The following is a 144179-nucleotide window of genomic DNA, read 5'->3' on the forward strand; positions in this document are numbered from 1 at the left end:
GACCTATTAACCGCCAAGAGCAAGCAACACTACTCTGTCCTCCTCCTGGACCTGTTCTCTACCTTTGACACAGTGAACCATTCCCTATTACTATAGATCATCTCATCCCTTGGCAACACAGACTTGGCCCTATCCTGGATCTCGTCATACCTAACAGACCGGACATTCAGTGTCTCCCACCCACACACCACCTCCTCACCTCGCCCCCTATCTGTCGGAGTCCCGCAAGGTTCAGTCCTAGGGCCCCTGCTCTTCTCTATTTACACCTTCGGCTTGGGACTGCTTATAGAATCTCACTGATTTCAGCATCACCTCTATGCTGATGACACACAGACCTACATCACCACCCTACTAACCAGAATCCCTCAATGTCTGTCCGCTATTTCATCCTTTTCTGCTAGATTTCTTAAACTTAACATGGACAAAACAGAATTCATCATCTTTCCCCCATCTCACGCAACCCCCCAATGAACCTATCCATTACAGTAAACGGCTGCCCACTCTCCCCAGTCCCACAAGCTGGTTGCCTTGGGGTAATCCTTGCCACTGATCTCTCCTTCAAACCACATATCCAAGCCCTTTCCACTTCCTGCCACCTTCAACTCAAAAATATTTAACGGATCAGTACATTCTTAAACCAAGAATTTGCAAAAACCTTAGTCCATGCCCGCATCATCTCCTGCCTTGACTACTGCAACCTCCTACTCTGTGGCCTCCCCCAAACACTCTCACATCCCTCCAATCTATTTTAAACTGCTGCCCGACTAATCCACCTGTCCTCCCGCTATTCCCCGGCCTTTCCCCTCTGTCAATCCCTTCACTGGCTCCCCATTACCCAGAGACTCAAGTACAAAACCCTAACCATGACATATAAAGCCATCCACAACCTGTCTTCTCCATACATCTGTGACCTCATCTCCCGGTACTTACCTGCACGCAACCTCCGATCCTCACAAGATTTCCTTCTCAACTCCCCTCTTATCTCCTCTTCCCACAATCGCATACAAGATTTCTCTCGCGCATCACCCCTACTCTGGAACTCTCTACCACAACATATCAGACTCTCGCCTACCATCGAAACCTTCAAAAAGAACCCGAAGACCGACCTCTTCCGACAAGCCTACAACCTGCAGTAACCACCGATCGTCCAAACCGCTGCACGACCAGCTCTACCCTCACCTATTGCATCCTCACCCATCCCTTGTAGATGTGAGCCCTCACGGGCAGGGTCCTTTCTCCTACTGTTACAGTCGTGACTTATATTGTTTAAGATTATTATACTTTTTTATTATGTATACCCCTCCTCACATGTAAAGCGCCATGGAATAAATGGCGCTATCTATAATATAACGCTGGGAGCGTCACTCTGTCCGAAGCCTCTATAGACTGCGCAGGCGCAAGCGCCGGCGCAGTCTGGGCCTCACAGAGTGACGCTCCCGGGAGATCGCGGTGTGCGTTCACACTGAACGCACACCGCGATCTCCAACAGAGAAGCAGGGACCGCCAGGAGGGTGAGTATCGGCCATATTCACCTGTCCCCGTTCCATCGCTGAGCGCCGCCATCTTCCCGGTCTTCGGCCTGTAACCTTCAGTTAAGAGGGCGCGATGACGCGCTTATTGCGCGCCGGCGCCGCCCTCTGACTGAACAGTCACGGCCAGGAGACCAGGAAGATGGCGGCGCGCAGCGATGGAACGGGGCCAGGTGAATATAGTAAGTGCTGGGGGGCCTGAGCTGGCGGCGATACCGGCACCTGACCCCCACAGCGTGCAGGTGTCCCCGCCTGCTCAGGCCCCCCAGCACTCGGCGCCGAGCGGGTCAGAGGCAGTATGGGGACGCAGGATGGAGCAGCACATAAGGATGGGGACGCAGGATGGAGCAGCACATAAGGATGGGGACGCAGGATGGAGCAGCACATAACAGGATGGGGACGCAGGATGGAGCAGCACATAAGGATGGGGACGCAGGATGGAGCAGCACATAACAGGATGGGGACGCAGGATGCAGCAGCACATAAGGATGGGGACGCAGGATGGGAGCAGCACATAACAGGATGGGGACGCAGGATGCAGGAGCACATAAGGATGGGGACGCAAGATGGAGCAGCACATAAGGATGGGGACGCAGGATGGGTGCAGCGCATGACAGGATGGGGACGCAGGATGGGAGCAGCGCATGACAGGATGGGGACGCAGGATGGGAGCAGCGCATGACAGGATGGGGACACAGGATGGGAGCAGCGCATGACAGGATGGGGACGCAGGATGGAGCAGCACATGACAGGATGGGGACGCAGGATGGAGCAGCACATGACACGATGGGGACGCAGGATGGAGCAGCACATGAAAGGATGGGGACGCAGGATGGGAGCAGCGCATCACAGGATGGAAGCAGCGCATCACAGGATGGGGACGCAGGATGGGAGCAGCACATCACAGGATGGGAGCAGCGCATGACAGGATGGGGACGCAGGATGGGAGCAGCGCATGACAGGATGGGGACGCAGGATGGAGCAGCGCATGACAGGATGGGGACGCAGGATGGAGCAGCGTATGACAGGATGGGAGCAGCACATGACAGAATGGAGGTGCAGGATGGAGCAGCACATGACAGGATGGGGACGCAGGATGGGAGCAGCGCATGACAGGATGGGGACGCAGGATGGAGCAGCGCATGACAGGATGGGGACGCAGGATGGAGCAGCACATGACAGGATGGGGACGCAGGATGGGAGCAGCGCATCACAGGATGGGAGCAGCGCATTACAGGATGGGGACGCAGGGTGGGAGCAGCGCATGACAGGATGGGGACGCAGGATGGAGCAGCACATGACAGGATGGGGATGCAGGATGGAGCAGCGCATGACAGGATGGGGACGCAGGATGGAGCAGCACATGACAGGATGGGGACGCAGGATGGAGCAGCGCATGACAGGATGGGGATGCAGGATGGAGCAGCACATGACAGGATGGGGACGCAGGATGGAGCAGCACATACCAGGATGGAGACCATATACCAATGTAAATGCTCGCCACCCGGGCGTAGAACGGGTTCAATAGCTAGTAATAAATAATAATAATAAGATAAAGCATATTGGTAAAGCACATCATTCTACTGTTTACAGAAAACAGAATGAGACCTACAAAGAAAAGAATACAGTACCTTTGAGTAATGATATTTTGAGGTTGGTTTGCTGCCTCTGGCGCTGAGTGCCTTAACTGTGTGCGACACCATGAAATCTGAAAATTGTCAAAGGATATTGGGGTGCAATGTAGAGCCCAATGTCAGAAAGCTGGGTCTGCATACTAGGTCACAGGTTTTCCAGCAGAACAATGACCCCAAACATACTTAAAGAAGCATGCAGACATATAACCCTTAAAATGTGCATTTATTAGAAAACACTAAAGACACCAAAATAAACCTTAGTGCACAAATAGTGATACACATACAAGTAATGTCAAACTATATAACATGAATTACCATTTTGATAAATCATGTATTGAGAAAGTCACATGTGTTTCAATAGAGCACCACTATTCTTGTCTCCCCTTGTGCATACCAAGATAAAGGTGAAATTGTTAATGCAATGGCATAGAAGCCTTGAACCTTACAATGTATCAGAATGATAAGTAACATCTACCCTTTTCTATCAAGATATACAACATCCCTTCCCCACTATAGTCTAGTTGCTTATTGTCTAGTCTAGATCCCCTGTGGACATGATTTATCAAAACAGTCATTCATGTTATATAGTTAGACATTATTTGTATGTGTATCACTATTTGCGTACTAAGGTTTCTGTTGGTGTGATTTTAGAGTTTTCTAATAAACGTACATTTTAAGGGCTATATGTCCACACCTACAGTCCATTAAAATTGTTTATTACTTTTCAAAAATACTTCAAGACGCACCCAGAAATGGTAAGTGTTCACATTTTGACAGGGAGGTCAGGGACCCATCAGATTAATGAGGCCACCTTGACGATGGTTGATGGGCTCACTATTTGGCCAAATTTTGTGCAAAGCGTCTCATAAATACTTTTCCTAATGTTCCTAATGTTCAAAAGCCATTTTGCTATTCACATTTCATGTATTTCATATTTGACATGCTTTGGCATGATAGAGTGCAACCTTTTTTTGTATATTGTGTATGGAGGTAGCTGCTCCTGGTATGTACCTATTCACACTAGTTTGGATGTGCCAGTCGTTTTCCTGTCATCACGAATATACTCGTTGCTCGGGTTTTCTCGAGCATGCTCGGCAACCAGGCAAAACCCCACATGTACTCAGGCTGGCAAGCAGCCAGAAATTATGCAGCTGCGTCGACATAAACGAAATCTCTGGGCACTCACAAATATGCGGAGACCACCCGAGCGTGCTCGGGAAAACCTTAGCAAAGAGTATACTCTCTCATCACTACTGGAGAGTTATGAAGTGGTCAATAATGAGTCCGGATCTAAATACCGTTTAACACATATGGAGAGTTCTTAAAATTGCTGTTGGGAGAAGGCACCCTTCAAATATGAGAGACCTGGAGCAGTTTTCAAAGAAGAGTGGTCCAAAATTCCAGTTGAAAGGTGTAAGAAGCTAGTTGGTGGTTGTAGGTAGCGATCAATTGCATTAATTTATTCCAAAGGGTGTGCAACCAAATATTAATTTGAGAGTGCCAACAATTTTGTCCACCCCATTTTTTGCGTTTAGTTTGAAATTATATCCAATTTGCCTTTTTTTTCTCTGTGTTTTTTTACGTTATTCTAATACACACAAAAGAAATAAACGTGTGTAAGTGTAATAATTTTCTTTGAGAAATACTTCATTTTCTAAAGCAATTTTAAGTGCCAACACTTTTGGCAATGATTGTATCTTTTTTGCACAGCTGTGAATTTATCAAGACTGGCGGTGTATTCAGACTGCCTTTGAGGAATCAAAATAGCCTAAAGGACTGTCCCTATTGAAATCTATTGAAAAAATAAATATGTTGTTTTTTCTTGGAGGATTTTGATAATTTTTCACATGCTTCCGGATTCCAAAAATGCCAAAGATTTAAAAGAAGCAACCTGAACACTCTTTGGTCATTTTCCGCTATGAATCCACTCCATACTTTAAAATAAAAGTCAATGAGAAATCTAAGAAATGCCAAAAAGACGCTTCGGCATCTTTAGTGTCTTGACCACATAAAACACTAGCATTTTAATAGATTTAATCGATTAAAAAAAATCAGAGATTTGTCTAAAAAAAAAACTCTTGTACCTTTCCAAAACATTCACAGAAACACTTCAGGAAAAACTTTAGCAAAAACAACTTCAGAAGATAGTAACAAAAAAAGCTTCAGGACAAAATTACGCCTAGGAAACGATAAAAAAACAATTTACAAGCCAACATCTGAACATAAAAATGTTAGTAAAAAAACCCTCTGCTTCTACTAGAACAGAATCTACTCCTCAAGATCATCTCATGTATATAGCAAAGAGGATATCGTGAAACATAACTTTTACTAGTATAAATAAAAATAAAAACAATGCCCCAATCTGTTGCTCAGAAAATACAACCTCCAAAGGTATAGGATATTCAATTAGGACTTTTTAATTTCTGTAGCCTCATCTTAAGTAAGCAAAAAACACAAAAACCCCTACATAGGGCACACTGTATGGAACAGAACATCACAGTAGGACAATATAATTATAAAGTGTCAAAAGAGCATAAAAATTGTGCATAGAAAAACATGTAGATCTCACCCAATCAGGCCATTAGGATGACAAACTTCCAGGAACTTCATCTATAAAGGTAGATTGGATCACACTATCTACCCTGTCATGCCCCTTGCTTTGACCCAAGCCCTAACAAGGGCAGTACCCAAATGTGGTTCTGAAGCTATTGCCCCATATAACAGTATCCCCAACGCATTTCTTCTCCGTGAGAGAAAATCGCAAAATCATAAAGGGGTTAAAAGATAATGCTAGAAGAGAAATTTTTTTGAGCAACCCCTGAAGTTTCCTAATCATATTATTATTATTATTATTTATTATAGCGCTATTTATTCCATGGCGCTTTACATGTGAGGAGGGGTATACATAATAAAAACAGATACAAAAACAGATACATCTGTGTAATATCACAAATATTCAGAAGTGGACGAATAATATTTTCAACTAACTCCAATTCTCTTCAAAGCACCAGGCAGTCGATATCCGAACAATTGCAAAATAGGTGCAGGATAAAAGTGTGACATGATCATTTAGAAAACTTTTAAAGGGAACCTGTCACCCCGTTTTTTGAGATTGAGCTATAAATACTGTTAAATAGGGCCTGCGCTGTGTGTTCCTATAGTGTATGTAGTGTACCCCGATTCCCCATGTATGCTGAGAAATAACTTACCAAAGTCGCCGTTTTCGCCTGTCAATCAGGCTGGTCAGGCCAGGAGGGCGTGGTGACATCGGTGGTTCTTCCTCAGCTTTACGTTGGTGGCGTAGTGGCGTAGTGGTGAAGACACAGCGCGCGATCTGCGCTGTAATCCCTTGCATCGGTGGGGGCGGCCATCTTCCTGGGGCCGCGCGTGCGCAGATCGAGTGCTCTGCTGCACGGGGCTTCAGGAAAATGGCCGCGGGATGCCGCGCGTGCGCATTAGAGATCGCGGCGGCCATTTTCCCAAAGCCGAGATGCAAACCCGAAAAGTGACTTCATTTTGGAAACTGGACCTCTCAAGGAATGTTTTTAAATGTATAAATATGAAAAAAGAAGAACTGCGGCAGCACTCACCAGATAGCGTAGATCAAACCTTTATTGAAGGTAAAAAATCCATCATGACGTGTTCACGGCTCGGGGGAGTGCGGACATAGTGGAAGTGAGCAGGGGAAGACAACAGCTGTTTCGCGCTATACCAGCGCTTCTACAGGTCTAGCAAACTGGGAACTGACGCCGGCTGAAGTAGGTGAGTCACAAATGGACCCTCCCACTCAAACCGTGCACACCAGACCCAGTAATTGCCAGGTACACCTTTGTGAAAAGACAAACACATGACTACATCAATTACATCATGTTACAAAACACATTTACAATAAAAACAAACGTACAGAAGACACCTGGATAAAATTAGTACAGTCAATAAGAGGACCAACTGATGAAAAATCATCTTTCCCTATAAACCAGTCTGAAAATGATCCAAAATAATTATAAGCATTACAAGGGATAATAATGAACCTGAATACAAAGGACAACCTTTCTCCTGACTAGCCTAGTTTCAACGAATATTCTATGAAAATGCTGCGCAGAGACACTATACATTTGGTCAAATATATTGGTAATGGTGTGCACTCGAGTCTGGGACACGGAGGTACTGGTATAACGGACCGTGTGATCCAAGTCAACAAAGTATAGAAAAATACCGCACACTCGATTTTGGTATGATGCAAAAGAGGTTTTGTGCCAAATTTATTTAAATGCAAGGTACAAGAAGTTGCCACATTGAAAGAGTGAAGGAGAGAACCCAACGTTTCAACCCTTCCCGGGTCGTATTCATGGGGTTGCTAGGAGAGTAGAAAAACAACAGTGTAAACATCTGTTTCTAATACAGCAACATAATTTACATAATTTACATAGGACATGAGATCAAAAATAAAGAAATAAAGATAAAGATTGACAAATGTCACAAGTTAACAGAACAAAAACAAAATATCACCAATAAGTTAAAAATCAAAAATAGAAATAAAAATAAGAACAAGCAGCCAGAAGCCACGAAGGGCTGGCGATCGGAGGCGACAGGAGTCAGTTTCTCTGGACATGTTTAAGGTCAGTTGAGATATACATATTTAAGTTACCTCTGGTTCTTGTTACAATTGTATACAACAGTGGCAATGGTAGAGGAAAAGACAAGCGATCCCTTCCAGGTATGTCCTGTCATTATGATAAGACCCCATGTTAGACTACACAAGTTATATAAAATATAGAGATAGACAATCGTGTAGGTATCAGACAAGAGTAAATCTATAGGTATAAGCTGTATGTTATAGGTGTTACCATATAGGTGATCCCATCGAGTATGGGCTAGGAACCAATTAGAGGGGTCCCCTATGATATGTCATAAAGTGTGAGAAAGGTCATAGTAGCAGTGGGAGGTCTGCTATAGAGGTACTAGATCCATATAGTGTGTCCATGATGCAGGGTGAAGGGATGATAAAGGAAAGGGGGGGAGGAGAGATAAATACCTTTGTATAGGGTCAAGTAAATATCCTGTGTCCCAAGTATATGGAGCCTGCTAGGGAAGGCTGTCACACTGGAAAGAAGGCCTAATTGTTAGGAGGTGCAATGAGTATAAGGCTTCTATAAATAACAGGGCAGAAGGCAGGTGAGGTGCTGCCGTAGGGGATCTCCGTACCTGTTTAAGGCTTGTTCCTAAGTGTGTTGTCAGCGGCGCTCCCGCGCCCTGCTGTGGGGATATGGTAGGAGCGAGTGGCGGTGCAGCTTAAGAACATCGCCGAGCCGGAAGTCCCGGACCGGAAGTGGCGCGAATCGCGCCTGCGCAAACAGTGCTGAGCACTAGAGAGGGCAAACCTGCCCAAAAGAGGGAGTGAGATGTCTGACGTGTCATCCGCTGCTATGGGGAAGGGGTGGGAACTGGACAGGGAGTGGGCAGGGGCATAGAGACTAGAGGGAGCGCGGTATGAGCCGCGCATGCGCAGGTCGCGCTAGTACATAGTAAAGGCAAGTCTGACCAGATATAAGTGTGTATATGCGCTGTAGTAGGAATGCTGTGAACAAGGGTGGGAAAAGACTATAAGGGGGAAGAAAGGGGCGGCTATACAGAGGGAGACTGACTGAATGGTGGACCATATTGAATCTAAGAATAAATGGACAACACTAAGTCTGGATACAATGAGCGATAAAGAGCGAAAAAAAATAATGAATTAAAAATAATAATTAATAATAATAATTAATTATAGTTAATTATAATGCAAAAGAAAAAAAGGGGGGGTAAAAATAATAGTAAAAAATGAACAAAAAGATAAAATATGAAAAAAGAAAAAACATGAAAAAAACATGAAAAAAAGTTGACAAGGATATGGGGAGAAAAAGAAAAAAAGAAAAAAAGAGGGGGGGGGGGGGGCAGGATGGAGAACTCACCTATATGGTAGGGAACTCAACGTGTCTGGAAGAAAAGACAAAATTGTAATAATATTATAACAGCCAATCCATTTCTCTATTCAGGCCTTTTGGGGTTAAGGTCCCCAGTTTATGGATCCAAAAGGTTTCTCTGAGTTTCATTTGTTTGACATGGTTACCACCCCTCCTGGGTCTGCGTACCTGCTCAATAACTTGGTATTTAAGTTGGGCCACTGTATGTCTCATTTTAGCAAAGTGTTCGGGGATGGGGAGCCAAGTTTTATTGCAGCGGATGGTCGATTTGTGGCTCGCTATACGGTCCTTTATGTGTTGTGTAGTTTCCCCTACGTATAGAAGGCCGCATGGGCATTTTATGACATAAATGACAAAATTAGAATTACATGTGTGGTATCCCCGAATGGGATATGTTTTGCCTGTTCTGGGATGTGTGACACAATCAGATTTGATAACATTAGAGCAGGAAGCACAGCTAAGGCAGGGAAATGTCCCTTGGCGACGTGGAGCTAATACACTTTGATTCGTGGTAGAGCGTGTGCTGCCGATGTCTGCTCGTACTAATTTGTCCTTAATGTTAGGGGCCCTCCTGTTACACATAAGAGGTGGTGTTGTGAAGCTCGCTATTTGGGGGTATGCTTTCGCTAAGAGAGACCAATGTTTTCTGATCACCGTTTCTATTTTGGGCATAAAAGGATGGAAAGTATGGACAAAAGGTACCCTATCATTTGTCGAGTTTCTCGGGGCTGATGTTTGGGGTTGCAGAACCCTAGATATTTCTTGATCAAGAAGGCGCTGGGGGTAGTCCCTCTCCCTGAATTTTTCAGACATAGTGTCTAAACGTGTGGGAAGTACGGCTGGATCTGAGACAATCCTAGCTACCCTAGAAAATTGGGAGCGGGGAAGGCTGTTGCGTGTGGCTTTGGGATGGCTACTGGAGTAGAGCAGAAGACTATTGCAGTCTGTAGGCTTGGAGTACAAATCCGTTGAGAGGTGGCCCTCACTGTCTTTCAATATTAATGTGTCTAGAAAAGAGATCTTATTGGTGTCATATTGAATAGTGAACTGTAGTTCAGGGTAAATAGAGTTCAGGGTCTGGTGGAATGTCCGTAAGGTATCGACCGGTCCAGTCCAAATGAAGAAAATATCATCTATGTAACGAAGGTAGTTTTTTACAAATTGTTTGTACCTATCGTCTGTGTAAATAAAAGTTTCTTCGAATGAATTCATATATGCATTTGCATATGCCGGTGCGACATTCGAACCCATTGCGGTCCCTTGGCGCTGTACGTAGTAGGTGTCCTCATAGAGGAAAAAATTTTCATTTAGGACTAATCTTAGTAGCTCTATACAGAAACGTATGGAATTAGTGGGTCTGTTGGAGTTTTCAAGCAATAGTTTGGACGCTGTGATTCCCTTCTCATGGGTGATAGACGTATAAAGACTGTTTACGTCCATGGTGACTAACAGGCTGTCAGGAGGAACGGTATCATATTGTTTGATTAGATTAAGAAAATGGCCTGTGTCCAGTACAAAGGATTTGGTAGACTTAATCAATGGTGTAAAAAATTTTTCTAGAAAGACAGCTAAGGGTGAGAGGATAGAATCTGTTGATGCCACTATGGGGCGACCGGGGGGGTTTGTAAGGGATTTATGTATTTTGGGAAGGACGTAAAATACTGGGGTTATAGGATGAGGGTTAGAGAGGAACCTAGCTGTTTGTTGGTCTATAGTGCCATTGTCGAGATAGATATTGATGATAGATTGTATTTTTTTACGAATCTCTGGGGTGGGGTCTCTAGGGATGGTGTTGTAGGTATCTGTATCAGATAATTGACGTCTTACTTCGTCAGAGTACAATGTGTGATCCATGATAACTATTGCCCCACCTTTATCTGCTGGCTTAATAATAATGGATTTATTGTTCTGTAGGGAGACCAGGGCTTGTTTTTCAGACGATGATAGGTTTGTGCGTGTGGGAAAGAGACCTAGTTGGTATTGATGAGATAGGTCTTTGACATCCTTCTCTACAAAAGAAATAAACGTTTCGACGGCATGTGATGTCTGTTATTTTTTTTCGCTCTTTATCGCTCATTGTATCCAGACTTAGTGTTGTCCATTTATTCTTAGATTCAATATGGTCCACCATTCAGTCAGTCTCCCTCTGTATAGCCGCCCCTTTCTTCCCCCTTATAGTCTTTTCCCACCCTTGTTCACAGCATTCCTACTACAGCGCATATACACACTTATATCTGGTCAGACTTGCCTTTACTATGTACTAGCGCGACCTGCGCATGCGCGGCTCATACCGCACTCCCTCTAGTCTCTATGCCCCTGCCCACTCCCTGTCCAGTTCCCACCCCTTCCCCATAGCAGCGGATGACACGTCAGACATCTCACTCCCTCTTTTGGGCAGGTTTGCCCTCTCTAGTGCTCAGCACTGTTTGCGCAGGCGCGATTCGCGCCACTTCCGGTCCGGGACTTCCGGCTCGGCGATGTTCTTAAGCTGCACCGCCACTCGCTCCTACCATATCCCCACAGCAGGGCGCGGGAGCGCCGCTGACAACACACTTAGGAACAAGCCTTAAACAGGTACGGAGATCCCCTACGGCAGCACCTCACCTGCCTTCTGCCCTGTTATTTATAGAAGCCTTATACTCATTGCACCTCCTAACAATTAGGCCTTCTTTCCAGTGTGACAGCCTTCCCTAGCAGGCTCCATATACTTGGGACACAGGATATTTACTTGACCCTATACAAAGGTATTTATCTCTCCTCCCCCCCTTTCCTTTATCATCCCTTCACCCTGCATCATGGACACACTATATGGATCTAGTACCTCTATAGCAGACCTCCCACTGCTACTATGACCTTTCTCACACTTTATGACATATCATAGGGGACCCCTCTAATTGGTTCCTAGCCCATACTCGATGGGATCACCTATATGGTAACACCTATAACATACAGCTTATACCTATAGATTTACTCTTGTCTGATACCTACACGATTGTCTATCTCTATATTTTATATAACTTGTGTAGTCTAACATGGGGTCTTATCATAATGACAGGACATACCTGGAAGGGATCGCTTGTCTTTTCCTCTACCATTGCCACTGTTGTATACAATTGTAACAAGAACCAGAGGTAACTTAAATATGTATATCTCAACTGACCTTAAACATGTCCAGAGAAACTGACTCCTGTCGCCTCCGATCGCCAGCCCTTCGTGGCTTCTGGCTGCTTGTTCTTATTTTTATTTCTATTTTTGATTTTTAACTTATTGGTGATATTTTGTTTTTGTTCTGTTAACTTGTGACATTTGTCAATCTTTATCTTTATTTCTTTATTTTTGATCTCATGTCCTATGTAAATTATGTAAATTATGTTGCTGTATTAGAAACAGATGTTTACACTGTTGTTTTTCTACTCTCCTAGCAACCCCATGAATACGACCCGGGAAGGGTTGAAACGTTGGGTTCTCTCCTTCACTCTTTCAATGTGGCAACTTCTTGTACCTTGCATTTAAATAAATTTGGCACAAAACCTCTTTTGCATCATACCAAAATCGAGTGTGCGGTATTTTTCTATACTTTACTATACATTTGGTAGCAGTCATTTGTGTTTGTATTTATCTGCTCACACACAAGAGGCAAAAATAAACAACATGAAACGGCCAGACATAACAAAAAAAAAAAAAAAACCCTTTTCCAGCAAAGTAGCAATGTACGGCACCAATCATAAGAACACCGACAGGTCAGTTCTTTCATTCAGCCCGGCAGCACCTGCTGCTTGTGTCTGTAGGATCCACCATGCTTCACGTCTCAGGAGAAGTCTATGGAGGTCACCACCTCGAGCAGGTAATTTAACCCTCTCTATCCCCGCAAAAGTGAGGACCTCAGACTTACCATCATGTGTGTCCCTAATATGGTCAATCAGCCGAGGTACCCCCTTACCTGTACGGATAGATCTAAGGTGCTCTCTAAAGCGCACAAACATCGGGCGTTTAGTTTTTCCCACATAAAATGTCCTGCAAGGACAGAAAATGACGTAAACAACATAGTCCGTCCTGCATGAGATGAATTGTTGAACTGTGTGTTGTACCGGACCCACACTAATAGTACGCCCAGTAATATGGCAACTGCAATAGTTGCAATGGCCGCAACGAAAATTGCCTTTAGGAGGCAATTGTTCCAACCAATTCGACCGTGTATCTGACAACCGATTATGGACCAATATATCCCTGATCCGAGTGCTCCTTCTGTTACAGATCAAAGGACCCCCTACAGCCTTCCCCGCAAGATCTTTATCTCGTTCTAAAATGTGCCAATGCCTACGGAACGAGGCTCGTAATGCTGGATGGGAAACTCATTCCACTCCAAGCGGAGATTAAGCAGAAAAAAAGAGACAAATTCTTACGAGATAAAAATGACTATGATGCAGGACAAGTCTTTTCTTGGCATAAGCAACAAAGGGAGAGTCGGACTTTTTCCTCTAATATAAGTCAATCAAACAACAAGAGACGTAGACACAAAAAGCGGAATCAATATCGCCGCAAAGATTATTTAACAACAGAGTCGAACTCCAGTCTGAGCGAAGGAGGAGCTACGGGTTTGGAACAAACAGAAGGATCTACCACAGAGGCTTCAGCAACTACGGCCCCCCCTTTAGGAGGCGCACTCGTCGGGGGAAGAGAAAACAGAGATTATGTTCCCACCGGGAGGTACAAAAGAAAGAACGTCTCCTGGAGACAGGGGCAGTAGTATCCATACCATTTGAGGAATGTATCATCAATTTAACGGACCGCGTTTTAACACCAGCGCAATCAGACTTATTAGCAAAAGGCTTAAATTATTGTGTCCCTGAGAAATTCAATTTCTCAGAATTTCGGATAGATCTATTTAAAGGCATTAGAAAAATACATTTGTATAAGGCTTTTCTTAATGGTACTAGTAATAACACTGTGTTAGAAGGGGAACATCCGTGTAAAATAGGACCTTTAGGCTTCCTTGCAGGATCTACTGAAGAAGCACTCGCTGATTTTCATGAGGATGCCGCCTTACTTATGAGCTTGGGGGAGCAGGTCATTCCATCTAGTGTAGTTTTGCCTGAAACTTCGACCCCGTTTTTAGGGGGGGTTCCATCCACATATATGCCACAGACATCTCCAGGCAATATGATAGACCTATTCGAGACTTTAGTTCTGAAGGATACGGAGGCATTAGTTTACAAAAGGGCACCACATAATCTAGATGGTGCAGAAAGGGCAGCATTGAAGGAGATGGCAAGTTGGTCCGATACCATTATACGTCCGGCCGACAAGGGTGGAAAGACAGTTTTGTTACCAAGGGAGGCATACTTAATGGAAGCTGGTCGGCAACTCTCGGATGGTGATACCTACCAAAGATTGCCCAGTGACCCTATTAACAATTTTAAAAAAGAACTACAGTCTTTTCTTAGGGTATCTGTTGAAAAGAGAATTATAACCCAGAAAAAAGCTGAAAAACTTTTTCCACAATTCCCTACCAAACCGTACTGGTATTACCTCCCAAAGGTACACAAATCAGTCACCCAACCCCCAGGCAGACCTATTGTGTCGGGTCTGGGGTCCCTGACTGAACCACTCTCCCAATATTTAGAATGGATTTTGCATCCTTTGCTTCACTCTGTCCCGTCCTACATCAGGGACACTGACTCGTTTTTGAAACATATCCGCGATTTTGCATGGCAGCCGGGGTTCTCCATGGCGTCCATTGATGTGGTCAATTTGTACATTAGCATTCCACAGCGTTTGGGGGTGGACACTATCTGGCGTGTTCTGAACATGACTGATAGGAGTAGTGCCTTTATCGACTTTGTGTGTGGGGGGTTAACCTTCATCCTCACTCACAATGCTTTTACTTTTTTGGAGAATTGGTATCTCCAGACCACTGGGACTGCCATGGGGACCCCGGTTGCATGCACTTTCGCTAATTTATATTTGGCGGTTTTTGAGGAAGATTTTGTTTACTCTGAAAGGAATGCCTTCCTGAAACACATAAAACTTTTCTTAAGATATGTCGACGACGTGTTCCTGGTGTGGGACGGGTCCGAGGAGGCTTTTGGAGAGTTTGTGGATTATCTTAATGTCACCAACAATATGGGGATGCGTTTCACCTCCGTGTTTGGGGTAGATAAATTAGAATTTCTAGATGTGTCGGTCACAATTCAGGATGGAGATTTATGTACATCCATCTATCGAAAACCAACTGCCTCCAATGCCCTCCTGCATTTTAACAGTTATCATCCTGCCCACACTAAACGTGCCTTACCCTTTAGTCAACTACTCCGGACACGGAGAATAAATAGCACACAAGAAGGTTTCGAACAACAGTCTGAGGAATTGTGCCAAAGATTCCGAGAAAGAGGTTATCCGGAGTCTTTGTTACAAGATGCTAGGAGCCGGGTGCAAGAGGGCTCACAAGCCCGCATTCATAATAATAAAAAAAGTAATGAACCACGGTTCAATTTTTGTTTTAGGTATGGCCCATTAGATCAAGCATTACGAGCCCCGTTCCGTAGGCATTGGCACATTTTAGAACGAGATAAAGATCTTGCGGGGAAGGCTGTAGGGGGTCCTTTGATCTCTAACAGAAGGAGCACTTGGATCAGGGATATATTGGTCCATAATCGGTTGTCAGATACATGGTCGAATTGGTTGGAACAATTGCCTCCTAAAGGCAATTTTCGTTGCGGCCATTGCAACTATTGCAGTTGCCATATTACTGGGCGTACTATTAGTGTGGGTCCGGTACAACACACAGTTCAACAATTCATCTCATGCAGGACGGACTATGTTGTTTACGTCATTTTCTGTCCTTGCAGGAGATTTTATGTGGGAAAAACTAAATGCCCGATGTTTGTGCGCTTTAGAGAGCACCTTAGATCTATCCGTACAGGTAAGGGGGTACCTCGGCTGATTGACCATATAAGGGACACACATGATGGTAAGTCTGAGGTCCTCACTTTTGCGGGGATAGAGAGGGTTAAATTACCTGCTCGAGGTGGTGACCTCCATAGACTTCTCCTGAGACGTGAAGCATGGTGGATCCTACAGACACAAGCAGCAGGTGCTGCCGGGCTGAATGAAAGAACTGACCTGTCGGTGTTCTTATGATTGGTGCCGTACATTGCTACTTTGCTGGAAAAGGGTTTTTTTTTTGTTTTTTTTTTTGTTATGTCTGGCCGTTTCATGTTGTTTATTTTTGCCTCTTGTGTGTGAGCAGATAAATACAAACACAAATGACTGCTACCAAATGTATAGTGTCTCTGCGCAGCATTTTCATAGAATATTCGTTGAAACTAGGCTAGTCAGGAGGAAGGTTGTCCTTTGTATTCAGGTTCATTATTATCCCTTGTAATGCTTATAATTATTTTGGATCATTTTCAGACTGGTTTATAGGGAAAGATGATTTTTCATCAGTTGGTCCTCTTATTGACTGTACTAATTTTATCCAGGTGTCTTCTGTACGTTTGTTTTTATTGTAAATGTGTTTTGTAACATGATGTAATTGATGTAGTCATGTGTTTGTCTTTTCACAAAGGTGTACCTGGCAATTACTGGGTCTGGTGTGCACGGTTTGAGTGGGAGGGTCCATTTGTGACTCACCTACTTCAGCCGGCGTCACTTCCCAGTTTGCTAGACCTGTAGAAGCGCTGGTATAGAGCGAAACAGCTGTTGTCTTCCCCTGCTCACTTCCACTATGTCCGCACTCCCCCGAGCCGTGAACACGTCATGATGGATTTTTTACCTTCAATAAAGGTTTGATCTACGCTATCTGGTGAGTGCTGCCGCAGTTCTTCTTTTTTCATATTTATACTGGATTGTTTGTTTTTTCGTATGCGAGCACCTCCAGTTACTGAAGCCTTACACCCACAAGTGACTGTGTTCTTACCAGTACGTTACATTCAGGCTGTGCAGCAATACTTTTTTCTCTTCATTGATTGAATGTTTTTAAATGTGTTGTGAGCACCTTAAATTCCCAGGTGCTTCACAAAAGTTTATAATGTTGAGCCGTAAAAAAAAAAAAAAAAAACATTTTCCCCACAAAAATGTTATTTTAGCCTCAATTGTTTATTTTATTTTCAAAAGGGTAGCAGGAGAAATTGCACTGTAAAATGTGTTGTGCAATTTCTCCTGAATACTCTGATACCTCATATGTTGGGGAATACTACTTTTGAAGCACAGTGCAAAACTCAGAAGGGAAGAGGTGCCATTTTGGAGTTCAGATTTTGCTGGAATGGTTTGAGGGTGCCATGTCACATTAGCAGAGCCCCTGAGGTGTCAGAACAACAAAAAATCTACATCTTTGATCTCAGTTTACAAACTACAATTCCGAATGAATTCATGTAGGGGTGCAGTGATCGTATTGATACCACAAGTGCCTCGCAGAATTTTATACCAGTGGTGAAGACAGAAACATTTTTTACCACTTAAATGTTGTTTTAGCCCCAAGTTTTAAATTTTTCCAAAGGCTAATAGGAAATATTTTTCCAGCAAACTGAGGTCCAATACCCTACATCGGGAAATATTTATCAGGCACAATGCAATCTCAGAAGGGAAGGAGAGCCATACTACAGTGCAGATTTTACTGTTATGGTTTGCGGGTGTCATGACCCACTGGGAGAGCCCCTCAGTTGCTAGAACAGCAGAATCCCCTATAAGTGACCCCATTTTACAAAGTACACCTCTCAACAAATTCATCTAGGGGTAAAGTGATCATATTGACACCATGGGTGTGCTACAGAATTTTTACCCCCAGAATTTTTGTTTTAGCCCCAGATTTAACATTTTCACACAAGTAGTGAGTAAAAATTGCACCATAATTTGTCCCACAATTTCTACTGAATGTGGCAATAGCCAATATGCGGCTGTACATTACTGTTTAGCCATATGGAAAGATTTGAGAGGGACAGAGCACTATTTGCCTCCTGGAGTGCAGATTTTCCTAGAATATTTTGTATACTCCATATACAGAGCCCCTAAGTGCTAGAAGAGCAAAATCCCTCCCTCAAGTGATCCTATATTGGAAATTATACCCCTTTGGGAATTTATCTACGGGTGTAGTGACGATTTTGACTCCATGGGTGTTTTCCATTAACAAGCAGCAATGAATGTTGCTGAGTGAAAATTGCAAACTGCCATTGCAGTGACCAGTACTTTGTAGTGATCAGTACCTTATAGTGACTAGTACGTTATGCCCAGCTGATGCTTTTGGAGACATGCACTTGTAAGAATGTCAAATATGTGGATGCTATACAGCTCTGCCAAACATTAAGAGATCACCACATCAAAACCCTGTCATGGGCAGCCCAATCTCCAGACCTGAACCCCATTGAAAATATCTGGAATGTAATCAAGAGGATGATGGATAGTCACAAGCCATCAAAGAACTGCTTAAACTTTTGCTCCAGAAGCAGTGTGAAAGACTGGTGGAAAGCATGCCAAAACGCATGAAAGCTGTGATTAAAAATCATAGTTATTCCACAAAATATTGATTTCTGAACTCTTCCTGAGTTAAAACATTAGTATTGTTGTTTCTAAATGATTATGAACTTGTTTTCTTTGCATTATTTGAGGTCTGCAAGCACTGTTGTTTTTTTGAATTTTGACTATTTTTCTTTTTCAGAAAAAAATACAAAATGTATTGCTTGGAAGACATGTCAGAAGTTTTTAGAATAAAAGAACAATTTACATTTTACTCAAAAATATACCTATGAAGAGAAAAATCAGACAAACTGAACATTTTTCAGTGGTCTCTTAATTTTTGCCAAAGCTATATATGGTTTAGGTACACTATGGGGCTCAGAAGGAAGGGGGCATTTGGATTTGGGAGTGCAGCATTTGCTTAAATTCTTTTTAGTGTCAAGGAGCCATTTAACTTTTCCAGAGCCTCTGTGCTAGCAGTAACTTTAAAGCCCCTATATTTCTATTAACAGATGACGGACCTGAGTCGTGACTTGCTTTTTTTTGTGGACTGAGTTGAAGCTTTTGTTATGAACATTTTAACCCCTTAGCGACCACCGATACGCCTTTTAACGGCGGCCGCTAAGGGTACTTAAACCACAGCGCCGTTAATTAACGGCGCTGTGGAAAAAGTAAATAGCGCCCCCCAGAGTCGGATTTTCTCCGGGGTCTCGGCTGCCGAGGGTAGCCGAGACCCCAGAGAACATGATTCGGGGTTTTTTTAACCCACCCCGCATTTGCGATCGCCGGTAATTAACCGTTTACCGGCGATCGCAAAAAAAAAACCGCGATCTCTTTTTAATTTCTCTGTCCTCCGATGTGATCGCACATCGGAGGACAGAGAAAAGGGGTCCCAGGTAGCCCCCCAATACTCACCTATCTCCCCCGATGCTCCTCGTGTCTCCCGGTGGGCGCCGCCATCTTCAAAATGGCGGGCGCATGCACAGTGCACCCGCCAGCCGGCCCCGCGAGAATCTTTGGGGTCTCGGCTGCCGGGGGTTAGCCGAGACCCCAAAGAGCATGATCGGGGTCGGTTTTAGCGACCCCTGTTTTGCGATCGCCGGTAATTAACTGTTTACCGGCGACCGCAAAAAAGAAAAAAAAGTCAAAGTGTAATTCTCTGTCCTCTGATGTGATCGCACATCAGAGGACAGAGAAATAGGGGGATTCGGGGACCCTGCCATACTCACCTGTGTCCCTGGGTCCTCCTGCTGCTCCTCCTGGCCGCCGGCAAAAGAAAATGGCGGGCGCATGCGCAGTGCGCCCGCCATCTGTCTCCATCTGCCGGCCGGCAGGAGAAGAGCAGTTGGGGCTAAAATTAGGGTTAGGGTTAGGGTTAGGGCTAGGGTTAGGGCTAGGGTTAGGGGTAGGGTTAGGGGTAGGGTTAGGGCTAGGGTTAGGGGTAGGGTTAGGGGTAGGGTTAGGGGTAGGGTTAGGGTTAGGGTTAGGGGTAGGGTTAGGGCTAGGGTTAGGGGTAGGGTTATGGGTAGGGTTAGGGGTAGGGTTGGGGTTAGGGGTAGGGTTAGGGTTAGGGCTAGGGTTAGGGGTAGGGTTAGGGGTAGGGTTAGGGGTAGGGTTAGGGCTAGGGGTAGGGTTAGGGCTAGGGGTAGGGTTAGGGGTAGGGTTAGGGCTAGGGGTAGGGTTAGGGCTAGGGGTAGGGGTAGGGTTAGGGCTAGGATTAGGGTTAGGGCTAAATTTAGGGTAAGGGTTGGGGCTAAATTTAGGGTTAGGGTTGGCGCTAAATTTAGGGTTAGGCTTCTTTCACACTTACGTCGGTACGGGGCCGTCGCAATGCATCGGCCCGACATACCGACGCACGTTGTGAAAATTGTGCACAACGTGGGCAGCGGATGAAGTTTTTCAATGCATCCGCTGCCCAATCTATGTCCTGGGGAGGAGGGGGCGGAGTTACGGCCACGCATGCGCGGTCAGAAATGGCGGATGCGACGTACAAAAAAACGTTACATTGAACGTATTTTTGTGCTGACGGTCCGCCAAAACACTGATCCAGTGCACGACGGACGCGATGTGTGGCCATCCGTCACGATCCGTCGGCAATACAAGTCTATGGGCAAAAAACGCATCCTGCGGGCACATTTGCAGAATCCGTTTCTTGTCCAAAACGACGGATTGCGACGGATGCCAAACAATGCAAGTGTGAAAGTAGCCTTAGGGCTAGGGTTAGGGTTGGGGCTAAAGTTAGGGCTAGGGTTGGGGCTAAAGTTAGGGTTAGAGTTGGGATTAGGGTTAGGGTTTGGATTAGGGTTGGTATTAGGGTTAGGGTTGGCATTAGGGTTACGCTTGGGATTAGGGTTAGGTTTGGGATTAGGGTTAAGGTTAGGGTTGTGATTAGGGGTGTATTGGGATTAGGGTTAGGTTTGAGGTTAGGGTTGAGATTAGGATTAGGGGTGTGTTGGATTTAGGGTTTTGATTAGGGTTATGGTTAGGGTTGACATTAGGGTTGTTTTGGGGTAAGGGTTGTGATTATGGTTAGGGTTAGTGATTAGGATTATGGATCAGGTTGGGATTAGGGTTAGGGGTGTGTTGGAGTTAGGGTTGGAGCTAGAATTGGGGGGTTTCCACTGTTTAGGTACATCAGGGGGTCTCCAAACACGATAGCCAATTTTGCGCTCAAAAAGTCAAATGGTGCTCCCTCCCTTCTGAGCTCTGCCGTGCGCCCAGACAGTGGGTTACCCCCACATATGGGGCATCAGCATACTCAGGATAAATTGGACAACAACTTTAGTGGTCCAATTTCTCCTATTACCCTTGTGAAAATAAAAACTTGGGGGCTACAATATCTTTTTTGTGAAATAAAAAATATTTTTTATTTTCACGACTCTGCATTCTTAACTTCTGTGAAGCACTTGGGCATTCAAAGTTCTAACCACACATCTAGATAAGTTCCTTGTGGGGTCTAGTTTCCAAAATGGGGTCACTTGTGGGGGGTTACTACAGTTTAGGTACATCAGGGGCTCTGCAATCGCAACATAATGCCCACAGACCATTCTATCAAAGTCTGCATTCCAAAAAGGCGCTCCTTCCCTTCCGAGCTCTGCCGTGCGCCCAAACATTGGTTTACCCCCACATATGGCACATCAGCGTACTCGGGATAAATTGGACAACAACTATTGCAGTCCAATTTCTCCTGTTACCCTTGTGAAAATAAAAACTTGGGGGCTACAATATCTTTTTTGTGGAAAAAAAAATATTTTTTATTTTCACGACTCTGCATTCTAAACTTCTGTGAAGCACTTGGGCATTCAAAGTTCTCACCACACATCTAGATAAGTTCCTTGGTGGGTCTAGTTTCCAAAATGGGGTCACTTGTGGAGGGTTTCTACTGGTTAGGTACATCAGGGGCTCTGCAAACGCAACATAATGCCCGCAGACCATTCTATCAAAGTCTGCATTCCAAAACGGCGCTCCTTCCTTCCGAGCTCTGCCGTGCGCCCAAACAGTGGTTTACCCCCACATATGGGGTACCAGCATACTCAGGACAAATTGACAACAACTTTTGGGGTCCAATTTCTCTTGTTACCCTTGTGAAAATAAAAACTTGGGGGCTAAAAAATCTTTTTTGTGGAAAAAATTTTTATTTTTTATTTTCACGACTCTGCATTATAAACTTCTGTGAAGCACTTGGGCATTCAAAGTTCTCACCACACATCTAGATAAGTTCCATGGGGGGTCTAGTTTCCAAAATGGGGTCACTTGTGGGGGATTTCTACTGTTTAGGCACATCAGGGGCTCTCCAAACGCGACATGGCGTCCAATCTCAATTCCAGCCAATTCTACATTGAAAAAGTAAAACGGCACTCCTTCTCTTCCAAGCTCTGCGGTGCGCCCTAACAGTGGTTTACCCCCACATATTGGGTATCGACGTACTCAGGAGAAATTGCACAACAACTTTTGTGGTCTAATTTCTCCTGTTACCCTTGTGAAAATAAAAATTTGTGGGCAAAAAGATCATTTTTGTAGAAAAAATGCGATTTTTTTTTTTCACGGCTCTACATTATAAACTTCTGTGAAGCACATGGGGCTTCAAAGTGCTCACCACACATCTAGATAAGTTCCTTAAGGGGTCTAGTTTCCAAAATGGGGTCACTTGTGGGGGGTTTCTACTGTTTAGGCACATCAGGGGCTCTCCAAACGCGACATGGCGTCCAATCTCAATTCCAGCCAATTCTACATTGAAAAAGTAAAACGGCGCTCCTTCACTTCCAAGCTCTGCGGTGCGCCCAAACAGTACTGGTTTATCCTCACATATGGGGTGTCGACGTATTCAGGAGAAATCGCACAACAACTTTTGTGGTCTAATTTCTCCTGTTACCCTTGTGAAAATAAGGATTTGTGGGCGAAAAGATCATTTTTGTGTAAACAAAAGCGATTTTTTTATTTTCACGGCTCTACGTTATAAACTTCTGTGAAGCACTTGGGGGTTCAAAGTGCTCACCACACATCTAGATAAGTTCCTTAAGGGGTCTAGTTTCCAAAATGGTGTCACTTAGGGGGAGTTTCCACTGTTTAGGCACGTCAGGGGCTCTCTAAACGTGACATGGCGTCCAATCTCAATTCCAGCCAATTCTGCATTGAAAAAGTCAAACGGCGCTCCTTCACTTCTAAGTTCTGCGGTGCGCCCAAAAAGTGGTTTACCCCCACATATGGGGTATTGTCGTATTCAGGAGAAATTGCATAACAAAATTTATGGTTACATTTCTGTTTTTACACTTGTGAAAATAAAAAAAATGGTTCTGAATTAAGATGTTTGCAAAAAAAAGTTAAATGTTCATTTTTTCCTTCCACATTGTTTCAGTTCCTGTGAAGCACGTAAAGGGTTAATAAACTTCTTGAATGTGGTTTTGAGAACCTTGAGGGGTGTAGTTTTTAGAATGGTGTCACACTTCATTATTTTCTATCATATAGACCCCTCAAAATGACTTCAAATGTGATGTGGTCCCTAAAATAAAATGGTGTTGTAAAAATGAGAAATTGCTGGTCAAAATTTAACCCTTATAACTCCCTAACAAAAAAAAAATTTGCTTCCAAAATTGTGCTGATGTAAAGTAGACATGTGGGAAATGTTATTTATTAACTATTTTTCATGACATATCTCTCTGATTTAAGGGCATAAAAATACAAAGTTTGAAAATTGCAAAATTTTAAACATTTTCGCCATATTTCCGTTTTTTTCATAAATAATCGCAAGTAATATCGAAGAAATGTTACCACTAACATGAAGTACAATATGTCACGAAAAAACAATCTCAGAATCAGCGGGATCCGTTGAAGCGTTCCAGAGTTATAACCTCATAAAGTGACAGTGGTCAGAATTGCAAAAATTGGCTCGGTCATTAAGTACCAAATTGGCTCTGTCACTAAGGGGTTAAATAACATTTGGGATCATATTTATCCTGTGCTCTATACGGAGCATTTACATCAGGGTTTCTACCTAAATTTCTGAGTGATGTGATTCAGATAAAACCCCCTGAGGGATCTATTCACTGTTATGAGGCAGCAGAGTTACTCTGAACTCCATCTGGCTTCTGTTCAGCGGTGTCCTCTTTTCAGAAGTGCACAAAACTGTGGCTGACGGCACTTTTATGCAATCCTTAATAAGACGGACACCGCCGGATCACAGGTCCTATGGTGCCCACAGTTCCTCCATCTGCCTTATTATAGAAAACCTTCTGGCGTAGGTTCCATCTGAATCATGTATTTCAGAGATTTACATAGAAACCCTGGTATAAGCACTCAGCACAGAGCGCAGGATAAGTGTGCACCGAGCCTTACTGAGATCTTTGGGAGGCAGAAGGAAGAAATCAACAGCAGTTGAAGAACAGGTTTTATTTTTTTACACCGTTTCTCGTGTGGTATAAATGATATTGTGACTTTATACTTCAAGTCGGTGCGATTACAGCGATATCAGATTTATATAGTTTTTTATGTTTGTCTGCTTTCACACACAGAAAAATGCTTTTTATTGCAAAAACTAGTTTTTGCATCACCATATTTTGAGAGCTATACTTTTCCATATTTTGGCACACAGAGTCATGTGAAGCCTTGTTTTTGTGGAACAAGTTGACTTTTTAATGGTACCATTTCTATCGACATGACATTTTTTGATCGCTTTCTATTTCAATTTTTGGGAGGCAGAATGAACAAAAAACAGCAATTCTTTCTTTTTTTTGGGTGTGTTCTGCGTCTGGTGAAATTGATAAGGCAGTTATATTCTTCAATATGATTACAGTGATTCCCCTTTTATTTTATTTATGTTTTGGCCCTTTCACATAATAAAAAGTATTTTATTGAATAAATAACTATTTTTGCATTGCTTTATTCTGAGAGCTATAATTTTTTAAATTTTTCTGCTGATGGAGCTCTATAGTGGCTGTTTTTTTGTGGGACAAGATGCTGCATATATTCGTCTTTTTGATTGCGTTTTATTACACTTTTTGTTCAGTGGTATGATGATAATGCATTGTTTTTGCCTTGTTTTTTATCTTTTTTAATGTTGTTCACTAAAGGAGTTAATTAGTGGGACAGTTTTATAGGTCGGGTCATTCTGGACGTAGCAATGCAAAATATATGTACTTTTATTGTTTATTTTTTTCTAAAAATATTTATTCATGGGTATGATATATTTTGATTTTTTTTAATATTATTTTTTACATATTTACAATTTTTAAAAAACTTATTTTAATTTTTTTTTTTAACTTTTTTACTTTGTCCTTCTATGGGACTTTCATTTTTTGCAGCAGCATTTTTTTGATCATGCTCTGACTCGGATGTTGACATCAGGTTACCATGGCAGTGATCGGGACCCCGCGTTGATGTTGCGAAGACTCCGATCCAAGAGCAGAAGGGCTTTCTTCAGCTGACACCCGACGGCAATCATGCGCGCACAGCCTCTATGTGCGCAAAATCGCAGGGACGTAGTCAATATGTCCCAGGTTAATAAGTACCAGGTCACAGGACTTATGAATATGTCTCAGGTAGGAAAGAGTTTAACATAGTAACATAGTTAGTAAGGCCGAAAAAAGACATTTGTCCATCCAGTTCAGCCTATATTCCATCATAATAAATCCCCAGATCTACGTCCTTCTACAGAACCTAATAATTGTATGATACAATATTGTTCTTCTCCAGGAAGACATCCAGGCCTCTCTTGAACCCCTCGACTGAGTTCGCCATCACCACCTCCTCAGGCAAGCAATTCCAGATTCTCATTGCCCTAACAGTAAAGAATCCTCTTCTATGTTGGTGGAAAAACCTTCTCTCCTCCAGACGCAAAGAATGCCCCCTTGTGCCCGTCACCTTCCTTGGTATAAACAGATCCTCAGCTAGATATTTGTATTGTCCCCTTATATACTTATACATGGTTATTAGATCGCCCCTCAGTCGTCTTTTTTCTAGACTAAATAATCCTAATTTCGCTAATCTATCTGGTCCTTCTCCCTGTCAGATTTACCCAGTGGTTTCCCATTCAGTGTGTAATGGTGATATTGATTCCTTCTTCCCATGTCTATAACCTTACATTTATCATTGTTAAACCTCATCTGCCACCTTTCAGCCCAAGTTTCCAACTTATCCAGATCAATCTGTAGCAGAATACTATCTTCTCTTGTATTAACTGCTTTACATAGTTTTGTATCATCTGCAAATATCGATATTTTACTGTGTAAACCTTCTACCAGATCATTAATGAATATGTTGAAGAGAACAGGTCCCAATACTGACCCCTGCGGTACCCCACTGGTCACAGCGACCCAGTTAGAGACTATACCATTTATAACCACCCTCTGCTTTCTATCACTAAGCCAGTTACTAACTCATTTACACACATTTTTCCCCAGACCAAGCATTCTCATTTTGTGTACCAACCTCTTGTGCGGCACGGTATCAAACGCTTTGGAAAAATCGAGATATACCACGTCCACGAGCCCTTTTTGAATATTGGCACCACATTTGCTATGCGCCAGTCCTGCGGAACAGACCCTGTCGCTATAGAGTCCCTAAAAATAAGAAATAATGGTTTATCTATTACATTACTTAGTTCTCTTAGTACTCGTGGGTGTATGCCATTCGGACCCGGAGATTTATCTATTTTAATCTTATTTAGCCGGTTTCGCACCTCTTCTTGGGTTAGATTGGTGACCCTTAACCCCTTCCCGACCCATGACGCCACGTAGGCGTCATGAAAGTCGGTGCCAATCCGACCCATGACGCCTATGTGGCGTCATGGAAAGATCGCGTCCCTGCAGGCCGGGTGAAAGGGTTAACTCCCATTTCACCCGATCTGCAGGGACAGGGGGAGTGGTAGTTTAGCCCAGGGGGGGTGGCTTCACCCCCTCGTGGCTACGATCGCTCTGATTGGCTGTTGAAAATGAAACTGCCAATCAGAGCGATTTGTAATATTTCACCTATTATAACAGGTGAAATATTACAATCCAGCCATGGCCGATGCTGCAATATCATCGGCCATGGCTGGAAATACTAATGTGCCCCCACCCCACCACTCCGATCGCCCCCCCAGCCCCCCGATCTGGCCGGTACACTGCTCCGGCTTCCCTCAGTACAGGGCTCCGCTCCCCCCCGTGCTCTTGTCCGCTCCCCCCGTGCTCCAATCACCCCCCCGTGCTCCAATCACCCCCCCTGCACTCCGATCCACCCCCCCCGGTGCTCCGTTCCACCCCCCCGTGCTCCATTCCAGCCCCCCCGTGCTCCGTTCCACGCCCCCCGTGCTCCGTTCCACCCCTCCCGCGCTCCGATTCGCCCCCCCATGCTCCGATCCCCCCCCCCCCGTGGTCCCCCCCACCCTATCATACTTACCGATCCAGCCGGGGTACCGTCCGTCTTCTCCCTGGGCGCCGCCATCTTCCAAAATGGCGGGCGCATGCGCAGTGCGCCCGCCGAATCTGCCGGCCGGCAGATTCGTTCCAAAGTGCATTTTGATCACTGAGATAGATTATATCTCAGTGATCAAAATAAAAAAAATAATAAATGACCCCCCCCCTTTGTCACCCCCATAGGTAGGGACAATAAAAAAATAAAGAAATTTTTTCCCCCACTAATGTTAGAATAGGGTTAGGGGTAGGGTTAGGGGTAGGGTTAGGGGTAGGGTTAGGGGTAGGGTTAGGGTTAGGGTTAGGGGTAGGGTTAGGGGTAGGGTTAGGGTTAGGGGTAGGGTTAGGGGTAGGGTTAGGGCTAGGGTTAGTGTTAGAGCTAGGGTTAGGGGTAGGGTTAGGGTTAGGGCTAGGGTTAGGGTTAGGGGTAGGGTTAGGGCTAGGGTTAGGGTTTCGGTATGTGCACACGTATTCTGGTCCTCTGCGGATTTTTCCGCTGCGGATTTGATAAATCCGCAGTGCTAAACCGCTGCGGATTTATGGCGGATTTACCGCGTTTTTTCTGCGCATTTCACTGCGGTTTTACAACTGCGATTTTCTATTGGAGCAGTTGTAAAACCGCTGTGAAATCCGCACAAAGAAGTGACATGCTGCGGAATGTAAACCGCTGCGTTTCCGTGCAGTTTTTCCGCAGCATGTGTACAGCGATTTTTGTTTCCCGTAGGTTTACATTGAACTGTAAACTCATGGGAAACTGCTGCGGATCCGCAGCGTTTTCCGCAGCGTGTGCACATACCTTTAGAATTAGGCTATGTGCACACGGTGCGGATTTGGCTGCGGATCCGCAGTGGATTGGCCGCTGCGGATTCGCAGCAGTGTTCCATCAGGTTTACAGTACCATGTAAACATATGAAAAACCAAATCCGCTGTGCCCATGGTGCGGAAAATACCGCGCGGAAACGCTGCGTTGTATTTTCCGCAGCATGTCAATTCTTTGTGCGGATTCCGCAGCGTTTTACACCTGTTCCTCAATAGGAACCGCAGGTGAAATCCGCACAAAAAACACTGGAAATCCGCGGAAAATCCGCAGGTAAAACGCAGTGCCTTTTACCCGCGGATTTTTCAAAAATCGTGCGGAAATATCTCACACGAATCCGCAACGTGGGCACATAGCCTTAGGGTTAGGGTTGGAATTAGGGTTGTGGTTTGGGTTGGAATTAGGGTTGTGGCTACAGTTGGGATTAGGGTTAGGGGTGTGGGGGGGTTAGTGTTTGAGTTAGAATTGAGGGGTTACCACTGTTTAGGCACATCAGGGGTCTCCAAACGCAACATGGCGCCACCATTGATTCCAGCCAATCTCGTATTTAAAAAGTCAAATGGTGCTCCCTCACTTCCGAGCCCTGACGTGTGCCCAAACAGTGGTTTACCCCCACATATGGGGTACCAGCATACTCAGGACAAACTGCGCAACAATTACTGGGGTCCAATTTCTCCTGTTACCCTTGTGAATCTAAAAAAATGCTTGCTAAAACATAATTTTTGAGGAAAGAAAAATGATTTTTTATTTTCACGGCTCTGCGTTGTAAACGTCTGTGAAGCACTTGGGGGTTCAAAGTGCTCACCACATATCTAGATAAGTTCCTTGGGGGGTCTAGTTTCTAAAATGGGGTCACTTGTGGGGGTTTCTACTGTTTAGGCACATCAGGGGCTCTGCAAACGCAACGTGACACCCGCAGACCATTCCATCAAAGTCTGCATTTCAAAAGTCACTACTTCCCTTCTGAGCCCCGACGTGTGCCCAAACAGTGGTTTACCCCCACTCATGGGGTATCAGCGTACTCAGGAGAAACTGGACAACAACTTTTGGGATCCAATTTCTCCTGTAACCCTTGGGAAAATAAAAAATTCTGGGCTAAATAATTATTTTTGAGGAAAGAAAACGTATTTATTATTTTCATGGCTCTGCATTATAAACTTCTATGAAGCACTTGGGGGTTCAAAGTGCTCACCACACATCTATATAAGTTCCTTTCGGGGTCTAGTTTCCAAAATGGGGTCACTTGTGGGGGGTTTCTACTGTTTAGGTACATCAGGGGCCCTGCAAACGCAACGTGACGTCCGCAGAGCATTCCATCAAAGTCTGCATTTCAAAACGTCACTACTTCAATTCCAAGCCCCGGCATGTGCCCAAACAGTAGTTTACCCCCACATATGGGGTATCACCGTACTCAGGAGAAACTGGACAACAAATATTGGGGTCACATTTCACCTGTTACCCTTGGGAAAATTAAAAAATTCTGGGCTAAATAATTATTTTTGAGGAAAGAAAACGTATTTATTATTTTCACGGCTCTGCATTATAAACTTCTATGAAGCGCTTGGGGGTTCAAAGTGCTCACCACACATCTAGATAAGTTCCTTTCGGGGTCTAGTTTCCAAAATGGGGTCACTTGTGGGGGGTTTCTACTGTTAAGCCACATCAGGGGCTCTGCAAACGCAACGTGACGCCCACAGAGCATTCCATCAAAGTCTGCATTTCAAAACGTCACTACTTCACTTCTGAGCCCCGGCAACATGTGCCCAAACAGTGATTTACCCCCACATATGGGATATCAGCGTACTCAGGAGAAACTGGACAACAACTTTTGTGGTCGAATTTGTCCTGTTACCCTTGGGAAAATAAAAAATTGCAGGCTAAAAGATCATTTTTGAGAAAATAATTTTTTATTTTTATTTTCATGGCTCTGCGTTATAAACTTCTGTGAAGCACTTGGGGGTTCAAAGTCCTCACCACACATCTAGATTAGTTCCTTTGGGGGTCTAGTTTCCAAAATGGTGTCATTTCTGGGGGATCTCCAATGTTTAGGCACACAGGGGCTCTCCAAACCTGACATGGTGTCTGCTAATGATTGGAGCTAATTTTCCATTTAAAAAGCCAAATGGCGTGCCATCCCTTCCGAGCCCTGCCGTGCGCCCAAACAGTGGTTTACCCCCACATATGGGGTATCAGCGTACTCAGGACAAACTGTACAACAATATTTGGGGTCCAATTTCTCCTATTATCCTTGGCAAAATAGGAAATTCCAGGCTAAAAAATCATTTTTGAGGAAAGAAAAATTATTTTTTATTTTCATGGCTCTGCGTTATAAACTTCTGTGAAGCACCTGGGGGTTTAAAGTGCTCGATATGTATCTAGATAAGTTCCTTGGGGGGTCTAGTTTCCAAAATGGGGTCACTTGTGGGGTTGCTCCAATGTTTAGGCACACAGGGGCTCTCCAAATGCGACATGGTGTCCGCTAACAATTGGAGCTAATTTTCCATTCAAAAAGTCAAATGGCGCGCCTTCCCTTCCGAGCCCTGCCGAGTGCCCAAACAGTGGTTTACCCCCACATATGAGGTATCGACGTACTCGGGAGAAATTGCAAAACAAATTTTATGATCCATTTTATCCTACTGCCCATGTGAAAATGAAAAAATTGAGGCGAAAAGAATTTTTTTGTGAAAAAAAAGTACTTTTTCATTTTTACAGATCAATTTGTGAAGCACCTGAGGGTTTAAAGTGCTCACTAGGCATCTAAATAAGTTCCTTGGGGGGTCTAGTTTCCAAAATGGGGTCACTTGTGGGGGAGCGCCAATGTTTAGGCACGCAGGAGCTATCCAAACGCGACATGGTGTCCGCTAACGATGGAAATAATTTTTCATTCAAAAAGTCAAATGGCGCTCCTTCCCTTCCGAGCCTTACCATGTGCCCAAACAGTGGTTTACCCCCACATGTGAGGTATTGGTGTACTCAGGAGAAATTGCCCAACACATTTTAGGATCCATTTTATCCTGTTGCCCATGTGAAAATGAAAAAATTGAGGCAAAAAGAATTTTTTTGTGAAAAAAAAGTACTTTTTCATTTTTACAGATCAATTTGTGAAGCACCTGGGGGTTCAAAGTGCTCACTATGCATCTAGATAAGTTCCTTGGGGCGTCTAGTTTCCAAAATGGGGTCACTTGTGGGGGAGCTCCAATTTTTAGGCACACGGGGGCTCTCCAAACGTGACATGGTGTCCGCTAAAGAGTGGAGCCAATTTTTGATTCAAAAAGTCAAATGGCGCTCCTTCCCTTCCAAGCCCTGCCGTGCGCCCAAACAGTGGTTTACCCCCACATATGAGGTATCAGCGTACTCAGGACAAATTGGACAACAACTTTCATGGTTCAGTTTCTCCTTTTACCATTGGGAAAATAAAAAAATTGTTGCTAAAAGATAATTTTTGTGACTAAAAAGTTAAATGTTCATTTTTTCCTTCCATGTTGCTTCTGCTGCTGTGAAGCACCTGAAGGGTTAATAAACTTCTTGAATGTGGTTTTGTGCACCTTGAGGGGTGCAGTTTTTAGAATGGTGTCACTTTCGGGTATTTTCAGCCATATAGACCCCTCAAACTGACTTCAAATGTGAGGTGGTCTCTAAAAAAAATGGTTTTGTAAATTTCGTTGTAAAAATGAGAAATCGCTGGTCAAATTTTAACCCTTATAACTTCCTAACAAAAAAAAATTTTGTTTCCAAAATTGTGCTGATGTAAAGTAAACATGTGGGAAATGTTATTTATTAACTATTTTGTGTCACATATCTCTCTGGTTTAACAGAATAAAAATTCAAAATGTGAAAATTGCGAAATTTTCAAAATTTTCGCCAAATTTCCGTTTTAATCACAAATAAACGCAGAATTTATTGACCTAAATTTACCACTAACATGAAGCCCAATATGTCACGAAAAAACAATCTCAGAACCGCTAGGATCCGTTGAAGCGTTCCTGAGTTATTACCTCATAAAGGGACACTGGTCAGAATTGCAAAAAACGGCAAGGTCTTTAAGGTCAAAATAGGCTGGGTCATGAAGGGGGTTTTCATTGTTTCTTGGGATTTCACCTAGCATTTCATTTTCCACCATTTAAAAATGTTTGTTGGATTGTGATATCTGTATTAAAGCGAACCGTTCAGCAGGAATTTGCTAAGTAAACTACAGGCATTGTCAACAGAACAGAAGAGAAGCCGCTGCTCTATCAACACGAAGTCAGCCAAAGCATCAGATTCATCACTCTGTGCCACGAGAGATTGATGCTGGGCACAATCGGCAGGTAGGTAGCAACTTCCTACCTGCTAGTTCTTAGGCCAATAGTAAAAGAAAGAAATAATCCCAGATAACCCCTTTAAGACTGAATGAAGCTGAGATGGGCATGACTAACCACAGCTCTAATCACAGCGATAGACTCAGACCCCCTGCAATTGTAAAATATTTCCTATACCTTGGATGATGGTTAGCTTCCAAACTTGATACGACCCTTTATGCTAATGCTTGCTACATCTGTCCATTCTCTTTAGAGAGCCCTCCTATTGGAAGTAAGGCTATGTGCACACTTTGCAGATTCCACTGCGGATTTTTCCGCAGCGGAATTGCAAAATCCGCAGTGAAAACCCATCGCGGTTTTTACTGCGGATTTATCGCGGTTTTTACTGCGTTTTCTTCTGCGGATTTTCAACTGCAGTTTTCTATTGGAGCAGCTGAAAATCCGCAGAAAAGAAGTGACATGCTGCGGAATGTAATCCGCAGCGTTTCCGCGCGGATTTTTCTGCAGCATGTGCACAGCGTTTTTTGTTTCCCATAGGTTTACATTGAAATGTAAACTCATGGGAAACTGCTGCGGATCCGCAGCGGTCAAATCCGCTGCGGATCCGCAGCAAAATCCGCAAAGTGTGAATATTGCCTAATGGTGTGGAAGCATTTAGAGGTTTTACAACAGATTTTTATTCTGCACTATAGGAGAGAAAAGAAAACATTTTTGGGGGATTCTGTCACAACACAATAAAAACAGCTAAAAGTCAGCGCGTCTCCCGAGTCTTGCACAATAAAAGTCTAGGCAGCCGAGTGAGAAAACCTGCGGAGACTAATCCCATCTGTGTGCGCTGCCATAGTTTAGGGTACAAAGGCTGACACAATGTCACACTAAGAAGTGCTGCATTTGGTACCACTCCGCACACGCACTGAGGTTGGCTCACGGTTGGATGCGGGTTTCTGTTACACTACACACTGTAATCTTTCCTCCTGGGAAGATAGACTTTCACTGTGCTGATCTACAGTATGTCAGGCGTATTGTGTGCCAGTGATCAGACAGGTTTGTGTTACAGCTTGTGTAGTGCGGCCGCTCCAGATAAAGTTCTCCTGATTATTGTGCTGGTCTGATGTGCTATTGTTTGGGTTATAATACAGTACAAATAGATGACAACATGACTTCCTCCCGGACATCCGAGAACACAGTGAGCAGCTACAGCGTTGTGTATCGCTTGATTTCGCAGCATAAGGGTATGTTTCCACGTTCAGGAAACGCTGCGTTTTTGACACTGAGTTGAGCCGCAGCGTCAAAAACGCAGCGTCCAGATGTTACAGCATAGTGGAGGGGATTTCATGAAATCCCGTCTCCACTATGCATTAAAAGACGCATGCGGCATACCCACGAAAACGCACGTCTTTTAAGAACGCAGCATGTCCTTACAGTGCAGAAACAACGCAAGGACAGCGCAGGTGACCTGCCAGTGACCTCTGGTGCAGATTTGGTCAAGATTTTACCTGCATAAAATCCTGACCAAATCCTGATGCAATCCTGAATGTGGACACATACCCTTACACTAACCTTTGCTTTTCCCTGAAAACTACAGAAAGGCTATGCTCACACGCAGCATTTTTGCTGCTGACTTTTTTATTCCAAAAACCAGAGTGTTGGCAGGAAAAATGCTGTGTACATTATAAACATTTTTTTGTTCAATTTTACTTACTCAACAGTATAAAGAAAGCAATGAAGAAAAACGCCACATGTGAATGAGAATTTAGAAATCTCATTTACTTTATTGGTATTGCTAAATGCAGTGTATTTTGTCTCATACAAAAAAATACACAAAGAAAAATGCTGCAAGAATATCACATATGAACATACATTAAGGTGTTTTTTTAGTTTATGGACACAAAAGAAATAGACCGCAATGCATGCTCCTGGCAACAGCGGTTCTGGTGGGGATTTCAAGTAGGACAGGACTGGGAAGCAGAGACCCTGTGAGCACCAGAATGGATCCGGTGAGAGACAGCTGAGAGTATAATTTGCGAGGGAGTAACGGTAGAACCATGCGTGGAAATGTCAATATTGGGTATGAGATGGTAGGTTATTGGGGGTGAGGAAACACAAGGAATTCAGTTTTTGACTGATTCTTTTTTAGATAGAGTGAGGACATAATGTTAGAGCCAGTCACTGGTATTTTGTAGTAATGCAGGAGTGATGTCAGGAGACGATGTGTATAATTGGGTATCATCAAAATAGAGATCGTACTGGAAACCAAATCTACAGATTCTTTGTCCAAGGGAAGTATACAAGGAGAAGAGGAGGTGACCTAAAACTAAGCCCTGAGGAAACCCGATAGTAAGGAGGAGAGGAAGAGGAGCCAGAAAAAGATATAGTGAAAGAGAGAACAGTGTGCTTGAGCCCGATAGAGCGGAGCATAGTGAGGAGGAGCTGGTGATCCACAGTGTCAAATGCAGCAGAGAGATCCAGGAGAATCAGTAAGAAGCAGTGACCTTTAGATTTACCGTATATACTGGAGTATAAGCCGACCCGAGTATAAGCCAAGGCACCTAATTTTGCCACGTAAAACTGGGTACATTTATTGACTTGAGTATAAGCTGGGTATGCATTGTCCCCTCATCCCTGTCCCGCTATGCACAGCTCCCCATCCTGTCCTAGTATGTGTGGTTCCCCCTGTTGTATGCATGGCTCCCCCGGTCCCATCGTTGTATGCATGGCTCCTCCAGTCCCATCATTTTATGCATGTGTCACTACACCCGGGTATTGCTGCTGCGGGGGAAACTGCACCCAGCAGCATCGGAGCTGGACTAGACACCGGGTTACTAACCTGATCACCAACGGGACCTTACACATGTAACAGAATGATCAGGTAAAACAACAGGATCTTAGGCCATGTGACAGAGTGGGAGGAGGTCAGGGGGCAGAGCCAGACATCGGGGAAACAGAGAATGGACAAGCATAAAAGAATAGTGAAACAAGCAGAGGTCGAAGCCAGGAGATAACGAGATACCAGCAGGGAGAGTCAGGGAATAGTCAGAAGCCAAGCCAGAGGTCAGTAATCCAGGAAAATGAATAAAGCATATGACAGCAAGACACTATGCAAGCTGGCACACTCTTCAGATGTCAAGCATACAGACTGAAGTAAACCTATAGCTGACAAGGAAAACAGGTTAGGAACGAGTATAAATAGCCCTCCCATCTTGAAAGAGAGGCTAACAACCGTAACCCTGAGAGAACAGGACATTAACCTTGTCCTAACCATGACAGCATGGCTCCCCCGATCCCATTGCCGTATGTATGGCTCCCCCGGTCCCATCATTGTATGCATGGCTTCCCCGGTCCCATCATTGTATGCATATCTCACCCCCTCTCCGTCCTACTCACCCTCCTCCTCACCCTCCTTGCGCCATCGCTGCATCTCCGTTGTCTCGGAGCAGCAGCTCTTCCTGTGTTGAGTGGTTACGTGGTACTGCTCATTAAGGTAATGAATATGCGCTCCACACCTATGGGAGTGGAGACGCATGCATATTCATTACCTTAATGAGTGGTACCACGTAACCGCTCAGCACAGGAAGAGCTGCCAGCGCTGAGACCATCTGAGATGCAACATCGGTGCCAAAAGGTTGAGTATGATGTCTTCACAGCCACCAACTCCTGCCGGCTTCCTGGACAATGAATCGTGTATAAGCCGAGGAGGGTGTTTTCAGCACAAAAAAGTGCTGAAAATCTCGGCTTATACACAAGTATATACGGTAGCTGTTACTAGATCGTTAAAGGCTTTAGTGAGGGAACTTTCAGGAAAGTGTAAGGAGCATAAACCAGATTACAGAGGGTCAAAAGGAGAGTGATCTGAGAAATAACCGTATGATCCTTATGATTCAGGGCCCTGGTGCGATTGCAACCCCTACACGTACTGTAGTTTTGCCCGTGGTTATGACCCAGTTGTCCAGCCATCATAACTTACCTCTTATCAAAAGTCACTTAGATTCTTATGTTGCCCATTTTTCCTGCTTGCAACATGTCAACTTTAATAATTGATTGTTCACTACTGGCTTCCTGATATATCTCACCCTTTGGCAGGTGACAATATAATAAGATAACTTATAGTGCTTACTGCATTTTTTAGTAGTTTTATTGTTATAGCTGATTGGTGTACTTAATTGCGACTGTCAGAATTTCCTACAGGCATTCATCCTGTATCACTGCCAGCACTGCTGGGTGCTGTTACCAAACTACTTTCCAGCTCATTAACCTCTGATAGCTGTCTGGACATATAATCTGCATATTAAATGTTTGTACTGGCAACAATATACAGTGCAAGAGACTATATATTCCATACATAGTCACTGGTCGGGTCAATGTCTTGGAATTTGTTTGAGCTGTTGTAAATGTTCCATTTACAATTCTTGGCTGTACAATAGAAAATGACACTTATAGACATACATTAAGACCAACGGTTTTGCTCCCTGGCATAAAAAATGCTAGTTAAATCCTTGTGTAGTGACGTAACTACGTAGTAATATGAGAGGGCTTGCAGTAAAACAGACAATAGACATGAGATAAAAATTACCCATCCTGCTGGACTTCTGGTCAGAAGACAAACCAATACTATAAGCTACGCAGAGTCAATGTAAGGAACTGTTATGGGCGCACTGCGCATAATCGGAAGTGCAGAAAACTTGCCATGAAGCCGGCACGTATACACCCGGCTTCAGAGAATGAACGCAGTGAGGGAAAGATGACGCAGGCATGCTCTAGGTAAGTATAGTGCTAGCAATGACGATGGACCTAGTAAATTATGTTATCACTCCCAAAGGGGCGTAATAACATCTAATTGGGACGACAAGTCAGGGGACACTAATCCCCCATCGACTAGTCAAAGCCCTCTTTTAAATATCATAAGTGAACTTTAGAAATACAAGTAGTAGGTTTATGCATAATTGCACTTGTAGTCTCAATTACCAGTTTGCTGCCTTGTAATGGTATTTTAGCATCTGCTCTCTGTGCAGGAAGTATACAGCCACAGTGTAAGATGCAGAGCCAGAGCCGTAGTCATGGTTATAATACCTCCCAACCGTCCCGGATCCAGCGGGACTGTCCTGATTTTGACAGTCAGCCCCACGATCCCGGGCGGGACATTAATTGTCCCTCACTGGTTGGGAGGTGTGTATATCACCCGGTCAGCTGAGAGCTCCCTGAGTCCTTGCACCCGGCCCGCACAGCAGCACACCACATAATGGCTGCTCTGTGCGCACAGGACCTGTGATGAGGTCACAGGATGGGAGGAGTCAGGGGGGTCACATGATCGGGAGGAGTCAGGGGGTCACATGATCGGGAGGACCTCCGTGTACAGGACTCTGCTGGTTGCCATGTTGCCGGAGGAGGGTAAGTGTATGTGTGAGGTCAGGAGGTGTTTACACAGTGTGGATGTAGCAGAGCCGTGTGTGTACGAGGTGTATGGATCGGAGCAGCGTGTGAAAGGTGTATGGAGCGGAGTCTTGTGTAAGAGGTATATGGAGCCGTGTGCATGAGGTGTACAGAGCGCAGCCGCATGTGTACGAGGTGTACGGAGCGGAGCAGCATGTGAAAGGTGTACGGAGTGGAGTCGTGTGTAAGAGGTGTACGGAGCCGTGTGTACGAGGTGTACGGAGCACAGCCACGGGTGTACGAGGTGTACGGAGCATAGCCGCGTGTGTACGAGGTGTACGGAGCGGAGCAGCATGTGAAAGGTGTACGGAGCGGAGTCGTGTGTAAGAGGTGTACGGAGCCGTGTGTACGAGGTGTACGGAGCACAGTCGCATGTGTACGAGGTGTATGGAGCATAGCCGCGTGTGTACGAGGTGTACGGAGTGGAGCAGCATGTGAAAGGTGTGTAAGAGGTGTGTAAGAGCAGAGTTGTGTGTAAGAGGTGTACGGAGCCATGTGTACGAGGTGTACGGAGCACAGCCGCATGTGTACGAGGTGTTCGGAACGGAGCAGCGTGTGAAAGGTGTATGGAGCGGAGCCATGTGTGTACGAGGTGTACGGAGCGGAGCCACGTGTGTACGAGGTGTACAGAGCAGAGCCACATGTGTACGAGGTGTGCGGAGCAGAGCCATGCGTGTACAAGTTATACGGAGCGCAGCAGCGTGTGCAATGTGTATAGACCGGAGCCGTGTGTGTACAAGGTGTACGGAGTAGTGCCGTGTGTGTACGAGATATATGGAGAGGAGCCGTATGTGTATGAGGTGTACGCAGTGGAGCCATGTGTGTGCAAGGTATACGGAGCGGAGCAGCGTGTGCAATGTGTATGGAGCGAAGTGGTGTGTGTACGAGGTGTACGGAGTAGTGCCGTGTGTGCGAGATATATGGAGCAGAGCTGTGTGTGTATGAGGTGTATGGAGCGGAGCCGTGTGTGTATGAGGTGTATGGAGCGGAGCCGTGTGTGTATGAGGTGTATGGAGCGGAGCTGAATGTGTACGAGGTGTATGGAGCGGAGCCGTGTGTGTATGAGATGTATGGAGTGGAGCCGTGTGTACGGAGCGGAGCCATGTGTGCAAAGTGTACGGAGCGCAGCCGCGTGTGTAGAGTAGCTATGTGTGGCCATTATACGGTACGAAGTATCATGTGCGGCCAATATACAGTATGGAGCATCATGTGCGGTCATTATACAGTATGGAGCATCATGTGCAGTCATTATACAGTATGGAGCATCATGTGCGGTCATTATACAGTATTGAGCATCATATGCAGCCAATATACCGTATGGAGCATCATGTGCTGCCATTATACAATATGGGTTTCTCGACGCAAGCAGTGAATAGCCTGGCCTTTCCCCGGGAAGGAACAACCACGGGAAGGGCAGCATCCTATGAAGGAAAGCCACCTATGCCAAGCATGGTATCCATCCACAGACAGCTGTTTCGGGGTTTTTGCCCCTCATCAGTGTGGAGTAGGAATCTGACTACTAGGAGCAGTGCCTAGTAAAAAGGCTATAAAGGCACAGATGATTGGCCTCGGGGAGACCAAAACATCCAACACCGCGGAGACACCATCACGTGTTTCTCAACGCAGTGATTCCAGAACACTGCCCCCATCCCTTATGGGAAATATGCAGATGCATGTAAAGAAGCTGCGGAGACACCATCACGTGTTTCTCGACGCAAGCAGTGAATAGCCAGGCCTTTCCCCGGGAAGGAACAACCACGGGAAGGGCAGCATCCTATGAAGGAAAGCCACCTATGCCAAGCATGGTATCCATCCACAGACAGCTGTTTCGGGGTTTTTGCCCCTCATCAGTGTGGAGTAGGAATCTGACTGTTCTGGAATCACTGCGTTGAGAAACACGTGATGGTGTCTCCGCGGTGTTGGATGTTTTGGTCTCCCCGAGGCCAATCATCTGTGCCTTTATAGCCTTTTTACTAGGCACTGCTCCTAATAGTCAGATTCCTGAGTGCGATAGGACTTTGACCAGAGCTGAAAGGCAAGAACACAGACGTCAGAATGGGCTGTGTTTCTACTGTGGTGATTCCACTCATGCTATCTCCGATTGTCTTAAGCGCACTAAGCGGTTCACTAAGTCTGCCACCATTGGTATGGTACAGTCGAAATTTCTTTTGTCCGTTACTTTGATCTGCTCTTTGTCTTCCTATTCTGTCATGGCATTTGTGGATTCAGGCGCTGCCCTAAATTTGATGGACTTGGAGTTTGCTAGACGCTGTGGGTTTGTCTTGGAGCCCTTGCAGTGTCTTATTCCATTGAGAGGAATTGATGCTACGCCTTTGGCCAAGAATAAGCCTCAGTATTGGACCCAGCTGACCATGTGCATGGCTCCTGCGCACCAGGAGGATATTCGCTTTCTGGTGTTGCATAATCTGCATGATGTGGTCGTGTTGGGGTTGCCATGGCTACAAGTCCATAACCCAGTATTAGATTGGAAATCAATGTCTGTGTCCAGCTGGGGCTGTCAGGGGGTACATGGTGATGTTCCATTTCTGTCTATCTCATCATCCACCCCTTCTGAGGTCCCAGAGTTCTTGTCTGATTACCGGGATGTATTCGATGAGCCCAAGTCCAATGCCCTACCTCCACATAGGGATTGTGATTGTGCTATCGAGTTGATTCCTGGTACTAAGTTTCCTAAGGGTCAACTGTTTAATTTATCTGTACCTGAGCACGCCACTATGCGGAGTTACGTAAAAGAATCCTTGGAGAAGGGTCATATTCGGCCGTCGTCATCACCATTGGGAGCAGGGTTCTTTTTTGTGGCCAAGAAGGATGGTTCGCTGAGACCTTGTATTGATTACTGCCTTCTAAATAAAATCACGGTCAAATTTCAGTACCCCTTGCCGCTGCTATCTGATTTGTTTGCTCGGATTAAGGGGGCTAGTTGGTTCACCAAGATAGATCTTCGTGGTGCATATAATCTTGTGCGTATTAAACGGGGCGATGAATGGAAAACTGCATTTAATACGCCCGCGGGCCATTTCGAGTACCTAGTTATGCCATTCGGACTTGCCAATGCTCCATCAGTATTTCAGTCCTTTATGCATGACATCTTCTGAGAGTACCTGGATAAATTCCTGATTGTATACTTGGATGATATTTTGGTCTTCTCGGATGATTGGGAGTCTCATGTGAAGCAGGTCAGAATGGTGTTCCAGGCCTGCGTGCTAATTCTTTGTTTGTGAAGGGATCAAAGTGTCTCTTTGGTGTTCAGAAGGTTTAATTTTTGGGGTTCATTTTTTCCCCTTCTACTATCGAGATGGACCCTGTTAAGGTCCAGGCCATTTATGATTGGACTCAGCCGACATCTCTGAAGAGTCTGCAAAAGTTCCTTGGCTTTGCTAATTTTTATCGTCGCTTCATCTGTAATTTCTCTAGTATTGCTAAACCATTGACTGATTTGACCAAGAAGGGTGCTGATGTGGTCAATTGGTCTTCTGCTGCTGTGGAAGCTTTTCAAGAGTTAAAGCGTCGTTTTTCTTCTGCCCCTGTGTTGTGTCAACCAGATGTTTTGCTTCCGTTCCAGGTCAAGGTTGATGCTTCTGAAATTGGAGCAGGGGCTGTTTTGTCACAAAGAGGTTCTGATTGCTCGGTGATGAAGCCATGCGCCTTCTTTTCCAGGAAGTTTTCGCCTGCTGAGCGAAATTATGATGTTGGCAATCGAGAGTTGCTGGCCATGAAGTGGGCATTCGAGGAGTGGCGTCATTGGCTTGAAGGAGCTAAGCATCGCGTGGTGGTCTTGACTGATCACAAGAACTTGACTTATCTCGAGTCTGCCAAACGGTTGAATCCTAGACAGGCTCGTTGGTCGCTGTTTTTCTCCCGTTTTGACTTTGTGGTTTCGTACCTTCCGGGCTCTAAAAATGTGAAGGCGGATGCCCTGTCTAGGAGTTTTGTGCCCGACTCTCCGGGTTTGCTTGAGCCGGCGGGTATTCTCAAAGAGGGAGTAATTGTGTCTGCCATCTCCCCTGATTTGCGGCGGGTGCTGCAAAAATTTCAGGCTAATAAACCTGATCGTTGCCCAGCGGAGAAACTGTTTGTCCCTGATAGGTGGACGAATAAAGTTATCTCTGAGGTTCATTGTTTGGTGTTGGCTGGTCATCCTGGAATCTTTGGTACCAGAGATTTAGTGGCTAGATCCTTTTGGTGGCCGTTTCTGTCGCGGGATGTGCGTTCTTTTGTGCAGTCCTGTGGGATTTGTGCTCGGGCTAAGCCCTGCTGTTCTCGTGCCAGTGGGTTGCTTTTGCCCTTGCCGGTCCCGAAGAGGCCTTGGACACATATCTCTATGGATTTTATTTCGGATCTCCCCGTCTCTCAAAAAATGTCGGTCATTTGGGTAGTTTGTGATCGCTTATCTAAGATGGTCCATTTGGTATCCTTGTCTAAATTGCCTTCCTCCTCTGATTTGGTGCCGTTGTTCTTCCAGCATGTGGTTCGTTTACATGGCATTCTAGAGAACATCGTTTCTGACAGAGGTTCCCAGTTTGTTTAGAGGTTTTGGCGAGCATTTTGTGCTAGGATGGGCATTGATTTGTCTTTTTCCTCGGCTTTCCATCCTCAGACAAATGGCCAAACTGAACGAACCAATCAGACCTTGGAAACATATCTGAGATGTTTTGTTTCTGCTGATCAGGATGATTGGGTGTCCTTTTTGCCGTTGGCTGAGTTCGCCCTTAATAATCGGGCCAGCTCGGCTACTTTGGTTTCGCCGTTTTTCTGCAATTCTGGGTTCCATCCTCGTTTCTCTTCAGGGCAGGTTGAGTCTTCGGACTGTCCTGGTGTGGATACTGTGGTGGACAGGTTGCAGCGGATTTGGACTCATGTAGTGGACAATTTGACCTTGTCAGAGGAGAAGGCTCAACGTTTCGCTAATCGCAGACGCTGTGTGGGTCCCCGACTTCGTGTTGGGGATTTGGTTTGGTTGTCATCTCGTTATATTCCTATGAAGGTTTCCTCTCCTAAGTTTAAGCCTCGTTTCATTGGTCCGTATAGGATTTCTGAGGTTCTTAATCCTGTGTCTTTTCGTTTGACCCTTCCAGATTCTTTTTCCATCCATAACGTATTCAATAGGTCATTGTTGCGGAGATACGTGGCACCTATGGTTCCATCTGTTGATCCTCCTGCCCCGGTTTTGGTGGAGGGGGAGTTGGAGTATATAGTGGAGAAGATTTTGGATTCTCGTGTTTCGAGACGGAAACTCCAGTATCTGGTTAAGTGGAAGGATTATGGTCAGGAAGATAATTCCTGGGTCTTTGCCTCTGATGTCCATGCTGCCGATCTTGTTCGTGCCTTTCAGCCTGGGAGCTCTGGTGAGGGTTCGGTGACCCCTCCTCAAGGGGGGGGGGGTACTGTTGTGAATTCTGTGGTCGAGCTCCCTCCTGTGGTCACAAGTGGTACTGCGGCTTCTGAGTTTCCTTCCTCAGGTGATGAGGTTAAGTCGTTAGGTGCTGCTCTATTTAACTCCACCTAGTGCTTTGATCCTGGCATCCAGTCAATGTTCTAGTTTTGGTCTTGCTTCCTCCTGGATCGTTCCTGTGGCCTGTCTGCTCAGCATAAGCTAAGTTCTGCTTGTGTTATTTTTGTTTGCTTTATTTTCTGTCCAGCTTGTTATTTTGGTTTTTCTTGCTTGCTGGAAGCTCTGAGACGCAGAGGGAGCACCTCCGTACCGTTAGTCGGTGCGGAGGGTCTTTTTGCCCCTCTGCGTGGTTGTTTTGTAGGTTTTTGTGTTGACCGCAAAGCTATCTTTCCTATCCTCGGTCTATTCAGTAAGTCGGGCCTCGCTTTGCTAAATCTATTTCATCTCTGTGTTTGTACTTTCATCTTAACTCACAGTCATTATATGTGGGGGGCTGCCTTTTGCTTTGGGGAATTTCTCTGAGGCAAGGTAGGCTTATTTTTCTATCTTCAGGCCTAGCTAGTTTCTCAGGCTGTGCTGAGTTGCATAGGGAGCGTTAGGCGCAATCCACGGCTACCTCTAGTGTGGTGTGATAGGATTAGGGATTGCGGTCAGCAGAGTTCCCACGTCTCAGAGCTCGTCCTATGTTTTTTGCTTATTGTCAGGTCACTTTGTGTGCTCTGAACTTCAAGGTCCATTGTGGTTCTGAATTACCTATTCATAACACTTAAGGTCCCCATTATGTGATCCATTTTCATGTTTGGCTACAGGTGTATCTCTCCTGTTTCGAATATCGCCTATGTGTTCTCCTATTCTCCTCCTAAATTCTCTAATGGTCTTTCCAACATAAGACTTGCCACATCTGCAAGAAATGCGGTAAATAATGCCCTTAGTTTTACAATTGATGAAGTCTCTGATCTCAAAGGATCTATAGGGACCATCAAACTTTTTGCATACCGATATGTATTCGCAGGCCACACAATCCCCACATCGGTAACTTCCCTGTGTTCTAGCTGGTAACCACATTTTATCTGTTGTGGGTGCAACAAAATGACTGTGCACCAAACGATTACCTATTGTTTTACTCTTCCTATAGGTTATCTGTGGTCTCTCCCCTACAAAATCCTTAATGTCCTCATCCATTTGGAGTATACCCCAATGTTTTTGAATAATTTCTCTAACCATTTGGGCCCCATTGTCATAAGTACATATGAGCCGTGCCCTACCATCCAAATCCTCAGCTTTCTTTTTGGGTATCATTAGTTCTCTTCTCTCTTTCTGATTCACATTTTTGAAAGCATCTCTCAGTATTTTATCAGGGTAACCCTTTGTTAGGAAACTTTGGCGGAGATCATCCGCCTTGATTTTAAAGTCCTTTGTGTTTGAGCAGTTTCTTTTAAGCCTCAAATATTGACCTTTAGGTATTCCCTTTTTCAAAGAGTAAGGGTGGTGGCTTTCCCACCTCAACAAAGAATTTGTAGAGGTGGGTTTACGGAAAATGGTAGTTTCCAAGGTGTCCCCCCTTTCAGACTTTGTAATCAAAACATCAAGAAATGCTAGTTTTTTGGGGTCAATTTCATATGTGAGTCTCAGGTCCATCTCATTCAGATTTAACAGATTGATGAACTCCTGAAACTCCACTATAGTGCCCCGCCATAGGATGAAAATATCATCGATAAATCTGACCCAAAGGTCAATGTGATTGGTCAGATGTGTGTACTTGTCAGAGAAAACGATGGTGTCCTCCCACCAGCCCATGAACAGGTTGGCGTAACTAGGCGCACATGGATTACCCATAGCGGTGCCCCTGAGCTGGTGGAGGACTTTACCATCAAAGCTGAAAAAGTTTTTCTGTAAAACAAGCTGGAGGAGAGAAATAATCAGTTCATTATGAGGGGTATACTGACAGCCTCTAGTAGTCAGAAAATGCTTAACCCCTATGATACCGAATCTATGTGGAATAGATGAATAAAGCGCTTCAATGTCGATACTAGCTAAATACACTCCTGATTCAATATTAATATTATCCAGTTTGTTTAAAAGGTCAGCTGTGTCTCTGATATAAGATGGTAACGAGCTCACAAAGGGTCTGAGTATCTCATCGAGGTATATGCCTATGTGATGACTAACACTTCCAATACCCGATACAATAGGTCTACCCTTAAGGGAACAAAGCCCCTTATGTATTTTTGGGAGTGCATAGAAGGTCGCTACCACTGGATGTCTGGGAAGTAGATAGGAATATTCTTCCTCACTGATCAGTTTGTCATTTCTAGCTCCATCAAGTATGTCTTTCAGTTCTTTTTTTGTGGCCTCTACAGGATTGCTGGTTACTCTAGTATACGTTGTTCAATCATTCAAGAGAGAAAGGCACATATCCCTATATCCATCCACAGTCATCACGACTATGTTCCCCCCTTTATCAGAGGGTTTAACAACTATTGATGTGTCCTCCTCCAATTTCCGGAGTGCTTCAACCTGAATTTTTGTTAGGTTGTGTCTAACATGTGCTCCTTCCCTCTGCTTGATCTCGTCTTCAGTAGTCAAATTGAGAAATACATCAATGGCCGAAACATCACTGCCCACTGGCGGCATCTTAGTGCTCTTTTCTTTTAAGGATGAAAAGGGGCCTTATCCACTCAAAGATGGTGGAATCTGATCTAAATTAGCCAAAAGCTGGACATCCTGAAGTATATCCACTGGGATGTCTAGATTGGCGCACACCTTTTTATTCTGTTGTTTGAAAAATTTGTGCCATCTCAGTTTTCTCACAAATAAATTAATGTCCTTAATACAATCAAAGGTAGAAAAATCAGTTGTGGGAATTAAGGATAGCCCTTTACTGAGTACCATCATCTCGGGTTCGCTTATAGTTCTATCTGAGAGGTTTACTACCTGTAATTCTAGTCCCTGTGAAGGGGATTCCTGCTCCTGAGGGAATACGTGCTGTCTAAAAAACCAGGTCTTGTAGATGAATGATAGCCACCTCCTCTTGAGTAACCTCTATTCCTTCCTCTTTGTCGACCCCGTGTAGTCCTCTGCCTGATTTCTGTGTCAGAGAGGTCAGTTTCGGTTGAGGAGAGGTCCGTTTTTCTTTCGCCTCTCTCCAACCGATCTCCAAGGACCTGGTAGATCTTATTATCCTTGAAGTCCTGGAGATTTCTTAGATATTGCTTATGTTTCATCTCCTTTAATTTATATTGAAATTTCTCAATAGAGTTTTGTAACTGAGTTTCCTTAATACTAAAGTCACTTTCCTCTTTAAACTTTTTAACAATCTCAATTTGCTCCTTCAATTTTGTATTTAATTTTTCAAAATTGTTTTTTTCCTCATTAACCAATAGATTCATACATCTGAGGGAACTATTCGTTGCCTCTTTTTCCCAACTGCTTAGAAGCTAGGGGTTCCGGCATCGAGGAGCTGGCAATAAGGTGATCCGTAATCCCCTAGGGACTATATTGTTCTTAATATATGTTTCCAGGCTCTGGATTTCCCACCATGAGCTCGTGTGTTCCTTATAGAGTTTATTGAGATCTTTGAACGCTGTTGTGTATGTTGGAGTATATTTTTTCTGAGCAAAGGTTTTCTCAGAAAATATGTCTTTGGCCTCAGTGAGCCATGAATCAGTATCAGGTCCTGCCGACAAGAAACCAGCCATAACAGAAAGAAAAATACCAATATAAGCCACGTATAGGGTGTATCCAGATATGATACCCCTAGAGGTCCTCAAAAAACAGTAGGCAAGTAAGCTAGGAGAACAACTAATATATATACATAAACCTAAAACGTAACTTTTAATAGACAACGTTTAAAATATCAAATGGATAATGGCGCAACATGTGCTAAAGTGCCAAAACGTGCTCATATAACCAGTGCTCTGTTAAAAAAATGGTTTTGTCTCACCAAATAGTCCTTTTCTTTGCGGGAGCATCCAATAGTATTCTTAGGGGGAGGGGGAGAGAAATTCTATACTACCCCAGTCATGCCCCTGTGTAGCTCCCGCCCTGACAAGGGCAGTCCCCAAGTCAGTCTAGTATATTGTACCCACCAAGATAATGTAACCTTCCCTACGCGTTTCCTCTCTATATTAGTTGTTCTCCTAGCTTACTTTCCTGACTAAGACTACCTCTGAACTGACGAGTCCCAGCACTACTACCACTGTGTGCATCATTTATACTACTGCACCTACTACCAAAACTGACATTCGAACACCGATCCCTAACGACTTGACTATACCGGAGAAACCGATTAGTGACATTGATACCGCATCGGATGAGAAAAGAGATATGCAAAGCCATAAGACCCCCATCTGGAGTGAGGGAGCCCCTTATGTGGCACCTGGTAGCCGCCAGTATCCAGCTGGGCTACTCCGACCGGTGCTACCCGCTGAGTTACAGCACTAAACCTCGAAACCCCAACAAATGTAAATAGTTAACTGTTTCCTGCTTTTGCTGCCTTAAACCCGTCTAGGGTTATTTCTTAAAGGGATCCCTTTGTTGACCCGGGATCCCTTTTGTTTTATGTTTTCTTTTGCACAAAGTTATCAGGACCACTGATCCGGGTACATGAAAGAATGAATGGGGCCATGTATCGTGAGATTTTGAGTGCAAACCTCCTTCCATCAGCAAGGGCATTGAAGATGAAACGTGGCTGGGTCTTTCAACATGACAATGATCCAAAGCACACCGCCAGGGCAACGAAGGAGTGGCTTCGTAAGAAGCATTTCAAGGTCCTGGAGTGGCCTAGCCAGTCTCCAGATCTCAACCCTATAGAAAACCTTTGGAGGGAGTTGAAAGTCTGTGTTGCCAAGCGAAAAGCCAAAAACATCACTGCTCTAGAGGAGATCTGCATGGAGGAATGGGCCAACATACCAACAACAGTGTGTGGCAACCTTGTGAAGACTTACAGAAAACGTTTGACCTCTGTCATTGCCAACAAAGGATATATTACAAAGTATTGAGATGAAATTTTGTTTCTGACCAAATACTTATTTTCCACCATAATATGCAAATAAATTGTTAAAAAAACAGACAATGTGATTTTCTGGATTTTTTTTCTCAGTTTGTCTACCTATGATGTAAATTACAGATGCCTCTCATCTTTTTAAGTGGTGGAACTTGCACTATTGCTGACTGACTAAATACTTTTTTGCCCCACTGTATATGTTGCGCAGTATTTGATTTAAAGATGCTTTTTTTTAGCCTACCAAAATACTTTCAATCAAAGAGTACATACGTGTTTTTCCACATATACCCACACACATTTTACTTGTGTAGTACAATTGAGTCCTACAGTTGTGTGTATATGGGCATTAAGCCCTAGCTATTTTTTTGTATCTGGAACAGTTTTTGCTGTAAAGAATGTGTATCTAAGCATTAGCCATAAACAGAGCCGGTGCTTCCTGGCAACACAGCTCCGGCTGTCAATGCAGGTCTGAAGGTCGCAGTGCAGCACCCTAACCAGCTGCATGTGCATGAGACGAAACAGTAGACTGGGTCAGATCAGTAAAAAATAAAAGGTGAAAAATGTAATAATTTACAGAAATGGAATGTGTGTGTTCAGCAAGAAAAAGACTTAATGTTTGAGTCAAAAGGCCAAATAAATCTGCTTAATATAGTAAAACTTTTATTAGCCCCAGAGCTTTCTGCTGTTGCAATGTGAGATTTGCTGAGTTTATTCAAGCTGCTTATTCCTACTGGTATATTACTTTTATGTAAGGCTAATGGATTTCCTATGTATTTATTTTGTTTATTCTAAGTTGAATTACTGTCTTTCATCTGAACATGAGAAAAGTTACAGTTTGTTGTTTGAGCAAAAAATACCTGAAGTCAATAATCATAACAGCCTTAATGGACCACATTTAAAAGCAGCCAAGTAATGACAGTAATTGTTACTTACAGAGGGTGAAACAAGTATAGAACACGTCACCAATTTTCAAAGTAAATATATTTCTAAAGATGTTATTGACATAACATTCTAAGCGGATGTTGGTAACAACTTATCCAATCCACACAAAAAACAAACAAACCACAAATGTCCATAAATTAAGTTATGTGTAATAATAAGAAATGTCACAGGGAAAACGTATTGTCTGCGCTTACTGAAATTTAATACTTTTTTGATGATGACAGCTTCAAGATACCTTCTGTATGTAGAAATTAGTCACATGCATTCTTGAGGTGTGATTTTGTCCCATTCTTCCACACAAACACAGAAGGTTCCGTGGTCTCTGTCTACAAACTCTGAAGTTTAGTTCCTTCCATAAATCAGGTTATTGGCTGGGCCACTCTAGCAGCTTTATTTTCTTTCTCTTAAACCAATTGAGAGCTTCCTTGGCTGTGTGTTTTGGGATTATTGTCTTGCTGAAATGTCCACCCTCATGTCATCTTTATTATCCTGGTAGATGGCAGCAGATTTTTATTAAGAATGTCTCAGTACATTTGTCCATTCATCCTTCCTTCAATTATATGAAGTTTGCCAGTGCAGTATGCTGAAAAACAGCCCCACACCATGATTTTCCCACCTTCAAACTTCAATGTTGGTATGATGCTTTTAGGGCAATAAGCAGTGCCTTTTGACCTCCAAATATGGTGTGTATTATGGCATCCAAAGAGTTCAATGTTGGTCTCATTTGACCAGACTTTATTATCTCAGTATTTCAGAGGACTGTATAAATGTTGTTCAGCAAACTTTAATATTCTTTTTTGTTCAGCAGTGGAGTCTTGCATGGTGAATGTGCATACAGGCCATGGAGGTTGAGTGCATTATTGATAGTTTTCTTTGAAACCCTTATACCTGCTAATTCCAGATCTTTCTGTAGCTCTCCACAGGTGGTACTTGGCTCTTGGACAACTCTTCTAATAATTATTTTCATTCCTCTGTCTGAAATCCTGCAGGCAACACCTGGTCATGGCTGGTTTCTGGTGAAATTATGTTCTTTCCACTTCTGGATTATGGCCCCAACAGTGCTCACTGGAACTTTCAGTAGTTCAGTAGAAATTCTTTTGTAACCTATACTATCAGTATGTTTTGCAACAATAAGTTTGGGAAGGTCTTGCGATAGCTCACTGGTTTTACCCATCATGAGATGCTTCTTGTGTGGCATCTCAGTCGAACTCAGTCGAGGGATTGATGGCGAACTCAGTCGAGGGGTTCAAGAGAGGCCTGGATGTCTTCCTGGAGCAGAACAATATTGTATCACACAATTAGGTTCTGTAGAAGGACGTAGATCTGGGGATTTATTATGATGGAATATAGGCTGAACTGGATGGACAAATGTCTTTTTTCGGCCTTACTAACTATGTTACTATGTTACTATGTATGTTACCTTGGTACTGAGACATCTTTTTATAGGCCATTAGTTGAATCAGCTGATATTATTTTTCATTAAGTGGCAGGATTGCTTTCTAATTACTGATAGATTTCAGCTGGTTTTATGACTTTCCATGGGTTTTTGCACTACTTTCTTCATGAGTTCAATACTTTTTCCCCTGTGTCGTTTTTCATTATTACCAAGAAACTGTAGGAGAGATCAGCGCAACTAGGGTATTATCTGAGAAATGCAGAAAATTTTGCCCTCAGATTACTCACCTTTTCTATCAAAAATGCATATAATGTGGAAAATCAGCTGCAGTGGATCCACGGGTCAGCAAGTGACCAACAGACATCAGAATGTAAAGAGAGTTAACAAACAGAGGAACACATATAGCTATGGGAATACAACATGTTCGATGTAAATAAGTATATATCCCATAGCAACTATACTAAACTAATGAAGACCCACTGAAATCAAATTGAGAACCACCACAGAGAATTCAGTGAACAAAGGTCAAAAGAAATATTAAGATAGATTGCAACAATTATATTTATTAATATGAAAAAGTCAACTGACAGAGGACATGGCTAAAAAGTGACAGGCAATGCCACACATACATAGGCGGTAACAGACAGCATGGTATCCCTGGAATAATAATTAAAGAGTATAGACATATAGTATCGACAAATAACTGCCCAAATACATAGTATCAGCACAAAAATCACATACCTAGTGGTATACAGCAGGGGCACATGCAGTCTCCAACCCTCCCCGACGCGCGTTTCGGAAGTTCTCCTTCCTTCCTCAGGGGAGTTAGTGGACAAATTCCATGCTGCAGGCAGAATTGAGATGTATATCCCAGTATAGTACAGTAAGATGGTGGTTTGTTTCAACACATTTCGAAGAAAAAACACGTTGCATGAAAAAAGACTTCCAAATTAGAGCAAGAGGTTTGAATTATGGAGGATGTTAGTCTTTGGCTTAGTGCACACTGTGCCTAAAGCATATGTCTGGAGTTTTTCCTTATGTATACTTTAAAGTATAGTTTTAATTATCCTGAAGACATTGAAAAGATATTAATTTTTGTAAAATACTGCAATACCTTATTGTGCTTTCCTTTCTCCCAAGCAGAATGCTGCAGTGCTGTTTCAATGTCCAGACCATGCTCCCACAGAAGCCTCTTTCACCTGTTGCTCAGCAATATTTTTACATATATTCCATCTGCGTATGGGACTCTCCATGTCTGAACGTTTCAGCTCCCTTCCCCCTTACGTAGTCAAGGTATTTCCTGTACCCAAAATGTTTGACTATAATGTACGAATATTGCCAAGCAACAGATGAAAGGAGCTTTTAAAGAAGCATGAGTTTGGCATTGAAAGAGCACTGCAGCATGTTTTGGGAGCAAAGGAAGGAAAATAATGTAATGAAGTATATTGCAATAATTCATAACTTTTCAATGCCTGGAGGTTACTCTTTAGCTTTCCATAGGCCTACTTCACTAGAATGAGGGCAAAAGTGTGATGTCTGCTTAATATGCATATCAATATAATTTTTTTAATTGTACATGGAAGCCTAACAGACTTTGCTATACAGAGAGCTATAGGAAAGGAATATACAGCATGGGTAGGGTAATGGACAAAATGAAGTAAGAAGATGTAATGTTTTGCAGCACTCATGAGAGCTCTGTAGGTGAGAGAGGTACCCTATTTTTCTGACCATAAAACGCACTTTTTTTCCTCCAAATTTGGGAGGAAAGTGTGGGTGCGTCTTATGGTCAGAATGTAACATGTGGGGAGGGGGCAGCAGCGAGTGGCATCGCACTGTGATCCCACTTGCAGGAGGCAGAAAAATGTCCCTGCTGCCAGAATCCAGTGCTCGGGAAACCACATGGTCCCGATGATTAAAGTGCAGTGAATATTCATTAGCCGCTTCCCCGCCCACCTATCAGCACTGAGCAGTGAGCAGGGAACAGCAAATGAATAGTCCTTCACTGAAACACACATGTTTTCCCCAGCGCTGGATTCCTGCAGCAGATGGGGAGGTCTGTGTGTCTGGTGGAGGAGGGAGCAGCAGCAGGGGCCAGAAAGGACAAGATCGCTGCATACCTGCCTGGGCTGGATGCTGAGTGCTGGGCATAAAGACCTGTGTGATGTCATGAAGTGGGTGGGCTGGAGCATCACATGACAGCACAGAGCCCTCCCTCTTCTGATGTCATCACAGGTCCTTCAGACTCCCCACTAGAATCTGCTGGCTTCCTCTTATGACCTGTGCTGTGGAGAGGCAACAAGAGAAAGGACTCTGTGTGCGCAGTCATGGGATGCTCCAGCTTTTCACCTCACTACAGTGGGGCTGGCTGGCTGCCACAATTAAAAGGTTACAAGAACAAGATACACGGCACTCTATAGATTTGTGAGTAGAGGTGCTCAAGTAGGGTTTCCAGCCCCTTAAATCAACTATATCAAAAAACTTGGCACTCAATAATGCTTGTAGAAAATAAAGTCATTTATTTTGCATCAGGACAAACAGATCAGCTGTAGCTCGTATCTTGCTAAACGTTTTCGGTCCTTTGTGGACCTTCCTCAGAGCAAGTTTATCTGGAGCGTAGGATCTGGACATATACCCAGATGCATGAGTATGCTGACACTATATGTAGAGGCAAATTTCAGAGGCACTAATAGAGACCGTAACTGAGCAGATAAAGCTGCTTGGGCATACGATGTGCCCACACTGTGCACGTTCTACTGCCTGGAGCGCTGGTGGCTTGCTGAGACGCTGACTCCCTCAAAGGACCGAAAACGTTTAGCAAGATACGAGCTACAGCTGATCTGTTTGTCCTGATGCAAAATAAATGACTTTATTTTCTACAAGCATTATTGAGTGCCAAGTTTTTTGATACAGTACAATTAAAAGGTTAGTCTTTACAACACACAATAAAGCACTCTGCCACTCATGTGGTGAACTATAACTCCCAGCATGCCATAGGATCTGCAGGACATGCTGGGAGTTATAGTCCTCCCAATGGGATCTTAAAGCAGCACTCCAGTGTTATTTTTCAGTTCTGGAGTGGTGCTTTAAATATAAGCCCTGTGCTCCCATTCTTATACACACCCTCCAGCGTCTTCATATAGTACTTTACAGACACCACACTCGTCCTGCAGCACCATCTTCTACTCGCAGCTTCCAATAAAATAACATACTGTTATATATAATAACACCACATATAATAGCATGTTATTAAATTTTATATTTTTTGCCCTATTTTCCACCTCTAAAACCTGGGTGCGTCTTATAGTCCAGTGTGTCTTATAGTCCGAAAAATACGGTGAGTAGCCCGCCTGTGAAACAAACTTTACCGCCTGTGTATCTCTATTTTCACTGCATCTAATCCAGTTAATAGTTTAGAGCCTAGGAGCAGAGTCTGCACGTCAGCAGAGTAGCCCGCCTGTGAAGCAAACTATACCGCCTGTGCATCTCTATTTTCACTGCATCTAATCCAGTTATTAGTTTAGGGCCTAAGAGCAGTGTCTGCACGTCAGCAGAGTGGCCCGCCTGTGAAACAAATTATACCGCCTGTGTATCTCAATTTTCACTGCATCTAATCCAGTTATTAGTTTAGGGCCTAGTACCACAGTTTGGCCATTCAGTTCTGCTCGGTTTTCATCCGTCGGTTGTTGTGCCAACAACTACAGATACAGAGTTGCCAATTAGTTAAGCACTAAAATGAGTGGCAAAAGGCCTGCTGCTGGTGTAAAGGGGAATAGGCATGTTGGAAAGGGAAAAAAAGGTTGTGTCCGTGGGGTAGGTGGTAAAGCAACAGTAACATCTGCAGAAGAAAGACCATCTTCCGGCCAAAGTAAGATGTTTACTTCTTTTCGTGGACAATCTGATATGATCCCTTTCTTACGACCATCGCTACAAGCATCGCCAAAAATTCCATATGAGGCACAAAAACAGCAGGTGCTTGAACGGATATCAAGTGCTTGATCAGGTGGGCTCTCCTCCATGTCTACTTCAACATCACAACTACTCCAGTCCTCAGAGTTGTCAACCCAATCGCACTTGCTTCCTCACAGCTCCCCAGTCTCCAGCCGCCCGTCTAAGCATGGAGTAACATACATGGTTGAGTCTGAGAGCTGTTTACACATACTATAGCTTGAGAATCAGAGGTCTGCTCCAGAGCTTCTGTGAATCCAGACGAGGAAATGATCTGCACTGATGCCCAGAATCTTTGTGAGTCGGATCCAGGCCCAGATGAAGAAGGTTCTGAGCATAATGTAGACCCTCATTCCCAAACTGTAACTCCTGTTGGTGCTTTTCGGCAGAGGGAAGCACGAAGTGCTCTACAATTTCCTGGTAGACGGCTGCGCTGACTTTGGTCTTGATAAAACACAGTGGACCTACACCAGCATATGACATGGCTCCCCAAACCATCACTGATTGTGGAAACTTCACACTAGACCTCAAGCAGCTTGGATTGTGTGCCTCTCCACTCTTCCTCCAGACTCTGGGACATTGATTTCCAAATGAAATGCAAAATTTATTTTCATCTGAAAACAACACCTTGGACCTCTGAACAACAGTCCAGTTCTTTTTCTCTTTGCCCAGGTAAGATGCTTCTGGCGTTGTCTATTGGTCATGAGCGGCTTGACAAGAAATGCGACACTTGTAGCCCATGTCCTGGATAAGTCTGTGTGTGGTGGCTCTTGAATCAATGACTCCAGCAGCAGTCCACTCCTTGACTTTTTTCTCCTATAGCCACCTAGCAGGGGCAGACACTGACAACTTGACGCCCTTGTGCAAGAAATGTGTTTGGGCCCCTCTCCTTTTATGGCAACCAAGCTATAAATATACACTACACTATATACTATATAGAACCAAAAACACATGGGCTACTTGCATAGTGAACAAGTCTGTAGAAACCTGTTCACACCACCAAAGAACTTGAAGACACAAAAACGCACAGAGAGGTCAAAAATACTCTGTTGTAAAAAAGTCACAGTAAATAAGCAAGTGCTAGTCAAAAAATGAAAAAAATACAGGGTATTTAGTTAATACATTTTTTGCAAAAAAATGTATGTTAAGCTGCTCCACCAATCGCCAAGGTATACCCATAATAGAGCAGTCCTATCTAATGTACAGTTAGGTCCATATATATTTGGACAGAGACAACATTTTTCTAATTTTGGTTATAGATATTACCACAATGAATTTTAAACAAAGCAATTCAGATGCAGTTGAAGTTCAGACTTTCAGCTTTCATTTGAGGGTATCCACATTAAAATTGGATGAAGGGTTTAGGAGTTTCAGCTCCTTAACATGTGCCACCCTGTTTTTAAAGGGACCAAAAGTAATTGGACGGATTCAATAATTTTAAATAAAATGTTCACTTTTAGTACTTGGGTTGAAAACCCTTTGTTGGCAATGACTGCCTGAAGTCTTGAACTCATGGACATCACCAGACACTGTGTTTCCGCCTTTTTGATGCTCGGCCAGGCCTTCACTGCGGTGGTTTTCAGTTGCTGTTTGTTTGTGGGCTTTCTGTCTGAAGTTTAGTTTTTAACAAGTGAAATGCATGCTCAATTCGGTTGAGATCAGATGACTGACTTGGCCATTCAAGAATATTCCACTTCTTTGCTTTAATAAACTCCTGGGTTGCTTTGACTTTATGTTTTGGGTCATTGTCCATCTGTAGTATGAAACGACGACAAATCAGTTTGGCTGCATTTGGCTGGATCTGAGCACACAGTATGGCTCTGAATACCTCAGAATTCATTTGGCTGCTTCTGTCCTGTGTCACATCATCAATAAACACTAGTGACCCAGAGCCACCGGCAGCCATGCATGCCCAAGCCATCACACTGCCTCCGCCGTGGTTTACACATGATGTGGTATGCTTTGGATCATGAGCTGTATCACGCCTTCACCATACTTTTCTCTTTCCATCATTCTGGTAGAGGTTGATCTTGGTTTCATCTGTCCAAAGAATGTTCTTCCAGAACTGTGCTGGCTTTTTTAGATGTTTTTTAGCAAAGTCCAGTCTAGCATTTTTATTCTTGAAGCTTATGAGTGGCTTGCACCGTGCAGTGAACCCTCTGTATTTACTTTCATGCAGTCTTCTCTTTATGGTAGATTTGGATATTGATGACCTCCTGGAGAGTGTTGTTCACTTGGTTGGCTGTTGTGAAAGGGTTTCTCTTCACCATGAAGATTATTCTGCGATCATCCACCACTGTTGTCTTCCGTGGGCGCCCAGGTCTTTTTGCATTGATGAGTTCACCAGTGCTTTCTTTCTTTCCCAGGATGTACCAAACTGTAGATTTTGCCACTCCTAATATTGCAGCAATTTCTCGGATGGGTTTTTTCTGTTTTCGCAGCCTTAAGGATGGCTTGTTTCACCTGCATGGAGAGCTCCTTTGACCGCATGTTTACTTCACAGCAAAACCTTCCAAATGCAAGCACCACACCTCAAATCAACTAAAGGCCTTTTATCTGCTTAATTGAGAATGACATAACGAAGGGATTGCCCACACCTGTCCATGAAATAGCCTTGGAGTCAATTGTCCAATTACTTTTGGCCCCTTTAAAAACAGGGTGGCACATGTTAAGGAGCTGAAACTCCTAAACCCTTCATCCAATTTTAATGTGGATACCCTCAAATGAAAGCTGAAAGTCTGAACTTCAACTGCATCTGAATTATTTTGTTTAAAATTCGTTGTGGTAATGTCTATAACCAAAATTAGAAAAATGTTGTCTCTGTCCAAATATATATGGACCTAACTGTATATAATCCCTATCTGATGTATTTAAAAACCTGATCATCTGTATAGTACCTGTATAAGCAGGGTTAAGAGAGAAAAAATATACATGTGGACATGCAGGATGGACCAGCTACAATGCTACAACAGCTACAACTATATACTATATACAGTGGGTACGGAAAGTTTTCAGACCCCTTTAAATTTTTCACTCTTTGTTTCATTGCAGCCATTTGTTAAATTCAAAAAGTTCAATTTTTTCACATTAACGTAAACTCTGCACCCCATCTTGACTGAAAAAACAGAAATGTAGAAATTATTGCAAATTTAATAAAATGAAAAACTGAAATATCACATGATCGTAAGTATTCAGACCCTTTGCTCAGATACTCATATTTAAGTCACATGCTGTCCATTTCCTTGTGATCCTCCTTGAGATGGTTCTACTCCTTCATTGGACTCCAGCTGTGTTTAATTAAACTGATAGGACTTGATTTGGAAAGGCACACACCTGTCTATATAAGTCCTCACAGCTCACAGTGCATGTCTGACCAAATGAGAATCATGAGGTCAAAGGAACTTGCCAAGTAGCTCAGAGACAGAATTGTGGCAAGGCACAGATCTGGCCAAGGTTACCACAGAATTTCTGCAGTACTCAAGGTTCCTAGGAGCACAGTGGCCTCCATAATCCTTAAATGGAAGAAGTTTGGGACCACGAGAAGCCTTCCTAGACCTGGCCATCCAGCCAAATAGCAATCGTGGGAGAAGAGCCTTGGTGAGAAAGGTAAAGTAGAACCCCAAGATCACTGTGGCTGAGCTCCAGAGATGCAGTAGGGAGTTGGGAGAAAGTTCCACAAAGTCAACTATCACTGCAGCCCTCCACAAGTCAGGACTTTATGGCAGAGTGGCCCGACGGAGGCCTCTTCTCAGTGCAAGACATATGAAAGCCCACATAGAGTTTGCTAAAAAATACATGAAGGACTCCCAGACTATGAGAAATAATATTCTCTGGTCTGATGAGACGAAGAAAGACCTTTTTGGTGATAATTCTAAGCGGTATGTGTGGAGAAAACCAGGCACTGCTCATCACCTACCCAATATTTTCCCATTAGTGAAACATGGTGGTGGCAGCATCATGCTAAGGGGGGGTTTTCAGCTGCAGGTACAGGATGACTGGTTGCCATTGAAGGAAACATGAATGCGGCCAAGTACAGAGATTTCCTGGATGAAAACCTCTTCCAGAGTGCTCTGGACCTCTGACTAGGCCGAAGGTTCACCTTCCTACAAGAATGACCCTCAGCACACAGATAAAATAAAGCAGTGGCTACAGATCAACTGTGACCATTCTTGACTGGCCCAGCCGGAGCCCTGACCTAAACCCAGTTGAGCATCTATGGAGAGACCTAAAAATTGCTGTCCACCAATGTTCACCATGAAACCTAATGGAACTGGAGAGGATCTGCAAGGAAGAATGGCAGAGGATCCCCAAATCCAGGTGTGAAAAACTTGTTGCATCATTTCCAAGAAGACTCATGGCTGTACTAGCTCAAAATGGTGCTTCTACTCAATACTGAGCAAATGGGTTTGAATACTTATGACCATGTGATTTCAGTTTTCTTTTTTAATAAATTTGCAAAAATTACTACATTTCTGTTTTTTTAAAGTCAAGATGCGGTACAGAGTGTACATTAATGAGAAATACAATGAACTTTTTTGAATGTACCAAATGGCTGCAATGAAACAGAGTGAAAAATGTAAAGGGGTCTGAATACTTTCCGTACCCACTGTATATTTACATAGTCTCATCTCATTATTAGTGATGAGCGAGTGTAGTCGTTGCTCGGGTTTTCCCGAGCACGCTCTGGTGGCCTCGGAGTATTTGACTGCTCGGAGATTTAGGTTTCATTGAGGCAGCTGAATAATTTACAGCTACTAGCCAGGCTGAGTACATGTGGGGGTTGCCTGGTTGCTAGGGAATCTCCACATGTAATCAAGCAGGCTAGTAGCTGTAAATCATTCTGCTGCCACAATGAAAACTAAATCCGAGCAGTCATAAATACTCAGAGGTCACCCAAGCGTGCTCGGGAAAACCCAAACAACAAGTACACTCGCTCATCACTACTCATGTATATTGCTGTCTCTTACATATCAGAATCTAGTTATTTTTGTTATTTATAGCGCCCTTTTTATTACAAACTGTCCTCTAATTTTAGGTATAAACTGAATTGACTGCTGATGGAGCATGGTAAAGCTTCTTTTCTGATGGAGGCTGATTGACTAGTCTTCTGGTCAGATGTTGCTCTATCAGCAGTCATTTTCATTTATATCTAGCAAGAAAGAACTCTATGTAATAAAAAAGGGCGATGTGAATACCAAAAATAATAAGAATATGCTATGTAAGGGATGTGCTATGTATAATAAGACATGATACTATGCAATAATGGGACTTAACTGTACTTAATAACAGAGGACGCTACATAATAAATGACAGTCCGATACACAACTAGAGAGGATGATGCATAATAAGGGATGCCCTTTCCAGTAATAATTTCCCCAATACTGGGCCCCCTCCTTCAGTTGAGGATTATAAATGAACCGCTGTAACCACTGAAAAGTCTTTTCCTGACCCATGTGTGCTCCTTTTTCATGTGCTTTGGTGGCTATCTCGGACAAAAGCGTTTCTGGAATTATGACTTGCCAGGTGGCACCTAGCTCCATCTGAAGTTGCACTTTCTGATGCAGAAATCCATTCTTCATCTGAAGGCGTTCCCACTGTTGAAGAGTCTCCAGGGATAGAGTATTTCTCTCTGCCAAACTGGGAAGTTTTATTAATATCGCACACCGTCTAAGCAGAGCAAGCTCACTATCTTCTTGCTGTAACCGGACCCACTCATCTCAGGATCGGCCCAAGATGCCCCCCCTGGGTCAGAGTTTGCACCTGGCCCTGCGACACCACCACAGTCCTGGCGGGATCTAGGAACTTGGGGATCTCCTCATTTTCCAGCTTTTTATCCCTATTTTGCTCAGGTTTAGTATGTTTCAACCTGGATAAAGCATCAGCATGAGTGTTCTCTGCTCCCCTTTTGTAAGCAATTTTGTGTTACACTCTGTCCGGTCCCTGTACCTTGGCAGTCTCCCGCTCTGTGCCAGCTCCACGCTGTCCTGACACATCCTCTGCTTCCCCTTTCTCCTCTGCTTCCTGGCATGCAGCCAGCAGGTTCTCAGGCTGTGTGCTTATCTCGCGCACGCGCTCACTCCTGGTCTCTTAAAGAGACAGCACACCTTTTCCAAAAAGTACTTCTGATCAATGGCGTGTTAATGATCACTGTTTCTAGCCCCTCCACCATAGGGAGGGTGCCGAAGCAACAAGAGTCCTCAGTTGCTAACTTCCGGTTCCTGCTAGCATGTGCTTCTGTTTCTGAAGTTCTCTGCCAGTGCTCCACTTACACTGTTTGTCTCCACAGACTATCTGCTTCCCGTTACCTGGCTTTCCTGCCTACTCCAGTTCCATCTAGTCACGCCATTCAGTTACCTGAACCTCTGGACAACATCAGTACCACTGGAACCAGCTTCTACCCGTACCCCCGGTATCCACCTGTTAGCTACTTGTCACCCGCTAACCCTGCTTGTCCGTCTGTCCCGCTGGGTCAACTACCACGAGTCCGGGGTCTAACTGGAGATAGCACCCATGTTTCCCAGGCATCCCATTCTGACCCTGTTGGAGAGGTCTTAACACAGGTGTCTGGGGCTCACGTAGTCACGCCCCCTTCGGACCCCCCCAGACTGTGGTCCCGAGGTTCCACATTAAATCACAATAAAAACTAATGTGAACTTCACCATCTGTGCCTCCTTTTCCATTCGTTACATTTTGCACCGAAACTTTGCCATTCTGGCCACCCATCGTCGTTCCGAAGCTCCCAGCCTCGCATTTTCCAGATGAGTCAGTGGTGTGTTCTTGGTGCGTACTAGCACTTCAGAGCCAGACAAATATTCCATGAACCTCTCCATCATGGCCCACACCAATGCCAATAGCTCCAACTTAAAGGAACTGTAATTGTCTAGATTATGTTTGAAATCGTGAAGGGACCAACTTGTGTAAGCGATCACTTTCTCTCATCCATCCTGTATCTGTGACAACACAGGCCCAAGTCCATGCAAACTCCCGTTGGTTTGGAGAATACACAGTTGAGAAAAGTCTGCATAGGCCAACACAGGCGTTTCTGTCAATGCCTTCTTCAGATCTTGAAAAACTTCCTTCTGGTGTTCCTTCCAACAAATGATCCAGTTCTTTGCACCCAAGGGTACTCCTTTCAGCAGCTCCAGCAGCGGTCTTGCTCGGCGGGCACAATTCTTCACAAAACGGTGGTAATACCCGGTCAGTCCCAAGAATGCTCGAACATCTTTCACTGTCTCTGGAGTGGGCCAATCCTGTATCACAGCAATCTTCTCTCGGGATGGTTTCACCCCTTCAGGAGAAACATGGCCCAAGTACTCAATCTGAGTGCAAAACAAATGACTTTTTTGAGGTTACACCTTTAGCCCATGCTTCTGAAGGCGACTCAACACTTGTTACAGTCATTGTTCCTCAAATGAAGCAGCGTAGACTATGATGTCATCTAAATAGATAAGCGTGGCTTCAAAGTTCAAGTCACCCAGACACCTTTCCATGAGAAGTTGAAAAGTTCCGGAAGCATTGGCCAATGGGTCGAATAAAGGCGGTCTTTGCTCGATCCTGTTCTGACATCGGCACTTGCCAATAGCGCTGCGAGGTCCAACGTAGAAAAAAATTTGGCTTTTCCTAGCACGGACAGGGATTCCTCAATCCTGGGTAATGGGTATGAGTCTCTCACAGTACAGGCATTGAGTTTCGGATAATCCACGCAAAAACGCAGAGTCCCTTCTTTCCTCCACATCAGAACTATTGGAGCAGCCCATGGACTCTGACTCTCTCTGATGACACTTTTCTGCAACTTTTGACCTAACATACTCTTCACCTCTTGGTACAGCTGTGGAGGGATTTGCCAATAGTACTCTCTTATGGGCGCGGTATTTTCAGTAGGTATCTTGTGTGTGATGGCCATGGGGCAGTCAAAATTGTCTTCATGTTGAGCAAACATGTCCCTATATCGCCCTAAGAGAGCTTTCACCTGCTGCACCTGTGCCTGAGTGAGTTCAGTCAACTCGACCTGCAATTGTTCCAGAATAAGTCGTCCATCCTGAATATGCTGAAGATCCGGCGTCGAAGAGGAGTTCACCCTCACAGTCCAGGAATCTCCTTGCTGTACTTTCAGCTGCACAGCCTGAGGTGGTATTATCTCTTCAGGCATGCCCACAATCTGGGCTAATTTACTACTTTGGAAAAAACTATGATGTTCTAATCTTCTAAATTGACACAGCATACAGGAACAGTTCCATCGTGCACAATGGCTAACGTATGTGCCACCAAAAATCCTGAGGGAAGTTGCTCTGAAAAAGAAGGCTCAATTTGAATCTCAACTCCTTCCAATTGGATGCGAGCTGGGACGGGCAAAGTGAGTACTGTTTGTCTGGGTGGTAGAATGAGTTTGGAAGAGGCAGGAACGATCACTTTTCCTAACACTCCTCCTTCCCGGCAAGACTCTTGAGCTTGAGCTACACGAGCTAACTGTTGGAATACTCTTCTCTGCAGATTATGTGGACTCCACTGCTTCAAAGTCTCGTTAGAGGGTTCATTGAAGACTCCTGAATTCATTCAAAATGTTCATTCCTCGGGTGACTGTGTGTCCACTACTCACTTCTCCCTGGGTTAGCACCACACCCTTTCATCCCAGATCCTTTCCACAAATGGAGATCTGCATCCACACCACCCATGCGACTGGAATGGGCAGTTTGTTGGCAGCCATCAACTTTATCACTAGGCCCCACTCAGGCCGTCTTGCTTCAGGAAAATGTCACCAGAAGTAAGCTTCTGGCATCGTTGTCACCTGTGAGCCCATGTCCACCAGGCAGCACACTGCACGACCATAAAATTCAGACTAAACTAGATGGCACTTTGACTCTAGACTTGTGGGACTTCCACTACTCCTTCATGTCTGTTCTGACTTCGGGCGGCGTCCCCCCGGCGCAGAGCCTTCTAGTTTAACTTGGTGGAATTCTTTCTTGATGTGTACACTCCCGCTCTAAGTCCATTCTCTCCACAATTAAAGCAGGTGAGGAGTATCTGTTGATGAAGCATTCTAGTATCACGGCGGGACTCCGGGCCTTCCCTGTCCCCTGGTGAATTTGCGGCATCCTCCGACTTCTTTTTAACATCAGCCAATTCTCCTTTAATAATCAGAAGTTCTCTCCTCAATTCTTCCACCCATTGGGGATTGGTGATTGCATTTATGGACACCTCCCCACTCCAGACCTTCCCCACCGGGTCTGTCAACCCCTGCTCCTGTTCCCGCATGCACGCTTCCCTTCCTATCTCAGAAAAAGTCATACGAGGGTCACTAAAAGGTGTCACAGCATTATGTCCGTAGGGCCTATTGCCAATGCCATCTTTCCTAACAATCGCAGTATGTAACTCCTGTAGTGCGTTCATGTACTGAGTCACAGTCTCCCCCTCCCTCTGCGTGCAACTAAACAGACGTGTCCTCATTTCCCCTACATCTGTGGGATCTCCAAGTGTCTTTTCCAAAATTTGCAGCCCTTACTAAAGGTGTCTCACTCTCTGGGGGTACGTAACATAACTGAGTATCTGGCTTCTCAATCTAATGCCATGATAGCCACCTCAGCTTCCAATGCAGGGGTTGGATGCTGCATTCTCATCATACCCCTTATGCACTCAGTCCAGCTCCACAACATGGTGTTATTTCCCATAAACTTTGGCAAATTGTTCAACATTGCCCCCAGCGAGATACTGGACCTAGGACCACCCCCAACTGCTTGGTCTGCCGCTTCCATGCTGTTGGACTGCATCCTGCCGACTACGCCAAGTGTAAGGTGCTAGCAGGTATGCGGGATGCAGTGACTAGCAGGAGGCAGAGCAAGAGGTAACTTTTTTAATATAAAGTTTTCTCCACGCAGGGAGCAAGTGGGTGAGAGTATATAGAAACACAAAGTGTTAACGATTATAGAGTAATAACAGAGGGTCAAATAATGAGTTAACTTATCAGTCTCTGGTTCCTCGACAGTGGAGGCTGGAAAATCCCCCGATGGCGCCATAGGTGACGCGAGAAGTGTCTGAGCTGATCCTGGAGGAAAGTGAAGCACTGTCTCTGCACTGCGTGGTGGCGAAGTATCCTGGCTTTCTTACACGTGGTCTTGTGGTCCTGGAATGAGATGCTGACCGAAGGGCGGTCTGAAGCACCGTAAATGGTGCACAAAGTACCGGAGTGGAGGCTGCTGTCTCGCTACTACAATCAGCGTGCACTGTAGGATCAGTACTGCGTAGCGTGTCTGTAGTTGTCAGAGGTACAGACCGGTTAGTACTGTTGAGGTCAGAGGGTAGCAGGGAAATGGTCTCTGGAGGTACACAGTCTGTATGCGCAGGGAATGGAAGGTTGTAACGTGGGCCTGGAGGTTGGCATCGGTCAGCAGCGCGGGAATCAACCTTCTCTTGTCGCACACGCTGGGTACCCGCCAAAAGCCACATTCTCGCACACTCAGTCTGCTCCGGTCACAAAGTCTTTCCCTCAGCAACAATGGTGAGAGCCCCGACAGTTCTGGCCCAGACACGCAAGAGAGATCACTATCCCGATCCATCTTCCTACACATATCTTCCTACTACTGCCTATTTTGATGGCAATCCTAATGCCTTCTATGGATTTGTGCATGGTGCACTTTGAATTTTGTCCTCAGTAGATTTTTTCTGACTAGTCAAAAGTAGCATATATTTTTTCCTTGCTGCCTGGAGATGCCTTAGCCCACATTATTATGGGAACAAGATGATCCTATGATGCAGTATTTACCTTCATCTCTTCCTTCTATAGAGTGGTTGATGATCCAGGTCATATACAATGGAGTCGACCAGTATACACCAACTTTGTCAACGTTTAAAAGAGAGCTAAGATCAGATTTCGGTTGAGACAAGCTTGAATCTGATTGAGAGCATGCCCAGAAGGATTCAGGCATTGTTGAAAGCCAAATGTGGATTTGCAAAATACTAACAATATAATAAAAATTTAAATTGATTGATTTGATTTTTAGGCATAAAACAGTAACAATGCAGTGGCATGACAAGAATCTGCATAACTAATCATATGCTGAATAGTTGCAAATTACATTTATGTAAGAGATAGCCAAGATGATTGTCTATAAAATTATGGTAATCTCACGTTTGAAGCAGTAGTGGATGGTGAGTTATGAAGACTGAAAGTCAAAAGTTCAAAACATTGTTACCCTTTTGATTGTTAGTGTATCATGCTACTGGTTCTATACTCCGCCTTAAGGTACCGTCACCCTCAGCGACGCTGCAGCGATATAGACAACGAGCCGATCGCTGGAGAGTTGCTGTTTAGATTGCTGTAGAGACGTCAAACACAGCAACTCCAGAACGATGCAGGAGCGATCCAGTGATGTAACGGTGACTCACTTATCGTTCTCGCTGGTTGTTAGCTCCATGTAAAACGTTGCTGGCATCGTTGCTTTTGATGTCAAACATGACGATACACGCAGACCTGACGACGAAATAAAGTTCTGGACTTCTAGCTCCGGCTAGTGATGGCACAGTGGGATCCAGATCGCTGCTGCGTGTCAAACACAACTAGATCGCTATCCAGGACGCTGCAACGTCACGGATCGTTGTCGTTCTCGTTGCACAGTTGCTGAGTGTGATGGTACCTTTAGACAAGGGACAAACTCTGTGGGATACCATGCCATTCAAGTCCATATGCTGTCAGAGTTGGCCTTGATCAATGACGCTCTCATGACAATTTTCTATGCTGGTCTCTTTAACCAGATAAAATTCAAACTTGTTAATAGGGATTTGCCATATTCCCTTGACAACCTGATTTCTCACATTCTCTCGCTAGAATTATATTTTTAAGGAAAAAGGAAAAAAGTTCAGAACTCTTATACACTACATTCTAAAGCGACTTCCCAATCCCCGTAATGAAACCTTAAAGGAACTCATGCAAATTGGCTGGAAGAAATTGATAGTCAAAAGATTTAATTACTTTACTGAAAAACTCTATACATTGTTAAAAAAAATCAATCTTTCTTGGAATGTTCTAAACACAATGCCAAACAAGGAAACTTCAAACCTTAGACAAAATAGGAGGGATTGCTTTGAGGTCAACTTTATCCTCCACTAAAGACAAGCTTGTAATGCCTATGTCCATTATCTTTAATTCTTCTAAGTTTATGGGACAAGCCTTTATTCTTTCTAGAGCTGATCTTTCACAAGCCAAAAGGCTGAAAGTCCCCTTTGTTTGTCGACGCCTCTGAAACTAATCTATGGGAATGGCTCCACAATTCCTTGTGGTCAAATTCCACTCTGAACTCAGAAGGTGACTATTCAAATTGAAGCACTTCATGTTGAGAACATTTTTGGGGACTTCCATGGCTAAGAATTGACTGGCTATCTCGTCAAATAGTCCAATAGGGATCATCTTGCTTTCAAAATTGCTTTAAAACTCTACCTCAGCCACAGTTTCAGAAATTTGCTCTGCCTACTTTCCTACAACTTGCCTGCTCCTAACCAGGATTTTTAATATGTCATTTCTTAGCAGAAGACCAAGACACTACCTCTACATCATCCACTTGGTTGTGTAATAACCCTTCTTCCAAGCACTGAAACACCTAACAGTATAGTTTTGCACTTATATATCCCAGAGACTAATGCCATGACTGCTTGTTTTAATAAGAATTTATAAAGGGGGTTGATCCAAAAGACTATGTCACCATCTGGTGCATACTTCTTCTTTGTAAAGAAAATCAAGTGTCTCAATCATGCATAGACTATCAGGGTCTGAATAAAATCACCTTTAAATGCCATATTTATTGCCCCTCATTTTTTGATTATTTGATTGCATTGAGGGTGATATAGTCTAAGCCGAATTAGATCTGTGTGGAGCTTATAACCTAATCTGCATTAAAGGGGCGATGAATGGAAGACTGAGTTCAACACCTGTTATCTTATGATCATTATGAGTATATTGTTGTTACACACCTGTCTCATCTTCAGAATTTGGCTCAACTCACTTCCCCAATGACCTCTGCACTTTGTTGTGCTCCACGTTGGGTTTTACAAGTGGCTCAGTGTTCCTCAGCAGCATCATCTCCCAAGGCCTGTTAGGCTCATTTTGAAACTCCTTTGTGTCTTTGTATTAATAATGTAATGTGCTCATTTGGTGTTTGTTTGAAGTTTGCCACCATCTAATTTCTTTTGCTCATATTATCTCCTCAGACTCCTGTGATTTCTACAATTTGCATCTGATGTGCCCGCCAGGGCTGTGGGTTACTCGGTAGCGGGTCCGTTACTTAAAGGGATATGTCACTGTGGCGGAAACCTGGTCCATGGCCCTGGGCGCCCATGTTAAAGGGAAGGTCTTTAAAGGGGTTTTTGAAAGTTCGTGATGCCACCTGTGGTATTCAGTCAGTGGGGACCGGTGCTGCTTAGAAGGGTCCTCTGGGATGATGTTATAGCAGCCAGATGGTATACCTTCCCACAGATGAAGTAGGTCCCCAGGGCTCCCCATGAATAGATGGAGGATGGTGAGTGGTGCAGTAACGAATGAAAGACTCAGTTGTGTAGTCTTTTTACCTGGTTTCCTGATGTTAGAGGCAGGGTCCGGCCAGCTTGGAAGCGAGTTCAGAGTCCAGCTTTATCTGGTGGAGTTAAAAGCCTTCCTTCTAGCGCTGTGTTGTTATAGTCCCTTACTGCCTATGGCTTTGTAGCAAGGTCCTCTCAGTTATCTCTGTCCTTTGTTGAACTGGGACACCAACCCGTATGACAGGTGACTCAAGCATTTTTACAGGGTCCCGAGTTCTACAGTGACCCAGGCTCTATGTGTCACTGTGTCTCCTGGGTGTTAGGGCGAACAGGTGATGTATAATCCAGCTGTCCTGCCCATTTCTGCTATGTGTCTTAGAGTCCCACAAAAGCCTCGGTCTTCCGGCTACCAGTGCCTGCGCTAAATCAGGGATGTAGCCCATTCACAGCTATTCTGTCCTGTTGTCACACTCCTGTGCTTCGTTCTCCAGCATGTTAGCTAAAGGCTGTTCTTCCTTCTGTATCTCACTATCTAGGAGCTACAGCACCTCAGTGTCATGGTCAGGACATGGTTAATGTCCTGTCAGGGTTAATTTTTGCTAGCCTCTTTTCTATATTGGGAGGGGTATTTATACTCGCTCCTAGCCTGGTTTCTCTGTCAGCCATAGATTCTGTTTCTGTCTGTATGCGTGACTCCTGGATTGTGTGCCCGGTTTGCATAGCGTTGTCTTGCTTTCCGTGCTTTACCCTGTTCGTGTTCCTGGCTACTGAACTCTGGCTTTAGTTCTGACTATCCCCTGTCTCTCCGTTTTGGTACCTCGTAATCTCCTGGCTACGACTTCTGCTTGTTTGATAATTCTTTAGTGCTTGTCCCTTCTCTGTTTCCCTGGCGTCTGGCTCCGCCCCCTTTTCCTCCTCCCACTCTGTCACATGGTCTAAGGTCCTGTTCATTACCTGTACACTCTGTTTCATGTCAAAGGTCCTGTGGGTTCAGGTTAGTAACTTGGCGTTTTGCTCAGCTGTTGTGTGCAGCTTCCCCTGCAGTATAGATATCCAGGCACCGTGACATTATAGCTGACCTTACAGTCTTTTTCCCTGGTGGGGGTTGTTGGTATGCCATGGATCCTGTACAGGTTCTCACGGGGCAGATTAATGAGCTCTCCCAGTTGTTGCAGAAGCTGTCTGTGGAACAGCAAGCCCTGGTCCACTCACATCAGCAGGTGCAGAGAGATGTGGCAGGTGCTTTACAGATGTCTGCTGCCTTGCGGTCCCGGGAGGGGGGCACCACTGATGTATCCCTGGTGGACCCCGAACCACCTGTAAAGTTACCCGATTCTTTTTCTGGAGATAAAAAGTTGTTCAGGGTCTTTAGGGAGGGATGCAGGTTGTTTTTTGAGTTGCGTCCCCGGGCCTCGGGAAATGAAAGACAGAGGGTGGGAGTAGTTATATCTTTGTTAAAGGGGTCCCTTCAAGCATGGGCCTTCTCCCTCTCTCCCTCTGCTCCTGAACGCATGTCTGTGAACCTGTTTTTTGAGTCCCTGGGGCTCATTTATGATAAACCTGATAGAGTGAATTTGGCAGAGGATATGGTAATGAGTTTGACACAAGGGAAGCACTCTGCTGAATGGTTCTGCTCAGAGTTTAGGCGCTGGGCAGCTGAAATTTCTTGGAATGATGCAGCCCTGAGGGGGTTGTTCCTCATGGGTCTGTCTGACCGTCTGAAGGACGCTCTGGCACTTCATCCTCCTCCTAATACCCTGGAGGACGCCATGACTCAGGCAGTTCGAATGGACCGGAGACTCCGTGCTAGAGGAATGATGCAGCAAGAGACTTCCTTGTTTTCCAAATTGCGTGACGCTGCTCCTGTATCTGAACCCATGGAGATTGGGTCAGTTTCGGTTATGGAGAAAGAAAGGAGGCGCCGGAGAGACAATCAATTGTGCTTTTACTGTGGAGCCTCTGGACATTGGAAAAGCAACTGTCCATTCTGCCCTTCTTCTGTGAAACCGTCTGAGAAACGACTGAGTCTGGGCAACAATCAAGGAGGTTGTCCAGACTCCCAGGTACATGTTTTTTCACTTGCCAAAATATTGCTTCAAGTGGAATTGGAACTTGCTGGCGGTCCTTTGGTGACCACCGCCTTTGTTGACTGTGGCTCTTCTATTAATTTGATTGATGCCCAAGTTGTGACTCGTCATAAGATAGGGACAGTCAGGCTGAAAAACCCTGTTAAAGTTGTGGCTGTTGATTCATCCCCTCTTACCCGGGATGGAATTTGTTTCGGGACTGATGTTTTTTCTCTGAAGGTGGGTTCCACTCATGTGGAAAAATTAAGTTGCTTTGTAATGAATAATCTACCTGCAGGACTGGTACTGGGTATGCCTTGGCTGCAACGCCACAATCCTGTCATTGATTGGGTGGCAGGGGATATCACTCAATGGAGATGTAAGGGTAATGGTCCGTGTTGTAACCTGGGACCTCTTGTTAACCCTATTAAGTCTGTATCTGTGTCGTCTGTCGGTCTGGAGGGTATTCCGGAGTACCTGACGGACTTCGAAGACGTGTTTTCCGAAAGTGAGGCTGAGGCACTTCCACCACATCGATTGTGCAATTGATTTATTCCCGGGAGCCAAATTACCCAAGGCTCGTCTGTACAATTTGTCTGGGCCTGAGCGCCAATCTATGAAAGAGTACATCACAGAGAGCCTCCGCAAGGGGCATATTCGGCCCTCTGTCTCACCCGTTGCTGCGGGGTTTTTCTTTGTCAAGAAAAAAGATGGTGGTTTGCGACCGTGCCTCGACTTTCGAGAACTAAATAAAATTACTGTTAAAAACACGTATCCTCTTCCTCTGATTCCTGATTTATGTAATCAACTCACTAGGGCCAAGTGGTTTTCCAAGCTTGACTTACGAGGGGCTTATAATCTGATAAGGATCCGAGAGGGGGATGAATGGAAAACAGCATTTCTGACGACCGAGGGCTTGTTTGAAAATTTGGTCATGCCCTTCGGTCTCACCAACGCTCCTGCTGTTTTCCAGAGTTTTATTAATGTTGTGTTTTCTGACCTGATTGGGCGTTATGTTGTAATTTACCTGGATGACATCTTGATATACTCAGAGGACAGTCAGTCACACTTACACCATCTTCACTCGGTTCTTGTAAGACTCAGGGAGAACCATTTATATGCTAAGCTGGAGAAGTGCTTATTCATTTTGCAAGAACTATCTTTTCTGGGGTTAATTGTATCTGGGGAGGGATTCCGCATGGATCCTGGGAAGGTTCAGGCCATTTCTGATTGGGTGCAACCTCAGGACCTGAAAGGGTTGCAACGATTTCTGGGCTTCGCTAATTATTATAGGAAGTTCATTAAAGGGTTTTCGCAGGTAGTGAAACCCTTGACGGACCTCACACTCAAAGGGGCGGATGTAAAAAATTGGTCCATGGCCGCAAAAAATTCCTTTCTGACACTGAAGAAATGTTTCACTTCAGCACCCGTGTTGATACAACCCGATCCATCGAAACCTTTTATCGTGGAGGTTGACGCCTCAGAGGTGGGGGTGGGGGCAGTGTTGTCTCAGGGTCCGTCCACCCTTACTAACCTTAAACCCTGTGCCTTTTTCTCTAAAAAATTCTCTTCGGCCGAGAGAAATTATGATGTCTGCAACAGAGAATTGTTGGCAATTAAATTGGCCTTCGAAGAATGGAGGCATTTTCTGGAGGGGGCTGTTTTTCCCGTTACGGTCATCACTGATCATAAAAATTTGGCCTATATAGAGTCCGCTAAGAGATTAACCCCCAGACAGGCTCGGTGGGCACTTTTTTTTTCTCGGTTTCATTGTACCATTACATTTCGACCAGGGTCTAAAAATGTGAAGGCGGATGCCTTATCCCGTAGTTTTGATTCTGTGTCCCCTCCAGAACCTCCTTCCTCCATTCTTCAACCTGGAGTGGTTGTGGCTGAAGTCTCATCTGAGTTACAGAGGGAGATTTTGAATGCACAAGCATGGGTTCCGGCCAGTTCTGTGCATGCTGATCGACTGGTGCGGGCTTTTCATGTAAGATACCCTGAGAAGCCTGGGGGTTCTGTTTCTGTCTGTATGCGTGACTCCTGGATTGTGTGCCCGGTTTGCATAGCGTTGTCTTTCTTTCTGTGCTTTACCCTGTTCGTGTTCCTGGCTACTGAACTCTGGCTTTAGTTCTGACTATCCCCTGTCTCTCCGTTTTGGTACCTCGTAATCTCCTGGCTACGACTTCTGCTTGTTTGATAATTCTTTAGTGCTTGTCCCTTCTCTGTTTCCCTGGCGTCTGGCTCCGCCCCCTTTTCCTCCTCCCACTCTGTCACATGGTCTAAGGTCCTGTTCATTACCTGTACACTCTGTTTCATGTCAAAGGTCCTGTGGGTTCAGGTTAGTAACTTGGCGTTTTGCTCAGCTGCTGTGTGCAGCTTCCCCTGCAGTATAGATATCCAGGCACAATGACACTCAGGCTGTATGGCCCCTCACCCGTCCTTCTGCCTCAGACTGCTCCAGTCTGCTGTCTGGCACCAACTGTCTAAATCTTCCCAACCATCTAGCAACTGCCTAGGAAAAAACTCCTCCTCCCGACCAAAGAGACAGCAGCTCCCCTGATTTTGGGTGTAGAGCTCCCCCTTCTGGCCTGAAGTCAGAATGGTGTTGTATATGCTACTTACCTGTTAAAAGGAATCCTCCATCGCTTCCAAGCATGACATCACTCTCTCCATGAGGAAAGCAATGCCACTGTGACAACCAGGACCCTGGGGCATCACACATCTCCTGCTCCATAAGACTTGCTGATATAACCTATCGCTTTCTGTAAGCATTGCAAACTGTTATTAGATTCACATTACGTTGCAGTCTGCTGTTGATACTTCAACTTGCATCTACTACTTATGTGACCTGCAAGTTAGCCTGTTTGCTATAAGCATTTTGAACTGTTGTTAGAGACTACTTAAACTGCGATACAATCTACTGTGGACTCTACAACCTACATCTAAGTGCTGCTTCAGACCTGATATTTTCATTTTCATCTACCCTCATAGTTCATTGGTGTCCGGCGTATCCTGTCTCACTCATCTGTCGTCTATCATATTCGGCATACAAGCCAGGCCCTTACTTTTCCCACATGCCTTCCAGCCTGCTGTGTCAACTCCCTGAATCTGTCCACTTTAACATGCAACTTTCTGAATCCAACTCACCAGGTGAGTGCTAAAACATTTCAATAGCAAAAAAATGTCCACAACACATAAGTCATAAGTTAGAATAATCTTCCAGAGTAATGAAGAGATCCATTATAAAAAAAATCAAATCTTTATTGATGGTTGATAATAAAATAAAAATCAATAAAAAAAGCAGAGTGCCTCATAGAGGATACACTACAGTATCTTGACTTAAAGGAGGCATCCAGGACTTTACAAAAAAGGTACCTAAGCACTAACAGGCAGGTAATTGCAACTTACCCGCCTGCTGTGCATGGCATCGTTTTTCCCCGAAACAGAGCGATCACAAACCGCTACAGATGTCTACAGAGCAGAGGCTTCATTTCCGCTCTACTTTGATGACAGGGCGGGACGTCCGGCATCTTTCTGATTGACAGCCAGATTCCTGCTACCTAACTTTGGGAGCCGGCTGTCAGTCAGAATGACGCCAGAAGTCCCGCCATGTCGCGTCAGCAGAGGCAGCTGAATCCCTCGTAGGAGCGGTATGTGACCAAGAATGTCAGGAGTAGCATATCCACACCTCGATGTGCGTTTCACCTCAGGCTTCTTCTGCAGCATGTCCTAGTGAGGGGGCGGCAGTCCATTTATGCATATTAGCAACCAATAGATGCTGTGAGAAGACCCGATGACTGTGCTGACATAATGGAGCATGCCATATTTGCCAAACCCCATGTAATAATTGAAATCAGAGTTAGGGAGCATATTAATGACATTGAGAAGGTCAAGTCAATACAAGACAGTATACTTTTTAAGACCTTGCCACGACATTTCGTGTGCTTTAATGATTGTAACCCAAGAGGTATCAAAATCAAGTACATCGATCAGGTCGATTTGGGCACTCTTGGGGGATAGTTTGGAAACTTCGCTTGGGGTAGACTTTGTAAAATCTTTATCTCAAATGAAAGTAGATGGATCTACCGACTGGGTACTCTTAGCCCACAAGACCTCAATGAAAATTTGGTCTTTGCAGCATTTCTATACAGAGGTATCTTTTTTAGGGCTTAACGAGTTTCTTTACAGTGTATGTTATCTCTTTTATATATAAAATGTTGCATTATTAATTTCAAAGTTGTTTTGTTTTATCTTGTTTTTAGATTCAATCATCCTTTGTTTACTGGGGAATACCTTAGAATGCCATCAGAAGATCGATAAGACGTATATTGGGATATTTTTGAAAATCTCCTTCAAAAATTCATGTTGCTTCCCAGACAGCTACGCTACCTTTTTAGTGGAACTAGGCATGTGAAAAAGTCTCCATTGGGATATCTATTCCACAACTCAGTTGTGGAGAACAACGACATTATATCATATATGAACTATATCTGGATTTACATGGGGATTTGAAGGCTGAGCAATATCCGCCATTATCAAGAGTTATCCTATCACTTTTTTATGGCAGTAAGGAGGTTGCCGTTGCATGCACTTCATTTATTACATTTTGTGGAATAACTCCACATTCAGTCAGCACCATCATAGCCAGAGTGCGCGTCTTTTTCTTTTCTACTTCATTTACACCCTTCAGTGTCACTTTAATATATGTATTTTAATTCATCATAAGTTATTTTAATAACATTTTAGCAGTATGTTCATCATATATAGTGGGTACGGAAAGTATTCAGACCCCTTTAGATTTTTCACTCTTTGATTAATTGCAGCCATTTTGTAAATTCAAAAAAGTTCATTTTTTTCACATTAATGTACACTCTGCACCCCATCTTGACTGAAAAAAACAGAAATGTAGAAATTTCCGCAAATTTAATAAAAAAGAAAAACTGAAATATCACATGGTCATAAGTATTCAGACCTTTTATCAGACACTCGTATTTAAATCACATGCTGTCCATTTCCTTGTGATCCTCCTTGAGATCATTCTACTCCTTCTTTGGAGGCCAGCTGTGTTTAATTAAACTGATAGGACTTGGTTTGGAAAGGCACACTCCTGTCTATATTAGACCTGACAGCTAACAGTGCATGACAGACCAAATGAGAATCATGAGGTCAAAGGAACTGGCCAAGGAGCTCAGAGACAGAATTGTGGCAAGGCACAGATCTGGCCATGGTTACAACAGAATTTCTGTTGTACTCACGGTTCCTAAGAGCACAGTGGCCTCCATAATCCTTAAATGGAAGAAGTTTGGGACCATCAGAAGTCTTCCTAGACCTGGCCATCCAGCCAAACTGAGCAATCGTTGGAGAAGAGCCTTGGTGAGAAAGGTAAAGGCAGCCTCATTTCTTTCATGATCCTTTACTGCCTAGACACAAGTAATCTCTCCTGATGAACCCAGGTGGGAGGAACTCGTCAAGAGAATGTTGTGAGCCTGTCCTCTTCATCTAAAGATTTAGGCTATCATCATCTCCAGCTATCTGCATGAAGTTCCACACTATGTCAGATGAGTATGATGTATTTTGGGGTTGTATCTTTTTGTGCCCCTATTTGTCATTTTGTAAACTGGAATATTTTGGGGGTTGAAGCATGTGTGGTAACATCTATGCATTTATATTTTGCTGACTTAGGGTACCGTCACACAGTGCAATTTTGATCGCTACGACGGCACGATTCGTGACGTTCAAGCGATATAGTTACGATCTCGCAGTGTCTGACACGCTCCTGCGATCAGGGACCCCGCTGAGAATCGTACGTCGTAGCAGATCGTTTGAAACTTTCTTTCGTCGTCTAGTGTCCCACTGTGGCGGCATGATCGCATGGTGTAACAAAGGTGTGCACGATATTGTATACGATGTGCGCATAGTAACCAACGGCTTCTACATCGCACATACGTCATAAAATTATCGCTCCAGCGTCGTACATTGCAAAGTGTGACAGCAGTCTACGACGCTGGAGCGATATTGTTACGATGCTGGAGCGTCACGGATCGTGCCGTCGTAGCGATCAAAATGCCACTGTGTGACGGTACCCTTAATTTGCATATTTGCTGGAATATTTATCAGGGTCATTGTGTGTCAGCACTGGTCTAATCCTTTTCATATGAAGGGATTGTTATTGCAGCTGTGATATCTATTTTAGTGTTCTAACATACCGTATATACTCGAGTATAAGCCGAGATTTTCAGCCCAAATTTTTGGGCTGAAAGTGCCCCCCTCGGCTTATACTCGAGTCACGGTAGTGGCAGGGTCGGCGGGTGAGGGGGTGAGGGCGCTGGGGTATACTTACCTAGTCCCAGCGATCCTCGCGCTGTCCCTGCCGTCCCACGGGCTTCCGCGCTGCAGCTTCTTCCTCTCTTCAGCGGTCACGTGGGACCGCTCATTAGAGATATGAATAAGCGGCTCCACCTCCCATAGGGGCGGAGCCGCGTATTCATTTCTCTGTCAGCGGTGCCGGTGACCGCTGACAGAGAAAGAAGCTGCAGCGCGGAAGACAGGAGGGGACAGCGCGAGGATCGCCAGGACTAGGTGAGTATGTTATATTCACCTGTCCTCGTTCCAGCCGCCGATCCATCTTCCCGGCGTCTATCTGCGCTCTGACTGTTCAGGTCAGAGGGCGCGATGACGCACTAGTGTGCGCGGCGCCCTCTGCCTGATCAGTCAGTGCAGACAGACGCCGGGACCAGACGCTGGGAGCTGCAAGTAGCGAGGTGAGTATGGCTTTTTTTTTTTTTTATTGCAGCAGCAGCGGCCATCGCACAGATTAATGTGGGGCATCTATGGGCCACTATGAACACTGCAGAGCACTGTATTGGGGCATCTATGGGGCCACTATGAACACTGCAGAGCACTGTATTGGGGCATCTATGGGGTCACTATGAACACTGCAGAGCACTGTATTGGGGCATCTATGGGGCCAATATAAACACTGCAGAGCACTGTATTGGGGCATCTATGGGGCCAGTATAAACACTGCAGAGCACTGTATTGGGGCATCTATGGGGCCAGTATAAACACTGCAGAGCACTGTATTGGGGCATCTATGGGGCCAATATAAACACTGCAGAGCACTGTATTGGGGCATCTATGGGGCCAGTATAAACACTGCAGAGCACTGTATTGGGGCATCTATGGGGCCAGTATAAACACTGCAGAGCACTGTATTGGGGCATCTATGGGGCCAATATAAACAGTGCAGAGCACTGTATTGGGGCATCTATGGGGCCAATATAAACAGTGCAGAGCACTGTATTGGGGCATCTATGGGGCCACTATAAACACTGCAGAGCACTGTATTGGGGCATCTATGGGGCCAGTATAAACACTGCAGAGCACTGTATTGGGGCATCTATGGGGCCAGTATAAACACTGCAGAGCACTGTATTGGGGCATCTATGGGGCCAGTATAAACACTGCATTTCCACCCTAGGCTTATACTCGAGTCAATAAGTTTTCCCAGTTTTTTGTGGCAAAATTAGGGGGGTCGGCTTATACTCGGGTCGGCTTATACTCGAGTATATACGGTACTTGTTTTGAGTGACTTAACTTGATTGTAATCTCTCCTTTGTATACATTCACACCTTATTTTATGAAACCAGAACACATGAGCTGCGCGCACAGTGAACAAGCCCGTAGAGACATGTTCACACCACCAAGAGACTTGAAAACACAAAAAAGCACAGTAAAACCAAAAACACACTGTTGCAAAAAAATCACAGTGGACAGCAAGTGCTAGTAAAAAGATGGAAAAAACAGGGTATTTGGTTGATACGTTTTTTGCAAAAAATGTATATTAAGCCGCTCTACCAAACGTCAAGGTATACCCATATCAGAGCAGTCCTAACTAATGTATGTAATCCCTATCTGATGTATTTAAAACCTGGTCATATGTACAATAACTGTATGAGCAGGATTCAGAAAAGGAATGTCCATGTGGACACGCTGTTATTGTACATATGACCAGGTTTTTGCAAAAAACGTATCAACCAAATACCCTGTTTTTTCCATCTTTTTACTAGCACTTGCTGTCCACTGTGATTTTTTTGCAACAGTGTGTTTTTGGTTTTACTGTGCTTTTTTGTGTTTTCAAGTCTCTTGGTGGTGTGAACATGTCTCTACGGGCTTGTTCACTGTGCGCGCAGCTCATGTGTTCTGGTTTCATATAATTGTTTTCTTGTGTCCACAAGACTGGCGAGGCCTCCACCCCTCTTTTTTTGAGCTGTGCGCACAGGAGCCGTTCTGTCCAGCGTGTCCACATGGACATTCCTTTTCTGAATCCTGCTCATACAGTTATTGTACATATGACCAGGTTTTAAATACATCAGATAGGGATTACATACATTAGTTAGGACTTCTCTGATATGGGTATACCTTGACGTTTGGTAGAGCGGCTTAATATACATTTTTTGCAAAAAACGTATCAACCAAATACCCTGTTTTTTCCATCTTTTTACTAGCACTTGCTGTCCACTGTGATTTTTTTTGCAACAGTGTGTTTTTGGCTTTACTGTGCTTATTTTAGCCTATTTTTGGCCTGTGTTATCATACACTGACACCACTTCATCTTGATATCATACAATGATTATAGGCCATCTTGCCCTCTGTTTCTGACTATCAGCCTTATAGGGTCTTTATAGGAGTTCAGGTACAGCCATTGTACGAGCGGGGGCTCCAATCTCGCTTTTTCTTAGGGTGCCAACCTCTGCATCTAGGTAGGTGCTCAGATAGAAGTGGTATCCAGGGAGAGGTCACTCATTTCTTCACATTGGTGTAGTGAGTTTATGACATAGTTGCACTAATATTATCACCTTGTAGTTGTTAACCATTTAGGTGCTGGCAGTTCTGCTTGTTGAGATTTTTTGACTGGGCATACTTCTATTATGTTAGAAGGGTCTTTTTCCTAAGATTTTATCTAGTCTTTTCCGGTATATCATTATTTACATTGACTAGTCAGGTAGAGAGGGTCTATTTTTTTGGTCTGCTCTCTTGTATTTTTACAAGCCCGGTTCTTCCTAGGCAATTTAATTATAAGGAACAAATCCCGCTGTTGGGATTCTTTTATCATGTTCACTTAATAAAGGTTATATTTTAATAGGGGTAGTTTTTCTTTAGTAAGCTGTTAATTATTTACACTTGCATATACTGAGTTGTAAGAAAAAGGTAAAGTAGAACCCCAAGATGACTGACTGAGCTCCAGAGATGCAGTAGAGAGATGAGAGAAAGTTCCACAGAGTCAACTATCACTGCATCCCTCCACCAGTCGGGCCTTTATGGCAGAGTGGCCCGACGGAAGCCTCAGGGCAAATTGAATGAAAACTTGGAAAACAAGCGGATGCAAAGTGGAACTAGTTAATGTGGTCCAAACTTCAGTACAATAATATGAACGTTGTGGTCATATAACTGTGACCTTCATCAGTGTAACGACTGCTTATATCCCCTGTTATGGAGTATATATAAAAGGGGCCAATCAGCGTCCTAAAACTTTATAGTAGAAGATATAGCCAGTGCTAGAAGGTTGGCCGTTTTTTTTGCAATCGGTGCTGTGTTCATAATCTTACACTCCTGTAGGACATGGTATCCACCATTAGTCCTGTGTGCGAATGACATGCTTGACCATTGGTGGAAGTCTCTTATGCTTGGGGTGTAGAGAACTACGCCTTGGCTCTTGACAGACGACATCGGGCCTCAGAAACTTGACCAGCGCAGGGCGCAGATATTGGCTCTGACCAGCATAGGCGGTACTTGGACGTCTCCTGCAGGGTCTCTGGAGCACGTCTGCTCTGCTCTCTTCCCTGGCACCAAATCTTTTCAAGGTTTGGCGCGCAGGGCTTTTATATCAATTTTATATCAGGGAAGTCCTTCCTGTGGGTCACCTGATCCAGTACAGCAAATGAGGCCACTCCCCCTGCAAATCTTCCAGCACAATTTGGTTCTGCTTGTTTTCAGCTGACCAGCAAATGGCAGCCTCTCCTCATTAATGGCGCATCCTGCAAGAGTTCTTCAGATATATCATGGCTTCATTTGTCATGCCGTTTCCATTAGGTAACTTGCCAGCAGTGTTTGAGCATTTTGTTAATGAAAATTGTGTCAGTATCATGAACTGCTGTTTATCAGCTATATAAATCTCTTCTGAAGGTCTGTGTACGTACCCAAATAAACCTTTAGTTATTCTGGATTGACCACAACCTGTTGTTCTTAACCCCTTAGCGACCGCCGATACGCCTTTTAACGGCGGCCGCTAAGGGTACTTAAACCACAGCGCCGTTAATTAACGGCGCTGTGGAAAAAGTAAATAGCGCCCCCCAGAGTTGGATTTTTTCCGGGGTCTCGGCTACCGGGGGTAGCCGAGACCCCAGAGAACATGATTCGGGGTTTTTTTTAACCCACCCCGCATTTGCGATCGCCGGTAATTAACCGTTTACCGGCGATCGCAAAAATAAAATACGCGATCTCTTTTTAATTTCTCTGTCCTCCGATGTGATCGCACATCGGAGGACAGAGAAAAGGGGTCCCAGGTAGCCCCCCAATACTTACCGGTCTCCCCCTGTGCTCCTCGTGGCTCCCGGTGGGCGCCGCCATCTTCAAAATAGCGGGCGCATGCGCAGTGCGCCCGCCGGCCGGCCCCACGGGAATCTTTGGGGTCTCGGCTGCCGGGGGTAGCCGAGACTCCAAAGTGCATGATCGGGGTCGGTTTAACCGACCCCTGTTTTGCGATCGCCGGTAATTAACTGTTTACCGGCAACCGCAAAAAAAAAAAAAAAAAAGTAAAGTGTAATTCTCTGTCCTCTGATGTGATCGCACATCAGAGGACAGATAAATAGGGGGATTCGGGGACCCTATCATACTCACATGTGTCCCTGGATCCTGCTGCTGCTCCTCCTGGCCGCCGGCAAAAGAAAATGGCGGGCGCATGCGCAGTGCGCCCGCCATCTGTCTCCATCTGCTGGCCGGCAGGAGAACAGCAGTTGGGGCTAAAATTAGGGTTAGGGTTAGGGCTAGGGTCTGGGCTAGGGTTAGGGCTAGGGTTAAGGCTAGGGTTAGGGCTAGGGTTAGGGCTAGGGTTAGGACTAGGGTTAGGGCTAGGGTTAGGGTTAGGGCTAGGGTTAGGGCTAGGGTTAGGGCTAGGGTTAGGGTTAGGGCTAGGGTTAGGGTTAGGGTTAGGGCTAGGGTTAGGGTTAGGGCTAGGGTTAGGGCTAGGGTTAGGGCTAGGGTTAGGGCTAGGGCTAGGGTTAGGGCTAGGGTTAGGGCTAGGGTTAGGGCTAGGGTTGGGGCTAAATTTAGGGTTAGGGTTGGGGCTAAATTTAGGGTTAGGGTTGGGGCTAAATTTAGGGTTAGGGTTGGGGCTAAATTTAGGGTTAGGCTTCTTTCACACTTACGTCGGTACGGGGCCGTCGCAATGCGTCGGCCCGACATACCGACGCACGTTGTGAAAATTGTGCACAACGTGGGCAGCGGCTGTAGTTTTCAACGCATCCGCTGCCCAATCTATGTCCAGGGGAGGAGGGGGCGGAGTTACGGCCACGCATGCGCGGTCAGAAATGGCGGATGCGACGTACAAAAAAAGTTTCATTGAACTTTTTTTGTGCCGACGGTCTGCCAAAACACAACTGATCCAGTGCACGACGGACGCGACGTGTGGCCATCCGTTACGATCCGTCGGCAATACAAGTCTATGGGCAAAAAACGCATCCTGCGGGCACATTTGCAGGATCCGTTTCTGGATTGCGACGGAATGCCAAACGATGCAAGTGTGAAAGTAGCCTTAGGGCTAGGGTTAGGGTTGGGGCTAAAGTTAGGGCTAGGGTTGGGGCTAATGTTAGGGTTAGATTTGGGATTAGGGTTAGGGTTTGGATTAGGGTTGGTATTAGGGTTAGGGTTGGCATTAGGGTTACGCTTGGGATTAGGGTTAGGTTTGGGATTAGGGTTAAGGTTAGGGTTGTGATTAGGGGTGTATTGGGATTAGGGTTAGGTTTGAGGTTAGGGTTGAGATTAGGATTAGGGGTGTGTTGGATTTAGGGTTTTGATTAGGGTTATGGTTAGGGTTGACATTAGGGTTGTTTTGGGGTAAGGGTTGTGATTATGGTTAGGGTTAGTGATTAGGATTATGGATCAGGTTGGGATTAGGGTTAGGGGTGTGTTGGGGTTAGGGTTGGAGCTAGAATTGGGGGGTTTCCACTGTTTAGGTACATCAGGGGGTCTCCAAACACGACAGCCAATTTTGCGCTCAAAAAGTCAAATGGTGCTCCCTCCCTTCTGAGCTCTGCCGTGCGCCCAAACAGTGGGTTACGCCCACATATGGGGCATCAGCGTACTCGGGATAAATTGGAAAACAACTTCTGGGGTCCAATTTCAATTGTTACCCTTGTGAAAATAAAAACTTGGGGGCTACAAAATCTTTTTTGTGGAAAAATATATATATATTTTTTTATGACTCTGCATTATAAACTTCTGTGAAGCACTTGGGCATTCAAAGTTCTCACCACACATCTATATAAGTTCCTTGGGGGGTCTAGTTTCCAAAACGGGGTCACTTTTGGGGGGGTTACTACTGCTTAGGTACATCAGGGGCTCTGCAAATGCAACATAAAGCCCACAGACCATTCTATCTAAGTCTGTATTCCAAAACGGCGCTCCTTCCCTTCCGAGCTCTGCCGTGCGCCCAAACAGTGGTTTACCCCCACATATGGGGCATCAGCATACTCAGGATAAATTGGACAACTTTAGTGGTCCAATTTCTCCTGTTACCCTTGTGAAAATAAAAACTTGGGGGCTACAATATCTTTTTTGTGAAAAAATTTTTTTTTTTATTTTCACGACTCTGCATTCTAAACTTCTGTGAAGCACTTGGGCATTCAAAGTTCTCACCACACATCTAGATAAGTTCCTTGGAGGGTCTAGTTTCCAAAATGGGGTCACTTGTGGAGGGTTTCTACTGGTTAGGTACATCAGGGGCTCTGCAAATGCAACATAATGCCCGCAGACCATTCTATCAAAGTCTGCATTCCAAAACGGCGCTCCTTCCTTCCGAGCTCTGCCGTGCGCCCAAACAGTGGTTTACCCCCACATATGGGGTACCAGCATACTCAGGACAAATTGGACAACAACTTTTGGGGTCCAATTTCTCTTGTTACCTTTGTAAAAATAAAAACTTGGGGGCTAAAAAATCTTTTTTGTGGAAAAAATTTTTTTTTTTATTTTCACGACTCTGCATTCTAAACTTCTGTGAAGCACTTGGGCATTCAAAGTTCTCACCACACATCTAGATAAGTTCCTTGGGGGGTCTAGTTTCCAACATGGGGTCACTTGTGGAGGGTTTCTACTGGTTAGGTACATCAGGGGCTCTGCAAATGCAACATAATGCCCGCAGACCATTCTATCAAAGTCTGCATTCCAAAACGGCGCTCCTTCCTTCCGAGCTCTGCCGTGCGCCCAAACAGTGGTTTACCCCCACATATGGGGTACCAGCATACTCAGGACAAATTGGACAACAACGTTTGGGGTCCAATTTCTCTTGTTACCTTTGTAAAAATTAAAACTTGGGGGCTAAAAAATCTTTTTTGTGGAAAAAAAATTTTTTTTTTATTTTCACGACTCTGCATTCTAAACTTCTGTGAAGCACTTGGGCATTCAAAGTTCTCACCACACATCTAGATAAGTTCCATGGGGGGGTCTTGTTTCCAAAATGGGGTCACTTGTGGGGGATTTCTACTGTTTAGGCACATCAGGGGCTCTCCAAACGCGACATGGCGTCCGATCTCAATTCCAGCCAATTGAAAAAGTAAAACGGCACTCTTTCTCTTCCAAGCTCTGCGGTGCGCCCAAACAGTGGTTTACCCCCACATATTGGGTATCGACGTACTCAGGAGAAATTGCACAACAACTTTTGTGGTCTAATTTCTCCTGTTACCCTTGTGAAAATAAAAATTTGTGGGCAAAATATCATTTTTGTAGAAAAAATGCGATTTTTTTTTTTTCACGGCTCTACATTATAAACTTCTGTGAAGCACATGGGGGTTCAAAGTGCTCACCACACATCTAGATAAGTTCCTTAAGGGGTCTAGTTTCCACAATGGGGTCACTTGTGGGGGGTTTCCACTGTTTAGGCACATCAGGGGCTCTCCAAACGCGACATGGCGTCCAATCTCAATTCCAGCCAATTGAAAAAGTAAAACGGCACTCTTTCTTTTCCAAGCTCTGCGGTGCGCCCAAACAGTGGTTTACCCTCACATATGGGGTATCAACGTATTCAGGAGAAATCGCACAACAACTTTTGTGGTCTAATTTCTCCTGTTACCCTTGTGAAAATAAGAATTTGTGGGCGAAAAATCATTTTTGTGTAAACAAAAGCGATTTTTTATTTTCACGGCTCTACGTTATAAACTTCTGTGAAGCACTTGGGGGTTCAATGTGCTCACCACACATCTAGATAAGTTCGTTAAGGGGTCTAGTTTCCAAAATGGTGTCACTTGTGGGGAGTTTCCACTGTTGAGGCACATCAGGGGCTCTCTAAACGTGACATGGCATCCGATCTCAATTCCAGCCAATTCTGCATTGAAAAAGTCAAACGACGCTCCTTCACTTCTAAGTTCTGCGGTGCGCCCAAGAAGTGGTTTACCCCCACATATGGGGTATTGGCGTATTCAGGAGAAATTGCATAACAAAATTTACGGTTACATTTCTGTTTTTACACTTATGAAAATAAAAAAAATGGTTCTGAATTTAAAAAAAGTTAAATGTTCATTTTTTCCTTCCACATTGTTTCAGTTCCTGTGAAGCAAGTAAAGGGTTAATAAACTTCTTGAATGTGGTTTTGAGAACCTTGAGGGGTGTAGTTTTTAGAATTGTGTCACACTTCATTATTTTCTATCATATAGACCCCTCAAAATGACTTCAAATGTGATGTGGTCCCTAAAAAAAAATGGTGTTGTAAAAATGAGAAATTGATGGTCAACTTTTAACCCTCATAACTCCCTAACAAAAAAAAATTTTGTTTCCAAAATTGTGCTGATGTAAAGTAGACATGTGTGAAATGTTATTTATTAACTATTTTTCGTGACATATATCTCTGATTTAAGGGCATAAAAATACAAAGTTTGAAAATTGCAAAATTAATTTTCGCCATATTTCCGTTTTTTTAATAAATATTCGCAAGTAATATCTAAGAAATGTTACCACTAACATGAAGTACAATATGTCACGAAAAAACAGTCTCAGAATCAGCGGGATCCGTTGAAGTGTTCCAGAGTTATAACCTCATAAAGTGACAGTGGTCAGAATTGCAAAAATTGGCTCGGTCATTAAGTACCAAATTGGCTCTGTCACTAAGGGGTTAAAATCCTCCAAAGGTTTCTGGGCTTTGCAAATCAGTATTGCCAGTTTATTAAAGACTATTCCCAAGTGGTAGCTCCTCTTACGACCCTCACTTGGGGCTATTTCTTGGGTGTGGTTGAATTCCGAAGTTCAAGCCTTCTTCAGTTCAAGAAACTTAAATCTTGTTTCTCTTCTGCTGAAATTCTATATTTCCCTGATTTTGCTATGTCATTCTTTTTAGACGTGGATGCATCTACTATTGGTATAGCAGAAATTCTATCACAAATTTCTTCATAATCTAAAAACTTATCAATTGAAACTTCATTTTTGTGACTGAAAAGGCCACATGTGGCTGAAACGTTGCCTTGTATATCTTGCTTTTTTACCTTTGCCAGGTGGTTTTAAAGATGGAATAAAAGTAGCTTTTTTATACAAGTTACGTCATGTGCCTCAGATCTTTTGAATTATTGCCTCTGTGGGATTTACAAGAGTATCACTGGCAGCTGACTTCTGGTTGAAAAGCCATAACTTCTTCACTTTCAAAACAGTAGAACTATTTTGTTCCCAGAAAAAAGGGGTTAATTTTGGATGGCTTGATAAAATGCCTTTTTAATTGTCTAATCATTTTGAGATTAGAAAACCAGTTGCATACCCTCAAAAATAAATTGTTTTTGTTTCACTTCTAGTTGAGCGGCCATTTATTTTTCACATTTAAAACAGTACAGTACATCTATTTTTTCTCCTTGATTAAATGGATAATTTTTAAATGGCTTATGAAAAAGCTATCACTTCTTCATTTAGCAATGTGCGAAGCTCTTTATACTCCCTCAAAAGGGATAATTGTTGCATTCAACTACAAGAAAATGCCAAAGCTTCTTCTGTTTGCACCACCTGCATATAAACAACAGCAAAGCATGCATCTGCCTTCCCAAAAAGGATAATTTTTAGACCATTTATACAATTTAGGTAGCATAAAATGTCTGATACTGCAGAATGTTGTTAAATATGCTGCTGGTTACCTCTGGTTATCTTCCTCCCCCTTCTTAGTCAGTTAGGTGTTAAGTTATTTATACATTAAAAAGGCTGTGTTTGCATTACAGAGCTAAAACTTCTTCAAATTGACTTCAAGAGGAACTCGCAATGTTCTAAACATATTTTTCAGGCAATTAGAAGCATTTTAACTATGCAATTGTATTTTTTATGAATCAAATTTTGTGGGAAAATTCAATGAGGTTGGCAAATTTGAATTTCAAAAGATTCATTAAGCTCTAGTGACAGCTCATCTTTGTGACTATTTATTCATTTGCCCCATGTATTGAGGGGGAGTGGAGCTTTCTGTTTCATTCATATCGGATCTTTGGGGGGATAGTAACACCTGACCTATTCGATGAATCTGAATTCTTAAAAAGAAACGTTATCCAATTAGGACATGCCTTTAACATGCATACCTATGCTTGACAAAAGACAAATGCAATTGGCTTGCCATGGTTTCCCATGCTCTCCCCTTCTGTTGAAACATTTCAGTTCTTTCACTCACATGTATCAATTCAAGGTTCAAGAGAATGATTTCTAATTATGAAGTAATGACTGAACAGCACAGATGTGGCAAAGAAATACTGAATTCCATTAATACTTTTAATTTCAATATTACTAAAAAATTCCAGAAAATTTGCAAAAAATGCACAATTTATTGCAAAACTTTACACAATTGCTTAGAAATAATGAAGACAATAACACCAGACGTTAATGTTATACTATGATAAAACAGCAGTGGTAGAAGGTGAAATAAAGACAACTGTTTCTAAATCTTTTATAAATTCTAATTGTGTGGGAAAAACAAGCAAATTTCTTCTAATGAGGTCAATGACCATGTACATTATCCATGCAAAAATGTAAGCTATGCATTATCTACTCAGGATATGGTGAAAGAAGTTCACCAGCACTCGCAACAACAGTATCAAATGGCATTCCAGCTTCAAGGCTTTCATCATACAGTTATATGAAAAAGTTTGGGCACCCCTATTAATCTTAAGCTTAATGTTTTATAAAAATTGATTTTTTTGCAACAGATATTTCAGTTTCATATATCTAATAACTGTTGGACACCGTAATGTTTCTGCCTTGAAATGAGGTTTATTGTACTAACAGAAAATGTGCAATCTGCATTCCAACAAAATTTGACAGGTGCACCCTTATCATTTTCTTGTTTTAAATGCTCCTACCTACTTTTTACTGACTTACTAAAGCACTTTTTTGGTTTTCTAACCTCATTGAGCTTTGAACTTCATAGCCAGGTGTATGCAATCATGAGAAAAGCTACTTAAAGTGGCCACTTGCAAGTTGTTCTCCTGTTTGAATCTCCTCTGAAGAGTGGCATCATGGGCTCCTCAAAACAACTGTCTAATGATCTGAAAACAAAGATTATTCAACATAGTTGTTCAGGGGGAGGATACAAAAGCTGTCTCAGAGATTTAAGGCTGGTTTCACACTTGCGTTTCAAAACGCATGCGTTTTTTAAAAAAACGCATGGTGAAAAAACGCATGTAAACGCGTGCAAACGCTGCGTTTTTTTGACGCATGCGTTTTTGCATGTGGTGAAAAAAAAGCGGCGTTTTGATGCGTTTACATGAGTTTTTTCATGCGTTTGCGTTTTTTAAATGCATGCAGATAAATGTGTGACAGCTGCCAATCATCAAAATAAAGTAAAAAACCCACTATAAACAGAAAGAGCTAGGGTTAGGGGTAGGGTTAGGGGTAGGGATCCTAGTTACGCAGGGGATGGATCTTTCAGCAAGACAATGATCCAAAACACCGCTCCAAATCTACTCAGGCATTCATGCAGAGGAACAATTACACTGTTCTGGAATGGCCATCCCAGTCCCCAGACCTGAATATCATTGAACATCTGTGGGATCATTTGAAGAGGGCTGTCCATGCTCGGCTACCATCAAACTTAACTGAACTGGAATTGTCAAAAATACCTTCATCCAGGATCCAGGAACTCATTAAAAGCTACAGGAAGCAACTAGAGGCTGTTATTTTTGCAAAAGGAGGATCTACTAAATATGAATGTCACTTTTCTGGTGTGGTGCCCATATGCACCTGTCAAATTTTGTTGGAATGCAGATTGCACATTTTCTGTTAGTACAATAAACCTCATTTCAAGGCAGAAACATTACAGTGTCCAACAGTTATTAGATATATGAAACTGAAATAGCTGTTGCAAAAAAAAACAATTTTTATAAAACATTAAGCTTAAGATTAATAGGGGTGCCCAAGCTTTTTCATATAACTGTATATGGAGGATTATTTTTTTGTAAAATTTTACAGAACATGATAAAAAAATGTTGTATATGCCAGTGGACTGAACACTGTATAACAGAGATGTTTGTCTCCAAATGCATTTAGAAATGGGACAGTAAAAAATCATAATGACCCTGTCAAGGATCCTCAATGTCAAGAATCCTCAAATTGTCTTCTCCTCCACATCTCTCATATTGTCCTCTCCCCTACATCCCTCATACTGTCCTCGCCCACATCCTTCATATTGTCCTCCCCCACATTCCTCATACTGTCATCTCCCCTGCATCCCTCATATTTCCTTCTCCCCACATCCCTCATATTGTCTTCTCCCCCATATCCCTCATATTGTCTTCTCCCTCACATTCCTCATATATTCTTCTCCCCCACATCCCTCTTAATGTTTTCATCACCCCCTTATTCCTCATATTGTCCTCTCTCCCACATCCTTCATATTCTCCTTTCTCCCATATCCTTCATATTGTCCTCTCCCTCACATTCCTCATATTGTCCTTTCGCCTACATCCCTCCTACTGTCTTCTCCCATACATCCCTCATATTGTCCTCTCTCCCATGTACTGGAGAAAAAGATAACCCCCACCTGTCCATCCTTTCTTCACAAGCACCGCTTCTTTCTTCCTTGCCGGCGAGTTTCTAAATGACACAGGCACCTGTGGCATGCTGATGTTATCATGCTGGCCGTGCATGTGTCATAGAAAGCGCAGGTGGAATGGATTCCTGTAGCTCCACTACCATTTTCTCCTGTAGGCAGCAGAGCTGCAGGATCGCTGTGTGCACAGCACATCGCATATGATGCGGGCTCCAAGCAACAGGCCAGATTGCCCCATTATTACCGCCCTGCAAGGACCCCCTCCTTATTTGGGCCCCAGTGCAGCTGCACCGGCTGCACGACTATATGTTCGCCCCTGAACTCAGCCCCACTATGTATATCTGTTGTAGAAGTATTTGTTACTCTTTCTTGAAAACTAGGGCTGATTCACAAACTGATAATTGCATACTGTACAACAAGATGTTTGCTAAGCAGAAACACTACCACATGAAGGATACATCTTAGCTATGATTACTAAGCACAAACTACTACATTGTACTGCTATTTTAGGGACTAGATTGGTGGTTAGAAGAAGCAAGGATTAACATTTGAGAACATTAAAATAAGTATAAAGCCTCATTTTAAACACACGTGAAAGTGAAAGAAAAGATCAATATTCATTATTCAGCTGAAAGGAAAAAAAGGAGCACCAGCCGACACCAATACAATGACACCTTAATGTTAACAGTTACACTGACTAAACCCCCCTGATTATAGTGAGCCTCGTAATCCTCGACTTGGGTCCTTCACTGCAGAATACCCAACTTCCTCTCAGTAACCACGGAATTTGACATTAAATTAAATATAAGGTCTTATTCTAAACTAGATGGTAGCCCGATTCTAAAGCATCGGGTATTCTAGAATATGTATATAGTTTATTTATGAAGATTTTAGAATAATACATTGAATACACAGGATTCGGCCGGCCGCGACCAATTAGTGAAGTGTGGTTCAAATCCTGCGTTAAATCGCGGCCGGACTGCGCCTGTCACTGATTGTTTGCGGCCGGCCACGTAGTATATAGCACAGCCACGTAGTATATAACAGCCCACGTAGTAAATAGCACAGCCCACGTAGTAAATAGCACAGCCACGTAGTATATAGCACAGCCATATAGTATATAGCACAGCCCACGGAGTATATAGCACAGCCCACGCAGTATATTGCACAGCCCGCGTAGTATATTGCACAGCCCGCGCAGTATATTGCACAGCCCGCGTAGTATATTGCACAGCCCGCGTAGTATATTGCACAGCCCGCGCAGAACCACGCACGGAGTATATAACACAGGCCACGTAGTGTATAACACAGGCCATGTAGTGTATAACACAGGCCACATAGTATGTTGCACAGCCCACGTACTATATTGCACAGCCCGCGTACTATATTGCACAGCCCGCGCAGTACATTGCACAGCCCGCGCAGTGCATTGCACAGGCCACGCAGTACATTGCACAGCCCGCACAGTACATTGCACAGCCCGCGCAGTACATTGCACAGCCCGCATAGTATATAGCACAGCCCACGTAGTATATTGCCCAGCCCATATAGTATATAGTAACATAGTAACATAGTAACATAGTTAGTAAGGCCGAAAAAAGACATTTGTCCATCCAGTTCAGCCTATATTCCATTATAATAAATACCCAGATCTACGTCCTTCTATATAACACAGCCCACGTAATATATTGCACAGCCCACGCAGTACAATAATAATAATCTTTATTTTTACATAGCGCTAACATACTCCGCAGCGCTTTACAGTTTGCACACTTTATCATCGCTGTCCCCGACGGGCTCACAATCTAAATTCCCTATCTGTATGTCTTTGGAATGTGGGAGGAAACCGGAGTACCCGGCGGAAACCGACGCAAACACGGAGAGAACATACAAACTTATAGCAATGTGGGCACCATATCCCTGTTAAAAAAAAAATTTAAATAAAAAATAGTTACGTCATCATCTCGCGAGACCGCAATGCATGGAGCGGTCACCGGCGCGTCGCGAGGAGCGGGAAAGGCCTGTTCCTGTTCTGAGGGGCCGACGGACGGTGAGTATATAACTATTTTTTATTTTTTTTATTATTTTTAACATTAGATCTTTTTACTATTGATGCTGCATAGGCATTGTCAATAGTAAAAAGTTGGTCACACAGGGTTAATAGCAGCGTTAACCAAGTGCGTTACACCACGGTCAACGCTGCCATTAACCCTGTGTGAGCGCTGACTGGAGGGGATTATGGAGCGGGCACTGACTGCGGGGAGGAAGGAGCGGCCATTTTGCCGCCGGACTGTGCCCATCGCTAATTGGTCGTGGCTATTTTACAAGTGAAAAGAAGGGTATTTTTTCAATATTGAATCAGATTTTCATCAGTGCTTGGTGACTGTGTCAGTTTTTGCCATCTGTTTTCATCAGCGATTGACAAAAAAAGGAAAACAATTGCAAAGCTTCTCCATTATAATTTTAAAAACAGACAGCACACATATTGCACACGGATGGCATCCACATGCTGTCCTTGATTTTCACGGACCCATAGACTTATATGGGTGATTGTAATTCATGACTATTGTCAGGAAATATGACGTATTTGATTCTATATTATCATGCACACTGAGCTCTGCTACATCCATTAGGTCTGTGTAAGACACACGCTGCAGCTGTGGTTCTCCCACAGCCCCACCTTCATCTCACTGCCTAGATAGCTCTCCTCACTCTGTCTATGTAATTCTAAACCTCTCATCCCCCCTCCCTCGAGAATGTGTTGGCTAGCAGAAAACCAGTTCTTTGTTTGCCGCCATGTGCTTCCATTTGAGTGTGGGAGTTATTCAAGATGGAATAACTTGACCCCAAGTAGTTGTATTGGTGTGAATCTTACATTTTTGGAATGTGCATCAGTAGAGCTACACAGCAATGCATTTTCTAATTTCCCGTAGCTGCAGAATGCAAGAAATGGATTACTACTTAACCGGGTCATACAGATACTTCATGTTTGGGCTCACATTAACGTCCAGCTCATGATCAGAAGAATGGTAGTTTCATCGTTGATATACAAGGTTCATACCCCAAGCTATGTTTAATAGATGGTTTACCATCACTTTCAAAAAGGGCAGTTTCCAGCCCCTCAGTGATGTCACGAGCAGAGGGTATAAGAGATTCAGCCTTTTTTTTGCAGTGTTTTTTGACCAGGAAGTCAGCTAACAGAAACTGTGCAATCTGCTCTGATGCATTGGGATTTGTCGCCCTTCCTCCAGCCGCATGAGCAGCCATGATATGAGAGAACTGTAAGTGTTTTTTTCAACGTTAATCCCTTTTATTTTGTAATCGTTCTGTACATACTATAATTGTCTCATCTTGTAATATCGTTTTTATACCTTTTGTAAACATTGCCTATTTCTTTTTGAAGTAAAAGTTATAATATTTACTAGCCTAGTTTTCCTCCAATGTCCTCTGAAGTAAGTTACGCTACTGATTGGGTTGGCTTTTGACCCGCTATTAATCATAGGAATAGGAGCTGGTGGCAGCAGAGCATACTGAGCTTGTTGGATATAGCTGGCAGTTATGGAAAAGGGTTTATAAGAGTATTGCCCATCTGCAGCAGGGAATAGGTATCACCCTCAATGCAGCATGCCCAATAGCCAATACACAACCGGGCAGCCTTTCTGGTGACTAATTATCCTAGGTACAGTTCCCTGACTGACCTGAGGGTAAGTGGGAGCCAGAGAGCTGCAAGTTCCAATCTGGAACTAGGAAGTGGGATATAAATAAATCCCTGAAGAACTGGGGCAGCCAAACACCCCTGGTTTATGACAACTGTTATCAAAAACAGACAAATCATTCATGTTTTTTTAATATAAAATGTAAATGTAAAAAATGTACGTGAAAAATGGATATCTGAATAAGGCTTAAAGTGTATCTATAGTTTTAATTTTTATTTCATAACTCAATAGTACACATGAAAATAAGAAACTTTGTAATATATCTTATCAGAGAAATCTCCTTCATTCGTTATCAAAATTCTCAATTCTGAGGTAAAATCTGTATTCAGTGAAGACAGATTGCTACATTACTGAGGTAGATGACTCCACCCTCCTCCTCTGCTGCCAGCTGCTATCTCAGTAATGGGAGTCTGTCTTCACTGAATACAGATTTTACTTCAGAATTGAGAATTTTGATTAATGACTGATCAATTCTGGCAGAGAAAAAAGCAGATCTCTCTGAAAGGATACATTACAAAGTTTCTTATTTAAATGTGTACTATAGATTTATGAAATAAAAATGAATGGCATTTGTGACGGGGTGTACGGCAGAGCAAGAAGGGGCAACAGGCCAAGGGATGATTCCACAGATTTATTATCAAGAACGCTGGAACAACACATGCAGGTAGATCTACATGGTCCACAATTAGTCCAATGGAACAGGTTCGGGGCACCTCCCGATAATCCTTGTGCCAGCTAACAAAGCAATAGTCCACACGAGTCCAAGGGATCCCAAAACAATCCCATGAACGACGAGATATGTCCTCAGCTCAAGTCTGGCCCGTTCGCTTCCGCAGTCCAAGATGGGCGTGGGGTCTTGCCTCAGCTAAGAATCCCCACTCCTTCTCCTTCAAGGATCAACTCACATCTGATCTCAAAATAAGAATGGATTGTCTTAGCTCCTGGGATCCGCCCATGAAGGTGGGTAGGGCTCACACCTATACTTCTATTCAATGGTTGGGTCCACCAGAAGATTCTAGACTGGTGGGCTCCGCTTAGTCTATCTAGTATGTACATATGGCTAGCCACCTGCTGTGAGGAAGAATGGCTATTCTTTCACTAGTGGTGTTGACAAAGCTTAATTACATTATAGCTTAGGGCTGCAAGTATTGGGGGAAGGAGACATATTGTTACAAGTGAACTCCCAGCACAAGAAAATACATAAATTACAGCTAATAGAAACCAGAGAACAGTTACATACATCAAATGGAATATTATTCAAATACAGGACAGGGCAAAAGTACACATCATGACAATCCCTTCCCCTCCCAATTTGTGTATGTACTAGGGACCTCTACAGGTCGCTGGTTAAGTACACACAGGCAGAGCGTAACCTACATGTGGCTTCATGCAGCCACGAATTGGCATCGTAGCTCTCCCACATCATTGCCCAGGAGAACATCTGCAGGCAGACCACCCATCACCCCAACCACACATCGCCTGACCTCAAAACCAAAGGTCAGATCCACAGTGGCTGTGGGAATAGTCCTCCATTGTCCACCAGCCAGTTCAATGACAATCCCAGGTCCTCGATGGATTGCTTCAGGCCGAACCACTCGGGGATCAGCCAGTGTGAGGAAAGCCCCTGAGTCACAAAATCCAATAAGTCTCTGTCCATCCAGCACGACCTCCTGCAAGTGCTTACCTCGATGAGCAGAAGTCATCATAGCTGCAGGTTGCACACCATAAACTCCTAGTGGTGCAACATGGGTGGGTGAGGCACTAGGCCAGTCCTCACGTAGTGGTGACACATCGTCCTCCATGGCACTTGGCTGTACATAATTAATAATACGACTGGGTACAGGATCAATCCTCATTTGAACAGCTGGGCAGGAGGCTTGCAGATGCCCCGGCTGCCCACATCGATAGCATCTGTGCTGGGTCTCACTCCATCCAAGGCGTCCTCTTGGGCGAGGGGTAAGGGAACCTGGAGGCCGGCCCCCACCTGAAGGTGCTGTAGGGGTTTGAGGACGACTCCTCCATGGGCTGGCTGGGCATGAGGCCTGCAGATGCCCCGGATGCCCACAACCATAACACCTGCGCTCTGCTACTTCCTCTCCTCGTCGTATTCCAGAAAACGCAGTAGAAGCAACTGGAGGCACATTTACACGGGTATCAGCATGAGGTGGTGGCTTAGAGGAACGGGGAACAATGGGGACAGAAGAACAGGGGGCCACCGGTGTTGTGGAGCTGGTATGCCTCTCTCCATCCTCCAACAGAACCCTCCACTGAGGCTTGATGGTGAGAGCCTCATCAGCTAGAGCTGCAGCTTCCTCCACAGTGGCTGGTCTCCTCTCACGCACCCATTCCCGGATCTCAGAAGGGCACTTGAAGTAAAACTGCTCTTTTAGGATAACCTGGAGGAATGTCTCCCAGGTTAAGGCCCCCTCTGCCTCCAGCCAGCGATGACATATTTGTTTGAGTCTGTGGGCATACATCTTGAAAGACACTTCCTCATCACAGGCTAAAGTACAGAACTGAGTCCTGTAAGTGTCTGGGGTAACAGCATAATGTTCTAGAATATTCCGTTTAATCTCCGCATACTCAGAGTTCCCCCGAGGGTCCATAGCTCTATAGGCTGCAGCAGCTCCACCCTCTAAGAGCCCCACCAGATGTCGGACTCGCTCCCTTTCCGGGACTTCCATTAATCGACACTGATGCTCAAAGTCCTGGAAGAAGCCCTCAATGTCGCCTGCAGCCTCATTAAAGGGCTTGAAGTCTTTGCGGGACACTCTGGGAAGTTCCCTCATGGTGGGTGCTGGGGTTACAGTCTGTCTGGAGCTTCTAGCTGCTTCCAAAGCGATCTGCCTCTCCAGCAATGCCATCTCCTGAGCTCTGTGAATGGCCTCCCTCTTATCGTCTGTGGTGGCCTCTTCTCCCAGCAATGCCAACTCCTCCTCATACCACACAACCCACTGACTTTTTGGGGTATTTACCTCCGGCTGCAGTCTTTCCTCCATTTGATGTGAGGATCCTTCCTCAGTGTCATCTTGCAGGCGAACTCCTTCCAAAGCCTCAATTAGCTGCTCCTTGGAGAGTCCTTTAAAACGGACTCCTGCTTCACGGGCCTTTGATTGTAGGCTCCCCAAAGTCCAGTTCTTGTTCTCTGCGGTGTTGGTTCCCGATGTTGGGCCATTGTCCTCCATTCCTTCTGCTCTGATCCCTCTGCTGCCAACCAGTTTGTGACGGGGTGTACGGCTGAGCAAAAAGGGGCAACAGGCCAAGGGATGATTCCACAGATTTATTATCAAGAACGCTGGAACAACACATGCAGGTAGATCTACAGAGTCCACAATTAGTCCAATGGAACAGGTTCGGGGCACCTCCCGATAATCCTTGTGCCAGCTAACAAAGCAATAGTCCACACGAGTCCAAGGGATCCCAAAACAATCCCACGAACGACGAGATATGTCCTCAGCTCAAGTCTCGCCCCGTTCGCTTCCGCAGTCCCAGATGGGCGTGGGGTCTTGCCTCAGCTAAGAATCCCCACTCCTTCTCCTTCAAGGATCAACTCACATCTGATCTCAAAATAAGAATGGATTGTCTGAGCTCCTGGGATCCGCCCATGAAGGGGGGTAGGGGTCACACCTTCTGTTCAATGGTTGGGTCCACCAGAAGATTCTAGACTGGTGGGCTCCGCTTAGTCTATCTAGTATGTACATATGACTTGCCACCTGCTGTGAGGAAGAATGGGTATTCTTTCACTAGTGGTCAACGGTGTTGACAAAGCTTAATTACATTATAGCTTAGGGCTGCAAGTATTGGGGGAAGGAGACATATTGTTACAGGTGAACTCCCAGCACAAGAAAATACATAAATTACAGCTAATAGAAACCAGAGAACAGTTACATACATCAAATGGAATATTATTCAAATACAGGACAGGGCAAAAGTACACATCATGACAGCATTTTCTCTTTAACCCCTTCCCCACATGGGCTGAAAATATACAGCGCTCTGGAGTTGAGTTCCCACAAATTGCTGTATACATATACGGCGTGATGATCACGCAGGTGTCTGCTCCATATGAGAGCTGACACCCTGCAGCAACGCCCGTGATTGGTACTAGCACCAATCATGGGCATTTAACCCCTTTGATGCCGCCGTCAATAGTGACAGCTTGAGATGAGCGAATTTGCTCAGGTTCCCTATTATTTGGCAAGCTATAGCACTTGCCGAAGAATCTGCAGAGGGTACCTGGCTTGCTGGATCACGCCAGCCGATCAGCTGATCGACACCGCAGCTGCACGTGTCGCAGCTGTGTCACACTCATGACACATGCAAGGAGAGCCTGTTTGTTGGGCCAGTGCGATCCAGGAAGCCAGGTTCCCTCTTCAGCTTAGTCGGCAAGTGCTATATCTTGTTGAATAAGAGGGAACCCGAACATATTCACTCAACTCTAGAGACAGCGACATTGCGGGGCATCGCAAAGGAGGGAGCTCCCTCTCTGCTCCCATCAGCACAACATGATTGTGATTGCATTGTACCGAAGGTCTCAATGGTGGCCCCAGACTGAAAGGTGGCAGTGGAGTCACCCAGGGACTGTGGCCTGTAGGCTCCAGCTCAGAGAGTGAGCTGATACGCTTCTTCCGTGTATGAGTAACGCTGAATACTCTGCAATGAACGAACCAACCTATAAGACTGTCCCACTAGTTAACCACTTCATTGTGAACATTGTTAAAAAAAAAACAAAAAAAAACAAGGCAAACAACTATCCTTTATCATACCGGCAAACAGACGTGCTTTAAAATATGATAAAAAAACACATTTAAATAAAAATGGCATCTCTGAAAATGTCATCTTGTCCTGCAAAAAACAAGTCATCATTCATCTTTGTCAGCATAAAAAGAAAAAAGTTATAACTCTCAGAGCAAAGCGATGCAAAATTTTTTTTCTATAACATAGTTTTTATTGCATAAAAGCGCCAAATCATAGAAAAATAAATGTGATATCGCTGTAATCATACTGACGCGAAGAATAAAGCTGCCTTATCAATTTTACCACACGCAAAATGGCATAAAATCCCTCCAAAATAAAACAGTTCCTGAATTACTGTTTTTTGTTCATTCTGCTTCCTAAAAATTGGAATGGAAAGCAATCAAAAAATGTCATGTCCCCAAAAATGGTACCAATAAAAACGTCAAAGCGTCCCTCAAAAAACAAGCCTTTACAGGAGTCTGTCAGCCGAAATATGGAAAAATTATAGCTCTCAAAATATGGTGATGCAAAAACTTAATTTTCAAATCTAAAGCATTTTTTAGTGTGTTTCAGCAGCCAAACATAAAAAACAATATAAATCTGGTGTTGCTGTAATCGCACCGACCCAAAGAATGAAGTCATCTAATCACATCTGAAAAAAGGACATCACTGGACAGAGGCTAGACGGAGTCGAAAGTAAATCTGCTGTCTCATTATAATTAATGGATTCCTCGGGGGTTTCATCTGAATCACGTCACTCGGAGATTTAGATGTAAACCTTGATGTAAGTGCTTAGCGTGGAGCGCTGGATAAATGCTATCCCAAATATAAGGTAAAATGTTGCCAACAAAATCTTCAATTCAATCCGCAAAAAAAGCAAGTCCTCACTCAGGTCTATCATCTGTCAATGGAAATATAGGGAGTTTCCATGTTACTGGTAGTACAAAGGCTCTGAAAAAGCGCTATAGCTCCTTGCCCCAAAAAATGAAATTCAGAAAATTCTTTGCTCCCAAATACAATTGCCCCCCTCCCTTCTGAGTCCCGCAGTGTACCTAACCTGGGTGTTAAGGCTAGCGGAACGCACCGAGTAAATAGAGATGTTTATTGATATTGGTGCGTTCGCAGCCCGGGGTCCACCATGCAGGAGTACCTGCTGCTAGCAAACGGCGGAGCTATATGGCGGTATAGACTAACTCAGTTAATTCACTGAGTAGCCGTGAAAGGAAAGCACTGTGCCCTGTTATACTCCACAGAGGCACAGGCTAACTGCCCAAACAGAGAGCAGTCAGTGGTCACACACACACACAAAACTCCTCGCCGGAGGAGCCAGCATTCTAGGGGCTTATTTCAGCCGGGTACCTGAACACACATACATGTGACCACACTGGCGCAAAGCACATAACATAAGACAATACTAGCGCATGGCCGTGCGGTCATGCGCAGTTTATATAGTTGCAGCACAGGAAGCTGCTACTGAAGTTTTTGCCCTTTCAGGACCTTCCAGAAGGACCAATGGAAAGTGCTGCAGTACCTGAGCATGTTTTGCCCTTTCAGGACCTTCCAGAAGGACCAATGGAATGTACTGCAGCACCTGAGCATGTGACCGAACATGTGGCCCTCGACCTCCAATGGGAGACCCTGCCCTGGGCATGCTCAGTGTGAGTAAACAAGGACTTAGTCCCAGAGAGGCTTGGTCGCCGCAGATCAGTGCAGGGTACCATAGGAAAGCTAGAAAAGGCAGTAGTGACCCTATGCACCGAATCAGCCCCAGCGAGACGCTGGGAGCGACGTCTCCGCTGAGCAGAGCCCACTGCGGCCGATACCGAATGGGAGACCGCAGCAGACACGGATCGAGATTCCCCCTGTGCAGCAGAGGAAACTCGACTCCTAACATTGCCCCCCTCCTAGGGCCCCCCTCCTTGAGCCTCACTACGCTCAAAAGCTGCGATAAGCAGCGGAGCCCGAATGTGCTCCACAGGCTCCCAGGTTCTATCCTCTGGGCCGTGACCCTTCCAGTCCACCAGATAAAATTTCTTGCCACGTACCACCTTGCACCCCACGATAGCATTCACCTCAAACTCATCCGTGGATGAACCCGATGTCCCAGCAGATGACTCGGAAAACCGGGACAAATGAACGGGCTTTAAGAGGGAAACGTGGAAAGTATCGGTGATACCAAGGCGTGGAGGAATAGCCAAACGGTAGACCACAGGGTTGACCTGTTCCAGAACCTTAAACGGGCCAATGTAGCGAGGAGCAAACTTAGTGGACTCACCTCGCAGCCTGATGTTACGGGCGGAGAGCCACACTAAGTCGCCAGGAGCAAAGACCGGAGCGGGGCGCCGGTGTGTATCAGCCGAAACCCTCATTCTCTCCTTGGAGGCCCGGATGGCATCCTGTGTGCGGTCCCGGATGTCACGTGCCTCCACCGCCCAGTCTGCCACCCTAGAATCGGTGGATGACACGGGCATGGGCACAGGGACACGCGGATGCTGGCCGTAATTAAGGAGAAAAGGAGTTTGACCAGTGGAATCGGCTACGGCGTTGTTCAGGGCAAATTCCGCCCAAGGTAGCAAAGATGCCCAGTCATCCTGCCTAGCAGAGACGAAATGTCGCAAATATGTCACCAGAGTCTGGTTGGTTCTCTCCACCAACCCATTCGTCTCGGGATGATATGCAGAGGAGAGGTTCAACCCTATGCTGAGTAAACGGCAGAGCTCTCTCCAAAACTGAGATGTGAACTGGGGACCCCGATCGCTGACAATCTTATCAGGCATACCATGCAATCGGAAAACGTGTTTAATGAACAACACCGCCAAGGCCCGTGCTGAGGGTAACCGAGGAAGCGGCACCAAATGCACCATCTTGGAGAAATGGTCGGTGACAACCCAAATAATGGAGCAGCCACGCGACTTGGGTAGACCCACCACAAAGTCCATCCTGACCATCTCCCAGGGCCTGTCTGGCACCGGTAGAGGGTAAAGCAACCCAGCAGGCCGTTGCCGAGGAGACCGATTCTGGGCACAAGAAACGCACGCCTGAATATAGTCCTTGACATCTCGGGCCATATGCGGCCACCAGTATGTTCTCGCCAGAAGCTCAGATGTCCTCTTGGTCCCAAAATGCCCACCCACTCTGGAGGAGTGAGCCCAAGAGAGAACCTCCAGTCGCAAGTTCGCTGGTACGAAAGTCTTGCCCGGGGGCACAGACTCTAGCGAAACCAGAGCTACAGTTCTCAGGCTCTCAGAAGGGACAATAAGCCGAGGCTCCTCCTCCTCCGATGACACCACGGAGCGGGAGAGAGCGTCAGCACGAACGTTCTTCTCCCCGGAGAGGAAATGGAGAGTAAAATGGAACCGGGAGAAGAACAGGGACCATCTAGCCTGGCGAGAATTCAGCCGCTGGGCCGTTTGCAGATACACCAAGTTCTTGTGGTCAGTGAAGACTTGGAAGGGAAAGCGAGCTCCCTCCAAGAGATGTCTCCACTCCGAAAAAGCCAACTTCATGGCCAGCAAATTCCTGTCCCCGATGGAATAATTCCTCTCCGCTGGTGTGAAGGTCTTGGAGAAGAAGAAGCAAGGATGCTTCCGACCTTGAGCATCCTTTTGGAAAAGGACTGCTCCAGCACCAACGGATGAGGCATCCACCTCCAAGATAAATGGCTTATCAACATCGGGGCGATGTAGGATGGGAGCGCTAGCGAAGTGTGACTTGATCGAGAGAAAGGCTTTGGAGACCTCCTCTGACCACAACTTGGGATTTGCTCCCTTCTTGGTGAGGGCAATCAAGGGAGCTACCAAAGTTGAGAAGTGTGGAATGAACTGGCGATAGTAATTAATGAACCCCATAAAGCGCTGCACCGCTTTAAGAGAATGGGGTTCCTGCCAGTCCATTACAGCCTGTAGCTTGGCAGGATCCATAGCCAAACCCTGGGCATAGATGATATAACCAAGGAAAGGCAAGGACTCCTGCTCAAACACACACTTCTCCAACTTGGCGTAGAGGGAGTTTGCCCGTAAGAGGTCGAAGACTTTGCGAACATCTCTCCGATGGGAGTCAATATCTGGAGAGAAGATGAGAATATCATCCAGATAGACTACGACCGAGGTGGTGAGCATATCCCGGAAGATGTCGTTCACAAAGTCTTGGAAAATGGCTGGGGCATTACAGAGCCCGAAGGGCATCACCAGATATTCATAGTGCCCATCCCTGGTGTTAAAAGCCGTCTTCCATTCATCCCCCTCATGGATGCGAATCAGGTTGTAAGCACCCCGCAGATCTAACTTTGTAAATACCCTCACTCCCCGTAGCCTATCAAACAGCTCAGATATCAGGGGTAGTGGGTACTTGTTCTTAACGGTGATGGCGTTAAGACCCCTGTAGTCTATGCATGGACGTAAGTCTCCAGTCTTCTTCTGTACGAAGAAGAACCCTGCCCCTGCCGGTGACACTGACTTCCTAATGAATCCTCTTGCCAGATTCTCTTGGATGTACTGGGACATTGCCTCCATCTCCGGGAGAGATAACGGATAGACTCGACCCCGGGGAGGCTCAGCACCAGGCAAGAGGTCAATAGGACAGTCATAGGGGCGGTGAGGCGGAAGGGTCTCCGCAGCTCTTTTGGAGAACACGTCTGCATAGGGCCAATAGTGCTTGGGGAGAGAGGAAAGATCTGCGGGTACCTGTGTAGTAGCAACCTGAATACACTCCCTCAGACATCTACCCTCGCAGGATTTACTCCATCCCAAAATTCTCCCAGAGGACCACTCAATATGAGGAGAATGGTAGCGAAGCCATGGTATCCCCAACAGGACCTCATCAATTCCCTCAGGAATGACTAATAGGGAGATTATCTCCTGATGTGATGGAGACACAGATAGCGTGAAAGGAATGGTTTGGTGGGTAATCTGTGAAGGTAGTGTTGACCCATTTACCACTCGAACGGTTACTGGTTTGGCGAGCATCACCAAGGGTATTGCGTGACGCTGGGCAAAAGTGGAAGACATAAAGTTACCCTCTGCCCCAGAATCCACGCATAGCTCGACCATAAGAGTGGATGGGCCTATGGTAATTGTCCCCTTGAAGGACAACTTTGAGGCAAACGTCGCCGTGTCTAGTGTACCTCCTCCAACTGCCACTAGACGCTGACGTTTCCCCGACCGCTGAGGACCCTTGGAGGCAAGGTGTCCTGACTGCTGGCAAACATGACGGACCTTATGTGCACGGGCAGACTGAGACTTGTATCCCGCTCGTGTCACCTCTAAGGCCTCATGTGACTCGGATGCCTGGACTGGAGATTCCAAAGGTTTGGCGAAGGTGGGAGCCAGCCGAAACCTCTGCCTACACTGGGCTCGCTCCAACCTCCGCTCGTTAAAACGGAGGTCAATACGAGTAGAGACAGTTATTAACTCCTCTAGTGTGGCAGGAATCTCCCTAGTGGCCAGTGCGTCCTTAATGTGGTCAGCCAGGCCCCTCCAAAATATGGGGATAAGGGCTTTATCCGACCACTCCAGCTCGGAAGCTAAAGTACGGAAGCGGACGGAAAAATGGCTGACCAAGGACTCACCCTGAGTTAATGCCAGTAGTTGGAGCGCTGTGTCATGGGTGACTTGAGGTCCTAAAATGACCTTTTTCAGAGTGCTCAGGAACAACGAAGCACTCTGCACCACATGATCACCACGCTCCCACAGCGGCATAGCCCACTCCAACGCCCTGTCCGACAAAAGAGACACAATAAATCCCACCTTAGCCCGCTCTGTAGGAAAACGTGCAGCCAGGAGCTCGAGGTGAATAGAGCACTGACTCACGAATCCCCTACAAGTTTTGCTATTTCCAGAAAATTTTTCTGGCAGCGGGAGGCGAGATAACGTCGGAACAGGGGTGGCAGTGGACAAGGTTGCTGCAGCCACGCTAGCAGCCTGTACAGCAACTGCGGTAACATCCACAGCTGAGGTTGAGCTCTCGAGAGCCGCCAACCTACCCTCCAGCTGCTGGATATACCGCAAAGATTGCTGAATGTCCGCCATTTACTAGCCAGACCCTGGCGCTAGTATTCTGTTAAGGCTAGCGGAACGCACTGAGTAAATAGAGATGTTTATTGATATTGGTGCGTTCGCAGCCCGGGGTCCACCGTGCAGGAGTACCTGCTGCTAGCAAACGGCGGAGCTATATGGCGGTATAGACTAACTCAGTTAATTCACTGAGTAGCCGTGAAAGGAACACACTGTGCCCTGTTATACTCCACAGAGGCACAGGCTAACTGCCCAAACAGAGAGCAGACAGTGGTCACACAAACACACAAAACTCCTCGCCGGAGGAGCCAGCATTCTAGGGGCTTATTTCAGCCGGGTCCCTGAACACACATAAAGTGGGGCAAAAAAGTATTTAGTCAGTCAGCAATAGTGCAAGTTCCACCACTTAAAAAGATGAGAGGCGTCTGTAATTTACATCATAGGTAGACCTCAACTATGGGAGACAAACTGAGAAAAAAAAATCCAGAAAATCACATTGTCTGTTTTTTTAACAATTTATTTGCATATTATGGTGGAAAATAAGTATTTGGTCAGAAACAAACAATCAAGATTTCTGGCTCTCACAGACCTGTAATTTCTTCTTTAAGAGTCTCCTCTTTCCTCCACTCATTACCTGTAGTAATGGCACCTGTTTAAACTTGTTATCAGTATAATAAGACACCTGTGCACACCCTCAAACAGTCTGACTCCAAACTCCACTATGGTGAAGACCAAAGAGCTGTCAAAGGACACCAGAAACAAAATTGTAGCCCTGCACCAGGCTGGGAAGACTGAATCTGCAATAGCCAACCAGCTTGGAGTGAAGAAATCAACAGTGGGAGCAATAATTAGAAAATGGAAGACATACAAGACCACTGATAATCTCCCTTGATCTGGGGCTCCACGCAAAATCCCACCCCGTGGGGTCAGAATGATCACAAGAACGGTGAGCAAAAATCCCAGAACCACGCGGGGGGACCTAGTGAATGAACAGCAGAGAGCTGGGACCAATGTAACCAGGGCTACCATAAGTAACACACTACGCCACCATGGACTCAGATCCTGCAGTGCCAGACGTGTCCCACTGCTTAAGCCAGTACATGTCCGGGCCCGTCTGAAGTTTGCTAGAGAGCATTTGGATGATCCAGAGGAGTTTTGGGAGAATGTCCTATGGTCTGATGAAACCAAACTGGAACTGTTTGGTAGAAACACAACTTGTCGTGTTTGGAGGAAAAAGAATACTGAGTTGCATCCATCAAACACCATACCTACTGTAAAGCATGGTGGTGGAAACATCATGCTTTGGGGCTGTTTCTCTGCAAAGGGGCCAGGACGACTGATCCGGGTACATGAAAGAATGAATGGGGCCATGTATCGTGAGATTTTGAGTGCAAACCTCCTTCCATCAGCAAGGGCATTGAAGATGAAACGTGGCTGGGTCTTTCAACATGACAATGATCCAAAGCACACCGCCAGGGCAACGAAGGAGTGGCTTCGTAAGAAGCATTTCAAGGTCCTGGAGTGGCCTAGCCAGTCTCCAGATCTCAACCCTATAGAAAACCTTTGGAGGGAGTTGAAAGTCCGTGTTGCCAAGCGAAAAGCCAAAAACATCACTGCTCTAGAGGAGATCTGCATGGAGGAATGGGCCAACATACCAACAACAGTGTGTGGCAACCTTGTGAAGACTTACAGAAAACGTTTGACCTCTGTCATTGCCAACAAAGGATATATTACAAAGTATTGAGATGAAATTTTGTTTCTGACCAAATACTTATTTTCCACCATAATATGCAAATAAATTGTTAAAAAAACAGACAATGTGATTTTCTGGATTTTTTTTTCTCAGGTTGTCTCCCATAGTTGAGGTCTACCTATGATGTAAATTACAGACGCCTCTCATCTTTTTAAGTGGTGGAACTTGCACTATTGCTGACTGACTAAATACTTTTTTGCCCCACTGTACATGTGACCACACTGGCGCAAAGCACATAACATAAGACAATACTAGCGCATGGCCGTGCGGTCATGCGCAGTTTATATAGTTGCAGCACAGGAAGCTGCTACTGAAGTTTTTGCCCTTTCAGGACCTTCCAGAAGGACCAATGGAAAGTGCTGCAGTACCTGAGCATGTTTTGCCCTTTCAGGACCTTCCAGATGGACCAATGGAATGTACTGCAGCACCTAAGCATGTGACCGAACATGTGGCCCTCGACCTCCAATGGGAGACCCTGCCCTGGGCATGCTCAGTGTGAGTAAACAAGGACTTAGTCCCAGAGAGGCTCGCTCACCGCAGATCAGTGCAGGGTACCATAGGAAAGCCAGAAAAGGCAGTAGTGACCCTATGCACCGAATCAGCCCCAGCGAGACGCTGGGAGCGACGTCTCCGCTGAGCAGAGCCCACTGCGGCCGATACCGAATGGGAGACCGCAGCAGACACGGATCGAGATTCCCCCTGTGCAGCAGAGGAAACTCGACTCCTAACACTGGGCACCACAATGTACTGGGTTCTACAACGTAATGATGACTACAACGTATTGGGCACTGCAATGGCAGTTTGAAATTTTCACTCAACAGCATCCACAACTGCATGTTTCTGAAAAACACCCATGGAGTCAAAATCATCACTACACTAGTAGGAAAAATACTAAAGGGGTATGATTTTCAAACTGGAGTTACTTCAGGGGGATTCTGCTCTTCTAGCACTCAGGGGCTCTGTATATAGAGTCCACAATCTTTTCTAGGAAAATCTGCACTCCAGGAAGCAAATAGCGCTCTGTCCCTCCCAATTCTCGCTGTGTGGCTAAGCAGCACTGTATAGCCACATATGAGGTATTTCTACATTCAGCAGGAATTGTGGGACAAATTTTGTTGGCATTTTACCCTTTTCCCATTGTGAATATGTCAAATTATTTTTTCTTTACTGCCCAATGGTATAAAATTCTGTGACATACCTGTTGTGTCAATATGATCACTGCGCCCCAAGATATATTCATTGAAAGGTAAAGTTTCTAAAATGGGGTCACTAATGGGGGGGTTCTGCTGTTTCGGCAGGACCACTGCCAAATGTGACATGGCACCCTCAAACCAGTCCAGTAAAATCTGAACTTTACCCCTTAACGACCGCCGATACGCCTTTTTAATGGCGGCAGTTAAGAGTACTTAAACCACAGCGCCGTTAATTAACGGCGCTGTGGAAAAAGTGACTAGCGCACCCCAGAGACGGATTTTCTCTGGGGTCTTGGTTGCTGTGGGTAGCTGAGACCCCAGAGAACATGATTCAGGTTTTTTTTTACCGACCCACAGGTTGCGATCACCGGTAATTAACTGTTTACCGGTGATCGCAAAAATAAAACAAAACACGATTTCCCATTTAATTTCTCTGTCCTCTGATGTGATCGCACATCAGAGGACAGAGAAATGGGGTCCCCAATAGCCCCCCAATACTCACCTGTCTCCCCCGGTGCTCCTCGTGGCTCCCAATGGGTGCCGCAATCTTGTTCTGGCCCAAAAATGGCGGGCGCATGCGCAGTGCGCCCGCCGGCCAGCACCCAGAAAATCTTTGGGGTCTCGGCTGCCAGGGTAGCCGAGACCCCAAAGAACATGATCGGGGTCTGTTTTTACCGACCCCTGTTTTGCGATCGCCGGTAATTAACTGTTTACCGGCGATCTAAAAAAAAAAAGCGATCTTTCATTCTCTGTCCTCTGATGTGATTGCACATCAGAGGACAGAGAAATAGGGGGATTCGGGGACCCTGCTATACTTACCGGTGTCCCTGGGTCCTCCTGCTTCTTCTCCTGGCCACCAGCTTCTTCATCCGGAAAGAAAATGGCGGGCGCATGCACAGTGCGCCCGCCATATCCTGCCGGCCAGCAGGTGGAGTAGTTGGGGCTAAATTTAGGGTTAGGGTAAGGGTTGGGGCTAAATTTTGGGTTAGGGTTGGGGCTAAATTTAGGGTTAGGGTTAGGGTTGGGGGAAAATTTAGGGTTAGGGTTGGGGCTAAATTTAGGGTTAGGGTAGGGGCTAAATATAGGGTTAGGGTTGGGGCTAAATTTAGGGTTAGGCTTCTTTCACAGTTGCGTCGGTACGGGGCCATCGCAATGCGTCGGCCCGACGTACCGACGCATGTTGTGAAAATTGTGCACAACATGGGCAGCGGATGCAGTTTTTTAACGCATCTGTTGCCCAGTCTATGTCGTGGGGAGGAGGGGGCCATGCATGCGCGGTGAGAAATGGCGGACGCGACGTACAAGAAACGTAAAGGTACCGTCACACTAGACGATATCACTAGCGATCCGTGATGTTGCAGCGTCCTCGCTAGCGATATCGTCCAGTGTGACAGGCAGCAGCGATCAGGCCCCTGCTGTGATGTCGCTGGTCGGGGAAGAAAGTCCAGAACTTTGTTTCGTCGCTGGATCTCCCGCGACACACACGCCGATTCAGCGATGTCTTCGCTGGTAACCAGGGTAAACATCGGGTTACTAAGCGCAGGGCCGCGCTTAGTAACCCGATGTTTACCCTGGTTACCATCGTTAAAGTAAAAAAAACAACCACTACATACTTACCTATCGCTGTCTGTCCCCGGCGCTGGGCTTCTCTGCTCTGGCTGTGAGTGCAGCGGCCGGAAAGCAGAGCGGTGACGTCACCGCTCTGCTTTCCGGCTGCCCGGCGCTCACAGCCAGAGCAGAGAAGCCCAGCGCCGGGGACAGACAGCGGTAGGTAAGTATGTAGTGGTTGTTTTTTTTACTTTAACGATGGTAACCAGGGTAAACATCGGGTTACTAAGCGCGGCCCTGCGCTTAGTAACCCGATGTTTACCCTGGTTACCGGGGACCTCGGGATCGTTGGTCGCTGGAGAGCTGTCTGTGTGACAGCTCTCCAGCGACCAAACAGCGACGCTGCAGCGATCCGGATCGTTGTCGGTATCGCTGCAGCGTCGCTTAGTGTGACGGTACCTTTACATTGAATGTTTTTTTGTGTCGATGGTCCGCCAAAACACAACTGATCCAGTGCATGACGGACGCGATGTGTGGCCATCCGTCGCGATCCGTCGGCAATACAAGTCTATGGGCAAAAAACGCATCCTGCAGGCACATTTGCAGGATCCGTTTTTTGTTCAAAACGATGGATTGCGACGGATGCCACACAATGCAAGTGTGAAAGTAGCCTTAGGGCTAGGGTTATGGCTAGGGTTAGGGTTGGGGCTAAAGTTAGGGCTAGGGTTAGGGTTGGGGCTAAATTTAGGGTTAGGGCTAGGGTTGCAGCTAAAGTTAGGGTTAGAGTTGGGATTAGGGTTAGGGTTTGGATTAGGGTTGGTATTAGGGTTAGGGTTGGCATTAGGGTTACGCTTGTGATTAGGGTTAGGTTTATGATTAGGGTTAAAGTTAGGGTTCGGATTAGGGGTGTATTGGGATTAGGGTTAGTTTTGAGGTTAGGGTTGAGATTAGGATTAGGGGTGTGTTGGATTTAGGGTTTTGATTAGGGTTATGGTTAGGGTTGACATTAGGGTTGTTTTAAGGTTAGGGTTGTGATTAGGATTATGGATCTGGTTGGGATTAGGGTTAGGGGTGTGTTGGGTTTAGGGTTGGAGTTAGAATTGGGGGGTTTCCACTGTTTAGGTACATCATGAGGTCTCCAAACACGACAGTTAATTTTGCGCTTAAAAAGTCAAATGGTGCTCCCTCCCTTCTACGCAACATAACGCCCACAGACCATTCTATCAAAGTCTGTATTCCAAAACGGCGCTCCTTCCCTTCCGAGCTCTGCCGAGCGCCCAAACAGTGGTTTACCCCCACATATGGGGCATCAGCGTACTCGGGATGAATTGGACAACAACTTTTGGGGTCCAATTTCTCCTGTTACCCTTGTGAAAATAAAAACTTGGGGCTACAATATCGTTTTTGTGGAAAAAAAATATTTTTTATTTTCAAGACACTGCATTATAAACTTCTGTGAAGCACTTGGGCATTCAAAGTTCTCACCACACATCTAGATAAGTTCCTTGGGGGGGTCTAGTTTCCAAAATGTGGTCACTTGTGGGGGGTTTCTCCTGATTAGGTACATCAGGGGCTCTGCAAATGCAACATAACGCTTGCAGACCATTCTATCAAAGTCTGCATTCCAAAACGGCGCTCCTTCCTTCCGAGCTCTGCCGTGCGCCCAAACAGGGGTTTACCCCCACATATGGGATACCAGCATACTCAGGACAAATTGGACAACAACGTTTGGGGTCCAATTTCTCCTGTTACCCTTGCGAAAATAAATACTTGGAGGCTAAAATATCTTTTTTGTGGAAAAAAAAATATTATTTATTTTCACGACTCTGCATTATAAACTTCTGTGAAGCACTTGGGCATTCAAAGTTCTCACCACACATCTAGATAAGTTCCATGGGGGGTCTAGTTTCCAAAATGGGGTCACTTGTGAGGGGTTTCTACTGTTTAGGCACATCAGGGGCTCTCCGAATGTGAAATGGCGTCCGATCTCAAGTCCAGCCAATTCTACATTGAAAAAGTAAAACAGCACTCCTTCTCTTCCAAGCTCTGCTGTACGCCCAAACAGTGGTTTACCCCCACATATGGGGTATTGACGTACTCAGGAGAAATTGCGCAACAACTTTTGTGGTCTAATTTCTCCTGTTACCCTTGTGAAAATAAAAATTTGGGGGCAAAAAATCATTTCTGTAGAAAAAATGCTATTTTTTATTTTCACGGCTCTACGTTATAAACTTCTGTGAAGCACCTGGGGGTTTAAAGTGCTCACCACACATCTAGATAAGTTCCTTAAGGGGTCTAGTTTCCAAAATGGTGTCACTTGTGGGGGGGGTTTCCACTGTTTAGGCACATCAGGGGCTCTCCAAACACGACATGGCGTCCGATCTCAATTCCAGCTAATTCTACATTGAAAAAGTAAAACGGCACTCCTTCTCTTCCAAGCTCTGTGGTGCACCCAAACAGTGGTTTACCCCACATATGGGGTATCAACGTACTCAGCAGAAATTGCACAACAACTTTTTGGTCTAATTTCTCCTGTTACTGTTGTGAAAATAAGAATTTGTGGGCGAAAAGATCATTTTTGTGTAAACAAATGCGATTTTTTTATTTTCACGGCTCTACGTTATAAACTTCTGTGAAGCACTTTGGGGTTCAAAGTGCTCACCACACATCTAGATAAGTTCCTTAAGGGGCCTAGTTTCCAAAAAGGAGTCACTTGTGGAGTGTTTCCACTGTTTATGCACATCAGGGGCTCTCTAAACGTGACATGGCATCCAATCTCAATTCCAGCCAATTCTGCATTGAAAAAGTCAAACGGCGCTCCTTCCCTTCCAAGCTCTGCGGTGCGCCCAAACAGTGGTTTACCCCCACATATGTGCTATTGACGTATTCAGGAGAAATTGCACAACAAAATTTATGGTTTAATTTCTGTTTTTACACTTGTCAAAATAAAAAAAAATGATTCAGAAGTAAAATATTTGCAAAAGAAAGTTAAATGTTCATTTTTTTCTTCCACATTGTTTCAGTTCCTGTGAAGCACGTAAAGGGTTAATAAACTTCTTGAATGTGGTTTTGAGAACCTTGAGGGGTGTAGTTTTTAGAATCGTGTCACACTTGGTTATTTTCTATCAGATAGACCCCTCAAAATGACTTCAAATGTGATGTGGTCCCTAAAAAAAAATGGTGTTGTAAAAATGAGAACTTGCTGGTCAACTTTTAACCTTTATAACTCCCTAACAAAAATTTTGTTTCCAAAATTGTGCTGATGTAAAGTAGACATGTGGGAAATGTTATTTATTAACTATTTTTCGTGACATATCTCTCTGATTTAAGAGCATAAAAATACAAAGTTTGAAAATTGCAAAATTTTAAAAATTTTAGCCATATTTCCGTTTTTTTCATAAATAATCGCAAGTAATATCGAAGAAATGTTACCACTAATATGAAGTACAATATGTTACGAAAAAACATTCTCAGAATCAGTGGGATCCGTTAAAGCGTTCCAGAGTTATAACCTCATAAAGGGACAGTGGTCAGAATTGTAAAAATTGGCTCGGTCATTAAGTACCAAATTGGCTCTGTCACTAAGGGGTTAAATATGGCTCTTATTCCCTTCTGAGCTTTGCATTGTGCCTCAAAAGTAGTTTTTGACCACAGATAGAGTATTTGTGTACTCAGGAGAAATTGTACAACATTTTTTTAGGTCCATTTTCTCCTGTTATACTTGTGAAAATAAATTTATTGGGGCTAAAAGAAAATTTTTATGGGGAAAATGTGATTTTTTAAAATTTTCACCATTATAAGCTTCTGTGCAGCACCAAGATAAATTCCTTGATGATCTAGTTTCCATAGTGAGGTCACTTGTGAGGGGTTTCCACTGTTTACGCACATGAGGTGCTCTCCAAATGCGACATGACACTCTCAAAACATGAAAATCTACGTTTCAAAACGTCACTTCATACTTCCTGATCTCTGCTTTGCACCCATGCAGTAGTTTTGATCCACATATTGGGTATCTGCGTACTCAGGAGAAATTGCACCACAAATTGTTTGATGCAATTTCTCCTGTTACCCTTGTGAATATAAAAAAATTGGAGCTAAAATAATATTTTTGTGGGTAAAATGTCATTCTTAATTTTTAGGTGGTTCAAGGTGCTCACAACCATCTAGATAAGTTTCCTGAGAGGTTTAGTTTCCAAAATGGTGTCAATTGTAATCCATTTCCACTGTTTAGGCACAATAGGGGCTCTCCAAAAGTGACACGGCATTCGCTAATTATTCCAGCAAATTTTGCATTAAAAAAATCAAATGGCGCTCCTTACCTTTCGTGCTGTGCCCAACGGTAGTTTTGCTCCACATATTGTGCATCTGCATACTCAGGAGAAATTGCCCAACAAATTTTGGGGTAAATGTTTTCCTGTTACCCTTGCAAAACTAAAAAAATAATTGGGTTTTATTAACATTTTTGCGAAAAAAAAGTGAAATGTTCATTTTTCCTATCACATTCCATAAATTCCTGTTTACAGGGTTAATAAAGTTCTTGAATGTAAAGCCTCTATTCACTAATAAGAAAGGGGGCTCATGGGAATATTGGCCCTGTGCCTTTAGCCAGTTTATGTTTTCGTGGGATTTTATTAAGGTTTAACACAAATTTAAAGCTTACCAGGATACTGGGCAGAATTGGGATGCCTGCAGATGGTTTTTTCCCAGCAAACTCTGGCCCAAATGATTGGATGATGTCAAGGAAGGCAGACTCCCCCTGGCCGTGTTTAATTCTTGACCTAAAACTTCATGGCATTCCTGTCAAGAGAATATTGAAGTTGTCCCGTCCCACCCCCATTCTTATTTTACATTCTGTCACATTGCTTTGTTGAAGGGAGGAAAAGCCTATCTCTATAACTGAGGCTTGTTATGTTTTATTTAAAAATGAACTAAACGATCGGCTCAAGCCAATTAAGGACTGTGCCCTTCTAGTTTTGTTTATTGTTGTAATGGTTTAGTGGATTATTTATTAATACAGTGTAGTGAAATAACTATGGGTATATATGTGTGACTAGCAGTAATTTAACATCTGTCTTGAGACTACAGGTCTGATAGGGGTCACAGCATATGTTATTCTGAGATCCTGAGAAAGCAGTCAACTCTCTCCAATCTCGCCGGAGGGCCTAGCTAAGAACCAAGAAGTGGAAGAGTTTCACACCTTCTGCCTCTTTTGAAGAGAGATGTCAATTACAGCCTGACACTATCTATCTGTGAGAAACTTACACAGAGAATTTAACAGGAAATAATATATTCATTGGTGGAGTGTTCACGGTCCAATCACAAACGAGCAATTATAAAAATTAACCTGAGAGGCTGGTCTAGAAATTTGACCTCCAGGGTGACTCTATAAATTAAACCTGTATACATAGAATCGTGTTCACAGATTGAGGGCAGCCAAGCTGATGTGTTCCATCTCAGGGAGCAGAAAGCAGACTACAAAGTTAGATATTTCTGTAAGTTTTCACCCGTTTATTTTTGTAACTGTTTTGCATATTTGTATGTCTTTTTATTACCATATTTTAATACCTTTTTAGTGTAATCACTGTACCTGTTATATTAAAGCATAAAACTTTAAAAGTTGCACCTTGCATGATCTAAAGAATCCATAGCCTTAAACTGTGTGAGCCTTATGATTGGTGGACAATCGTAGTAATATTTCCGAGACTCATGGCCAATGTGTTCGGTGAGTGGTGGCAGCGTGTATGAGCGGGTGTGTGGCCTGGGTCGGTGTGTGATTTATGCTCCCATTACAGCAAAGGACAGAGGTTGAATGCTGGACTGAGAGAAGGGAGATAGATTAACCCTTGCAGGCGCAACCCCAAGTCGCATGCTGAGAAGTGGGAATGTGACATGCGGTTTAATTGATATATTGATTTGATTTAACAATATCCGTAATAAAGCATTGCAGCCTTTTTTATCCAATTTGGTATACGTCTGTTATTTTGCATAGTATTAATTATAATGCATACATTCCCAGGTGGTTTTAAACACCTTGAAGGGTGCAGTTTTCAGAATGGTGGCACGTTTGGATATTTTCTGTCATACAGGCCCCTCAAAGTCACTTCAAATGTTATTTGGTCCCTAAAAAATGGTTTTGTAAATTTTGTTGGAAAAATGAGAAAACGCTGGTCATCTTTTAACCATTCTAACTTTCTATTAAAAAACTATGTATCAAAAAATGTGCTGATGTAAAGTAGGCATGGGAAATGTTAATAACTATTTGGTTTTGCATAACTCTCTGATTTATGGGCATAAAAAGAAAAAGTTTGAAAATTGCAAATCCAGTGTTTTCACAAATAAATGCAAGTCATATTGAACAAATGCTACCACTGTCATGAAGTACAATATGTCACGAGAAAATAGTCTCAGAATTGGTGGGATCTGTTTAAGCATTCCATAGTTATTATCACATAAAATGCCGGTGGTCAGAATTTTAAAATTGTCATAGCTCTCTGATTTACGGCCATAAAAAGTAAAAGTTTGAAAATTGCAAATCCAGTGTTATCACAAATAAATGCAAGTCATATTGAACAAATGCTACCACTGTCATGAAGTACAATATGTCACGAGAAAATAATCTCAGAATTGGTGGGATCTGTTTAAGCGTTCCATAGTTATTATCACATAAACTGCCGGTGGTCAGAATTTTAAAATTGGGCCTGATCATGAAGGTGAAAAAAGGCTTTTGTGTGAAGGAATTAACCCCTTCACGAACTTGGATGTGCCTTATATCCAAGTTGGTAAGCACTTATCGACCTTGGAAGTATGGATACGTCCTAGCTTTAATGAGGCACCGTGGTGTCAGTTGCAGTGAGCACTGAGCCTCTAATCAGGCAAACATCACTGGTCAGCACCTGTGTTATCTTTTGGCAAGGACTTTTTTCATCCCCTTTTTGGACCACATCCGTGCTTGGTGATGCAAATCACTGATCAGCCTCAGGTTGTTGTTTTTCTTTCTGTGTGTAAAAAAAAAATACATTTTTTTTTAGATTAGCTCATAGGACTAGATTGAGGACAGTGAAAATATATCAAAGTAATTTATGTCTACTACAGTTTACAGTTTACTACCCTAAATTTAGTTAGGGCAAGGCTGGTGTCCCACTTGCAACTGCAATGTGGGAAGCTTGCGCGAGTCTCTCACCTCAACTGCTGGCACTCGGGACTGGAGTGTGCGGCTGCATGTATTTCTATGCAGCTGAACACTCCAGTCTGAACCGCCGGGTATTGAGGCAAGAGACGTGCACGAGTTTCTCACATTAAAGTTGCAAGTGGGACACCAGCCTTAGTGTGAGATAGTAAAGCATGAAAAAATAATCACATCCATGCGTGCGTCCTACAGTTGTTGAGCGCTGATCACTGACACACATCACTGATCAACCTACGGTTGTTGTTTTTTTGGTGTGAAAAGAGAATAAAAAAAGTAGATTAGTTGATAGGACTACATTAGGGATAGTAAAAATACACTGCTGCAATCAGCGTCTCCTACAGTATTTTTTTTACTGAATACAGGCAGGGTTATTGTCAGATATTTGTGGGCATTTTTTTACTGATGACCATTTAGTAAGCTTGTTTTTTATTTTACCAATTTTTTACATTTTTTTTTATTTTTATCTTTTTCCTTCTTGATTATTTTCTTTTTTATTTATTTATTTTATTATTTTTATTTTTTTATCTTCTAAATAAAAAAGTTTACACTAAACACTCACAAACACACACCTAAATAAAATTTGGTACAGAAACACTACATACATGAAAACATGTCCCATTCATGTTATTCAGGGCAGGAGGCCTATGCCTTCCTTGCCTCCGACACTGATAGTGAGGAAAAGGATTATTATTATTATTTATTGTTATAGCGCCATTTATTCCATGCCGCTTTACATGTAAGGAGGGGTATACATAATAAAAACAAGTATAATAATCTTAAACAATACAAGTCATAACTGTTACAGGAGGAGAGAGGACCCTGCCCATGAAGGCTCACAATCGACAAGGGATGGGTGAGAATCCAGTAGGCGAGGGTAGAGCTGGTCATGCAGCGGTTTGGTTGCTCGGTGGTTACTGCAGGTTATAGGCTTGTCAAAAGAGGTGGGTCTTCAGGCTCTTTTTGAAGGTTTCGATGGTAGGCGAGAGTCTGATGTGTTGTGGTAGAGGGTTCCAGAGTAGGAGTGATCTTCCTTTTTTCATCCTCGTCCTCTTCCTCAAGTGATATTGAACTTCCACGCAGACATCCCAGGACAGAAAATGAACCAACACTCACCGTTACTGACCTTGTATGGACTGCCCCCCCACGAATATTATGAGCCACAGATTACTGATTTTGTTGCTCAATCAGGAATCAAATTTGACACCACCAACCTCACAGAAATGGACTTTTTCAAAGTATTTTTCTCTGAGGATTTTGTAAACCTCATGATGGCCAAATTTGTGTGCCCAGCAATTTTTGGCCCCAAACTGTCTTTCATCAATTTCTAACTGGACCTCTGTAGACACAGTAGAAATTATGACATTTTGGGGACTTCACATGGGGTTAGCGAAGAAACTAGAACTGTGATGTTGATTGTTGATGTATTAAACAACATTCCACTGTTCTTCATGGCTATGACCCATTAATGATTTGAGGCCAACAAGTTTGCTGAGGTCTACGTTCCCCAAAGGAACCTGCCTGGATGAGTCACTAATTCACTTCAAGGGGAGACTGAAATTCTGGCAATACCTGCCCAGTAAGAGGGCCAGTTATGGAATTAAACTATACAAGCTGTGCAAGAGCACCTCAGGGTACACCCATAGGTTTAGAGTTTATGAAGGGAACTATAACTGGATAGAACCTTCTAAATGTCCCCCTGTCCTGAGAGTGAGTGTGAAAATTGTGTGGGATTTGGGGCACCCACTGCTGGATCAAGGTTATCATCTCTACATATTTAACTTTTATACCAACATCCCATTCTTCAAGTCCCTCTCTGCATGAGCTACCGGAGTATGCGGTACTGTCTGCAAAATTGAAAGAGATTCTAATTGGTATAAGATGCTAATTGGTAATTGTGCAGCTTCTCAGAAAGGGTGAGAGCAGAGTCCAATGTAGGAAGAACATGCTGGTGGCCAAGTACAAGGACAAGAGGGATGTCCTTTTCTTGACCACCGTACATGATGATTGCAGCACTGTACGAGGTACTTCTACACAGATCACCTAACCAGACTGTATCCTGGGGTGCAACGAAAGCATGAGAGGAGGTGATCTCTCTGATTAAGTCCTCCAGCTGTATAATGCCATGAGCAAATCCAAGGTGTGGTACAAGAAGCTGGCTGTGCACATCTTACAGATGGCAATGTGTAACGCTTACGTACTATCATGATGTGCAGGCCAGATCGGTACGTACGTTCAGTTCCAGGAAACAGTGACCGAGGCCCTAATATTTGGCAGTCAGGAAGGAGCAGACCCCAGTACTTCTGGAACTGAAGGTACTCGTATCATTTCTCCAGCGAGGTCCCACAAACCACAAGAAATGGAACGTCACAAAAGAGGTTATAAGTGTGTTACAGTAGGAGGATATGCAAGGACACCAATTATCAATGTGACACCTGTCCCGACAAACCCTTTTTGTGAATTAAAGAATACTTCAAACTGTGCCACGCATCCATGGACCACTAAATTAATTTATGATTCACACAAAACACATATGCCAACCTGATGCATGCAACACAACTCATGTATGTCAACCTGACGTACACTACACAACTCTGGTATGCCAACCTGATTCACGTTACACAACTCATGCATGCCAACCTCATGCTCTCTACACAACTCACGTATGCCAACCTGATGCACTCTACACTACTCACATATACCAACCTGAACCACTCTGCATGTATGGGGTTACCTGTGGGGGTTTTCACTGTTTAGGCACATCGGGGGCTCTCCAAATGCAATATGGCATTTGCTCTTGATTTCTTTCAATTTTATGTTCAAAAATTCAAAGGGTGCTCCTTCCCTTCCGAGCCCTGCTATGGTCCCAATCAGTAGTTTACTTCAGATATCGCATACTTAGAAGAAATATACAACAATTTTGGGGTTTCATTTTCTCCAGTTACTGTCGTGAAAATAAAAAAATTGGGGCTAAAAAACATTTGTGCAAAAAATTAGATTTTTTTATTTTCGCAGCTCAATGTTATAAATTTCTGTGAAGCAGCAGGTTCAAAGTGCTCTCCACACATCTAGATAAGTTTGTTGATGGGTCTAGTTTCCAAAACAGGGTCACTGGTGGGGGTTTCTACTATTAAGGCACATCAAGGGTACTTCAAACGTGACATGGCATTCGCTCTCGATTTCAGTCAGTTTTGCGTTAAAAATGTAAAACGGGGCCCCTTCCCTTCCGAGCCTTGCCGTTTGCCCAAACAGTAGGTTTTCCCACATATGGGATATCGGCACACAAAGGAAAAATTGCACAACATATTTTGGGGTCCACTTTCTCCCTTTACCCTTTTAAAAATAAAAAAATGGTTATAAAGTAAAATTTTTGTGAAAAAATGTTAAATGTTATTTTAATCCTTCCATGTTGCTTCAGTTACTGGTAGGCACCTGAAGGGTTAACAAACTTCATAAATGTGGTTTTGAGGGGTGCAGTTTTTAGAGTTGTGTGAGTTTTGGGTATTTTCGGTGATATATACCCTTCAAATTCACTTTAAATTTTATGTGGTCTCTAAAAAAATGTTTTTGTAAATTTTGCTGGAAAAATTTGAAATCACTGTCATTAAGTTAAAAAAAATTGTGCTAATGTAAAGTAGATATGTGGGAAATGTTATTTCTTAACTATTTTGTGTGACATAACTCTCTGGTTTAAGGACATAAAAATTAAAAGTTTGAAAATTGCAAAATTTTAAAAAATTTTCTCCAAATTTTTTATTTTTTTACAAATTAATGCAAATTATATCGTACAAATTTTACCACTATCATAAAATACAATATGGCACGAAAAAACAATTTCAGAATCAGTGAGATCCAGAGTTATTACCACATAAAGTGACAAAGGTCACAATTTTAAAATTTGGCCACGTTATGAAGGTGAAAACAATTAGTGTGAAAAATATTGGAGACATAATTCCATGTCAATCATCTGTATCCTATTTTGCATAGAATTTAAAAAAAAACAGCATGTGCTGTGGTAACATGACATCTAGCCAGTTTCAAACATAGGGATTCACTCCCCCCATTAGCTAGCTGGTATGCAACCTTCTACAGGAAGAGCCCCTGTGGGTCCAAGCCATGCGCCCTGAGTCCTTTGTTCAGCCAGCTAGCAATTCATAAAGGAGTTTTGGAAATACTATGTGTCCTAGCTGTACATTGTGTATTTTTCCGAGATCCCCAGAACAGGGCAAGCTCCTTCCTGGGTCTTGAGTCATTCTTCTAACATGTACAGGCACTAGCAGCTAGGTAGCAAAATCGTGTTTAGTCTCAATTAATAGCAGGAGCCCGTTTGAATCCGATGGCCCCAGAAGTGCTGTCCTAGGACTGCCTAGAGAGGAGTTATGATCTTTTATAGGTTTTGGGAGACTTATCTTCAATCCTCCAGGGTAAGGGATTTACATTTAGCCCAGAGGGCAGGAGGGGAGTGACCCAGAGGGTTAAATGTTTGTGTGCATCAAACCATATTGTTTTTTCTTTGGGAGGTCGCGAGGACACATCTTGTGAGGTGACGTCAAACACAAAGGGGACTACAAGCCTCCCATGTGGCAGCCCCTACCCCGCAAGCCAGGCCTTTCATATAACTGGTAACTGACCATTTTTTCTGCTCATACATTTTGTCCTACTACTATTGTATTTGCAGCTGACCATTATATATGTATAACCATTGTGTATATGTAGTGTATTGTCTAGTCTACTGAAGCACCACATGACCAGCTCTACCCTCACCTAGTGTATCCTCACCCATCCCCTGTAGAATGTGAGCCCTCGCGGGCAGCGTCCTCTCTCCTCCTGTACTTGTGTGTGCCTTGTTTTACTCATGTTTATTGTACTTGTCTATATTTGACCCATTCACATGTAAAGCGCCATGGAATAAATGGCGCTATAAAAATGAATAATAATAGTGTGCCCTTAAGGTGATCAAATATTTATTTTAACCTTGGGCTGCTCTTTTATCTCGATCCACAAATCCACACGTTCATTTCTCGGCCTAATCTCACATGCCACTGGGGGCTGGTTCCTGGCTGGATGTAACCCTGTTAACAGACCAGGCATATATCGAACGAGGAACTGGTGGCATTTCTACCGGTTCTGTTTCACTGGTGCTAGTGACAGGGGCTTCTCAGCCTGCCAGGGTTGTGGGTGAGCATGGTGCCATGTCAGTGACTGCGTGGCCCACCTTCTCTCACTCCCTGTGACTCTCTGGGCAGTGACAACAGGGGGTGTCTATGTAAAACTGTGCCAAGCTTACCTTACGTGTACACATTGATACACGTGGGGAGACCTTACCACGTGATCCCGCTGATGTAATATTGACATCAGGCAGGGTGGCGAGGTGTGAATCCTTCACGTTCTTCACAATTAGATATTGTAAAGCATTATGTTTATGTCTTTTTTGGAGTGAATTCTCCCCAATGGGCAATCCATTTTGCTGTCCATATTAACAGAAGGGTTTGTTTTTTAAATGTCTGGTTGAAATAGAATCTTGAAAGAAACCTATCCTAACTGGGCACTGACAAATAAAAAGGTTGCAAAGAAAACTTCAAGAAAAAACTCTTTAAAAATTATTCAAACCTCTTCAAAACAGCTTCGGGAAAAGAAAAATGTGTCTAAAAAATCCAAAAAAGGGAGCATTTCTTGAAGCGGTTTCTAAGGAATCTGGGGAAACCTACTCAAATATCTTAATCCAGGGAATTATTACAGTGCACAAATAGAAGATATTGAAATTACAAGTTCAACTCTGCTATATCTGCATAGGCACAAGGGTTAAATACATTTAAAGTGATACGATCATTGAAATACATAGCAATAACTTAGGTGACTGCAGGGTTTTGTGCCATGGATAGTAATGGGGTATTAATAAGACAAGTGATGATGATCAAGAGAAAAGAGTCTTTATCAGGCCCACCTCCCATATAATTACGTCTGTAAAGATTCTTCACTCAGACCAACAGCCGTTCCTTTGTGTTCTTTACATCAGAGATATTACTTGTCATTCTATCCTCAGAATACACAAGACTGTGTTTCATGAATATGCTGTGAAAAATATGATAAATATATGAACTGACAAATAATAAATCACAGAACATAACTGCTTCATGTATAATATTCATTTTATCATCAATTTGAGAAATGCTTTTTTGTAAAGTCACATTGCATGGGAAGTTTGAACAACAATGAACAATCCTAATAAACAATTGATCATGGTGCAATTGGGCTTCTAAATTAGATTAGAATAGAAGCTTCAGGCTGTTTTTCTTCCAGGATCACTAGCGCTCCCTGCTGCTCACTCCTCCTCCACAGTACTCTCTTCTTAGACTTTGATGTGCAGTGTAATCTGACACCTCACTGGAAATAAATTTATACAATTTACTAGATGGTGGCCCGATTCTAACGCATCGGTTATTCTAGAATATGCATGTCCACGTAGTATATTCCACAGCCCACGAAGTATATTGCCCAACCACGTAGTATATTGCCCAGCCACATAGTATATTGCCCAACCACGTAGTATATTGCCCAGCCACGTAGTATATTGCCCAGCGACGTAGTATATTGCACAGCAACGTAGTATACAGCACAGAGCCACGTAGTATACAGCACAGACACGTAGTATATTGGCCAGTCACGTAGTATATTGCCCAGCCACGTAATATATTGCCCAGACACGTATGTAACAGGTTAAAGACTTAAAATAAAAAATAAACAAATACTCACCTTCCGAGGGGCCCCTTGTAGTACTGGCGCCTGAGTGCAGTGCACGCGGCAGCTTCCGGTGCCAGGGTTGGTATGAGCACAGGACCTGTGATGACGTCACGGTCACATGACCGTGACATCATGGAAGGTCCTTCTCGCATAGCATCCTTGGCACCGGAGCCTGCCGCTTGCACTGCCGAGGACAGCACGCACGTCGGAGGGTGAGAATAATGTTTTTTTTATTATTATTATTTGTAACATTAGATCTTTTTACTATTGATGCTGCATATGCAGCATCAATAGTAAAAAGTTGGTCGCACAGGGTTAATAGCTGCGTTAATGGAGTGCGTTACACCGCGGCATGACGCGGTCCATTAACGCTGCCATTAACGCTGTGTGAGGGCTGACTGGAGGGGAGTATGGAGCGGGCACTGACTGCGGGGAGGAAGGAGTGGCCATGTTGCCGCCGGACTGTGCCCGTCGCTGATTGGTCGTGGCAATGGTCGTGGGCGTTTTGCCACGACCAATCAGCGACTTGGATTTCCATGACAGACAGAGGCCGCGACCAATGAATATCCATGACAGAAAGAAAGACAGACAGACAGACGGAAGTGACCCTTAGACAATTATATAGTAGATACGATGTGATTTTCTGGAATTTATTTTTGATATTCTATCTCTCAATGTTAAAATTAACCTACCCTTAATATTATAGACTGTTCATGTTTTTGTCAGTGGGCAAACTTACAAAATCAGCAAGGGATCAAATACTTATTTCACCCACTGTATAGGTGCTTCAGGTAGAATCACACCTGGGCCTTGAAGCGCAAGGTGCCCAAAATGTCCTTTTGGCCCATATGAAAAGAGTGTTACTATTACAAATTTGTAATAATTACTGGTCCTGTTGGAGATTTTGCATTGGGGCCCACACACTTTAAAGTATACCACTGGGAAATATACATATTTAACTAAATGAGATAGAGATAACACCTTTTCACCTAATAATCTACCTATGGCCCTATTAGTCAACATATAACAGCAATTAAATACTATTTTGATTGGTCTGGAGCTTGATCTGCCTCTCCTGTTCCACGTCGTGAGGTTTCATGTCGATGGCATGGCATGGAGTCATTGCCATTAGTTTTAGGGCAGCAGTAATGCTACTTTGATAAATCTAAGGTTACTGACGCATCAGCTGACCCCCAGATTTGGTGTAAATTGTATATGCAATGAAATTGCAGCAAATTTACAAGTCTTTAAAAATAAATTCTATATATTGTGGTAGCTTGCCAAACTTGGCTGCTCAAAGAGGTAGTCACATGAACACTTTCTGTTTAAGTTTTCAACTTTTTTTAAACATACTGTGTTATGATCTGGTGGCCTTGGAGCAGCATGAGACGTACTCTGGAGAAGGTGGTACCTGTACTGACCGCAAACCCTGAACTTAACAGCGCAGCTAGAAGTAGCCGTGGGGGGTACCTAACACTCCCTAGACCCCTCGACACAGCCTCAGAACTAACTACCCCTAAAGACAGAAACAGAAAACCTATCTTGCCTCAGAGAAAATCCCCAAAGGATAGATAGCCCCCCACAAATATTGACTGTGAGAGGAGAGGGAAATAACATACGCAGAAATGAAATCAGGATTTAGCATAGGAGGCCATACTAGCTAAAAAGAAAGAATAGAACAGAGTACTATGTGGTCAGTATTAAAACACTAGAAAATATCCACCACAGAAAATACAAAACACCACATCTGACTAAAGACATGGAGGGTATATCTGCATCTCCAGAGAAATAGCTAGGCTGCAAAAAAAAAAATCATTCACATACTAAGCTGGACAAGACAAAAACATGAAAATGCACAGAACTATAAGGTCCACAGCAGGTGGACAGCAAAAACAAAGCCAGGACTTATCTTTGAAGAAAAGCACAGCAAACTTGAGAGACCAGAAGGGATGTGAATCCTCCAAAAACAATGGACAACTGGCACTGACTAAAGGATCAAGCAAGGCTATATAGCCCAGCCCAAATTGCAAAAAATAGATACACCTGATAAATGCTGCGATCCAACTACCGCAGCACTACCACTCATAACCACCGGAGGGAGCCCAAGAGCAGAATTCACAACAGTACCCCCCCCTTGAGGAGGGGTCACCGAACCCTCACCAGAGCCCCCAGGCCGATCAGGACGAGCCAAATGAAAGGCACGAACCAAATCGTCAGCATGAACATCGGAGGCAACAACCCAAGAATTATCCTCCTGGCCATAACCCTTCCATTTGACCAGATACTGAAGCCTCCGCCTCGAAAAACGAGAATCCAAAATCTTCTCAACCACATACTCCAACTCCCCATCAATCAACACCGGGGCTGGAGGATCAACAGAGGGAACAACGGGCACCACATACTTCCGCAACAAAGATCTATGGAACACATTATGGATGGAAAAAGAGGCTGGAAGGGCCAAATGAAAAGACACTGGATTGATAATTTCAGAAATCCTATAAGGACCAATATACCGAGGCTTGAACTTAGGGGAAGAAACCTTCATAGGAACATGACGGGACGACAACCAGACCAAATCCCCAACCCGAAGCCGGGAACCAACACACCGACGATGGTTAGCAAAACGTTGAGCCTCCTCCTGAAACAACACCAAATTGTCCACCACATGAGCCCAAATCTGCTGCAGCCTGTCAACCACAGAATCCACACCAGGACAATCAGAAGGCTCAACCTGCCCTGAAGAAAAACGAGGATGAAAACCAAAATTACAAAAAAAGGCGAAACCAAGGAAGCAGAACTAGCCCGAGTATTAAGGGCAAACTCGGCCAATGGCAAGAAAGCCACCCAATCATCCTGATCAGCAGACACAAAGCATCTCAAATAAGTTTCCAAAGTCTGATTAGGTCGCTCGGTCTGGCTATTTGTCTGAGGATGAAATGCAGAAGAAAAAGACAAATCAATGCCCAGCCTAGCACAAAAGGCCCGCCAAAACCTAGAAACAAACTGGGAACCTCTATCGGACACAATATTCTCCGGAATGCCATGCAAACGAACCACATGCTGTAAAAAAAAAAAACGGAACCAAATCAGAAGAGGAAGGCAATTTAGGCAAAGGTACCAAATGAACCATCTTAGAAAACCGGTCACAAACAACCCAGATAACAGACATCTTCTGGGAAACAGGAAGATCAGAAATAAAATCCATCGAAATATGCGTCCAGGGCCTCTCAGGCACTGGCAATGGCAAAAGCAACCCACTAGCGCGGGAACAGCAAGGCTTAGCCCGCGCACAAATCCCACAGGACTGCACAAAAGAACGCACATCCCGCGACAAAGAAGGCCACCAAAAGGACCTACCAACCAAATCTCTGGTACCAAAAATCCCAGGATGGCCAGCCAGCACAGAACAATGAACTTCAGAAATCACTTTACTAGTCCATCTATCAGGAACAAACAGTTTCCCCACTGGACAGCGGTCAGGTTTATCAGCCTGAAACTCCTGAAGAACCCGTCGTAAATCAGGGGAGATGGCAGAAAGAATCACCCCTTCCTTTAGAATGCCGACCGGCTCAAGAACCCCAGGGGAATAAAAAAAAAACTCCTAGAGAGGGCATCCGCCTTAACATTCTTAGTACCAGGAATGTACGAGACCACAAAATCAAAACGGGAGAAAAACAGGGACCATCGAGCCTGTCTAGGATTCAGCAGTTTAGCAGACTCGAGGTAAATCAGATTCTTATGATCGGTCAGGACCACAATACGGTGCTTGGCCCCCTCAAGCCAATATCACCACTCCTCAAATGCCCACTTCATAGCCAACAACTCCCGATTGCCGACATCATTATTGCGTTCCGCAGGCGAAAACTTCCGAGAAAAGAAGGCACACGGTTTCATCAAGGAACCATCAGAATTCCTCTGAGACAAAACGGCCCCTGCCCCAATTTCAGACGCGTCAACCTCAACTTGAAATGGAAGAGAAACATCCGGCTGACGCAACAGAGGGGCAGAAGTAAATCGGCGTTTAAGCTCCTGAAAGGCAGAAACAGCCGCGGAGGACCAATTCGTCACATCAGCGCCTTTCTTCGTCAAATCGGTCAAAGGTTTAACCACACTGGAGAAGTTGGCAATGAAACAACGATAAAAATTAGCAAAGCCCAAGAATTTCTGAAGGCTCTTCACAGATGTGGGCTGAATCCAATCATGAATGGCCTGAACCTTAACCGGATCCATTTCTATAGATGAGGGAGAAAAAATGAAGCCCAAAAAAGAAACCTTCTGCACTCCAAATAGGCACTTTGACCCCTTCACAAATAAAGCATTATTACGGAGGATCTGAAATACCATCCTGACCTGTTTCACATGAGACTCCCAATCATCGGAAAAAATCAAAATATCATCCAAATATACAACCATGAATTTATCAAGATAACTCCGAAAGATATCATGCATGAAGGATTGGAACACAAATGGAGCATTAGAGTCCGAATGGCATCACAAGGTATTCAAAATGGCCTTCGGGCGTATTAAATGCTGTTTTCCATTCATCGCCCTGCTTAATACGAATAAGATTATATGCCCCTCGAAGGTCAATCTTAGTAAACCAGCTAGCCCCCTTAATCCTAGCAAACAAATCAGTAAGCAAAGGCAACGGGTATTGAAATTTGACCGTGATCTTATTCAAGAGGCGATAATCAATACAGGGTCTCAAGGAGCCATCCTTCTTGGCAACAAAAAAACCTCTGCTCCCAATGGTGAAGAAGATGGCCGAATATGCCCCTTCTCCAAAGACTCCTTTATATAGCTCCGCATGGCGGCATGTTCTGGCACAGACAGGTTGAAAAGTCGGCCCTTAGGGAACTTACAACCTGGAATCAAGTCAATAGCACAATCACAGTCCCTATGTGGTGGAAGGGAACTGGATTTGGGCTCATCGAATACATCCTGGAAATCTGACAAAAACTCAGGAATTTCAGAAGAGGGGGAAGAGGAAATTGACATCAAAGGAACGTGACCATGAACCCCCTGACAACCCCAACTAGTCACAGACTTAGATTTCCAATCTAACACCGGATTATGTAGCTGTAACCATGGAAAACCCAGCACAATATCATCATGCAAATTATGCAACACCAGAAAACGACAATCTTCCTGATGTGCTGGCGCCATGCGCACGGTCAGCTGTGTTCAAAGCTGAGGTTTATTTTTAGCCAACGGTGTAGCATCAATGCCCCTTAAAGGAATTGGGTTCTGCAAAGGCTGCAAGGGGAAACCACAACGTCTGGCAAATTCTAAGTCCATTAAGTTCAGAGCGGCGCCTGAATCCACAAATGCCATAACAGAAAATGATGATAATGAGCAGATCAAGGTCACAGATAACAGAAATTTAGGTTGTACAGTACTGATGGTAACAGAACTAGCGATTCTCTTTGTACGCTTAGGGCAATCAGAAATAATATGAGCAGAATCGCCGCAGTAAAAACACAACCTATTCTGACGCCTGAATCTTTGACATTCAGCTTTAGACAAAATCCTATCACACTGCATAGGCTCAGGGCTCCGCTCAGAGGACAACGCCACAGTGTGCACAACTCTGCGCTCACGCAAGCACCGATCAATCTGAATGGCCAGAGACATAGAATCACTCAGACCAGCAGGCGTGGGGAACCCCACCATAACATCTTTAACGGATTCAGAAAGACCCTTTCTGAAAATTGCCGCCAAGGCATCCTCATTCTATTTAGTCAGTACAGACCATTTTCTAAATTTCTGGCAATACGATTCTGCCGCTTCTTGACCTTGACACAGGTCCAGCAAGATTTTCTCAGCTTGATCCACAGAATTAGGCTCATCATACAATAACCCCAATGCTTGAAAGAAAGAATCAACATTAAGCAAAGCAGGATTGCCAGTTTCCAGGGAAAATGCCCAATCCTGTGGGTCACCACGCAGCAGGGATATGATGATTTTAACCTGCTGAATGGGATCACCAGAAGACGGGGGTCTCAATGCAAAAAACAGTTTAGAGTTATTTTTGAAATTCAAAAATTTGGATCTGTCACCAAAGAATAAATCAGGAGTGGGAATCCTAGGTTCTAAGGCAGGAGTCTGAACAATATAATCTGAAATACCCTGTACTCTAGCAGCAAGCTGATCCACATGAGAAACTAACTCCTGAACACTCATGTTATTACTAGGTTCCGCAGCCACCCAGAGATTAAGAGGGAGGAACAGACCAAACAGGCTAAGGAAAAAAAATGGCTCAAAATCTTTCCTCCCTTCTTTGGAAATGCAATTAACTCATTGTTGGCCAGTTGTACTGTTATGATCTGGTGGCCTTGGAGCAGCATGAGACGTACTCTGGAGAAGGTGGCACCTGTACTGACCGCAAACCCTGAACTTAACAGCGCAGCTAGAAGTAGCCGTGGGGGGTACCTAACACTCCCTAGACCCCTCGACACAGCCTCAGAACTAACTACCCCTAAAGACAGAAACAGGAAACCTATCTTGCCTCAGAGAAAATCCCCAAAGGACAGATAGCCCCCCACAAATATTGACTGTGAGAGGAGAGGGAAATAACATACGCAGAAATGAAATCAGGATTTAGCATAGGAGGCCATACTAGCTAAAAAGAAAGAATAGAACAGAGTACTATGCGGTCAGTATTAAAACACTAGAAAATATCCACCACAGAAAATACAAAACACCACAACTGACTAAAGACATGGAGGGTATATCTGCATCTCCAGAGAAATAGCTAGGCTGCAAAAAAAATCCTTCACAGACTAAGCTGGACAAGACAAAAACATGAAAATGCACAGAACTGTAAGGTCCACAGCAGGTGGACAGCAAAAACAAAGCCAGGACTTATCTTTGAAGAAAAGCACAGCAAACTGGAGAGACCAGAAGGGATGTGAATCCTCCAAAAACAATGGACAACTGGCACTGACTAAAGGATCAAGCAAGGCTATATAGCCCAGCCCAAATTGCAAAGAATAGATACACCTGATAAATGCTGCGATCCAACTACCACAGCACTACCACTCATAACCACCGGAGGGAGCCCAAGAGAAGAATTCACAACAGTACTGTATAAATAAGTCCAAAATTAGGTAAACATACACTGCATTTCTGGCATAACGGGAAAATAATATAGCATTCAGTACAGTCTGTGTGGCTGTGGGGATCCACCCGGTCAGGAGAAAAAACACAAGTTCAGTTCTCTTTAATATGAGCACAGCTTTGGAGATCTCATCTCCAGACACACCGAACACTGAATAAGCCCAAAAGGCTCCACATTTGCCCTCTGGACCACACCCTGGGGTGAAGATATGGTGAACAGCCTCCTACCCATTTTTCAGTTGTCCACGAAAACCCAGCCCTTAATATGGCTTAATAACCCATCTCAGCTCTATAGTGTGCAGGAGTACTTTTCCAGGTTCATATCACTGAGGCTAAGATCCTAAGTGACACATATCTCCCCTCCACTATTTTACCATTGACCTTCTCACATATTCCCCCTCTGCCCAAAGCCAGGGGTTTTGACATCTTAAGTCATTAAACTGGGAATCCTAGGCAGGGTATTTGCGTTGGCTAGGTTCACACTGCGTTATGGTGGTCCGTGAAACGAACTACGTTACACCGCGGCATAACGTGGTGTAACATAGTCCGTTAATGCCGCCATTGAAAGCAATGTTGGACGCATCGCTAGCGCACTCCCACAATGGGCGTGCGCTAGGGATGTGCCGTCATTGAGTGACGGACCCTGAGACGGGGGCTTCAGCATTTCCGAGTCTGTCACTGCTAGCGCAGATAGAGCTAGCAGATGCTCTATCTGCGCTAGCGCGATGCAAACATCGGCACTTGCGTTACAGCAGCCAGTTAGCGTATGTGCTGAACGGGCTGCTGCTAACGCAGTGTGAACCTTGCCATGTAGTTTCCCGGGCCTGAACTCCACATGGAGGCTGAAGTTCTGTTGAGCTAGAAACCACCCAGGCATTCTTCCCCTTTCTTTCCTGCATCCATCTCAGTGATGCATGGTCTGACACTAGCCTAAAATTTCAGCCTAACAGTTAATTGCCCATTTGATGGCCAAGCATTTTTTTCTCACGATAGCATAATTCTTTTCACAGGAGGTGAGTTTCCCACTTATATATAGGATTGGATATTCCACACCATTTATTTCCTGAGACAACATGGCTCCAAAGCATCTTTCTGGACTGTGAATTCCTTATTGAATTCACTTGCGACCAAGACCAGCTGTTTACACAGGGTAAGTTTCAACGCTTGGAATGCCATCTCCACTTCAGAAGACACTTGGCCATCAACGTCTTTGTGCCCTTAAGAAGGTTGGTCAGGGGTGTGGCTATCATGGCAAAATTCGGGATAAACCGCCGTTAGTATCCCACAATTCCCAGAAATGCTCTAACCTGTTGCTTGAAGACTAGCTACCACCAATTTTAGATTGCCTTTACTTTGTTCACTTGCAGCTTTATTTTGCCCCTCCCGATGTTAAAGTTTAAGTTTGCCTCCTCCTTTCCATGACACATTTCTTTGGGTTTAAGGAAAGCCCTGCCTTCCTCAACATGTCCAGTACTGCCTGGATATTTGGCAGATGTCTTCCCCAATTTGGGCTGAAGATCACATTATCATCCAGGTAAGCTGCAGAGTCCTTTTTATAGGGGGCTAGAATCTGGTCCATGGCCCTCTGGACGGTGGCTGGGGCTCCCTGCAGCCTTTGGAAATGCCTCAGCGGCCCCTTGAGACCTCAGATTCCCCACAGTTGTGAATCTATTACTGTTCTTTTGAGAGGATTCTTTTGGGTACCCCATTACGGGGATGCAACACCATTCAGTTTCTTTAAGGACTTCTCGACTACTTGGTACCTTTCCACTAGGCCAACCATGTTATCCACATTCCGGGGGTCTCAATGTGCAAGCCAGGTCTGCATCGGCCTAGGAAGAGAGTGCATAACTTTGTCCATAACAATGCGCTTCACTGTCTTGGCTGGGGTGCAGAACTCCAGCTGCAACCACTTCTGTACAAGATGTAGTAAGCCAAACATTTGTGAGCAAGGGGGTTTGTCACTGCAATACCCCCAGTGGTGGACCCTTTGTGCTCTGACCAATATAGTCACTCCTAAACGTGACAATATATTGGTTTACAGTTGAACGTACTCCTGCGCATCCTGTAAGGCCAGATCATAATAAGCCTTTTGGGGCTCACCAGTTAGATAGGTCCCCAGCACCTCCAGCCATTGCTCTGGCAGCAGCTTCTCCTGCGCTGCTACCCTTTCAAATATGGTCAAAAATTCCTCAACATCATCACCCGGGGTCATCTTTGCATGGCACGTTTTACCGCCTTTCAGATGTATGAGCCATTGTTATGGCCAACAATGGTGCAAGTGGATATGTTGACCCACTGTGCCACAGGCCCAGGCCTGTCTTGGAAGGGGCATAGCTAAGTGGCTACCAGGTTATCACTGGAGGCAGATCCCGACCCTGCAGCTGCTGACCTCAGGGATCAGATTCACTGACACTGATTAGGGCTATGTTCAGACACACACCGATCTAAGATATGGGATCAGGGACTGGCTGCACATGGATCAGGGGAGAGTGTTCAGGCTATGGTCGCACTTGGACCATGGGACTTTGGGAATAGGACTGGCTGAATCAGGACCAGGAGACATTGGATACAAAACTGACCACTCCAAGAAGTAGTCACAGGAACACGTTCCGTTTAAGCTTTCAACTGGTTTATTAAAAGCATGCTGCATAAACCAGTCCAAAATTAGGCAAACATACACGCCCTTCCGTCATAACGGAAAAACAAAATATCATGCAGTACAGTCTGTGTGGCTGTAGAGTTCAACACGCTCCAGATAAAAGCACAAGGTTTAGTTCTCTTTAACATGAGCACAGCTCAGGAGGCTCCACGTTTACCTTCTAGACCACACCCTTGGGTGGAGATATTCTGAACAGCCTCCCACCCACTCTTCAGTTGTCCACAAAAACCCAACCTTTAACCCCTTAACGACCGCCGATACGCCTTTTAACGGCGGCAGTTAAGGGTACTTAAACCACATCGCCGTTAATTAACGGCACTGTGGAGAAAGTGAATAGCGCCCCCCCAGAGTCGGATTTTCTCTGGGGTCTCAGTTGCCGGGGGTAGCCGAGACCCCAGAGAACATGATTCAGGGTTTTTTTACCGACCCCCGGGTTGCGATCGCCGGTAATTAACCGTTTAGCGGCGGTCGCAAAAAAAAAGCGATTTCCCATTTAATTTCTCTGTCCTCCGATGTGCGATCACATTGTGCACAACGTGGGCAGCGGATGCAGTTTTTCAACGTATCCGCTGCCCTGTCTATGTCCTGGGGAGGAGGGGGCGGAGTTACGGCCACGCATGCACGGTCAGAAATGGCGGACGCGACGTACAAAAAAACATTACATTGAACGTTTTTTGTGACGACGGTCCGCCAAAACACAACGGATCCAGTGCACGACGGGCGCGACGTGTGGCCATCCATCGTGATCCGTCGGCAATACAAATCTATGGGCAAAAAACGCATCCTGCGGGCACATTTGCAGGATCCGTTTTTTGTCCAAAACGACGGATTGCGACGGATGCGATGATGCAAGTGTGAAAGTAGCCTTCGGGCTAGGGTTAGGGCTAGGGTTAGGGTTGGGGCTAAAGTTAGGGCTAGGGTTGGGGCTAAAGTTAGGGTTAGGTTTGGAGCTAAATTTAGGGTTAGGGTTAGGGCTAGGATTGGGCTAAAGTTAGGGCTAGGGTTAGGGTTGGGGCTAAAGTTATGGCTAGGGTTACGGCTAAGGTTAGGGTTAGAGTTGGGATTGGGGTTAGGGTTTGGATTAGGGTTGGTATTAGGGTTAGGGTTGGCATTAGGGTTACGCTTGGGATTAGGGTTAGCTTTGGGTTTAGGGTTAAGGTTAGGGTTGGGATTAGGGTTAGGGGTGTATTGGGATAAGGGTTAGGTTTGAGGTTAGGGTTGAGATTAGGATTAGGGGTGTGTTGGATTTAGGTGTTATGAACTGGTGATTCAGAAACACAATGGACCTGGTGGTTAAGAGCACACAAAGTGACCTGATAGTTACTAATAACATAGGACGAGCTCTGAGACGTGGGAACTCTGCTGACCGCAATCCCTAATCCTATCACACCACACTAGAGGTAGCCGTGGAGCGCTCCTGACCAGACCTAGGCGCCTCGGGCACAACCTGAGAAACTAGCTAACCCTGAAGATAGAAAAATAAGCCTACCTTGCCTCAGAGAAATTCCCCAAAGGAAAAGGCAGCCCCCCACATATAATAACTGTGAGTAAAGATGAAAATACAAACACAGAGATGAAATAGGTTTTAGCAAAGTGAGGCCCGACTTACTGAATAGACCGAGGATAGTAAAGATAGCTTTGCGGTCAGCACAAAAACCTACAAACAACCACGCAGAGGGCGCAAAAAGACCCTCCGTACCGACTGACGGCATGGAGGTGCTCCCTCTGCGTCCCAGAGCTTCCAGCAAGCAAGAAAAACCAATATAGCAAGCTGGACAGAAAAAATAGCAAACAAAAGAAACACAAGCAGAACTTAGCTTATGCAGGGCAGACAGGCCACAAGACGATCCAGGAGAGAGCAAGACCAATACTGGAACATTGACTGGAGGCAAGGAACAAAGAACTAGGTGGAGTTAAATAGAGCAGCACCTAACGACTTAACCTCGTCACCTGAGGAAGGAAACTGTTGTGAATTCTGTGGCAGAGCTATATTGGTTTTTCTGGCTTGCTTGAAGCTCTGGGACGCAGAGGGAGCACCTCCGTACCGTTAGTCGGTGCGGAGGGTCTTTTTGCCCCCTCTGCGTGGTTGTTTGTAGGGTTTTGTGTTGACCGCAAAGTTATCTTTCCTATCTTCGGTCTGTTCAGTAAGTTGGGCCTCACGTTGCTAAATCTATTTCATCTCTGCATTTGTATTTTCATCTCTACTCACAGTCATTATGTGTGGGGGGCTGCCTTATCCTTTGGGGTATTTCTCTGAGGCAAGGTAGGCTTATTTTTCTATCTTAGGCCTAGCTAGTTTCTCAGGCTGTGCCGAGTTGCATAGGGAGCCTTAGGCGCAATCCACGGCTGCGTCTAGTGTGGTTGGATAGGATTAGGGATTGCGGTCAGCAGAGTTCCCACGCAGGGGTGGATTAAGGGTAGCCAGGGCCCCGGGCTGTTCACACACTGTGGGCCCCCCCGGTCATGTGACGGGGGTCATGTGACGGGGGTCATGATATACCCGAACCAGATTATTCCAGAAAAATGGCCGGGCCCTACTCTACTGTAACCTATTAAATATTTGTTAAAATCTGCAATACAATTTAGGTATATCTTGACCAATAATATCACATACAAGGAACAAATACCACCGCACCATGACCAGACCACAAATTACAACCACAGTGATCGAATAATATCACATACAAGGAACAAATACCACCGCACCATGTCAAGACCACATATTACCACTTGGTGACCAAATAGCACATACAAGGGACAAATACCACAACACCATTTCCAGACCACATATTACCACCACATAGTGACTGAATACTACAATACTGATCAGTAATGAAAAAAAACAAAAAACATAAGTGCCAGTATTCACAGGAGATCTGTAATTAGTATGCAGTGTCTGTGTAGAGGTAATACAGTGATCACTGGTGACATTGTACACAGGACCTCTGTATATAGTATACAGTGTATAGTGTCAGTGTATAAGTAACACTGACTCACCAGTGACGTCTCTAGGTGAAGTCCTTCATCTTTCATCCAGCACAGACCGCCATCATTTCTTCCAGCCAGGACTCGTTTCTGCAGGAAATAACACAGTTATCTCGAGCTCCGCTTGCAGAACACATTACTTAATTTTTCACAACTTCTACATTACACCACATGAAGATAAAAAGGCGATATAGTGTCACTCTGCACAGTAACAGGACCACCCCCCCATTTAGAACAGTGTCCTCAAAAAATAAAATAAATACATCACTGCAGTAATAATATCCCTTAATTAGCCCCTATGGTAATAATATTCCCCACCCTGGCCCCGTTTATCTCATTCCTCGCTCCAGCCATATGTTCTCGCATCCTGCCCTCATGAGTATCCATTCTACCCTATATGATCTCCCCATCCTGCCCCACCTGTCTCCATCCTGCCCCATGATCCAATCCTGCCCCATGTCTCCAATCATGCCCCGTGTCTACATTCTGCCCATGCCTCCAGTCCTGTCCCCAGTGTGTCCAGCATATTACCCCCAGTGTGTCCATCAATCTGCCCCAGTATGTCCAGCATATTGCCCCTAGACAGTGTGTCCAGCAATCTGCCCCAGTGTGTCCAGCATATTACCACCACTGTGTCCAGCAATCTGACCCAGTGTCTCCAGCATTGCCCCAGTGTGTCCAGCAATCATCTGCCCCAGTGTCTCCAGCATTGCCCGTGTGTCCAGCAATCATCTGCCCCAGTGTCTCCAGCAATCTGCCCCACTGTCTCCAGCAATCTTCCCCCCAGGGTCTAGCATTGCCCCCCAGTGTGTCCTCCAGCAATCTGCTACACTGTCTCCAGCATTGCCCCACTGTCTCCAGCATTGCCCCACTGTCTCCAGCATTGCCCCACTGTCTCCAGCATTGCCCCCCAGTGTGTCCTCCAATCTGCCCCACTGTCTCCAGCATTGCCCCCAGTGTGTCCTCCAATCTGCCCCAGTGTCTCCAACATTGCCCTTAGTGTGTCCTCCAATCTGCCCCACTGTCTCCAGCATTGCCCTTAGTGTGTCCTCCAATCTGCCCCACTGTCTCCAGCATTGCCCTTAGTGTGTCCTCCAATCTGCCCCACTGTCTCCAGCATTGCCCCCAGTGTGTCCTCCAATCTGCCCCACTGTCTCCAGCATTTCCCCCAGTGTGTCCTCCAATCTGCCCCACTGTCTCCAGCATTGCCCCCAGTGTGTCCTCCAATCTGCCCCAGTGTCTCCAGCATTGCCCCCCAGTGTGTCCTCCAATCTGCCCCACTGTCTCCAGCATTGCCCCCAGTGTGTCCTCCAATCTGCCCCAGTGTCTCCAGCATTGCCCTTAGTGTGTCCTCCAATCTGCCCCACTGTCTCTAGCATTGCCCCCAGTGTGTCCTCTAGCTTTGCCCCCCAGTGTGTCCTCCAGCATTGCCCCCCAGTGTCTCCAGCATTGCCCCCCAGTGTGTCCTCCAATCTGCCCCAGTGTGTCCTCCAGCATTTCCCCCCAGTGTGTCCTCCAGCATTGCCCCCTAGTGTCCTCCAGCATTGCCCCCCAGTGTGTCCTCCAATCTGCCGCAGTGTGTCTTCCAGCATTTCCCCCCAGTGTGTCCTCCAGCATTGCCCCCTAGTGTCCTCCAGCATTGCCCCCCAGTGTGTCCAGTCCACCGATAACTAATCCAAAAAAAACCAAACAAACAAAAAAAAAACAAGCAGTCTCCTCACCTGTCCGCGCTCCAGGCGGCGAGCTCCCTGCAGCAGCGCACACTCGCCGGCAACTGACAATGACGTCAGACGCCGGCGACGTGTGCGCTGCGGCCGACTTCAGCTGCCAGCCTCCAATTGGCTGGCGGCTGTTGTTAACTATTGACGTGCGGGCGTGCGCCCGCAAGTCAATAGGAAACCGCCACAGCGCCGGAAGGGGCCCGGTGAGCAGATGAGAAGGGGCCCGATGCGGGCCCCCTCTCTCTGCCCACCGGGTCCGGGGGTACACAAACGCCGCCCGGCGGGCAGTCACAGACGATTAGTGGAGGGTCAATCTGTGCGGTAGCCCAGGGCCCCCCAGACCACTGGGCCCTGGGCTACCGCCCATATTGACCCTCTGATAATCCGCCCCTGTTCCCACGTCTCAGTGCTCGTCCTATGTCTTTTGGTTATTGTCAGGTCACTTTGTGTGCTCTGAACTTCAAGGTCCATTGTGGTTCTGAATTACCTAATCATAACAGTACTGGAGGCCAAAAGTACTAATGCTTCTCAATAGAGGGAAAAAAGAAGTTCTGAGACCATTTTTTTTTCTTTGCACTGTGTTTTGCCTTTTTTTTTCCCTAGACATTTGGGTGGTTCAGGACACAGGTGTAGTGATGGACATTAAAGGTCTGTCTTCATGTGTGGATCATCTCACTGCAAGAGTACAAAATATTCAAGACTTTGTGGTTCAGAATTCTATGTTAGAGCCAAGAATTCCTATTCCTGATTTGTTTTCTGGAGATAGAGCTAAATTTCTGAGTTTCAAAAATAATTGTAAACTGTTTCTGGCTTTGAAACCTCGCTCCTCTGGTGACCCAGTTCAACAAGTTAGGATCATTATTTCTTTATTACGTGGCGACCCTCAAGACTGGGCATTTTCCCTTGCGCCAGGAGATCCTGCATTATGTAATATTGATGCGTTTTTCCTGGCGCTCGGATTGCTGTACGATGAACCTAATTCGGTGGATCAGGCAGAGAAAAAATTGCTGGCTCTGTGTCAGGGTCAGGATGAGATAGAGATTTATTGTCAGAAGTTTAGAAAGTGGTCCGTGCTCACTCAATAGAATGAAGGTGCGCTGGCAGCTATTTTCAGAAAGGGTCTCTCTGAAGCCCTTAAGGATGTCATGGTGGGATTTCCCATGCCTGCTGGTCTGAATGAGTCTATGTCTTTGGCCATTCAGATCGGTCGAAGCTTGCGTGAGCGTAAATCTGTGCACCATTTGGCGGTATTATCTGAGCATAAACCTGAGCCTATGCAGTGCGATAAGACTTTGACCAGAGTTGAACGGCAAGAACACAGACGTCAGAATGGGCTGTGTTTCTACTGTGGTGATTCCACTCATGCTATCTCCGATTGTCCTAAGCGCAGTAAGCGGTTCGCTAGGTCTGCCACCATTGGTACGGTACAGTCAAAATTTCTATTGTCCGTTACTTTGATCTGCTCTTTGTCATCTTATTCTGTCATGGCATTTGTGGATTCAGGCGCTGCCCTGAATTTGATGGACTTGGAGTATGCTAGGCGTTGTGGGTTTTTCTTGGAGCCCTTGCAGTGTCCTATTCCATTGAGAGGAATTGATGCTACGCCTTTGGCCAAGAATAAGCCTCAGTACTGGACCCAGCTGACCATGTGCATGGCTCCTGCACATCAGGAGGATATTCGCTTTCTGGTGTTGCATAATCTGCATGATGTGGTCGTGTTGGGGTTGCCATGGCTACAAGTCCATAACCCAGTATTAGATTGGAAATCAATGTCTGTGTCCAGCTGGGGTTGTCAGGGGGTACAAGGTGATGTTCCATTTCTGTCTATTTCGTCATCCACCCCTTCTGAGGTCCCAGAGTTCTTGTCTGATTACCGGGATGTATTTGATGAGCCCAAGTCTAATGCCCTACCTCCGCATAGGGATTGTGATTGTGCTATCGATTTGATTCCTGGTAGTAAGTTTCCTAAAGGTCGACTGTTTAATTTATCTGTACCTGAGCACGCCGCTATGCGGAGTTACGTGAAGGAGTCCTTGGAGAAAGGTCATATTCGCCCGTCATCGTCGCCATTGGGAGCGGGGTTCTTTTTTGTGGCCAAGAAGGATGGTTCGCTGAGACCTTGTATAGATTACCGCCTTCTAAATAAAATCACGGTCAAATTTCAGTACCCCTTGCCGCTGCTATCTGATTTGTTTGCTCGGATCAAGGGGGCTAGTTGGTTCACCAAGATAGATCTTCGTGGTGTGTATAATCTTGTGCGTATTAAGCGGGGCGATGAATGGAAAACTGCATTTAATACGCCCGAGGGCCATTTTGAGTACCTAGTTATACCTTTCGGACTTGCCAATGCTCCATCAGTGTTTCAGTCCTTTATGCATGACATCTTCCGAGAGTACCTGGATAAATTCCTGATTGTATACTTGGATGATATTTTGGTCTTCTCGGATGATTGGGAGTCTCATGTGAAGCAGGTCAGAATGGTGTTCCAGGTCCTGCGTGCTAATTCTTTGTTTGTGAAGGGATCAAAGTGTCTCTTTGGTGTTCAGAAGGTTTCATTTTTGGGGTTCATTTTTTCCCCTTCTACTATCGAGATGGACCCTGTTAAGGTCCAGGCCATCTATGATTGGACTCAGCCGACATCTCTGAAGAGTCTGCAAAAGTTCCTGGGCTTTGCTAATTTTTATCGTCGCTTCATCTGTAATTTTTCTAGTATAGCTAAACCATTGAGCTAAGTTTTGCTTGTGTTATTTTTGTTTGCTATTTTTTCTGTCCAGCTTGCTTTATTGGTTTTTCTGGCTTGCTGGAAGCTCTGGGACGCAGAGGGAGCACCTCCGTACCGTTAGTCGGTGCGGAGGGTCTTTTTGCCCCCTCTGCGTGGTTGTTTGTAGGGTTTTGTGTTGACCGCAAAGTTATCTTTCCTATCTTCGGTCTGTTCAGTAAGTTGGGCCTCACTTTGCTAAATCTATTTCATCTCTGCGTTTGTATTTTCATCTCTACTCACAGTCATTATATGTGGGGGGCTGCCTTATCCTTTGGAGTATTTCTCTGAGGCAAGGTAGGCTTATTTTTCTATCTTATGCCTAGCTAGTTTCTCAGGCTGTGCCGAGTTGCATAGGGAGCGTTAGGCGCAATCCATGGCTGCCTCTAGTGTGGTTGGCTAGGATTAGGGATTGCGGTCAGCAGAGTTCCCACGTCTCAGAGCTCGTCCTATGTCTTTTGGTTATTGTCAGGTCACTTTGTGTGCTCTGAACTTCAAGGTCCATTGTGGTTCTGAATTACCTAATCATAACAGGAAACTCAGAAGCCGCAGCCCCACTCACATCCACCAGAGGAAGCTCATAGACAGAACCAGCCGAAGTACCACTCATGACCACAGGAGGGAGCTCGACCACAGAATTCACAACAGTACCCCCTACCTTGAGGAGGGGTCACCGAACCCTCACCAGAGCCCCCAGGCCGACCAGGATGAGCCAAATGAAAGGCACGAACCAGATCGGCAGCATGAACATCAGAGGCAAAGACCCAGGAATTATCTTCCTGACCATAACCCTTCCAATTAACCAGGTACTGGAGTTTCCGTCTCGAAATACGAGAATCCAAAATCTTCTCCACTATATACTCCAACTCCCCCTCAACCAAAACCGGGGCAGGAGGATCAACGGATGGAACCACAGGTGCCACGTATCTCCGCAACAATGACCTATGGAATACATTATGGATGGAAAAAGAAGCTGGAAGGGTCAAACGAAAAGACACAGGATTAAGAACCTCAGAAATCCTATACGGACCAATGAAACGAGGCTTAAACTTAGGAGAGGAAACTTTCATAGGAATATAACGAGACGACAACCAAACCAAATCCCCAACACGAAGTCGGGGACCCACACAGCGCCTACGGTTAGTCAAACGTTGAGCCTTCTCCTGGGACAATGTCAAATTGTCCACTACATGAGTCCAAATCTGCTGCAACCTATCCACCACAGTATCCACACCAGGACAGTCCGAAGACTCAACCTGCCCTGAAGAGAAACGAGGATGGAAACCAGAATTGCAGAAAAACGGCGAAACCAAAGTAGCCGAGCTGGCCCGATTATTAAGGGCGAACTCAGCCAAAGGCAAAAAGGACACCCAATCATCCTGATCAGCAGAAACAAAACATCTCAGATATGTTTCCAAGCCGAGGAAAAAGACAAATCAATGCCCATCCTAGCACAAAAGGCTCGCCAAAACCTCGAAACAAACTGGGAACCTCTGTCAGAAACGATGTTCTCCAGAATGCCATGTAAATGAACCACATGCTGGAAGAATAATGGCACCAAATCAGAGGAGGAAGGCAATTTAGACAAGGGTACCAAATGGACCATCTTAGAGAAGCGATCACAAACCACCCAAATGACCAACATCTTTTGAGAGACGGGGAGATCCGAAATAAAATCCATAGAGATATGTGTCCAGGGCCTCTTCGGGACTGGCAAGGGCAAAAGCAACCCACTGGCATGAGAACAGCAGGGCTTAGCCCGAGCACAAATCCCACAGGACTGCACAAAAGAACGCACATCCCGTGATAGAGACTGCCACCAAAAGGATCTAGCCACCAAATCTCTGGTACCAAAGATTCCAGGATGACCAGCCAACACCGAACAATGAACCTCAGAGATAACTCTACTCGTCCATTTATCAGAGACAAACAGTTTCTCCGCTGGGCAACGGTCAGGTCTATTAGCCTGAAATTTTTGCAGCACCCGCCGCAAATCAGGGGAGATGGCAGACAAAATTACCCCCTCTTTGAGAATACCCGCCGGCTCAGGCAAACCCGGAGAGTCGGCCACAAAGCTCCTAGACAGGGCATCCGCCTTCACAATCTTAGAGCCCGGAAGGTACGAAACCACAAAGTCAAAACGGGAGAAAAACAGCGACCAACGAGCCTGTCTAGGATTCAACCGTTTGGCAGACTCGAGATAAGTCAAGTTCTTGTGATCAGTCAAGACCACCACGCGATGCTTAGCTCCTTCAAGCCAATGACGCCACTCTTCGAATGCCCACTTCATGGCCAACAACTCTCGATTGCCAACATCATAATTATGCTCAGCAGGCGAAAACTTCCTGGAAAAGAAGGCACATGGTTTCATCACCGAGCCATCAGAACTTCTTTGCGACAAAACAGCCCCTGCTCCAATCTCAGAAGCATCAACCTCGACCTGGAACGGGAGCGAAACATCTGGCTGGCACAATACAGGGGCAGAAGAAAAACGACGCTTCAACTCCTGAAAAGCTTCCACAGCAGCAGAAGACCAATTGACCACATCAGCACCCATCTTGGTCAAATCAGTCAACGGTTTAGCAGTACTAGAAAAATTATTGATGAAGCGACGATAAAAATTAGCAAAGCCCAGGAACTTTTGCAGACTCTTCAGAGATGTCGGCTGAGTCCAATCATAAATGGCCTGAACTTTAACAGGGTCCATCTCGATAGTAGAAGGGGAAAAAATGAAACCCAAAAATGAAACCTTCTGAACACCAAAGAGACACTTTGACCCTTTCACAAACAAAGAATTTGCACGCAGGACCTGGAACACCATTCTGACCTGCTTCACGTGAGACTCCCAATCATCCGAGAAGACCAAAATATCATCCAAGTATACAATCAGGAATTTATCCAGGTACTCTCGGAAGATGTCATGCATAAAGGACTGAAATACTGATGGAGCATTGGAAAGTCCGAATGGCATAACCAGGTACTCAAAATGGCCCTCGGGCGTATTAAATGCTGTTTTCCATTCATCGCCCTGTTTAATATACACACCACGAAGATCTATCTTGGTGAACCAACTAGCCCCCTTAATCCGAGCAAACAAATCAGACAGCAGCGGCAAGGGGTACTGAAATTTGACTGTGATTTTATTTAGAAGGCGGTAATCAATACAAGGTCTCAACGAACCATCCTTCTTGGCCACAAAAAAGAACATTGCTCCCAATGGCGACGACGACGGGCGAATATGACCCTTCTCCAAGGATTCCTTTACGTAACTCCGCATAGCGGCGTGCTCAGGCACAGACAAATTAAACAGTCGACCCTTAGGAAACTTACTACCAGGAATCAAATCGATAGCACAATCGCAAACCCTATGCGGAGGTAGGGCACTGGACTTGGGCTCATAAAATACATCCCGGTAATCCGACAAGAACTCTGGGACCTCAGAAGGGGTGGATGATGAAATAGACAGAACTGGAACATCACCATGTACCCCCTGACAACCCCAGCTGGACACAGACATAGATTTCCAATCCAATACTGGGTTATGGACCTGTAGCCATGGCAACCCCAACACGACCACCTCATGCAGATTATGCAACACCAAAAAGCGAATATCCTCCTGATGCGCAGGAGCCATGCACATGGTCAAAACCTACAAACAAAAACGGAAGTAATGCCAAGGTAGAAGATTAAAACATAAGTTTATTACATATATACATACATTACACAGATAGAAATAAGGGGAACAACACAAAAAGGCCACAAAAAAACACAGAGTATTACACTCAAAATGTTAGAAGTACATAAATTATAAATAATAAATAATACTAGTTCAATCCACTCCAACAATATCAGTATTCCATTCCAAGGTAAGGGATACACAAAATTTTTTTTAAATTCAATTGGATGATAAAATTAGTTAGTAAATATAAAGAAATAATACATATGTACCCAAACTGAAGAATAGAATATAAAGCTGCACTCCAATATATCCCAGTTATTGCACAGAAGTCTTAGTAGACACAAAATAAATATATATTTAATTAGTCCTTAATAGACAAAAGGTAAAAAGTATACGTGCAAAAGAGGCTAACAATAAAGTGCCAAGTGACAAAGGAAAAGCTTTCCATTTATAAGCTAAATTCACTTCAAATATATGCCCATGATGTCATAATGGTAATCAAAAAAGTGCCATATGTAAGCAGCTGAATAATTAATGCATAAGTGCAACGTGCTGATAAACAATAGAACTACTATACAGGGAATCCTAATAGACACTACATTATGTAGCTACCTAGTTAATCCAAAATGGAAAAAGTAGAACTGTGCAAAAAGGCAATCAGTAAGGTGCCAGATGTCAAAGAAAAAAGTTTTCATATATAAAGGGAATTTGCTCTAAATATGTACCCAAGCAAGCAGCTGAATGGTTATTGCATAAGTGCAAAAAGTGCTGACTACATAGGAGAGAATATAATTAGAGGCAATACATAACCTGGGTGTGTGGCTCAGAAC

The 144179-nt window shown here is 44.6% G+C and overlaps 1 long non-coding RNA gene across 1 annotated transcript; it reads left to right on the top strand.

Annotated features, from left to right (window-relative positions):
• Positions 1 to 16790: 16790 nt before the first annotated feature.
• LOC138674249 (uncharacterized) lies at positions 16791 to 75238 on the top strand. Its single transcript, XR_011320549.1, has 4 exons — positions 16791 to 16930; positions 32487 to 32585; positions 73265 to 73423; positions 74536 to 75238. It is a non-coding gene; the product is annotated as an uncharacterized lncRNA (long non-coding RNA).
• The last annotated feature ends 68941 nt before the right edge of the window (positions 75239 to 144179 follow it).

This window comes from Ranitomeya imitator, chromosome 4, assembly GCF_032444005.1.
Source record: "Ranitomeya imitator isolate aRanImi1 chromosome 4, aRanImi1.pri, whole genome shotgun sequence".
NCBI classification, from domain to species: Eukaryota; Metazoa; Chordata; class Amphibia; order Anura; family Dendrobatidae; genus Ranitomeya; species Ranitomeya imitator.